This window comes from Typopeltis vanoorti, chromosome 9 (assembly GCF_054136105.1).
Source record: "Typopeltis vanoorti isolate ZY-2024b chromosome 9, IOZ_Tvanoo_1.0, whole genome shotgun sequence".
NCBI lineage: Eukaryota > Metazoa > Arthropoda > Arachnida > Uropygi > Thelyphonidae > Typopeltis > Typopeltis vanoorti.
In genome coordinates, this window is record NC_143557.1 from 139780943 (window position 1) to 139925121 (window position 144179).

The 144179-nt window shown below is 36.8% G+C and overlaps 2 protein-coding genes across 2 annotated transcripts in view; one reads left to right on the top strand and one right to left on the bottom strand.

The window, feature by feature from the left end:
- Positions 1–3460: 3460 nt before the first annotated feature.
- Positions 3461–68023, top strand: LOC150103624 (uncharacterized). The gene is made up of 26 exons (XM_090398347.1): positions 3461–3524; positions 4410–5751; positions 9553–9858; positions 9966–10135; positions 10239–10455; positions 10800–10864; positions 18930–19053; positions 22447–22799; positions 23068–23136; positions 23979–24090; positions 24767–24928; positions 25139–25211; positions 37969–38077; positions 38187–38237; positions 38410–38459; positions 40351–40477; positions 40581–40690; positions 40810–40912; positions 41167–41314; positions 43038–43101; positions 43348–43414; positions 43641–43723; positions 45979–46117; positions 60510–60584; positions 66829–66898; positions 67184–68023. The coding sequence occupies exons 2-26, from the start codon at positions 5112–5114 to the stop codon at positions 67195–67197; spliced, it is 3501 nt and encodes a 1166-aa protein (XP_090254473.1). The 5' UTR covers positions 3461–3524; positions 4410–5111; the 3' UTR covers positions 67198–68023.
- Positions 68024–100100: 32077 nt separating this feature from the next.
- LOC150103625 (annulin-like) overlaps positions 100101–144179 on the bottom strand; it is a 46476-nt gene continuing 2397 nt past the window's right edge. The window contains exons 2-16 of the mRNA XM_090397689.1: positions 121673–121897; positions 121294–121424; positions 118388–118532; positions 118144–118262; positions 117793–117903; positions 117496–117670; positions 117272–117410; positions 115046–115155; positions 114710–114875; positions 112709–112788; positions 112435–112580; positions 111023–111170; positions 109577–109737; positions 108124–108263; positions 100101–101278 (exon numbers count right to left, since the gene is read on the bottom strand). Of these exons, the coding sequence (XP_090253815.1) occupies positions 101092–101278; positions 108124–108263; positions 109577–109737; positions 111023–111170; positions 112435–112580; positions 112709–112788; positions 114710–114875; positions 115046–115155; positions 117272–117410; positions 117496–117670; positions 117793–117903; positions 118144–118262; positions 118388–118532; positions 121294–121424; positions 121673–121897 (2183 nt within the window). The 3' untranslated portion in view covers positions 100101–101091. The remainder of the gene's footprint in view (positions 101279–108123; positions 108264–109576; positions 109738–111022; positions 111171–112434; positions 112581–112708; positions 112789–114709; positions 114876–115045; positions 115156–117271; positions 117411–117495; positions 117671–117792; positions 117904–118143; positions 118263–118387; positions 118533–121293; positions 121425–121672; positions 121898–144179) is intronic.

Consider the following 144179-nt stretch of genomic DNA (forward strand, 5'->3'; position numbering starts at 1 on the left):
ATGTTTAGATGAGTTTTCTAAAAATAAGCTAATTAATCAAATTAATGATTAACCTAACAAGCTAACATGCTTGTCATCAAACATAATTCACTAAACCCACTAATTAAATGTTCTTCACCAAATAAATATATTAATTATTATTATTGTATACGTCTGAGAGGCCCACCAGAACACCTGAGCTTGGTGGCGAAGGATCGTGATCATTGGAAGTCCCTCTTGCAGCTGCTGCCCCCACAACCCATTTAGAAAAGGCGGGCCTTGAAGATGGATGGGTGGATTATTGTATTGTTGTTGTTGTTAACGAGTATCTTCATGGAGTCCAGACTCATCACAATGTATTTATCATACGTCAATGTAACCAAATTCACCATGGGAGTAAGAAGCTAACCATTATTAACACGGTGCCTATCATACCTTTCCTTAAACTGATTCACCGACAAAGAGCTGACAACAACTTCAGGCAACCCATTCCACTCATTCACCACCCTTGTAGAAAAAAAATCGAGATGTCACATTCTTGAGAACTGAAAGTTTATTCAATTTCCACTGATGACCTCTCCAAGAAACCCTAGTGACCAAATCTGAGCACAATAGTCCAAATGGGGACGTATCAGTCTGATAAAGGGGAATAATCACTTTTCTGTTCCTAATAGTTAGCGTAATTTTTGCAATGTGACCTCGGAACTTCAGTTCTCTATCAACCATAACACCTACATCCCTGACTTCATCAATTTCCAGCAACGAAATCCCGTCAATAGAATACACAGACTGAAATTTTTTTCAATCCAAAGTGAATAAGTTGATATTTTGACACCTTAAAAGAAAAACTGTTGTTATCCTTTGACCACAATGACAGCAAATTAAAATCATTCTATAGGATCACTACATCGACTTTATGTACTATAGCTCTTCCCAACTTAGCATCATCTGCAAACAGCTGAATATCACTCTATAAATTGTCCCCAGTATCATTAATATATAGATTAAACAACAATGGACCAAGAAGAGAGCCTTGTGGAACACCACTGGTCACTTTTTTTTTTACCTTTGACTCCACTCCACCATACACTACTCTCTGATACCTTTCTAAGTTGGATAAGAGGGTGATCTGACAACCACTCTTCTTATTCATCTCCAAATCCTGTATCCATTCCTGTTTATTTTAGCTTACTTAACAGATTCTCATACGATATTCTGACAAATCGAACAATATCTCAGTATATGCATTACCTTTGCCCAACTATAGCGTTACTTTATGGTAGAAACAAAATAAATTGTTAAGGCATGATCTCCCCTTAACAAAGTCATGTTGACCTCTAAAACAAGTAGCGATTGTCTTCCACCCAATTTTGAATTCTGGTTTTAACCAACTTTTACAAAACCCCGAGATAGTAACAGGTGTGTAGTTTTCAAACTCTGTTTTTGACTCACCATTATGCAATGGGACTATCATGCCTTCCTTCCTTCCATGCCCTTGGAACTGAACCTGAGCTAAGACTTAATTTAAAAAGCTAGCCAATGGCAAGACCAGTTTCCATGTACATTCGAGCAACACACACACCGAAATCCCATCTAATCCAAAGGAAGAATTTACATTGAGATTTTTTAATACTAGAACCACCTCTAGTTCGTCGGTTCAAAGATCATATCTACGTTTGTCTTATCAGCTATTACTACTGTCCCTTCATCCTGACGATAAATCTTCAAAAATAACGTATTTACTATGTTGCTAGTAAAAAGAAAAATGTTTATGGAAAGTTGTCTTTGAATTCTGCTGGTTATGTTACCTTCGTACCAGCAGAATTCAAAGACAACTTTCCATAAACATTTTTCTTTTTACTAGCAACATAGCGAAAGGATTCATTTGAATTCACTTTGGAATGTTCAGCTAAATCCAATTCATAATGGGATTTAGCCTTTCGTACTATGCATGTCAACTTTCTCGCCTGTACCTTATACCGCGTTCATCGGTTCATTAGTCACATTTCAGCTTGTATTCGCTCCACAACGACTTCTTTCGCAACTCGTGCTTGATGGCACTGTTTATCCATTAACACGTTCATTGCATCACGCGATATCGCGCGATGCGAGTTCTCACCAAACGACCGATCACGCGTTATCGCGTGGACGTCGCTAGCTAAATTTAAAAAATAAAAAAATTTGGCACCACACGAAATTCCAATTTTCAGCTTGGCAATGAAAGTGTTAAACTCCAACCTTTCTTATTCTTCTCACCTTACGAATGCATTCTGATACTAATACCTTCAATTATCCATGAATATTTCCCATGCACCACTGACATCGTTTCCTACCTTTATATTATGCCTCGACACTACTCCAAGTTGTCCTCTAGTTTTAACGAAATCAATAGAATTGTAGTTCCACAACTATCCATTCTTAACCTGGATTCAACATGATTAAATACCTTCCAATATAACAGTAAGATCTCTCTCCAAATGTAGGAAAATGGCAATCTTGGATCCTCGAGTTCTCTCAATAGCATGTTGCCTTAAAACCTGTCTCTCAACAGCTGTATAAATTTCATTTCCCTTCCTCCACGGGACATCTTCACATTTCAGTCTATATCCCCATAATTAAAGTCACCCTTAGGGATACTTTGCCCTAAATCATTGAAGTCATGCTAATTTTAAATAATATTAAATAATATTATATTTAAATAATAACTTATTTTATAAATAATATTTACTAAATCTTAAATTATTTAACTGAATTTATTTAAATAAATAGATATAATGTAAAATAAACAAATACTACGTGTAATATGGAATCATATATATCAAGCAGTAACTAGATTTTCCCCTCGATGAGTCTTGACTCCAGGAAGCGCTCATATCATAATAATAATAATAAATATTAAATTTAATATATTCTACGAGGAATCTGCTGATGCTATGGTGGTGTTTTTATATTAATAAATTATGAGATAGATGAAAATAAGTCAGCCTATAAAGCCAGATGCAAAACATTCGATTTGCCTGTCCATATTTAACAATAAAAGTTTAAAAGCAAGTTAAATGATCCCGTGATAATTAATACATTAAACTAGAATTAAAAACAATTAATTCACATAAATTCTTTAAATCGCGTTTTATCGAGAGGGCGATGTCGCAAATTCGTTGTATTAATTCGTTGTAAAAGCAGACGCCTGCGTTGATGCTAAGTATGTCGTTTCAACATAATGTTTGGTCTCGTAGGCTATTATATATTCATTAATTCAGTCGATTTTAATTAACTATGGTGCATAAAATATCGCTAGCAAATATTTATCTTTTAGCATAAAATCGAAACGCAATTTCCACAATATTCTTAGCATGCTAAGTAACGTGAAGCGTTACTGTTTGTATTTGATGTTCATGCTAGCATGCCAGCAGCAAAATAATGTTCGAAGAGGAAAAAATGTTTACGTAAATAGCTTGTTAATTTTCGCCACAACTGAGCTCATAAAGATCTAACTTCCATCACGTATCGATAGAGTTCTCCGATCGCTGTTAAAACAAAGAAGAGTAAGTCAAATTCTTGACTTTACATAAACGCAGGAAAACGAATTTGAATTTTGTTATGATTTTATTCCCAAATATTTAATTATCTAAATCTTTTTAAATCAATATATGATTAAATAATTATTTAATTATCTGTTTATTACATACATTTGATATGTATTTAGTTAAATAAATATTTAATTATTTAGTACACAATTATAACATATAATTATAATGTGACTTATTTTATAATAAATCATTTACGTATAAAGTATATATTTTTTAAAATGTGTATATTTTAAAAATGTAATATATTTTTTATATATATTTTATATTAAATATTAAATATGTAATATATAAATATATCAAATCATATAAAGTATATATTTTTTAAAATGTACTAGTAGGGATGAGTCCATTTATTTTTTAATTGCAGTTACCGAGATTCAGATGTTATCTGCTTTTCTTTGCATCACTGATTTATGCAACTACTCTTCTAATACATAAAATTAAATAAATAATTTTTTTAATGATGAAATGGTTATTTTTGACCACAAGAACTATAGGAAAGATTGACTTCTATTTGGGTTTTTAGGTCAGATTTATTTCAAACTAAGTTATACCAACTAGTTTCGCCAACTATAGCTGTTGGCTTCGTCAGGGTAAAAGATATATAGATGTAAGACCACTTAAACGCTAAAACTGTTACACTAAAACTGTAAATGAACCAAATACAATTGCATTTTTACAAAAAACAGAAGAACGCGTACGTCACACGCATAGAGCGTGTATGATCTCACTTGTTGTTATGTACGGGGGGGGGATATATATATATATATATATTTTTTTTTTGTTCTTTCACGCATTGTACTTAATGATATTTTTTCTTTTCTTCTTTCTTTCTTATAGGAAGAGGCAAGAAGAGGCAAATAATTAGAAAGAGCATTAACTTGAAAGATACTAACTTTTCAGGAGAAGATGAGATTGAGTGCAACAACCAACAAACAACCAACCGAAGTGTGAATGGTTTAAAACTGTTTGTTGTGTGGATGATAGAAATGAGAGAGTGAAAGAGAGTGTGAATGTTCGTATTGACCCAAATGTGATGCAAATGAAAAGAATAACTGATTGGAGTAAATGGAAGATGAATGGAATGGAATGGAATGATGGTTTATATTCTGACACTTATTTCCTTCTCTTTACAATTCTGAACTCCTTCTACATGTTTCTTTCCTACCACTTTCTGTATTTCTTCAATAGGAAATCAAGAAGCTTGGATTTCGCTGAATGATAAACCTTTTCTCATTCGATGTCATCAAAGAAAGAATAACAGAAGGGACTTCGTTTTCTATTTTTGTTTTTAATTTGGTTATAGAGTTAACCTTAAATAAGTACTATTTTAGCTGCTTCTATCTGTATCTTATCCTTAGCTATAGCTAACCTAACTTAACAGCAAAGAGCTAATCTGTTTTAATTAAATTTAGTTGTGATAAGTGTTATGATTAGTGTTAGTCATTATGTAAAAGTGTTTTCACTGTTTGCGCGGCTTCAGTGGAAACCACGACGGAACACGAGAAGTATACGACTGCCGCTCCAACAACTACCACAACGATGGAACCGACCACCACAACCACGTTGGAACCAACCACAACGGCAACGACAACGACCACGATGGCAACTACAACCACCACTCAAACCACCACCAAGGAAGCCACGACGACCTCAACGACCACTACTACGACTGCCGCTCCCGCTACCACCACATCCACGACCACAACGACCACACAGACGACCACGACCACCGACAACACCACGGAGACCACCTGGACGGAAACCACCGTCACCGGCGGCTGGGACGATCAAACCGACATGTTTTCCACACTGGATGAGCAGTCCTCGCCAGACGATCTCTTCACCATCACCCCCGATACCCCCGATTTTCTCACCACCACCTCTTCGTCCAAAAGATGGCCTTTTGGACTGATGACCACCTCCATCTCCCGTTCCTCCCGCACCGAAACCGTGTTCATTTTCCCTAACACCAGCCCAAGAACCTCGTCCTTAACCACCCCCAGTACAACGTCCCTTACCACCTCTCGGCCACAGACGACCATTCCCATTCCTATCCCCAGTGCATCTGCAGGAACCACCAGGCGGGCTACATCTGCAACGAAACTCACTACAGCGACTGCAAGGACACCTGGCGGCCGGACCACAGCGACGACTTCGGGGAAAAATCAGACCCACAAAGGTACTGTTTCATTATCGCACCAACTTTTCCTCGTGCTAAACCCGCTAATAACCTCCCCTCCTTATTAAATTCTCTTTCCCTTCACCTTAGGACTGATACCTAGTGTTCCGTCTTTCCCCCGTCTATAGAGAATTAGTTTCCTAACTTCTTTGCATGTAACCTCCATCCTCAAGTAGATCCTATTGAACTGGAAACTTTATATATCTCATGTTAAATCTCCTTGCATTAATGTAGATTAAGCAAACCTGTTTTTATTAAATATGTTGTGTTTGCTTTTATTGTATTGGATAGAATTGTTTTATGTGATGTTCAGTGTTTGCATTTTGTATTATATTGCACGTGTATAAATTACAGTTCGAAGCATATGGTAGCAGCCAGTATGAAGGTAAATCGATGCCATTATGAACAGTATAATTCCTCATATCTAAGAAGTATTATTAATATTACTATTCCCTAATCCCACTCCCCCAGTAGACCTGGAATAATATGAACTATTCGAGATCATTATTTTACTGAAATGTAGACATAGAAAGATTGTAACTGCTTTAGTAAACAGTTACAAATGAGTAAATTATTTTCAACACGTAAAACATAACGAGCGTGAAGCGAACTCTGGTGTTTGTTCTGTAAAGCACAGCATATTTGTGAAGTACTGCAGTTTATCATCTACTGACTAACAATCTGCTGATCAGAAAGCACGAATTAAGGATTGTAAAATCTGAATCATCTGGATATTTAATTTGGTGTCATTTAGTTCAGTGAACCATACGCTACTATTCAGCTATAGTGAAGAGGTCACATCAGTGGGCTTAGGTGGTTATAATCTCATTGCACCTTTAGTCCTAATACAGTTTTTCTAAAGGTTTTCCTTTAATACAATTTTATTAACTTAAATTAGATTAAATGTTATTGTTTATATGGTTTCTAGGAAAGAGTACACGATACGTATGAGTCACAAAATCTAGTAGTTATTGCAACATAAATAAAAAACTAAACAGCCTTTTCTATCAACAAAGATGGACCCCTCTCTATCCAATCCAACATGGTTGGATTGGATAGAGAGGGTCGAGAGATCATGGAATGGATCAAGTCAGCGGAAGACGCACTGATAATCACTAGACAGCGCTCACTCATTGCATAATTATATTTTGATCATAGCTGTTGTTATTTGGGACGATGCAACTAAAGCTACGAGGCCATTATATTACCTGGTAGTTACTTCCGTTCTCCTAGCCAGTTTTCTTGCCTTGCATATGAAACCGAAGTTTCAGGGAGGAAAGCCCTTCAACTCTATCAGACCAGCAAAATTGCTTCATATTAAACACTTTTGAGGGATCTTTGTCCTTCTTTCTTTTTTTTTTTCTTCATTTCATGACCAACACTGAACAAAACATACAGTAACGTGCAGCTATAAGAATACTTTCTTGGCACATGCTTGCTTGTTTGTAATTTTCTCAGTATTTCGTTAGTTTCTAAGCTTTTGACTTTATTACTGCAATTAATTTTTTGTGACATTCTGAGACTCAAATACGTAATAATGTCCTTACTGAGTTCAGTGCTTTTTTCTGTCGCTTTGCTCCTCATTGGCACATGCTTGCTTGTTTGTAATTTTTTCAGTATTTCGTTAGTTTCTAAGCTTTTGACTTTATTACTGCAATAAATTTTTTGTGACATTCTGAGACTCAAATACGTAATAATGTCCTTACTGAGTTCAGTGCTTTTTTCTGTCGCTTTGCTCCTCATTGGCACATGCTTGCTTGTTTGTAATTTTTTCAGTATTTCGTTAGTTTCTAAGCTTTTGACTTTATTACTGCAATAAATTTTTGTGACATTCTGAGACTCAAATACGTAATAATGTCCTTACTGAGTTCAGTGCTTTTTTCTGTCGCTTTGCTCATCAATTGCAGAAGTCGTGATAGGATTTTAATCCAAGCTGTTATGATATGGCGGCCCAGTGACATTTTGTCTTTGCAAATATTCCTGCAGAGGGGTGTTGTTAGGATGTTGGTGGAAATACAAAAATAACTTGCAACATTAGAAGTTTTAGTATAAAATAAACTTATTTTTTTCGCATGATGACATGATGCAGAGTCATCCTGCAATATGCAGTTTTCAAATCCACTAAACGGTTCAGTTATAGATGATAGAAACCATCATTTATAAGGTCAATAATTCCTTACTCTAAATACCCATGAATTTCATTGATTTCAAAGTCTTGATATTCAATGTCACCAGCTCTATGCGTGATGTGTTAAATTTTATTTAAGCCGTACAGGTTGAATTTCGACTTTTGAAAGAAAGCATAAAAGAGTTCCATTGATCTGACTCCCACTTAACACTATTTTTATCATTTCAAACTTGCAGCACGCATATTTTTCATTACGATATTCTGAATCAATTGGCTTTCAAGTTTCGTCCATCAATCGACGCCTAACGGTACCATTGCTTGAGGTGACTTTTGCACCAACATTTCATTGACATTTCAGCTCATTTTATGTAGCATTGCAATATTTTGCAGAGCTCTGAAGTCGTTTGAAAAAGTAAATATTTCTTCTCTAGAGTACAGTTTCTTGTTTATCTTACCTTTCATCCCCACCGCGGTACTAACGATAAATTTATAACCTTTCATGGGTAGAATTACCATAAAAAATCGACAGTTATGTGATGGTGTGTACTATTTTTTTAGAATCATTTTTGTTCCAATTAAAAGCAACATTTGCACATTTAGAACGGAAGTCATGCGCGAAAAAGATGCAAATTTCCTTAGATGTCTCTCAATGATTATTGTGACACATCAGAGGAACTTTCGTTATATGGAAGCTAAGCAATTTTATTTAATAAATTTTGTCTTATGATATGTCCCACGTATTATTGTCCCACTTTATAAGGCATTAATAAGAACGCATTTAGACTACTGCGCACAGATCTGGTCACCTGGATTTCTTGGTGATGAAGAAATGGTAGAGAGGATTCAGAGGCGAGTTATAAAGATTATTGCAGGTCTGGGGGATGTTCCCTAAGAGGATGGATTGAAGATCTGTGGGCTCCAAAAACTAGCTCATAGACGTAGGGGGAGGAGATATGATAGAGGCATATAAATTATTAAAAGGGTTTTATAGGATTGATGCTGATGACTTTTTAAGACCAGTGCAAGAAAGGAGAGAAAGAGGGGGCCATCCCTGGAAATTGTGTAAGAGTGTGGTTAACAAGGGTGTTAGGACTAGATTTTTTGCTTGGAGGGTTGTAAATGGGTTGCCAGAGGTGGTTGTGAATGCTTCGTCTGTGAATGAATTTAAGGAGAGGTATGACAGGAAGAAGTGTGAATAATGGTTAGTGTGTCAATGTAGGGTCTTCCGCGATGAGTCTTTTGACTCCATAGAGACACTGTTATAATAATAATAATAAAAATAATAATAATAATAATAATAATAATAATAATAATAATAATAATAATAATAATAATAATAATAATAATAATATTATTATTATTATTATTATTATTATTATTATTATTATTATTATTATTATTATTATTATGCAATAACTGTCTCGTATAATATCACACAGAATCCTCGTATAATTCAAACAGTTTATTTGCTGCACTTCCTTCACCCCAGCCATGTGTTGCTGATTCCTTGAAGGTTGCTAATTTTCAGCATGATATAAAAATAAAAAGACCCCAATTCTCCTCCTGAATCATTACATTCACATCCTACTTACAAACTGGACTCAGTCTCTTTGATTTGTCATAGAAATCATAAAAATGCACGATGACATTTAATCAAATTTTTGATCTCATAGACAGCAAGTATTCCACTACGGCCAACTACCACTTTCCCGACCTTCGACAGGAAGGTTTTCCAGTGCATCCCAATTCTTCCATCAATCGAATCGATGGACCCGAAGGATTCGGATCGGGTGTGGATCTAAATCCCGAAGAGAACATAACAGGTGAATGTATAAAGATGGTTAACTTCGCAGTTACGGACGATCATCAGAGATGTTGGCTAAATCCAGGAAGTTGCGAAGATGGTATATCCATGAGCATATGGGCCAGGATAAAATTCTCTAGGAAGAACACGGACATCCAATACATCATTAGCACAGGTAATGAATTCAATCACACAGAAATTAATACACGAACTTCCTCTTTGCCAATATGAATCCATCTTCTTTCTTGGAGCTGTATGCGATGCAAATACGTTTTCTTTCAGGCGCCGATGAAAACGGAACACCAGGAATTTCAATTTACTACCGAGGTATTTATGTATACAGTGTGGTGTCCACTGGAAGCGACATCTGGTCAGTGTATTCGGTTGGACTTCTACACAACGACACCTGGAGCAACATTGCAATAAGATGGCATCAAGATCAAGGACTAGAGGTAAGGAGGTAGCCAAGCGATGGATTAACAGAAGAGAAAACTAAAATGTTTAACGTGATGGTAACAAAATTGTTCTGACAAGTTCCTTTTCGTGTTTTTAAAGATGTTTATCGATGGAAAACGTGTGGCATACGTCAGATACTCGGATATTGTTTCTTCGCCGTACCAACCACCTCTCGTACCACTAGAAGTGACAATCGGATGCAGAAGGAATAGAAACTTCAGCTATGAGGGATTTGCTCATGGCAAATTCGATGAATTTGCTGCGTGGATGTTTGCTATTCCAGATGAGAATAAAAACTTCTTTCTTGGAGGATTTGGTAACTACTTCTATCAGTACTAAATAATTTAATTTTAATGAAATGTTTTCATATTAGTGTACTTTTACCAAATGGATTTTTATAAATCTTTTTTTTATCTTGTTTTTATGCTTCCTGTTAACGGCTGTAGAGCCAAATACAAGTAAGTACTTTGATCATTTTTCGTTCGAAATAAAGTAATAAAAGTGACAACAAAAGTTTTAAATCAAAATTACTGTACTCAAACGAACAGTTGAAAGTACAATTTTATGTTAGTTTCTATTAAAGTGCTTTTATTGTGAGTAAATTCGAACCTGTAAAATTTGTCCGATACTAAACGCATTCCTATTTACGTTGGATTTTAGCTTGTGTTCCTGATCGGCATCCATTCAAGTGCGAAACCGATGTCAAATCACTGATAGATAGAATCGTAAGTCCTTAAAAAGATTCGTATTTATTAAATTAGATGAATTATTGAGCTCACGATTACTTTTTTCATAAATTTATTTGATCACTTTTGTGTTAACATCGTTGAGCTAAGAAGTTATTGGATATTTTGTCTTCTTAAATAGCAAAAAAAAATTAAATAAAAAATCTTCAGTAAATTTATAAATAAATAAGCATTCCCTCAACAGGTTTGTGAAATGTAGCTCACCACAAGATTTAAATTATCCAACGATAATTAGTGTGTTGAGGATGCTGATGTACTGAAGAACAAAGGCAAATTTAGGTTCCCCGAAAACTTTTCTTAGAATACAAGACAAGAAATTGCAATAAAAAGTCCTAACATCGTAATGTGTGCAGTACACCCCCCCCCTCGCTGCACCCTGAAGTAGGTTTCTTCCAAATAGATCCATGTCTGTTATCCTCTGTAATGACCTGGGTTCGATTCCCGTCAGTAACGTGAGGAACCTTTATCTGGTCTCTTTCGACTAAAGGTGAGTTAGCTGGTCTCATATGGAGGTAGGGGTTTTTTTCACCCGGAAACTCGGGTTTTTCGTCCCCCAGAACAGGCAAACCGGCCCGTGAACACACGCATCTACAGACATTGGACACACCGAGAGTCATAGGGCTAACCAGCTTATCCTCGAATTACGGTAGCGGTTAAATGTAAAAAAACCCTCGACACCGCCAGGTAAAACAGGAGGGAAGGAATAATAAAAAATAGCGCTATTTTGCTAATTTCGACGATTTCTCTTTACTTCCAAACACATTTATTTAGCTCGTTACTCACTATATCGATAGCTTCTAGCTCAATGGGTGGTGATGTCCGTGCGGTTAGTCTAGTGGCTGTGCGCTTCGCAACATATGCCTGGGGAATAATTATAATTATAATAACGGAATTAACTCACGTAAAATATTATTTATTAGTATAATTTTCGCCTGAATATCACAGGCATCTTCAGTACATGTATAAAGCTAATTAAACAATAACTGACAATTCCAAAAGGCGCCACCTAAGTAGTTAATGCAAGACAACTAAATATGGTCAATAAAATTCCTAACTTATTAAAAAAAATTAAATAATATGTACAATTAAAAAACGTTAGGAAAGATTAGCTGATTTATAAAGTACTCTCTCCCACAAAGGGGAGATAGTAGTAAACCATCGGATAACGCGTATTCCTATCCTTAATGAGCAAGGCATTAGTGAACGCATAGCAAAAGTTTTAAAACCATTAAATCTTTTTGTTGCTTTTCGACCAGTCAGGAAAATCTCCACCTTTCTCGCTTCTCTAAAAGACAAGCTTACGCATCCCAGTTATACAGGAGTCTACCAGATTCCTTGCTCTTGTGGATTATCTTATTTCGGACAAACAGAAAGATCTGCCTCTATTCGGCTAGAAGAACACCAATCTTATATTCAATACCTTGAACCTGAACAGTCTGGACTTGCAGAACATGCCATCAATACTAGACATAGAGTTCTTTGGAACAAGACGAGAGTCCTTCACAAAAGTCGATTCCTCATGGAACGGCTTTATAAAGAAACGTGAAACTTTACTTCACTCTCCTAAATTAAACAGATCCGATGGTTTACGTCTTTCCCCTTTGTGGGAGAGAGTACTTTATAAATCAGCTAATCTTTCCTAACCTTTTTTAATTGTATATATTATTTCATTTTTTTAATAAGTTAGGAATTTTATTGACCTTTTTTAGTTGTCTTGCATTAGCTACTTAGGTGGCGCCTTTTAGAATTGTCAGTTATTGTTTAATTAGCTTTATACATGTACTGAAGATGCCTGTGATACTCAGGCGAAAATTATACTAATAAATAATATTTTACGCGAGTTAATTCCGTTATTATAATTTTAATTATTATGTCTACTGAAACACATGCCTGGGGAAGAAGTGTCCTAGGTTCGATTCCCGTCGGAGACGTGAGCAGCTCAAGGATCTTCCTCAGCCATAGCCAAGTTAGCCGGTCTTGGGCGTGAACAGCAGGGTTTCACCCCCGGTTTTTCATCCAGCAAAGGATGAAAAACCGGCCCCGTGAACACACACAGGATATAGTCATAGGAATATAGTACTTAGTCCCTCAATAGGAAGGTTCAACTAGTCCTAAGGGGTGGTTGAGAAACAGGGGGAACCCCACACGAATAAAAAAAAAATTGAGTTCTGATGCCCCTTCGGTTGAAAAAAAAAAGCATGGGTTCCAGTTCCGTCTAGGACGCGAAGAATTTTTATCAGATCTTTTCACCTGAAAGTGAGTTAGCTGGTCTCAAGGACGGAAAGGTTTTTAATCTCCTGGAAACTCGAGTTTTTCATTTCGCTAACAAACAGGCCAAAAGAACTCACGCAATATACAGACATAGGGGACTACGGAATAAAGAATAATCAACTTGTTTTGGGTCAGATTCGGTTTCGAATGCCAGCATAGCAAGGCGTGGTTCTAAACACAAGTAAAACAGATCAGACATCACTCATTCTTATTTTGTTATCGATTTCCATATTTAATTTGCCAGTGCGTTAATAGCCTTATGGTAAACGCTCTGCGTCTATAAAGTTAAATCCTCAGAAGAAAGACTATTACAGATTTGATTCTAGTTGGGAACTAGAACTTTTTCTAGACTTTTTTTTCCGCCGGTTCCCAAGTGAGTCCTTCTTTCTAACAGCAAGTTGAGATTTTTTTTTCTCCTTCCCAAAACGCCAGTTTTATCCACACATCGCAGAAAAATTACCAGCACAACGCATTTTGGATAATAATAATATACGAGTTAGGGTTAGGGGCGCAAGATGGTACAGTTTTTCTATTCTCTTGTCACTCTTTAACCTTTAAATCATCAGTAGTCATAAACTCAACTACAGGCGGCGACTAAGAGTGGAGCTTGGCCGTCTACCGGTTGTAGACGGCCAAAGGTTAAAGAGCTCTTTAACCCGGTTGGGGTTAAAGAGCTCTAACAATGAGGAATTTAAAAATGATCCTATTTGGAAAGACTTTTAATGGGATTATATTGATCAAGTGCATATAATAAACAACTATGTTATACCAACTAGTTTCACCAACTAAGGCTGTTGGCATCTTCAGGGTACATAACTGATGTAAGGCACTAAAAAGTAAAAAACTGTTACAAACTATAATCAACCGATTCCAATTATATTAAACAAAGAACAGAGCGCGTACAATACATTCATAAAGCTTGGATGATATCACTTGTTGTTATTTAGGAACGTTCTATAGTTGGCACTATAATTCAGTTCTGGCGAGTTGAAGGATCTGATAAGGGTCTTCCAGATCACGGGCAAGATTAGTCCTTGGTTCCTGTTAAGGTTTTGTGTACAGCGGGCAACTGTTGTGGCCTCCTTAAAAATTCGGGAGCGGAAGTCCTCCTCCATGTAAGGAATTGTGCTTCTATCCCACTCTATGGGATAGAAGCACAATGAGAAATGACAACAGCCTTAGTTGGTGAAACTAGTTGGTATAACTTAGTTGTTTATTATAAGCACTTGATCAATATAATCCCATTAAAAGTCTTTCCAGAGCTTTTTGGTCAAGAAAATTAAACGTTTTTTAACATGATCTTATTTGATTTTATGAAGGCTATTCCCAGCCCATATCTCATCGAACAACACACAGGGAATTGAAGAGGATCGGTATTGGCAATCACATGTCAATACATCAAACTAATAAACTAGTATGGTTTTGGCTGTTAGTTACAAACTGTATATTCCTTTTACTAGTCTATCTTTTTCTTTTTTAATTTGTGTTCTTTACTGTTACTTTTATTGTTATCCTATTAATCTTTATATGATCTCTTGCATAGAAATGTATTGTACTGCATATGTATTATTACTTGTACTGAGAACAAATAATAATACAAATTATTACTTGTACTGTATTTCTGTTATCATTTGTACTACTCCTAATTACTGTTACTAAAATAATTCTGAACATTTCAATGTAACTGAACTATAAACGAAGGGAGAATTTTAGTCGTACCTATATTTCCGCAGAAACTTCTGTGTGTGTGTCGCATCGTTCAACTGATTTCCACAGCTTATTTGTCGATTGTTTTACCTCCTTGATCTAAAAGGATAAATGATATGTAATTTTTTTAAAAAAAAAGCACCTCGTATGTAAAAAACCGAGTCAAGTATTAAGGATGCAATTTAGAAGTGGCTTTCTGGCTGATATTATTATTATTTTTATTGCTGCAAAAGTAAATTCCTCTGAAAGTCTAGAAATGTCATAACAGTAGCAACAACAGTGCCACTAATTATTAAAAATATTAGTAAAGGGCACTCGCTCCTACAATACAGCCAGACTCCTGCGTCCTCAGTATTTGGCTCAGTGTTTTTTTTTTTTTTAATTTTTACATAACACCATTGTTCTTTTAATAATTTCAATTAGGTATTCTAATCCAGATGTCCCCGCGGTTAGCCGAGTGGCTATGCGCTTCGCAAGGAAAAGGGGAAGAGGTGTTCTAGGTTCGATTCTTGTCGGAGACGTGAGGAGCTCAAGGTTCTTCCTTAGCCATAGCCAAGTTAGCCGGTCTTGAGCGTGTCTTGGTAATATTCCATGTCTCGCTTCGACAGACATGGAATATTACCGGGAATAAGGAGCAACCAACCTATTTCGCGGGATTATCGGTTACGGAAGCTTACGGTAAAATGTGTAGACCTGCGCGAAATCGTAAGATTACGACGATTCTAATACAGATATGGCGAACTTCCCGCAAGTATTTGGTGCATCCTCTCCATATCTCTCATACAGTAACTGAACTGTTGCCACACACAGTCCGCTTAGCTGTAACTTTACTATCAAAGTCTTACAACGTATTGAAACAAAGACAATAAAAGCAGCATTAAGTACTGCATATAATAACATCGGGATTTACTATATTTATTTTTAAAATAATTAAATTCCAAATGCTTCTCTTTATTCGTCTATTGTCTGATAGCTTCATCAGAAAGATAAACATACCAGAGAACATACAAAAAAGTTCTAAAAGATAATTATTTTTCTATTATTACACACTCTTTTAAGGGCGTCCCTTCCTAATGCAGTAATATTGCCTCTTGTGTAAAGGGCTTATAATAAGGAGAAGCGGTAATAATAGTTTAGAAATAAGTAGTTTATATGCTGTTATTTCCACACCAGCTATGACGTCTGCTTTTGCAATATCCAGCAGAGTGACTGAAAATTCGAATCCTTTACTTTAGATGGAAGTTTCTATAGGATTAAGTTTGTAGTTGGAGAGATTAATAACTACATTATCCATAGATGAGGAATAGATAGTGTAAGCGGGTAAATAAAACCTGAAAGGCTGTCCCAAATTCGGCCAACCAGGTGCGTTAATCATTTGGCCAACCAGGCTGCAAAGTTTTTGCCAGCCTGGTTGGCCAAATGATTAACGCATCCGCTCTCCAGCTAACAGGTTGCAGTTTCGACTCTCGCTGTGAGTACTGATGCTTGTAATTATCTGTAGATGAGAAATGAATTTCACTGTCCGGCGTGCGAGACCATCGCGTCGCTTCTTGGAGATTTATTTGTTTTCTACCTGCATGCTGAAAACAGTGCTACATACTATGGTTCCACATGTAGGACCAAAAGGGGCCCAACCCCTAACAAGATCTTGTACCATCCAACTCCAGATCTGGAGATTAGATAAGTCATTTTCTGGTTAGTCCTCTACGCAGCCAGTATGCCCTGCGAGGCACTCAAAGACAGTTTCTCGAAATCAGCCTGAAAGAGCCCAAGGGTTAATAAGTCCAACTTTGCTGACACCATACATCTTTAAAAAGATATAACTGCAAAGGTAAATTTTGGTACGATGTGGTGTTCTTCCTGAAGAAGCCGTACCAAGTCTTGATTTTCAGAAGAGTAAAAAGCTCTCTCATGACGGAGGATGATGAGTGGTCGCTTAGCACCCAAAACGTATACGTCAATAATGACTAACTCATCTCCTCTCTTTACTACAAGGTTAGACTTCCTTAATCCAACGTTGGCCCTATATTAAGGTTCTGGTGTTATCCAATCTTTGTTCTTCAACCTATTCTCTATAATCCTCACTATTGCATTCTGTTTTCTTACAGAAAACAGATGTGTGCAATAACAACATTGAGCAACATTAACCAAAGTTTCTACACTCGGACGGCCTGCACTGAAGTTCATGGCATCACTTCTTCTGCGAGTTGTAGGAGCTCGAGTTGGAAGAGAATGGGTTCTTGTCCTAATTGAATCTATATATTCAAAACCAGGCAGGAAACGAGTCCCATTGTAGATCCGTTGATGCGCGGAGGGAACGTGCTTAGATTCTTCTAATGCGGCTACCATCGAATGAATGGTGCAATCTTAAAGCCTCCTTGGTTCAGCCGAGTCTGCCATAATCGGTGTCCTGACGTTGCGCACCCATTCAGAGATGCGTCAATAATCATTCTGAAGTGGAGAGAGAAAATTTCTGTAATTTGAGTCGATGTTATCTTAGGCATTAACTATCACCACGAAGGAATCCCAATGATTTTCGTAGCATGGAAGAAATGAAATTCTAGAAGAATCGAGATAAAATGCTAGGACATGCCGTGCAAGGAAAACTCGAAGTTCTCAACCTTCAATTTCTTATCTCTACTTGAGGGGGACAAGAGAAAAAGGACTCGACTTTTGTCACATTCATGGTTAGGCCTCAAACTTGAAAGAAGTCGACTGCTTGGTTGAGGAGTTTCTTCAAGCCTTCTCTAGTAGAGACTATGAGTAATAGGTCATCAGCAAATGTCATAGCATTAACAGTGGTTGTGTCGAGAGAGAGAGAGAGAGAGAGAGAGATGGGGGGGGGAATCTCCTTGGCGTACACTTCTAAATGCTGGGATGTCCAGAAGCGAAGAAAGCATCTGCACATCCTGCAATACACAGAATTCGAAGTATTGCTTGAATGAAGACGCTGTCAAAAGACTTTTGGAGGTCCAGGAACGCCTTAAAGAAAGGCTAAAGTTAGTATGTGGATTCAGAGAGGAAAGAATAAAGATATTCTTAGCACAGCAATATCTACAGGGATGAAGGCTCTTCCTAAAACCATGTTGGATGTATGACCGAAGACGCTTAACTGATCCTTAATGAAAGAGACGTGAGAGAACAGACGCAACTGTAATTGGACAGTAGTCAGAAGGTACAGATGCATCTTCCTTCTTTGGAATGACCATTATTCTTGACCGGCGAAGATATGACGGTAGACATATGGTAAACAGAAGTAGATCAGTTAAATCTTGCAAGTAGGCAGAGGAACCCCGCCGAAGTTCCGCAGCAGTAAAGCCGTCCAGCTCGGCAGTTGATGAAGTAGCTGGGAGTGAAGACGATTTCATCAAAAGAAGATGGACGGAAAAGTTCTGCTTTTGGAATGGACCTTGAAACAGAAGAAAGGAAGGACCAAATCAGTTACGTATGGTAGTGGTGGTGGTGGTGGAGTGGAAAAGACATCCCTCCAAAAGCGGACAAAATCTTCGTACATCTCACTTGGAGGAGGGGGGGGGGGTAATGCACCACCCAGTGTTGTTCTAGCAGAAACTCTTCTATTCTTCTTATATAAGCCTGAATTCGGACAGGATCATGCAAAAGATAGATAGAAGAGTATCAAAAATATATAAAATTAATAAAAATAGATTAAAAAATCCTTAGCCCGTTAACGATGCTAATGCACTATAGCCTTACAGCCTTTCGTGCGTAGGAATTACTTAAAACTCTACCCTAAAGCCACATGTACTGTGAAGATATTTTTTATTGTTTGGAAGCATTCTAAAAGACCAGGAGGATTTCGTTTGTTTCACTAACAACTGTCATAACCCTAAAGTTAACTTCGCACTAGAAACTGATAAAGGTAAGCGGTTGGTTTGAAATGTAGCACGTATTTCTTTTTATTTGATATAGTGTTAACACTAAATCTAATACGTGTTTATTATACAAAATATAATTACGTATTTGATTGATATTCCACATTTAATTACAAAAAAAAAAAAACATTGAAAGCTTTTAAGAGTGATTCCTTCCTCCATTTTACTTTCAGGATGACTTAGACTTCAATGACATCGAAGTGGTCATGGCAACCATCTTGCACGTGCGTGACGTCACGAATTCTATTATGAAAACCGTTACGAATCTTCCAGCGGGCGAATGTGCCTACTTAACAAGTGAGTTCGGTTAGATCAGCGTTACCTTCATAAGCTGCCTCCATTTTCATGGATATTTTGTTTGCGTGTCTTCTAGGTATTGCTTTCAAGGACTCTCCATCTTGGAGTCCTTGAACCAACTGTCATCGCCGTTATCGTATCTTGTATAAACAGCTATTCCTGCATACAATAAGTTTGTTTTATCTGTTTTTGAAGCATAGGAAGATGATAGATGGATGGAAAAATCGAAGATTTGCTATTATTATTATTATTAATGTCCGCCCGATTAGTCTAGTGCAGGGGTCTCAAACTCAAACGCAGCAAAGGACCAGTCAATTAGATGTATATCAGACGCTGGCCGTATTCAATATTATTCTGTGAACCAAAACATAAACTAAAAAAAGAAAGGCTCTAACAAAGGCCCTTTTGTTGTCGGGCCTTTTATAACAGTTACACCACCATTTAAATTTTAAATTTATAACCATTTTTATTTTTAAATTTTAGAAATAAATATAACAAGTTTGGAAAATATAAGTTCAATTACATTTTATTAATACTTTAAGAAAATTATTTAAATACATAATTTTGACTTACAAAAATAAAGATTTTTATCTACGAGTCCTTTTTTAATTTGATTTTCATCCTGATATATCTGCTTTTTCGTTTCGTTGTTGCAATACGAATTATTGCGTTTAATCTAAAATCTTTTATCCGTGAGCGGAACTTTGATTTATTCATAATTGAAAATAGTTGTTCACATACCTAGGTGCTTCCAAAGATTGACAACATTTTTGCACAATAATTTTTATATTTGGGATATTTACTGCCGAGGTATTTATAAAATTTTGGTATGCCAACTTCGTTATATTTATTTTTTAGTTCAGCATTGCACTGGAGTTCAATTTCCATTTGTCATTCTTCGTCAACATTTTCAATATTAATTAAAAAAGGTGAACTGAATAATAATTCATTTTGAAACTGGTTGAAATCAGAAAATCGCTTTTCAAATTCAATTTTCAATTTTGAGGAATGTACTTTTCAGCATCGTTATTATTTCGAGAAATCGATTTAAGTGTAGGAAAGTGGGCTAAATTATTCTTTGCCAACAGGGTTTGCCAAAGATAGAGTTTTGTCAGAAATGACTTAATTGAATCATACACATGCCATATCAACTCTTCACGTCCTGCGGAGCAGTATTCAAAGTGTTTAAGTGGCTTGTTACGTCAACTAAAAAGGCCAAGTCTTTGCACCAATCTTCATCGGTGAGCTGAAGAATCGATTTTCCTTTGGATGAAGTAAACATGTCAATTTCTTTTAAGAGTTCAAAAAAATATTTTTAAAATGACGTCGCGAATAAGCCACCTAGCTTCCGTATAATATAGCAAACTGCTGTATTATACGCATTGGATGAATTGGATTCATCCAACAAAGCATTGAATTGTCGATGAGTCAAGGATCTGTGAGAACATATCCAGTATACTGTTTTAATTACTACGCTCATGATGTGTTCCATCTTTAGTCTTTTAGTACAAAATGACTCCTGGTGTATTATGCAATGAAACGATTTAAGTTTGTCCTTGCACAATATTTCCTTTTTCGTTTGAAGTTTTGTAACAAGTCCGACGCTTACACCAACCATACCAGGAGCCCCATCTGTAGTGTCCGCGTGAGGCATTTTCAAGACTTTTCTCAATACACAAATATAATCATTTCCTGTCGTTGTTCCTTACATAGGCACTATATCCAATAGTTTTTCAGTCACATTCATATCGTCATCAACGCCACGAATAAATATTGCTAACTGAGAAGTATTAATAATGTCTGTATATTCGTCAACTGCAATGGAAAACGGTACAAACCTCTTTATTTTTTCACGCAATATATCTTGGAAGTTCTCTCTATATCTTCAACATGCTCTTAACGAGCTTAAGGATCTTTCTGAATCATAGCCAAGTTAGTCGGTCTTGGGCGTGTACAAGAGGTTTTTTTCCCCAGTTTATCTGGGGTCCCCCCCCCCCCCGCAAGCAGGCAAACCGGCCCCGTGAACACACCCAGCTACAGCCATAGAATATACCGGGAGGCATAGGGCTAGTCACCTTATCCTCGGGACGGTTACGACTTAGAAGGGCTTAAGATAGCTCTGTAACAGGCCATCAGGCCTAACAAGTAGAAGGGAGAATAATTGTAACAATAATTAAGAAAAATATAAGTTAAACTGTGTTTGACTGAAATGAATTGATTAAACTTTACACGACTCGATAAGCGATTCAAAATTCAATGTCGGTTTAACTGGATGGTCAAATAAAAAAGAATAATTGCTTGAAATATTACAGTTTAAAACATTAAAACAGCTTCCTTACGACGAACTAGTTTAGCTTTAATACCTTTTATTCATTTGATTTCTTATTTTTCTTAATTTAAATATTTATAATAGGTGTTTCTATTAATTTAAACGATTAAATAATATTACGACTAGACAAAATTTTTTTATTATTTACAACCAATCCCAGAGTAATCCCAGAGTTCTTCTGTTTGATGCAGGCAAGCAGATTTTTTCCTGGTAAAAAGTCCTGTTTTTAATTTGCAACTCAAACACAATTGACCGTATAATACAGTATGCATAAGTATAACATTAGGAATTAACGCATGATGCAATGGTGTGAGTCCCATAGGGAAGTACGTCTCCATCTTAACAAACTGTTCATTCTAATGTATTTCTGTCTGTCAATTGGTGTGTTCTCCTGTCCAGTTGATGGACATGTTCTCCTGGCCTGGTTGATGGACGAAAAACCCGCATTTTTTACGCGCCTTTCTATCACCTCCACAAAAATGCATTCAACTGCTATGATAGTGAAACCTGATGACCAATCGAACTGATTTCGAAACGTACGGACCAAATGTGTGTCATTCACTCTTATTAAGAATAAAATGGTTAGAAAACGATAATGCTTAAACATTTTAATTTAATTACAAAATATTATTATTGTTGTGTTGTTGATAAACTCGTTTCTTAATAATTACTTTGGCCTGGAAGTCAGTCTGCTTTTGTAGGAAAACTGTAATATTCGAATATGTGTGATGCTTGAAAATAAACTTTGATAAATTGATATAAATTCTTTGTTTTGCATTAAAATAAAGAGTTAAGGACATTAAATATGAAAAAATAACATCATGTAATCAATCGGTTTTGTGTAAATAAAATTCAGGATGCAATAAAAATCGAAACAAAATATATTTAAAATACATTTCGATAATAATAATAATAAATTTATTATGGCATAATACCGAATATATGCAAACTGAATTTTAAAGAAAATTTGAGTAAGATATTTCCGTTTAATGAAATAATAGCTACAAATGATTTGGAGCATTACCTGAAAAATAATATCATTTCTTTATGTTTGTTGTGTCTAGATTCATCTAAAAACATCTTCGGCTCCGAAGGAGAACATTGTGCTCCACCCAGCAAGAATGGCAAGGGGAACAACAACAGCAGCAGCAATGGATCAAGTAACAGTAATGGGAAAGGAGGTAAAGATGGCGGGAAAGGAGGAGAAGGAGGAGTAAAAGACGCAAATTCGGATTCATCAGGCAATGGCGTTTCTACAGACAATGGGGGCTTAGTAGGCGGAGGTGGGAGTCAAAGTGCAGAAGATGCACAAAGAGAAAACCTAAGAAATATGGTTACCATCATGAAACGAATCACTTCAAAGACTTCGGGATCATTCCCTGGCAAGCTGAGCAAGGAGGACCTCACCACACTCTACGTAAGTGTCGCTGCTTGTGACATAATGCTAATGACATTATTGTACCATGACCGACGAAATGCACGCTTCGCATACGCAAATTAACAGTGAAGCAATTCACTTTGGTAATGTTCGAGGCAGCGGTGGTCCTCAAACATTTAAATTAATTCTAAAATCCATTGATATATTTGTATGTTTTCCATTCCTTTTTGATACCACTATCTAGCGTTATATCGTTCATTACGTTTCTTTTTTTTGATCTTTTACTTTTTTTTTGTCTTGAATATAGAAGCTGCAGGAGGCCTTGAGCAACATCTTTTCCGAAAGCGAAATCTCCAGATGGCGTGAGATGGGAAAGGTAATTCACCATTAATGATCTTTAGAACGACGACGAAAAAGAGAGAGTTAAACTTAGCAGTTAAATTTGAAAAGTTGGTGCACGAATGTGAATGGTACGAAGCAAACTGGATCCCGTTAATATAATGGAAGAGCTGACTCCATCAGCTTTATCGAACAAATCCTTGCATTGAAAGTGATAGGTGTTAGTTACGAATACAGTTTTCTCAAATAATATAACTAGGAATAAATAATGAACATAAATTAATTTTTAAGGCATCGCTATTATTTTAAATACATTTTTAATAAAACATTATTTTCAATAATTTTTATATTTTCAGTTTGTATGAAAGTCACTCACGTGCTTCTTACCAAGGGAGTATGTTTTGGCAGTATTCCACAAGTGTTATTTTAAATATATTTCTCAATAACGCTTATCACATATAAGCATGAATATCTATGCAGATTAGCTAGGAAATTCATAATTTTCTTGTACATAAAATTTTGCACGAATTCAGTGATAAGTTACGATGGCAACAGAGTGTCACATGATGTGAGTTAACACCGAATTGGTAAATCAGAGTCATTGCAAGTAATCAGCACGTAATCAACTATAATTTTATCTCATTTGCTTTGAATCCACACATCCTTAAAGTTTAAACGCAATGAATTTTATTTTTATATACGAGGTGTGCTGAAAATTTGTGATAATAACAAAGAAGGAATTGAGGAAGAAATTAAAGGTAACATTAATATTTAATGTTGAACATTTTCTGTTCTTCTATCACAGATGTGTTTAATGTTTTTTACTGTTTAGTTTCACAGAAATGTTTAACATTTCTACCATTTTTCTTTTCCTCGCAGAAAGATTTTCCCAACAACCTGACCAACATTATCCAGCAATGGGCGATGGACAAGTTGATGGAAGCTCCTCCGGGCAAACCCATTCACTTGGTGATGATCTCCGAAAACGTGGGTGAGTCATCCTGAGTGTTGCTATTTTAATATGAACACACACATTCATCAATAGTAGCACTTCACCTTCCTTGACCATTGTAAGAAATAACTTAGATTTCTCTCTATAATAAAATGGAGTATATTATGGATCCAGCCATGTTTTATAGCCAAATACAGAAAGACCCTTAAGAAAAGATTGCTATTGTGTTGAGAGAATTTTTGCTGTATACGTTTCAGCCTGGTTTCTGATGAGACCCAACGTTTCGAAACAGCTTTCGGGCCAGTAAAACCTAATCAATGAACTAATAAAAGGCGAACATACGAGCTCCTGTAGCGCTTATGTCTTTTAAATTGCGCAAACCAAGGCATCTCCGATACTGAAGGTTATATCCTCATAACCTCTCTGGCAAATTTTCTAAATTTTTAAAAATTTCTCTGTATATTTGGCTATAAAATATGGCTGGATCTATAATATCCTCCTTGATAGAAGCCATTACTCATTATTTGTCTATTTCTCATTAGACAGCATAAAGAATCTAAACAATATCTGCTAAATATATTATTTGAATTTACAAATAGTTCATTCAATTTGAATATTTAAAAAAAGAAAAATAGATGCAACTATGAATGTATTAGTCAATTCTCCACTTCGCTGTCAACAGTAATATTTGCTAAGTGTTGGATTCTTCTTTTAGCAACTCAGTCGGAAAAGATTACAGCAGAAAAGCTTGTTAACCTCACCAGATTCATGTATTTCCCCGACTACAAGAATGACCCCCGTTGGAAGGAACTAGAAGATTGGTGGAATGATCCAAAGGATTACATCAGGATACAAACCTCCATGTTTAGTCAGAAAGGTGGGTACGCACTTCTCCCGTATAATACAGTCGAAATAATTTTCTGTGTCACGGCATAGTATCTTATTAGTGCTTCTAAGATAAATGTTGAGTTTAATTTACATTTTATCCGCTTCAGTCCGCTCTGTAACTGAGATTAAGGTAAGCCTATGTGAGGGGGGAATGCGATTTTTTATTGCACCATCAATGACAGTTCTTTTTATCTTGCAGGCACTGATGTGAATATCATGACCGTCTTATATGCCACCTTCCACAAGTTTGCTCCACTCTACAATTCCGTCACGTAAGTAGATTCTTGAACAAATGTTTAAAATTGTAAACCCCACCGAAACTCTGTGCAATCGAAGGTTCATAATCTCAGCTAAGCAGAAAAATAATTCATTCTGCTCATTTTTCTGCTTAATTTTACATATTATTATTATTTAACACCTTCAAGGAGTCCAGACTCATTGAGGGAGGGCACCTGCTCTACAATTCTGTCTCCTCCCAATCCACCAACTGACCGCAACTACACCAACGCCATCTACCGCTGACCATCACCACCACCATTTTCCACAGACAATCACAAACGTCCATGCTGACAGCGGAATTCGAACCCGCAGCCTTTTGGCTGGAGAGCGGATAGGCTAACCGCTCGGCCAAATATGAATCGTTTCAAAATCTAATTTGCACTTTCTGCCTCTTATCCGTTCATTAATATTTTATACATATAAAACAGCATCGTCAGTCTTTTGGTAAAGTGGATATGTGGGTGAGATAAGATGAGAAATTCAGTTTCTCAACTCACAAAACAAGCATGTCTACCGGTCAGAAGAACGCACGCAATTCACAGACATAATAAACCAACCTCATAACCTAAATAGCCTCGGCACTCAACCCAAACAACCAGCGCAGACGTTTTTTTCAAATTTGTGATGATGAAATCGGTATTCAAAGGACACAGTAGAATCTATTGAATATTTCTTTGTACTTAAAACGTCTCCGTTTAAACTGTTATTCTAAATTATAAATTAAAATAGGATGGACACAGAAGCATTTGGTACTTAGCAAAAAAACATTAATTATCATCATAGTAAGGAAAAGTATCCATATTTGGAAGTAGAAGCATCCTAGTTAACTTGAATGCTTTCAAAACGCAGTTTTCTTTGTTTTCCCTTAAAACAAGACCTCAGATACATTGTTTGGAAAGAAGGCAGCGACACTCCCATGGGGAAGGTGCATCATGCTATGTAATCAATCTAGTCAGTATAAATTGGAAGAATACGATGCTCCAAATTCAGTGCAACTGCATCAGGTTATAATGCCAGCAACATGGCATCCTATCACAACGTCTCTTTCAAAGTCCGTCAGTCGCATTCTTGCAAAACATTCTGTTTTGCAAATTGTTAACAAACTGGGCCATCCCAGATGAACAATCAGTGATACCATACTGAGATGGAATCGCAGAGAGTTAAATCCAAGTGCTACCCGCAGTGGACGACTTGTCACACACCCACTGAACCTGACTGTAGAGTGTTACGAAGGTTAATATGTAAAAACTGCCATTCGTCAGCCGACACGTTGAATGCGCAATTCTGGGCATCGACTGGAACACGAATCTGCACAAAAACATTTAGAACAGGTACTACATCAGTTTCCATGGTAGGATCGCAATATGAAAGTCCCACAATACCCGAACCAACATGCAACATTGTCTTCAGTAGTGCAAAGACCGTGTACACTAGGACGTGGAAACTTAATAAGCTATGTTATAGAGCAAGGAATGGTGCCACTCTCGCACAGCAGATGGACGGGTATGGGTGTGGTTGATGCCCCGTGAATATCTCTTTCCAGAATGCGTAATCCAAACTATGAAATTCGGAAGTGACGGTGTGATGGTATGATCCTTCCTGTTTTCCCTGGTTTGGCCACGGACCTTTGTTTGTGGTGGAACGAACATTCAACTCCGAGAGGTTTCTGAACATTCTGGACAATGCAATGCTTCCTACTTTGTGGCGTTTCTATATAACTGACCATTGTCTCTTTTAGCAAGACAAAGCACTGTGTCACAAGGCTGCTGCTGTAACTGCGTGGTTTGTGGACATGGACGTCACCACACTTGACTGGCTTCCACAGAATCCTAATTTTAACCCTATTAAATATCTTGGGGATGAACTGGAGCGTCGAATGTGATCAAGAGACGTCCGCCTCACAACAGTCCAGGCCCTCATATGCTTACAGGAAGAATGGTATGTTTGTTCCTCCCAGTATGGTATCCGTTGACTTCATTTCAAGCAGTGTATTTTCTGCTTACTTTTGATAATGCTGAGCTCCATGGTCGAGACCAGCTCTCTCTCTCTCTCGCTCTCTCTCTTTTTTTTCTCGGACTGCCTCTTACTCCAAACTTTTCGTGGCACAATCATATCACTTCTATAGCATCAACAGCTTCCAAAAAACTTGGCATCCTTTTCCGATCAAGACGGTACTTCTCTGTCGAACAGTTCCTTACTCTGTACAAATTCCAAATCCGACCAACATTGGAATACTGCTCTCATGTATAGTGATGCACCTAAGACCTCCCTAAAAATTCTTGATGGTGTTCAGAAAAGGGCTGGCCGGTTGATAATTGATGCTTCTCTTACAGACTCTCTTCAGCCACTGCCCCGTAGAAGATCACTTGTCTTTCTACAGATATTTCAGCAGAACTAGCATCCATTATGCCTCATATTTCTGCCAGATCTACACGAACTTGTGGTACAGCTCAGCATCATTTTACAGTCGAAGTGCATACCCACCGAACCTACTACTAGCAGTCATCTTTCATTCTTCCAACCTCAATTCTGTGAACAGTGTCCATCTTAAAGCCTTTTCAAAGAACTACAATCTTCAGCAATTCAAGAAGAATACCAATATACTGCATTCTTGACCCTGCCGTCGCACGGCAACTGTTTTCTATAAGTTTTGCTTTTCGTGTGTGGAATAAATAAATATAAAAACAGCGACTGTTGGAGATAAAGTATATTAAACTGAGATCACTGTGCTGTGCTTGAACTGGTAAATATCGAGAAGGGCTCATAAACTCAACTTTTATTAGCACTTTCGATTATGATTTCACAGGCGTCGCAGCTGTTTCAAACTCTGGATTCTCAGAAGACCACGCAACCACCCAGAATATCAATATACTGCATTCCCATTTGAAACATATGTGAGTGTAGTCGATCGAACGCATCACATATTTTTCAAAGGTGAATTCGCGATCTGCATGTGAATCAGAATTAACGAAGAAGGGAGCTACCAACTAACTAACCAGATATTCCTCAAGGTCTTGACATCATAACACAGTACTATCTGCATTACGCTCATTCTGAAAGCCAAACGCAACATGCAGTCATTTAAAGTAGCATTTTTTCGTGCAGAGTTTTTTTTTTTCTGTGTTAAAGCTACAGCCAATTGAAACATTGCCTCGTTTTTTATTCCTTATGATTCTACAACCTTAGCTAGGACTTCCTCGTGGTTAAGAGGAAAAGTAAAAAAACACGAATAATATGTTTTAAATTTTATTTAACACTTTATTATTTCTCAAATAAATTTACGCCTTTACTTAAAAACAGTTCGTTATTTTTGCATTGCATCCTTTACATTTTATATTTCATTTACAGTTTGTTTCAGTTCGCAATTTACATTAACAGTTCTTTTTTCTTTTTTGTTAACATGCAGTGGGAATGCTGAATGCGTTCATCTTACAATGCTAATACTTTTTAAAAAAAATCGGTAATAATTATAATAGTAATTGTATGCAATTCATACACTACAACAATTTATGTATTATTATTATCACAGTAATAGTCTATACTTCTAGTTGGTCACACAGGGTAGATTGCATCATCACATGTTTCAATTTATGTCTGTATATATAGTATATATATATAACCTCTGTCCAAAAAGAAACTAGTGGCGCCACCTGTTCTATCTTTTTGTTGTGGAAAGCGGCAACCTTCATTAGTGTTGTGTCAACTGTCTATGACATTTGTTTCATTAGAAGCCGAGTTATAGTGCCAAGAGTGACAGTGTGTTTTGACGAAAGGTCGGTCGTCAGATATTCATGCCGTACGCGACGGATTATCGCTATCAATCGCTTCAAAACTTCGAGATAAAACTCACCATTGACCGTTTGGCCAGGCGGAACGAATTCTTTTGGATAATGCCTTCGGAATCGTAGAAACAAATCAGCATTATCTTTACTTTTGACTTCTCCAAGCGTCTTTTTTTCGGATGCCCCTCTTCTGGTGGTCTCCACTCAGCACTCTGTTTCGGGCTCATACTCAAAACACCACGTTTCTTCACCAGTCACGATCGTTTCAAGGAAGTTTGAGTCCTTACTAGAGAGGTTTTAATGAGGTCCTTGCAGTGTTCAATTCGATACATTTTTTGGTCGTCGGTCAACTTGTGAGGAACAAATTCGCGAATTCAATTTACGAAGGCCCAAACTCTCGTTCAAAATGTTGTGCACAGTTGATTTTGGAATCCCCAATTCATCTTCAATCAATCTCACGGACGATTTCGGGTTTTCTTTGATGAAATCACGCACTTTTAGGATGTAAACTTCGCTCAGTCCAATGTTTGGGCGGCCCGGCTTTTCGTCGTATTCGAGCGTCTCAGGACCACTTTGAAATCGCTTAAACGACTCGTAAACTTGAGTACGGGACAAGCATTCATCACCGTATGCTTTTTGAAGCATTTGATGCGTTTCGGTAAAACGTTTACCAAGTTTAACACAAAAGTCAATCGCAGCTCTCTGTTTGAAACTAATTTTCCGACCGTTGGTCAAAACAGACGTCACTCTTGGCCTATAACCAGGCTAACCATATTTCCTTGAGACAAAAACGGGACATTGAGATGGCAAGAACGGGACGGGGTTATGGGATATTCTGAATTCATGAAAAAGTAAGACGATAAAAAAAGGTTTATTACATAAACACTTTTTTTTTTTTGCCAAGTCTTTTGCAAACACCAAAATTGGTGCTTGTGTTATCTGCACACAAAGCAACAATTTTGTTTTGTAAGGCAAATGTGTCACTTCCTTCCTTCAACATACCACGTTGTATGTCGGATATTTCACTAGGTAAGGAAATAAAGTCTAGAATTTTGTCACGAACACCACAATTTGGCAAAAAGTACAGCACGACAATTGGAAAAAGTTTGATGTCTTTCATGTTTGATGCATTTAAACTGACATAATGCTTTTTGTTTTATTCAAATCCCCCTGTTACTTAGTTCATTATGTACGGTGATAAATCGTTGACATTTGTTTAATTTTGTTGGTAATTATTGCTTCTGATTTAGTACGCGCTGAAGAAAATTTTGGTTCATAAATTTTATTTATCAATGTCGACAAGCACGGAGCCTGTGTAGCTCAGTAGAGTGGCGATCGCACGTTTGACAGAACGAAGAAAGACTTATAAGTTTGAGTCTAGTCGTCGACAGTAGGAACATTTTCTAAGCCTTTTTCGACCGGTTCTCGAGTTAGTCGATCTCTGGCACGGGAAAGCGAGTTTTTTTCTCCCGAAAACTCGGGTTTTTCGTCCTGTAAACTCAAGAAAATCGTCCTTCGAACCCACACTAGTTTCAGATATTAAAAATATTGTATTAGGGTTAGGGACCACGAGATGGTGGCACTTATTAGCCGTCGTCTTCACTGCGTGCCGATTAATTAGTGATAGCCTTCGGCCATCTATCTCTGATTGGCTACCAGTGCAGACTGAACTGCCCGCTCAGTCTCCAAAAGTTAGATAGGACTTAAACGGCCTCGCCTACTCCCTATATGGGAACAAAAAGCGCTATCTGGGTTTTTTATATGTTGACAAGCAGTCATTTGCGCCAAAAACTTTGTCGGTGACGCACAGTATCATAAGCAACAAAAGCTTCACTTGCTGTAATTCTATCGCTTTCACTATCACCACGCCTCACCATAAATGAGTTGATGTTTTTGATTGAAGCCAGTCTTTTCAGCATCCTTATGTTTCTGGCTACGTAGATGTTGGTTGATGTTGCTTCTGCCTCCATGAGCAACGGAATAGTGGACATTACAATGTTGGCACACCACTTTTGTTCCATCACTACACAGCTTGCCCAGTTTAATAAATTTGAATTATTTCTGAAGATTGTCATTAAAACTGCAGTTTCGCCTCGTTGACATTGCAAGGATAGACTTAAAGCTTTAAAAAATATGAAATTAAAACCACCAGCATTGAATAACAAAGCCAGCAGTTAGCATAACAAAAACTATCGCTGCAGCAGAACAGACGCCTCGTCTGAGACGCGCAAGTGTTGCCAGCATGCATTTTTTATTTTCTCTGAATAAATCACTGCAGATATCGATATTTAGTATTGAACAATGCGACTCCATGGTTATACAAATTACTGGTATCCATGATATTAATATACGATTATAGGTTATGAATAATAATTTATGATCGACCAGTATTAAAGTATATTTTGTATATATACTGTACTTTAATACTGGACAAAATTTGGACAAAATTGACATTTTAATCAAAACGACGGGACGGCTGGGAAATACGAAAAAAACGGTACTGTCCCGTTCAAAACGGTACGTATGGTCAGCCTACCTATAACTCGTCTTCTAATGAAACAAATGCCATAAACAGTTTGATACAACACTAATGAAGGCTGCGGCTTTCGACAACAAAAAGATACAACAGGTGGCGCCACTAGTTTCTTCTATTTTCGAAAAGTTCGGTTTCTTTTTGGATACAGGATGTATATATTTTTTTTCCCAGAAAGTTTGACAAAGTGTTAATACCAATATTATTTATATGTACAATTCACATACACTTCTATATATTCATTTAAAAAAAAAGTAGATTTTTTTATGGTTATACATATATTCCATTTTCAGTTTAGTACAGGATGTTACAGAACGTACTGTATGATACTGTGCAAAATTCATATTTAGATAAATAATTATGAAAGTTAAAAAGAATACTGATAGATGTGGACTAAGGCAAATATATTATTATGATATGCACGAGAGAGTGAAGTATGTGTAACTATGGATGAAACTCATTGTCGAAGGAGTAAATATCTTTAAGAGGCAAGAAGAGGGACAATGTTCTATACAGGACATCGGTCAAATTAAGGTGACCTGGGAGTTAATTGTAGTAAAAGGATTTTAGAGTGGCTTTATAACCCAAACCGCCTTCGAAGCTAGATTAAGCTTTTGTGAAGACAGTGGGATTATTGTTTATTTACTGTTTTGGTGTATATGCGCGTGTGTGTTTTCCCTTTAGTTTCCTCGATAACTGATCCTGTGTAGCCTTTCATTTCTACGGATGTTTGCTAAGTGCGCTGGTACAACTTGCATAATTCTTGTTTTAAGTGTTCGTTAACAAATCAACTACGAGTATTGTTGATTTGTTTGGTAGCAGGGGCAGCTCGTGCGTAGGCACTGCGAAACTGCAGCACCCCCAATTTTTCTCGATATATAAATATATTTATTAATTTATTTAAATTTGCTTGTAATATGTAATTTTATCATCAACAATCCTCTATAATTCTCTTATTTTGTATAAAAAATAATAGAAATCCATCTTGTAGCACTTAGGAGGGCGAAGGACGCTAGCAGCACTGTGTTTACCACAGTGTCATATTGCTACGCGCGCGAGCATATCACGTCATAGTGAGATGCGAGCCATTAGCGTAATCCGGCACTGTCCGTCGCGCAGTTCCACTTTTGTTTACATGCAGTATGAGCCAGTAGTAGTAGTGTTCGTAGTGCTTATCGTGTTTACTCCGTCTCTTTAAATATTTGGACATTACAATTAAAGACAACATTCATTATTGTTTTTATTTTCGAACATTATTGTGGTTATGATAATTGATTTTATTTTTAAGTAATTTTTGAATTATACCAAACTGTATAATTTTATCGACAATAAACAATATTTTTCATGTTTACTTTTTTTTTAATTTTTTACCATAATTTTGATATTTTATCTAAACACGTATACACTGTACGTACAGTGTGCATGTATATTTCGAAAGTTGCAGTATCCCCACGATGTAAAGCCACGAGCCGCCACTGCTGGTAGTGTAGTGCAAGAAGTGGTAGGTCTTGTTAAGCGTTATGTGTCTATGTTTACGATAACCACTATTGAAGAAGTTTATTAATATGATAAAGTTTGAATATGAAAATTTAGACCTTCATGTTTGGTGGCCCTCCAATGCACCGCAGAAATGATTCTTTTGTAAAATGATTCTAATTTGCACGTGACTGTTTGCAGTTTTTGCATAGACTGTTATGCCGTATCTTAATATTGATTGACAGATGCTATGGGAAATGACTTTGTTAGTGTTAATGGATATGATATGCTTTACTTGAAACAAATTGGCGCAATGATGCGAAGTTTCTTTTGAAGGTATTTGATGTGAAGGCCCAAGTATTTAGCAATGTTACGGATATAGTTTCAGGGCAAAGGCAATTGTTAGCATTGCTAATACAATGATGCGTATGACTATACGGTGGTAATTCGTATTAGATATGAGACTCTTGGATTATTAATAATTAACATTTGGGTTTTGGTATTGTTATTAATATTGAGTTGTTACTGCTGTTCTTAATAGGCTGGGAGTAATACACTTATCGAGTATTTCCATTGATTAGTTTCAAAAGTACCGGATGTTCTTGGTGAAAATGGGTTATAAGATCTGTTAACCGATGTTTTATATCCCTTGGCTGGATTTAGGATTTAGATGGGAGAAAGCATCTTTCAGTTTCGGATTTGGAGACGGTTTAAAAGAGTATGGTTTGCCGCTGACTGTGGTGGGTTGGTTTTATTGATCGGAGTGATGTCTGTCCTGAGGAATGAAATGTTGTTTACAAAGTTTTGGTCGAAGGGTTCTGCTGGGTGTTGTGGTTCTTGACCTAAATTGTTGGCGACGAAATCTTGCGGGAATGTTTTACGTTTCGTGTTAACTAATTCGTTGAGTGTTGACCCTATTTTTTTTTTTCCATATTGCCACTGTCTGCAGAAAATTTCTAGAAGTAACAGTTTCTTTTGGCGGCGCGTTGACTGTGTTGATTTGTCTGTTTATAAGTATTTGTAAACAGACAAGAAAGCAACACAGCAACGTAGTGTCTCAAGTGATTTTTCGGTATCATTCGGTGATTTTTTTCAATCTCTTCCATAGAATATTCTGGAGGAAATGCTGTGCAGTATTTCGTTGTTTATCCAGGGATTTATCTGTTTGTTTTCTTTCCTAAAAACATTTTTGTATATTTCTGAAAAACGGTGGGAAAAATTTTCATTGGATGCTTATTTATTGTTATTGGATCCTCTATACTAAGTGGTCTGTTCCAGTCTGTGTTTTTTTTATGATGTCATCAATAATGCTTGTTACTTTGTAAAGATCTGTTGCTTGTGTTTGTGGAGCAACTGGTACCAGTGCTGTGGAAAGTGGTGGCTATTAGGCAATGATCCGTCATTTTTGTTGCTATTACTGATGATGTGTACGAGTTTGGAGGCGCTCTTATGTTAATATGATCGATTCATGATTTTGTGTTTCTCAATATTTCTTCTCCTGTTGGGTAGCTTATTGCCAAGTTAATGTTATATTGACAGAGCATATCTAGGTAGGTATTCATGACAGTAGAGGTATGATCTAACCTATCGTTGTTGTTGAGGTCTCCTATTACAATAAGGGGTTCTGCTGTGCGAATGGTGATACCGTTTATCCAAGTTTCTAGTACAAGGAGAAAATGTTGAGGATTCATATCCATTGCGTTAATAATGTATTTTGTCCCCGCCAGGAGCCCTTGGGGGGACGAAAAACCCGGGTGTCTGGGTGGGAAAAAAACCCTACCTCCGTATGAGACCGGCTAACTCACCTTTAGTCGGCAGAGACCAGATAAAGGTTCTTGACGTCACTGACGGGAATCGAACCCAGGTCTTTCCGAAAAAAAGGGCTTCGTTTATACCAGGGGTCGGCAAACTTTTGAGACGGAAGAGCCAAACCTGTCCCTCACAACAATTTAAAAATTATTCGAGAGCCATAAATATATTTATAAAAATAAGGAAAATTTAAAGTAATATTATAGTGAATTTATAGTAATACTAGGGGGACTACGCCCCCCCCTGGCGCCTACGACACCCAATCTTCCAAGTTCCGGGCTGGTAGGCTGGTTCAGAAATTTGGTACCATTCAGAAAAGAATGATACCAGACATATATATCTGTAGGATTTAAAATAGGCCCGATTTAAAACGTGACATAAAAACGTTTCAAATTTCGGCCTATCTTTTTTATATTATATAGGATAGGATATAACAAGTAGTAATATTAATTATATTTTTATTAAATGAAGAAAAAATCACACAAAAAATTGCTCCATTGGTTTTAATCGGTGTGAGTAGTGAGCTTGCATTTCCTTAGAAAGTTTCTGTATGTCCGGTTTGTAACTAGTCGTTTTTAATTTAAGGCACGATTCCAAGTTGGCATCAGTAATTTGGCTCCTCAATTTACATTTAATGAAATTCCTCTTAGAAAACGATTGCTCACATAAATATGTAGACCCGAAGATACTGAAAACACCAAATGCAAATTTTTTAAACTCGTGATATGAGTCCGGAAGACTGTTCCAAGTATTGCAAATCATTGAGTCTGCCTTCTGTAGTTCTTTTACAGCAGTCTGCTTGCGCTGTGAAATCAGACTGCATTTTTCTTTTTCCAGTTCTTCTATTTCAGTGCCAAGACGTACAAATTTGGAGCTCCACAAGTTTTTGCTTGTCAAGTCCAGCAATTGTATTTCAAAATTAACCGTGTCAATATGAAACGAAGAAAAATTTAATTCCTTCACATTGGCATTGGAAGGATTTGTAATAAAAGTTAGAGTCGCTTTATTATTTCTGAATTCCTGAAACCTTTGAAGAAAGGATTCTCTCATGTTTAAAACTGCTGTCTTGAAATAATCTTTGTTAACGAGGGCATTGTTTTCTCGGCGATATTGAGACAAGTTTGGGAAATGAACTAAAGTCCTCCTCTCTAAATCTTCAGCGAACAGAATCAATTTCTTTTCAAACGAAATAACTTCCTCTAGCATTGAAAACCTAATCCTAATGAGTCACTTTGTTTGGCTGCCCTGCCTACCATGTGCTCAACCATCCTCTCCACTCCCTCTGTATACCCCCTCCACGCTCGCTTTCCCCTCCCTGACATCGTGTAGCCCACGAAGTTTTGCGAGACCTATAAAACAAATAAAATCACCAGTATGTGAATAAAATGCTTTAAAAATTTTATAAATGAAACTATGATTTTATTTTCATTTTCAATTTTACTTCAGAGCCACATGTACGTACCCATAGAGCCGCATGTGGCTCGCCAGCCGCAGATAGCCTACCCCTGGTCTATACCAACTCAGCTACGGAGGCTCATTTTTGCTAGCGTTGACTTCTAATAGTAATGTTTCTGTGTGTTCAAAGTCGAATGGAATTTCGGCAACATTCCAACCTTCCTTAACGAAGGCCACAATGCCGCCCCCTCTTTTATGTTTTCTTCACCAGGTGTGGCGATGAAAATTGGTAATATTGTATGCATACGACTTTGTATCGTTTGAAGAAATTTCCGTCAGAATTTGTATGTCTGTATTAGTCAGTGTGTCATTAAGCGGTGCTATTAACAGTGGCAGCTCGTGGCTTGAAATCGTGGGGGTGCTGCAACTTTCGAAATATACATGCACACTGTAAGTACAGTGCATACGTGTTTGGATAAAATATCAAAATTATGGTAAAAATGGGAAAAAAAAATTAAACATGAAAAAATATTGTTTATTATCGATAAAATTATACAGTTTAGTTAATTCAAAATTACTTTAAAATAAAATCCATTCCTTTAATTACAATTTATTTATTTATTTATTCGTATGGAGTTTCCTCCCTTTCTCTTCCCCGTCCCTGTTGGGGCGAGTTGAGCCCCCTCATGCGGGGTTAAGTATTTATGGCTGTAGATCCGTGTGTGTTCACGGGGCAGGTTTGCCTGCTTGCGGGATGAAAAACCTCAGATAAACTGGCGGAAAAAACCCTACTGCCGACGCCCAAGAACGGCTAACTTGGCTATGGCAGAGGAAGATCCGAAAATTCCTCACGTCTTCGACGGGAATCGAATCTGGGACACTCCTTCCCCACTCATATAGTTGCGAAGCGCAAAGCCACTAGGCTAACCGCGCGGACATTACAATTAAAGGAATGGATTTACAATTTTTGGACATTACAATTAAATCCTTTAATTGTAATGTCCAAATATTTAAAGAGACGGAGTAAACACGATAAGCACTACGAACACTCTACTACTGGCGCAAACTGCATATAAACAACAGTGGAACTGCGGGACGGACAGTGCCGGATTACGCTAATGGCTCGCATCTCACTATGACGTGATATGCTCGCGCGCGTAGCAATATGACACTGTGTAAACACAGTGCTGCTAGCGTCCTTCGCCCTCTAAGTACTACAAGATGGATTTTTATTATTTTTTATACAAAATAAGAGAATTGTACAGGATTGTTGATGATAAAATTAAATATTACAAGCAATTATAAATAAATTAATAAATATATTTATATATCGAGAAAAATTGGGGTGCTGCAGTTTCGCAGTGCCTATGCACGAGCCGACCCTGGTTATTAAGGTAAACCAGCGTTTCTTTATACTTCTTACGTTAGTATGTAAAATGGTGAGCTCAGGAAATGCATGCAGATTGTTCCAGGTGCTCAGTGCTCAGTGTCACGTAAACAGTGACCTGAGAGAGTTCTGTTTCAACATGCTCATCTGTTAATAATAATAATAATAATAATAATAATAATAATAATAATAATAATAATAATAAATTATTGCCTTGATTATTTAGATTAGCTGTTTCAGTTTATAATTAAAGAGGAATCTGTCATGAACGAAATATCACGTATTTGTAATTATGTTTATTCTTTTGCACTTTATGTGATGAATGGGAATGCCCGATGCTAATCACTCTTCCATCTTTCCCCGACCAGGCAAAACGACACTTCTCGGGTCATGCTAGACAGCAGAGTCATAGGTCTCGACGTGAGTCCCACATATAACAAGCAGCCAGTTCAAGTTTTCCTTGAGCACATGAGTGAGGTAAGACGCTAATTTTCTCCTGCTAAGAGTGTTCGGGATATTTTTGAGTTGCGAATACCACGCGGTTGTGTTTTGACTAATTCGTGTTGGTTTTTTTTTTGTCTTTCAGAAAGAGACAGACAGAGATCCAAGAGATAAATTAACGAACAGCAAACCAAAAGAAAGTATCAAATTTGCTCATTAAAAATGCATTGTTCTTCATTATTTTAATTAATTTTCTTTAATTAATTATTACATGTACTTCACAAGGGTGACTGCATTGGATTAAACTCAACAACTGTTCTTAATGCAGTGCATGCTTAGGGTTAACGTTGTTGTTTTTTTCATTGTAGATTATGAAGCGGTATTGTGTTACCTGGTCAAGCGATCTCGTAATCCAAGGGTAAGTGACCAACAACTTTAATGAAATAATGACATAAACATCATAAAAATCACCGCAAAATATTGTGGTATGAGGCGTGAGATCCATATGGAAAAATAGAGCATTGCCTTTATTAAAAGCATGTTTAAATCGTATTTATGTCTGTAAATTTCGAGGGATTTCTGGCTGCTTTAGCGATCAAAGAAGAAAACCCTGTTTCCTTAAGTGCAGTAGGTCATCTTTCATTGAAGAGCTCTTATAAAGGCTCTTCTCATAATCTAACTAGAGTCGAACCCAGTTCTTTCCATTGAAGGGTTTCGTCCTAACTTACTGCGCTAAGAAATCGACTTAATTTCTTGAAATGATTAGCTCGAAGAACTCTGAAGCTATAATTGTCTTGGAATCAATAGATTTTTTCCAGCTCCTATAACAGCTCCTGTAACGCAGTGTTTAAGTCTGCAGATTCGGTGTTCTGGTTGGCGTTTCTTAGCCTTATCCTGTGAAACTCAATTATTCAGCGCTCCTTTTTATATTTATGTGCTTGTTTACGTGCATTGGAGCACCCGGGGGAGGGCGGGCCCCTAAAAAAGAAAAAGGAAAAAACTATAAAATTTTCCAAAAAGCTTTTCCCAATTAAAATTAATTTTTTAAAAAATTTATGTTGTGTCGGGTCTTCTATTTCTCTACCACTTATAAATTAGCGGTCACACAAGGTGGGAATACCCTATAGCTCTTGGGAATCACGGTCGCTGTGAACGCAAAGTGAACGAAGCGGACCGAGCGCTACTTCGTTTGGCCGAGTCGGGCCAAAGGAGATCAGGAGTATCATGTATTAACGATCACTGCAGACGCTCAGTCATAGGTCGTATGCAATGCATAGTGGCTATTCTCAAATTGTCTGCTCAACTCGCCCCCCCCCCACCAAGATTAAATCTTGAGTGCTCGCCTCCCAAAGATTAAATCTTGAGTTTCCCCCCAAGATTAAATCTGAGTGCGCCACTGTTTACGTGTATTTATATAATAATTAGTTCAGTCATATATTTGCGCTTTCAAAACACTGGCATATGTCCTTTGATTGGAAAGATGTCGGTTCTAATTCCTTCTAAATGTGAATAATTATTCGTATCAACAAACCAAATATGGTAGAGCAGTACCCTGCAAATTTCTAAAACAGTGGAGTGGATAATCACTTCTGAATATTCTTTGCTGTCAGCTGTAACAACCAAAATAAAACATTAATTGTTTCTTTAAACCATCTTCTTTCACTATAAATTACTGTTGAATACAACATATTATCCCATGGAGATTGAACTGCTTACTCAGTCTCCAAAAGCTAGATAGGGTTAAAACGGCCTCTTTTATTCCCTATAAGGGAATAAAAGGCGTTAGCTTATTATTAAAAAGAGGCCTGTGTAGCTCAGTGGAAGTGGCTCTTGCATCCTCTGCGCTTGGCTGCACGAAGATAGACTTATAGTTCGAGTCTAGTCGCCGACTGGAAGAACTTTTTCTAAGCCTTTCTTCGACCGGTTCCAGAGTTAGTCGATCTCTGGCACAGGCAAGCGAGTTTTTTCTTCTGGAAACTAGGGTTTTTCATCCCGTAAATTTAAGAAAATCGACCGTAGAACCCATACTATTTCAGACAGTAACATATCCTGTTAGGGTTAGGTACCAAGAGATGGCAGCACTTGTTTGCCAGCCTCTTCATCAGTGGCTGCTATAATTAGTGATAGACATGGGTCAGCTATCTCTGACTGGCTACAGGCGGAGACTGAACTGTTCACTCAGTCTCCAAAAGCTAGATAGGTTTTAAAGGCCTTGCCCATTCCCTATAAGGGATTAAAAAGCGTGAGCTTATTATTATTATTTGAATGCAAGACAGACGTTTTCTAATGTGCAGTTCCTTTTTTCACAGGCGTAAACAACCTGGTGGATGGACAACGCAAGGGTGCAAAGCTGTTACCTCGAACAAGACATCAACAACTTGCAGATGCCATCAGCTTGGAATGTTCACTCTACTGGCGTTAATGGATCGACCTCTGGTAAAAACAATATGTAAAAATTAGTATATTAAAGATTGTAGAATTGTTCGGTTAGATGCTTGATATAAATATTTCTTTGTTCACAACCATGTTTATTTTTCAGAATACAAAAAATTATGCAGAGGATCTCTGGGTGTCGGCATTCAAGTGGTCAGGATACCTCGCATCTGTGCTCCTGCTCATCTTTTATATCTGTGCCATAATCATTAAAAGGTATGTTTATTTATGAGTGATTACTGCAACCGAATAAATATCGAACTGGCTATTCAAGTTTCATGAATTTAAAAGGGTTAAAATTTCGTCAGTGAGTATTTTTTTTCCTTGAATCCCAGGTATCTTCACGATCAATTCCACCTCATCCGTCTCAATACTTCATTAGCAGCTCTTGGAGCATTGTTATCATTTTTTTGTATTCATTTCAAGATGGACGACTGGGTAAGAGATTTCAACTCTTTATTCTAAGCGTATAACAGAAACCAGATAAATGAAATAAAGATCCACTTCCACTTAAATCAAAGAAATTTGTTTTACCATGCCGAAACTAGAGAAATGAGCATACCAAGCAATTCTTGTAGTGCCATCTAGCGGGAAGAAATAGAAATATAAAAACTTAAAATTCATAATAGAATTGAAAGACTGAAAAATTATGCGCGCGTACATACACGTTCTAAAATTTCTTTGCTTTGTAGGAATCCTGTCGGAGTCTATCTGGCTGTGTTCATTATTTCTGCACTGCAGTGGGATGTTGGTTGTGTGCAGAAGCGCATGCCTTGTTTACTGCGGTAGTGAATGGTATTGTCGACGGAAGACTTAAAGTATACCTTCCTCTCGCTTGGGGTAAGTTGGTCTTTTTTTTTTTTTTTTTTGTAACTATGTGATATTCTCATGTATTTTAAGATTTGTAATTTGTCCTATTTAGACCAAAATTTATTTATTTATTACTCTTTTTTGAAGGAAAGGTTCTAAAGACCAAGTTTTACAGACAAACTTTTAAACAAGTTAAAATTATTCATATAAATATCTATCCGATCGATTCAAAACAACACAGACAAATTATTATTACGTGAAACCTCCGAGGACTCGTCGTGGATGACGCCCTACTGCACAATTCACCGTCTCCATCACTTCAAAGTACAACAGCACTCCCACCACCATCACATAACGCCATCTATCGTCTACCAACAATAGTATTTGTGATCAGTAAATTACGTTTGTTCTCTACTTAAGACCTTTTATTTTATTTTACTATTTTAATTTTTTTTCTAAAATAATGACAATGTATACAGTAGCAGTATCAACAAGTTTAGAATTTGAACGTGTTATTGTGGGAGAGAAACTTAAGAAACGTGGTAAAAAAAGAGACCAAGGTGTGTGTGTGGGAAGATAATATACTATATATTAAGCACAACTTATCTCTATCCCATTCAAGTGCTTTTTAATTATACCAACAAATTTTATGCTTTTATACTAAGAAATAATAGCTGTTATTAAATAAATAAACCAGTCCAAATTAAGAATCGGACATTAATTTATTAAGAGAATAATTCAGGATGAACAAACACTGGGAGTAAAAACAACACACAGTCGTTTAGAAATTTTGTTCTATTTTGGAGCAACAGATATTTACTTTAGTTTGTTTCAGTGGTTATCTGCTGCACTACTATAAGTATGTTACAGCAGTGAAATATGTATTATTTTGTTTTTAACTAAGTGAAAAATCTCTAATCCAGAGTATTTTAATAATAAGGCGTGACACATTTTGGCAACTGGTATATGAAAATATGACTTCTGCATCACTTCAACCTTGGTATCACCTCTGCGTCTGGCTCCCACTGAAGAGACCTCAATAAAGGTCGAAACCGGTCTGGATAGTGACTCTTCCCATAATGCATAGCATTATACATGTCCGCAAGGAGATGAGCTTTGCATTATGGGATACTTCACATCACTAAGGAGAGTGATGTGAAGTTAAACCATCTTTACCACGAGTTGCCCTAGTCCTGATTATATTTCAGGCGCAACCTTTGTTTGCTTACACTTGGATAAAGGATTAAACCAGGTATATAATTTCTTGGTGTCTTTAATTTATGGTATCTTGGTTATGTCTTTAATATAACCAAGTGAAAACCTTTCAACAATTATTTAGTTTTATTATTTTCAATATTAAATTATTCAATATTCGTAATAAACTCATAAATCTAAATAAAAAAATCACTAATTATTTTACTGAATAATGATATCATCATATAAAATAATATTCGCTGATAAAACATGAAATGTTTGATATTTTATTAACAAACGTTACCTTATTTTTGTTATAAAGAAAATAAAATAAGCCATCCTAAAAAGAATCCTATTCTATATCTCGAATTATTACGTTGACAAACGCTCGTAAAAGCGGTCTTCCTTTTATGTGTATTATTCGCTATATGAGATTTTTGCTGTGTTTGAAATAATTGAAACGATTGTTAAAGCTATGCGCTTCTAATTTCAATGCCCAGTTTAAGATATTGAAATCAGAGATTTAACAATCTGTTTAAAATATGCTATTTACTTACAGGATTCCCTGCTGTCATTGTAGGCATCATTATTGGCGTGCTGCCAAATTACGGGTACGATACCAGGTAAATATCTTATAAACATATGAGTTTCGAAATACGGTATCTGATGTTTTCTAATCGATTTCTTTCAATATTTGGGCGATCTTTCAGTATTACCACACCGTAGCGCCCTCTGTTACACACTAAGTGAAATTGCTTAGAGAAATTCAAAAATATTCTTAATTTTCTTATGTTGTGTTTTTAAGTTGCTTTATCAAATGGGGAAAGAAAAAGAAAATAAAACGAAGCCCTTTTTTTATTCTGTATTAGGTGTCTGGTTGGTCCTACGAAAGAGATGAAGCTCACTTTGATAGTTCCTCTCTTGACCTTAGGTGGCGTAAGTTGAAGATATTTTTCATATTATTCGCTGTATTTTTTTTAGGGTCTATTTTGCTTTGTTTTTGTTTATTACTGGACATATGTACATTGCAAACAAGCGTAATAACCACAAACAAAGTAAATTCTGGTAGAACTATTAAGACTATTGATGTAATATGAGAAATTTGTAATCGCAGAAAATTTACTGTATAGTCATTTTAATTTAATTTTTTTTTTTCATGCAGCTGTGTGTTTTATGGAGCCTCATCGTCTGTTGTAATCTCGACACTCCCGTCATTAAGAAATACGAGATTAGAGAAGAATTAGGGTAAGCATTTATCAGCATTTATACAACTAAGAGCTAGCTAAATGATTAAAGTTCCTTTTAACCAAAAATTGAAAAAGAAAATTGAAAAACAATCGAAAACGGTTAATAGAAAGACAGTTTATTGAATTTCAATTCATAAAAAAAGCCCTTCGTCGTTTAAACAATTCATCGAACAACAATTTTACGAATGTTTCGTCGTACGAAATTCATCGCAGAGGCAATTAATCGGGAAAAAAAATAAAAATTCGCCGATATATATATATATATATCAAAATTAATGTTTTGGTATTAATTAATTAATTAATTTTTATAAGCATTATAAAAACACTTGTCATGTTGTACCATCATTTTGTATTTTGGTTTAAGCCAATAAATAAGAATAAATAAATAATAATAATAATAAATATAAATAATATAAATATTATTTATATTTATTTACAAAATTTATATATAAAGATAAATATTAAGAATAAATAAGTAAGAATACAATTTAGTCGGCTGAATCCCAAACTGCCAGCCCATCCTCGTTCGTTCAGTATCCAGGTAGATACCCAACAGGGTGCACCACGAGAAGGTGAGGATTGGACATTAGGTCAGAAGCCCTGGTCGGTTCTCCGCATTCCTTTAAAGGCTATGTGGGGGTCTCCTCTCAGTTATACAGCTTTGACCCTTAAGCACCCCCTTATCAATAGGTGGATTGATACGGTAAAAAGTGCCTTAGAAGACAGAAATATAAGATCTGATAATGTTGGAGTCTTGACAGGTAACAGATTGACTTGAAGGAAAATTGTAGATAGGAAGTTAGTAATGATGTAAATTTTTCAAGTTGTACTATCATATCCTGTACACCCCTTGAGGGTAAGTGTCAGGAATTTGATGATATGATGATAATGATAAAATCACTTGAGCTGCAATAATATAGCTTATATAGTGGAAGCTAATATTTTCACAACAGGTTTGTTTCAGAGGGGAAAAAATTGCTCCTATCATTCTTTGTTATCTGCATCCACCGTTCGTACAGCTGCATTACTCGTTTATAACTTCAAATATATATCTAAACCCGAGTTTTCGGGAGGGGTAAAAATCAGTATGACACAGGCCAACTCATCATTTCGTTGAATGCACCTGATGAAGATTCCTCACGTCAAGACGCACTTCGAACGCGATTCTTTCCGATCAAAAGGCTAGTCTAAACAAGCTGAACTACGGAGGCTGTTTTGATGGCTCTTATAACATTTAAATATAGGGAAAGCCAGTATATCTGTTCCCTGGTTATCCTATTTAGAATACGCAATTCCCTTCCATGTTCATTATGTAATTATCACAAAATTTTAATCTCTCACACTTCTGAATCTGTTGCTGCAGCAATACTTCGTTATAACACTTCGTGCGTAAAGGTGCAACAAATGCAGCTAATGACCTGACCCTTAGTCCACCCACGGCATTAAACATATAAGTTTGCAATCTTTCTTAGATAGGATTCACATTAAAATTAACATTTACCCGCCAAATCTCTCCAATAACAGTGAAGTGAAAATTTTTACCAATGTCACATTTCAATATTTTATTATTATTATTATTATTATTATTATTATTATTATTATTATTATTATTATTATTATTACACAGGTGTATCTCTATGGAGTCCAAAACTCATCGCGAGAGACCCAAACTATCCACATAATCTATCGTATCTCTCCTTGAACTCATTAACAGACAAAGCACTCACAACTGGCTCTGGCAACCCATTCACCACTCTCCAAGCAAAAAATCTAATCCTCACACCCCTATTAACCATCTCTTTATTCAAGTTCCAGGAATGACCCCTTGTTCTGGTCCCTCTAGCCAAGTGCTGAAACATTTCCCTTGCATCTGTCCTATAAATCCCTTTAAGCAACTTAAATGTTTCTATCATATCCTCTCTTTTTCCCCTATCAACCAACTTCTCAATCCACATATCCTCAACATATCATCATAGGGAACATTCCGCAGACAACTTACCATTTTAGTCAATCGCCTCTGGATCCTATCCACCACTTCCTCACCCCCCAAAACTCGAGTAACTAGATACTTAGGATAATTGTTTACTTGTGATAAATGGTTCGTATTTCATCGCGGTTGCTATGAACCATCTGCCAATATTTTTAGTTTCTTTGAATGTTATTACCTGTAGCTGAGTATGTGAAAGTGAAAATGACCTAAATTATCAAACAAAAAGTTTGTAATTCACTTTCAACCTTTTTGTTCTCAACTAGTTCTTCAACTCGAGCTCTGCTCACTGTGGCGATGGTGTTTGAGGCCATTTGGACCATCGGAACGTTGGCTCTGATCGACTTCGGACTCGAAACCGCAAGGGGATGGAGAAGGCTTTTTCAAATTGTGACTCCGTGTCTTGTAAGTATATATCCACAATGCGTTGTAACCGTCCCTTAATAGGTAAGTAATATCTATAATCGTTTGTGAAAGATGCACTGTCAATAAAGCAGGGGGAAACCGCATACAACCTCCACACGCACACACATACATGCATATATTTTACCCTGTTTTTATGATGCAAAATTTGACGGGCTCTAAATTGTAAATTGTACTTCTTCTTCATATACAGTCAGGAAAATCTGAATGCAGTGCAGACTACCAGTAAAAAAAATATCAAGGCGTACACATTTTAATTCGTGAAAGCAGAGCCAATGTGTGTCTGGCAACACGTTAGCACCGCATATAAACTGTTAATGAGAAACTTGGTATTTGCTCTGTACCGAGTGGCGTTTAATTTGTTGCTACTTCCAAAGTACCAACAAATAGAGTTAGAAGCATTTGTATATAATACAGATGGAGAAGGAGTCAGAAACATTTATATACATCATAACCACATATATTCATAGAGCATCGCTGGATCGCAAACTTAAGCTGCTTGTTTACTCTAGGCATAAGACTTTAATGAAAGTCTTGCAAATGGAAGGTAAGACAATCTTGCAAGAAACATAAAATAATCTTGCAAGGAAGGTGAGATAGTGTCATTGCATAAGGATTGTGGTAAAGTGCAGGCACTAAACTATACGGCAATTCTATTCCTTAAGTGGCTGTGGAGAAATCAGTAAGAGCTATTATATAAAACTGGATTTCTTAAGGCGCATGTTTCAATAATCAGCTTGCCTTTTAGAATGAAATAATGAAAGGCATGCACTGCCATTTTTCTGGATTCTTCAAACATTTGACAGGCGTCCACGTGATAAGTTGATATTTGATGTTTAAGGTGCAATCCACGGATTTAAATATCAGTCTAAGTGGACTGGATGGAAAAATGACCGCATGATATCGAACAATCGTATGGGAGAGCAATGCCAAGCTTCTTAGGGTTCTACAAGTGGGTTTCACAGGGTCAGTGCTGGTATCATTACTGTTAAACCTTTCTGCCAATATTATTCTTACTGAATTGCACGAAGATATTCAGCTGTTTGCAGATTACGTGAGCCTATGGAGGATTTTTTGTTATATCGCCAATGTCATGGCTCCTTAGGATTTAAATAAGTTGGAAAAGTGAACGAATAAGTAATGAATAGTGAACTCTGATCAAACCACGTCCACATTGCTGTGCTCATATCTGATTACGGGAATATGAAGGGGGAAGGAGATAACGTTGGCGGTGATGCAAAGGCAGATAACAAAAATGTTGTGGGTACTGCCAAACGCTGGTTATGAAGTTACACCGAAAGCATGCAGTCTTTAAGGGGATCGAGCATTTAAGTTGTTGAGATGTATTTACAGGGGTGACACTGAGAATTTTCATATAGTAGGACGAGGAGAGGGAACATGGACAAGAGGTCATTCGTGGAAGTTGAGAAAAGATGTAGTGAGCAAGAGAGGTTTTTGCATGAAGAATGGCAGGAGCATAGAATACAAATAAGATGGTGGATGCACGTAGTGAATGAGTTTAAGAAGTGTTATGGCGAATCTCCCAAGATTTTTCTAATGACTCCAAGGAGGATTGTAATATTAAATATTAATCGTGATGTGCATGTGGTGAGCCGGATATATACCGTAACATACAGTTGTTTACAAATCTTAAACTACTGCGTCGTGGGAAGAAAAAGGAGAAGAAGCATAAAAATAAATGAAGAATTATGGTAAACACGTTGGTAATCCTCAAAACTGCTTTCCTAATAGCATTTTTGTATAGTGAAATCATCAGTTATCACAGCAGCTGAAGCCGTGTTGCTGTAATTGCTTTGTATTGCTTCGAATCATTCTACCTCTTTTGGGCACTAAAATGGTCTACGAGGTAATCCTAAATTGGGACAAATATTAGCAGAAATTCCATCCAGCTAGAGCAAAGTTATTATATGGGCGAACTGAATAAAATCATTCTAGGTGCTAGTGATTGAATAAGTGTTGTATGAGAAGCACATTTAAGAAAAAAATTACTTCGTAATTTTCTTTCTTCTTCTTCGTCTTATAACTCTACAGCCCCCAATGAAGCCTTGCCCTCCTGGATTTGTTGCCTCCAACCCTGTTTGGCAAAACTTTACTTGTCAAGTTCACACATTGCGACATGATGTTGCTGTCTCGAGTATTGCAATATACTGGTACTTTCCTTTAGTTTTCTGTTAAAACAGAATACTGTACAGTGAAATTTAAGTAATATAAAACGTCCTGGACCCCATCATTCAACTCATAGCTGTTGAAGAAACTGACTTGTTTTCATTTTACTGCGATTGTTATGAAACTTTATTTTTAATGAGCGATCCGTTCGAACATTGCCACAGCAGCAATTACCGTTATGATGTCATCTGTCATTGCAAGGCGCTTTGAGTTGTATGTTAGTCTAAGAAAGTGGTGCAATATTGCGACGCGTAATCATTATGAATGGTAACAGTTCTCTAATTATTAAAAATATTAAAAGTTTCTGTTTAAATGAAAACTTAAATAATTACACATTTTCGTAAATATTCCAAATTTTAATAAAATACTGTGGATAAATGCAAAACAAATAGAAACAAAACAACAATAAAATAAATAATTTATTATGGCATATTTTGACGGGAAAAGATGACATTAAATCACTAGCTTGTTCGACAAGGAATTAAACATATTTTATACATTATATTTCTACACATAAGAGAGTAACAGAATATATAATTTCCCTCGACATAAAGTAATTCTATCTACTACATATTTTAAGGCTTACCACGGAGTGAAATGATTGGTGCTTTCATATTCCAGTGACTTGATTCACAATCATGAAAATAATTAAGTTAATTCTAAAGGCAGTTTAAGCCAGATTAACATTAATTAAAGGTTGAATCGAGTTTACATTATGCTTAATAATAATAATATTATTTTTTTTTTTAAATTTTTTTTTTAATAGTAACAGTAATTTATTGATTGCTGAAATATTTACGCATACACTAGACATCTTGAGTGACATTGCAACTTATAATTTTACAGAATTCAGCTCTAAGTGCTGCATTTTATACATTGATTTCAACTAAAATTATTAATAGTATTTTTTTTGCCTCTATAATATGTATTTACAACACATGTTCTTCTAATATTAACAATGAAGATTATTCAGAATTTTTTATATAATAATTTTTTGTTATATAATTTTTTAATTATAAGATATATCACATTATTTTTTCATGTTCAATAAGAGTATTATATCAATGATATTATCACATAATAATCAGTATCTTCTTGATTGTTGTATACTTTACTAACTGTTTTATTACATACTCTGCTTCTTTGGTTATGAGGATTATGTGTGGTTGAGAGGCAAGTTAATCCCACCTACTTCGAAGCTTGGGTTAGCTTTTGTGAAGAGAGTGGGATTTAAGCTCCACTATTTATATTGTTGTTACTGTTTATGTATTGGATGTTGGCATTGGATGCTGGTGATTTGTGATGTGTATATTAGTGTTAATGGTTTCTTAACTTTGTTGGTATATTTTCCAGAGTTCGTTTTTTAATGTTCTGTAGTTATCTACGTGTTTTAACTTTCTTGGTAGGTTGTTGAGTAGCGTGGGTATCTGATGTGATCTCACAAAAGAACCGTATGAGTTGTTGAAGGGTGTGGGGATGTAGAGAGTTGTTGTAGGTCGTGTTATACGATATGCGTCTCTGTTGTTTCGATAGGTGATGTTGAAGTAATTCCTTGTTAATGTCATGTAGTGTTTCAGGTTTTTAATGCTCAGAATTCTATGTGTCGCCATATGCTGGTCTGATATTGGTTGTTGCGTGTAAGGTGTCCAGATCACTGTTGACACGATTTTCCTGTGTAGTGTTTCTAATTTTGTTAAGTGGCTGTTTGATGTATTTGCATAGACTGTTATTCCGTATCTCAGTACGATTCGCAGATACCGGGATATAGGAGTTTTTTTTTATGTTGGATGGAATAATGTCTTTTATTTGGAAGAGTTTAGCTGCGATGATCCGGAGTTTGGTGTGTAGGTATTCTATATGATTTGTCCATTTAAGGTGGCAATCTATATAGAGACCGAGGTATTTTGCATGCGTTACAGGTTTGATTTCGGAACATTGGCAGGTATTTTTGTTGTTAATGCAGCGGTATGTGAGACAGTGTATCGATAGCGATGCGGGGCGTATGATTCTTAGGTTGTAAACGCACCAAAACACAGATGTATTATCAACATCTGTGTTTTGGTGCGTTTGATTAGAATTGAGTTTTGGTGGAAGTATGTTGTGATTTCATTTAGGTCTTGTTGTGCTTTGCAGAGAGCCGTATTGATGTCTGTGCGGATTGTAGTGCAGTGTCATCTACATACTGAAATATTTGACTTCTTATGGATATGTTATGGACATCATTAATGTATATGTTGAATAGAGTGGGTGATAATATGACACCTTGAGGTACACCGTGTTTTATTTGTATACCCCGACTGTGACATGTACCTATTTTTGTTACTTGTGTTCTGTTTGAGAGTTAGTTCCTGAACCATGTATGCAGTGTTCCTCTTATACCTATTAAGTATAGTTTGGTGAGTAGTATGTCCTGTTCAAGTGTGTCAAATGCATTGGTTAGGTCGAGCAGTATAAGGACGGCGTACTTGTTTTTGTCGCGCGCTTGGTTGATTGTGTCGGCGATGTCTTCTAATAAAGTGATGGTGCTTTTTGTTTTCTGAAAGCCATATTGGTATTGTGAGATGATGTTGTACTTCTGTAAATAGTTCTGTAGTCTGGTGTGTGTTATTTTTTCAAGAATTATTGAGATGACTGGTAGGGTAGCTATTGGTCTGTAGTTCTGAGTATCGTTTCTTTTGCCGTGTTTGTATATTGCCGTAATTACTGCAGTTTTTAGTTGTTGTGGAATAATGCCTGTGTCGAATATTATGTTCACGAGTTTCAAAAGTATTGGATTTATTTGTTCAAAGTGTGTTACAAGGTCTGTGAGTCTTATTTTGTCTATTCCTGGAGTGGTCTTTGGTTTTAGTTGTAGAATTGCTTCTTTCAGTTCCTGTTTTGTTATTGGTGGAAGATGTATAGTTTGTTGTTGACTTTGTGTCGGTAGTATTTTGTTGATCGTTGGTAGTTTGTCTTTTTTGAGTTGTGTGATGTTGTTTGTGAAAGCATGGTTGAATGAGTCTGCTAGTTCCTCTTGATTTGTGTCCTGGCCGAAGCGTTTTGCAATAAAATCTTGTACTGAAGTTTTCTTTTTTCGAGTTACTAATTCGTTGAGTGTAGCCCATGTTTGCTTAATGTTGTCGTTATATTCCATGAATTTTTGGAAGTAGTAGCGTCTTTTTGCCCTACGAATTTTTGTTGTTAGTTGATTTCTTGTGTTTTTGTATAAGGTTTGTAAATGTGTTACTGGTTGACTTTTTAAGTTTTTTCCATAGATTTTCGTTTACAGTAATAGTATTTAGTATGTCGTCATTTATCCATGGATTGTTGTCTGTTTGTCGCCTCATTTGTGTAGGTTTTGTTGCTGTTTTGTATATTTCTGTGAACTTTAGTTGAAAATTCTCGTATAATGTTACAGGATCATTTATTTTAAATAGGGAATTCCAGTCTGTATTTTTTACGTCGTTATCGACAATGCTCTTTCGTGCGATCGAGTTTTCTCGACTTTTGTGGTGGTGGGAAGGGGGGGATAGGTAATGTAATAAAACGAAGTTGAGACAAAGTAGTGATCGGCAATTTTGATGTTAATTACTGATGAAGATATATATGTATGGCCTGTATGTTGATATGATCAATTCATGATTGTGTTATTGAGTTGTTGAGTATTTGTTCTCTTGTTGGGGAGTTAATGGTAGAGTTAATGTTGTACTGACTTAGTATATCAAGATATGTGTTAGTGGTTGAAGAAGCGTGGTCAAGAGTATTTATGTTAATGTCTCCTATTAGGATCAGCCTGTATGTTGTACGGGGTTCGTGCCACTTAGCCATGTTTCTAACTCGTGAAGAAAGCTGAGTGGATTATTATCTGGGCGTCTGTATATTATGCTTATTGTGTATTTGATACTATTGTGGCTATTTGTGATTTCCAAAATTAGTGTTTCCGCATGTTCGAAATGAGTTTGCTTTTCAGTCACATTGTATTTTTCTTTGATAAATGCCACAATGCCACCTCCTCTTTTGTTTGGTATACATAAGTTGTAGGTTTGGTAATTATTTGCTTAACCAGTATATATAAATAGAAAAAAAAAAAGCAAAGGACAGTGGCTCACAGCAGGGAAAACATTACTGATCATAAAGGATAAAGAAAAAGGTCCAAACCCAGAAAACTTCCGACCAATAACCTGCCTGCCAACAACTTTTAAGCTACTCACAGGCATACTAGCTGATAAAATATACAGCTATCTTAAAGCAAATTCTCTTCTCCTAATTGAACAAAAAGGTAACAGCAAAAATTCAAGGGGCACAAAAAACCAATTGCTGATTGATAAAATTATTCTGAAAAATTGCAAATGTAGAAAAACCAACCTTCATATGGCTTGGATAGATTATAAAAAAGCGTTTGATTCGGTGTCTCATAGTTGGATTTTAAAATGTACAGAACTATTCGGTATTAGCGAAAACGTGCAAAAATGTTTGCAATCCAGCATGAAAAACTGGAAAACAACGTTGATTATGAATAGAGAAGAAATTGGAGAGGTAAACATAAAAAGGGGAATCTTTCAAGGAGACTCATAATCTCCTCTATTGTTGATCTTGTCAATGACCCCTTAACTAGAATTTTAAATAAAACTGCTCATGGTTATCAAACTGCGCAAAAGAGTGCAAAGATATCTCACCTTTTCTACATGGACGATCTGAAGTTGTAAGCAAAATCAGAGAATGAACTCGGATCGTTGCTAAACACTGTACACATATTCAGTCAAGATATATCAATGGATTTTGGCTTAGACAAATGTGCAATTGATGGAATAACAAGAGGAAAGTTTGAAGATATGAACGAAATCGAGCTGCTCAATGGTGAAATAATCAAAGCAATAAAATTCGAAGACAGCTAGAAATATTTGGGAATTTTAGAAGCATCACAAATTCTGCACAATAAGATCAAAGAAAGAACTAGAGCAGAATACATAAGACGATTAAGAAAACTCCTTAAGTCAATGCTTAATGCTGGAAATTAGATAAGAGCAATTAACACCTGGGCCATACCTGTTCTGAGATATTCAGCAGGCATTGTTGAATGGACCCAGCTAGAGATGGACGATTTAGATCGAAAAACTCGAAAATTAATGGCAATGCACCATGCCCTCAATTCTTACAGTGACATTGATAGGCTATATCTATCACGCAAAAAAGGTGGTAGAGGATTATTACAAGTGAAGCAAGTTATTGAAGAAGAAAAACGAAATTTAAATGATTATCTGCAGCAAACAACGGAATATTTTCTAATTGAGGTAAGGAAAGAGAGTTTGTTTAAACCCATGGAGACAAAATTGGAATACAAAAGCAACCAAGTAAAAGGGAGAACTGAAAGATGGAAAAATAAGGCATTGCATGGAAAATACCTTCACAGCATAGAGGACAGCGCTGACAGCAACTTGACCTGGCAATGGTTGAGAAATGGAGCACTAAAGAAAGAAACAGAATCGGTAATTTTTGCAGCGAAATAACAGGCCATTAAAACCAACTTTATGAAGGCAAAAATACAAAAAATTCAAGAAGACAGTAAATGTAGATTGTACAAAGAAAAGGAAGAAACGGTAGACCACATTATAAGTGGATGCAGCAAAATCGCACAAATTGAGTACCGTAAAAGGCATGATAACGTAGCTAAGATAATCCACTGGCATTTATGTAAAAAGTATGGGTTTGAGGTATCTAAAGACTATTGGAAGCATAAAGTTCACCAGAAAGTGGTTGAAAATGAAAAAGCTAAAATACTCTGGGATTTCAAAATCCCAGAGTATTTCAAAATCCCAGAGTATATATATATATATATATATATATATATATACAGTGTATATTATTTTTTTAATAATAGATTTTTATTTTATTTTTTTATTACATTACATACATTTGTTACAGTTATTACATACATTTGATTACATATGATACAACATTATTTACATTTGTTTACATATGATGCCTACATTACGTGCATTTGGTTACATATGATACATACTTTTTTTTTGGATGAGATGTAATTTCTAAACTTTCATCCTCGAAGCTTATTTGTAAGCTTATCTGAGGATGATACCAGTTGGTTATTATTTATTGATTTGTTTGCTGTGTTAGGAAGCTACGAAATCTATGATTGAGAAATTCGCGCGCGCGCACGCACACGCACACGCACACGCACACACACACACACACACACACACACACACACACACACACACACACACACACACACACACACACACACACACACACACACACACACACACACACACACACACACACACACACACACACACACACACACACACACACACACACACACACACACACACACACACACACGCGATGACTTGGAATGTATTGATGCGTCGCTGAACTGGAAGCCCGAACGAATATATTGTGTTTCATTAAGTTTGTATGGTATTTTGGGTGCGTGTTTCTTGTTCATAGTATGTCCTTAGAGCTCTTTTGCTATTGTAATTTGTAAGGTTTCTGTATTAAAAAGGTAATTTGTTTATCATGTCTGGAATGTAAAAGTTTCGCGTGGCCTTTCCGTAGTGATTATTGTATTTATATGTGATATAATTAGTAGTCTGAGGTCTTGTTATACGGTATGTATTTCTAACTGTCCTGTAGTTGGCATCGAAATAATGTTTTAGCCAAGCTGCATAGTGACATAAATGTTTTGCTGTCAGTATTTTGTGTTCTGACATTGCAGTGTATAAAAAGTCGTTATTGTCACTTTGTTCCCAAAACATCAGTTTTATCATTTTGTACTGTAACGACATTAATCTATTTAGTTTATAGGGTGCACAGAAAGCATACGTTGTTATAGCGTATTTTAGTATATTTTGGTATAGTGCTTTGTATATTAGTGTTTTTAGGCGTGTGGGAACTGTCTTTTAACCTGTAGAGCAGGGGTGTCAAACTGGCTGCGCGCGGGCCCCAAAGCAATTTCTTGCGGGCCCCCGAACGCCTCAAGGAAAGATTAAAAAAAAGGAATGGTTGCTTTTTATAATAAAACAGAACTATTAATTATTTTATAATAAAATAAAACTTATATTCGAATAAATACGGTATGTATTTATTCGAATATAAGTCGCCCTCGCATATGACTCACACCCCTGTACCCTGATTTACTTTATGAAAAAAGAAATTAAAAAGTTTTGCATATACGAGGGCTGTTCATTAAGTAATAAGACTAATTTTACTGTAGCGAAACCACTCATCACAATATTAATTTCTGTGGAATAAAGAAATGTTGCCGTCTGTATTAACAAAAGAGGTTGATAGATGGCGTATACGGGCTGATGTGCCAGTGTCACGTGACTAAACGCAAGCTTGTTTCGGCGCGCCTACGACCCGCGACCAGTCTTAGAAATGGAAGCGACCTTGGAACAGCGTTATGCGATTAAATTTTGTGTGCGTTTGCAAAAATTGGCATCGGACACTTTTAACATAATACGCGAAGCTTTCCGCGATGAAGCAATGTCGAGGGCAAGTGTTTTTCGCTGGCATAAAACTTTTGAGGAAGGAAGGCAAAATGTGGAAGATCTTGAACGTGAGGGAAGACCTTCAACGTCCATCACAGAGACAATGATCAACACAGCAGTGATCATCATCATCATCAAGGAGGATCACAGAATTACAGTACGCCAGCTGCATGTTGTCCTGAATATTTCTGTGGGAAGTGTTCACTCAATCATGGCTGAACATTTGGGACTGAAACGTGTTTGCGCCCGATGGATTCCCAAACTCTTGACACCGGAGCAAATGCAGCATCGAGTGGATGTGTGCAAAGAATGGAAAGAAAGACTGGAACAAGAAGGCGACAACTTCTTAAAACGCATCATTACAGCAGATGAAGCTTGGTTGTATCATTATGACCCTACAATGAAACAACAAAGCAGTGAATGGAAGCATCCGTCTTCGCCTACCCCCAACAAAAACTGTAAAATCGGCTGGTAAAGTTATGACCATAATGTTTTTTTGAATACGAAGGCATTGTTTACTAACACGCTATAGAACCCGAGAATACTGTAAACGGCTGTAAACTATGCGGATGTTTTACGGACAATGGTACAGCATGTCAAAAGAAAGCGTCCATTGCTGAAGAATGGCTTCTTATTGCACCACGATAATGCAAGGCCACGTATTGCTGGTTGTGTAAACAACACGCTTTCTCCAACTGCCACTGTACTGCAGATGCAAGAAAAACAAGTAGCTTTATTGTACCACTGAATAAGGTATAGAGACATTTGCTGTCTGTGTAATATATTTCTTTAGTGCGATTAGAGACAACTGGTATAAAAAACGGCACTAACTAACTCACCGAGGCAATGTCGCTTTCCAAGCCAACAAGAAAAAGAAAATTTTCTGATGAGGGGAGAAAATTTCAAGAAAAATGGGAATTGAATTACCTTCTGCACTGAAACAAAGGACAAAATTTGTGTGCATTGTTTGTAACGAAACAATTAATGTCGCCAAAGAATATAATATAAAAAGGCACTACGATAAAATTCACAAAGAACAATATTCACTCTTTGAGGATAAACTGAGAGAAGAAAAATTAAAAAGTATGAAGATTTCCCTGCAAAGTCAACAACAAGTATTTTCAAAAATTATGAAAGATAATGAATCAGCAATGAGAGCCAGTTATGAAATCAGCTATTTATTGGCGAAACATTCCAAACCTTTTTGTGACGGTTCCTTGGTTAAGGAGTGTATGATAAAAGCAGGAAGAAACGTATGTCCCAAAAATGTGCAAGTATTTCGCGATTTCTTTGTCCAGAAATACTGTGATCGAAAGAATAACGGAAATGGCAGATAATCTGCGTGACCAGTTGCAAGGAATACCCGCAAACGTACAGTGCTTTTCAATTGCACTTGACGAAAGTTTCGATATTCACGACGTGGCTCAAGTTGCTTTGTTTTCTTCGGGCTTGCGACGACAATATGAATATTACTGAAGAGTTCTTGGAAATGATTCCCATTCATGGAACCGCTACAGGGAAAGACATTTTTGACGCCGTGTGGGGCATTTTGGAAAATACCAACTTCCTCTGAACAGGCTCGTAGCAGTGACAACCGATGGTGCTCCAGCAATGACTGGCAAAAATAAAGGTTTTGTGTCAAGACGCGCAGCAAAGTTAAAGGAAATGTATCAAAGACATTCCAAAACTGCAATCTTTCCACTGCATTATTCATCAGCAGGTCCTGTTCTCCAAAGTATTGGAAATGAGCAGCGTACTCAAGCCTGTGACAAATACTGTGAACTTCATCCGATCCAGAGGCCTCAATCACCGCCAGTTTGCACAATTTCTAAAATACTTGGAGAGTGAATTTGAAGGGCTACCTTATTACACAAAGATTCATTGGTTATCTTGTCATAAGGTTCTAAAAAGCTTTTATTTACTTTTAGAGGAGATCAAATTGTTCCTAGAAATGAAAAATCATGATGTTGCACTTCTTAATGATCAGACGTGGGTACAAGATCTAGCATTCCTTGTTGATATTACAGGACATTTGAATGATTTAAATGTCAAACTTCAGGGGAAAGATCAGTTAATAACACACATGTATGATGCACTGGCAAGTTTTAGATGTAAGTTAGTTTTGTTTCAAATTCATTTAAAAGAGAATATTCTAAATTACTTTCCTATGTGTGAACGGTTGCAAAGTTTTACCTTTTCTCAATATTGTCCCAAACTAGAAAAGATAAAAGAAGATTTTGTTAGGTGATTTAAAGATTTTAAGGAGCAAGAAGTTTTTTCGCTTTTTACACATCCTTTTTCCTTTTTTCCTTTAATTTCGAAAAAGCTCCTATTTCTATTCAAATGAAACTTATTGATTTTCAAAATGATTCCATTCTAAAAGAAATACCAAGAAGTTGGTGTACCAAAAATATACAGTTATTTAGGGCAAAAATATCCGGAAATAAAAAACGTTTGCAGCAAAATTCTATGTTATTTTGGAAGCACCTATTTATGTGAACAATAATTCTCAGGTATGAAAGGTAACAAAAGAGCCCACAGATCAAGATTAACCGACGTCAACCTTTCTGCCATAACGAACGTCGTATGCTCTCAATCTTTGAGTCCAAATTTTGGCAGGCTGGTTAACGATAAACGTTGTCAAGTGTCGGGGAAAAAAATAAAATACTGAAATTAAATTACTATAATTATATTATGCAAGTATATATATATATATTTTTTAACCCGAAAATATTATCATTTTCCCCCCAAATATAGAGTCCCCCCGCCCAAAAATAAATAAATAAATAAATAATAAAAAATATAAGTATTTTATTTCAACACAAACACAAAAAATTCCAAACTAACAGGAGGCTCTGTAAATTTTTGTGATGGTTATTAATGAGAGTTTATACTTTTTTTAGAATGAATAAATATATAAATATTTGATTTTTTCAAATAAAATTTAATTTCGGTTTAATTTGGATTAAATGCTATCTATTGTATTAATATAATAATTTTTTATTAATATAATAAAAATATTCTTTTTATTATTATTATTTTTTTGAGTTGTCATAATCATTATATTATTATTTTGTCTTGTAATGACTTAGAATAAATAAAATTTTTGTTATTAATTTTCCAATTTATTTATACTAATTTTTTCACTTCCCTTCGATTCTAATTAGTGCAGGTTTTTTTAGTCGAAAATTTTTTACGGCCCAGTTGAGATACACTTTTATAGCAAATGGTCCGCGGTCCAATTGAGTTTGACACTCCTGCTGTAGAGTTTACCAGTTATTGTTCGGAGTTTGTTGTGTAGATGATTTATGTGGCTATTCCAGTTCATATCTGCATCGAAGTAAATTCCAAGGTATCGTATTGTATCAATATGAGTGATTGTAGTGGTTTTCTGTGTGTTTTTTATGTTGGAGAATGGATGTTGGATGGTTATATATTTGTTATCAACTGGTCGAGTCAGTGGATTTCTGAATATCATTAATTTTGTCTTTTCTGAGTTTAGGTGTATGGAGGTTTTCGTGAGCCAGTCTACGATCAGATTTATGTCATGTTACATATTTGTTTGGGCTATGCTTGCGTTATTATGGATGGATATTATTGCTGTATCGTCTGCGTATTGGATTATCTTACCTTTGAGGGGTAACTGATTAATATCGTGCGTGTAAATGTTGAATAGAGTTGGGGAGAGTACAGCTCCCTGTGGTACTCCACAGGTTACTTGTAGCTCTCTACTTCGGTTTGACCCGATACGTGTGATATGCTTTCTATTTTGGAGGTAGTTTGTAAACCACCTGTGCAGAGGCCCGTCTATTCCAACATGCCTCAGCTTTAATAACAAGGTTTGATGTGTGAGTGTATCGAATGCTTTAGTTAGATCAATAAAGACAACCATAGCAATTTTGTTTTTGTCTAAGGCGGTATTAATTACGTCTGTAAAGTCTTCCAAGAGAGATGTTGTTCCCTTATTTTTCTGAAAACCATATTGTGTTTTGGGGATAATATGAAAGGTCTCTGTATATGCTGTGAGTTTCTTCAGTACGATCCGCTCCATAATTTGATTGATTATTGGTAATGTTGCTATGGGTCTGTAATTGCTGATTAAATTTCTTTTTCCATGTTTGCATATGGGTGTCATTATGGCGGTCTTTAGCATACTTGGTACTGTCTTGTTTTAAATATTTTATTTATTAATTTTAGTAAGATAGGACCTAATCGAGTTGCATGTTGCTTGATATCCTTAGGTCTTATACCATCAATTCCTGGGCCTTTGTTTGGTTTGATTTGAAGTATTGTAGAGAGAAAAATTCTGCTTCTTTTATGGTTGGGAACCATAATGTCTGTTTTGATTGTGGTCCAAGCGGAGGATCACGTTTTGTGATTTGGGGAATATTTCTGTGCAGTTGTTGGATGGAGTCTGCAAAGTATTGGTTAAAGTCATTTGCTAGTTGTTGGATAGGCTTTGCGTCTTTCATGAGGCTGTGTTTTATGGTTTCAGAGGAGGTGGTATTGGGAGCACAAACTAGCATCTCGTTGATCAGATGCCAGGTTTGTTTCATGTTGTTTTGTGCACAGGTTAACTTGTCTCTAATAATAATAATAATGATAATAATAATAAATATTTTTAAAGTAATGATTGCATATCGTTAGTTGTGTCTGGATGTAAATTCTGTTATGTATTCTTCGTTTTCTGTTATTAGGGAATCGTCATTGTATGCTTCATGGGCTTCGGTTCCCGTCATTTTCGAAGCGCCCTCTGTGAAAAAGGAGTTGAAGTAAGCAAATTATTATTGTTTTATTACAATAAATAATCCTTTTATTATAATAATTGTAAAACATCGAAAACGTTAACCGGTACTGGTCTATTTCTGTGTTGGAGCCTCTTTTATGTATCGAGACAATCTTATCCCCCATCACTCTCGTGAGCCCTGTCCGTGCTGAGAACAGTGCCTTAGTCAAAGGCACTGGCAATTCCGTTGCATATTCACGCATACTGGCAGATATCCCATTTCATTCGCATTGGGATTTCGTAATATTCTAAGTATCAGTCAACTGCATTAACTGTGTCCGGATGATACTTCCTCAAAAGTGATCATACAGTTGCAGATAACGCAGCGACTCTTTCTCGTGTTTCTCTCAACTTCACACCATCTGCATTCATTAAATTTCCTCCCAGAAACTCATGTTGTTTCTTGTATAGCGAGACCTGTAGAGTTTGCATAAACAAATTCACACGTGTGTCACACTAGATAGAATTATATTTTACATAAATATAAATTTCTACTGTGGCACACGTATGAATGCTTGATTTGGGTTGGCTGTTTAATCCAGCAAAACATTCAAACCAGAAGAACGCACGCAATTAACAGAGATACCACACTGGCCTCATAGTCTTTTTTTGCAGTAAAGTTTTCCTCACTAATCATTCTTTATTTTACTTGTCCCATAACGAAAGAACTCTCTGGAATTTCCTTTGCCGCTCATAATCTGATTAAGCCATTCTTATCCATGCTGGTCACTTTTCTTGCTTGTCTTTGCACTGTTCATGAACTTACCGATCATTTCACCTTATATTCCCCACATAACATTTCTTTTTTGGGAGTTCCTGTTTAATTATGCTGCGCATCCACTCAATTTCCACATGGTTTATCACCTTGACCATAGATATGCAAGATCAACTCTGAAACACACTTTGGCTCTACGACTATCTAACACCCTTTGCTTGCAGCTTCTTATACCATAGTGCTGCTCAAAGCTTCTTTCTGAGTTGGTCATAAGCCCTCGTCTACACATGCCCTTCTCAATCAAAATTCAACTACATGTTTGGTCTATCCAAGGTAGCCGCTCTCTCCAGGAGAGACGGCGGCTACCTTGAATATGAAAATCCTGTGATGTTATCACCAGATCCAACACTCTCAAACTCCTAGTCTCCACCATTATGTGCTAGTTAAGGTAATTATCTGTCAGCAGGTGGAAAAATTCTATTTCTTTTCTCCCCCAAAAAACCTCCAAGATAATTACTCTTCCTGAGTTCATCTTTATTTGCACCCTCAGTCCTAGCAGCAGATGACTATATATTTTTCCTTGTTGGCATTTATCTCACACCAGGTACTTTAAATTTACTACCTTCTACCGTCCTGCTATTACTGCCCTGCCAAACTTCTGCTTTTGTCAGCTGCAATTCTGCTATGCCTCAGTTTCCCCTCACCTCTCTCTCTCTGGAATTATGATCAAAGAAACTAAGGCTATTAGGCGGCCAGTGTACTATGCTAATTATATGTGTCCTTCTAGTTAATTGGTCACAGGAGGACTTGTGACCATTTAGCCAGTCTCATACCACTGCATGAGACTAGCTAACTCACCCTCAGTCGAAAAGTTAAAAGTTTTTCGCATCATAGACAGGATGAAATCCAAGTTTTTCCACCTAAAAGACACTGTTACTACCGAATGACTTTCGGAGGAGCGCATTATTAACATGAGATTTCTGGTAGGATAAACCCTATTCATGCGTAGGCTTCTGTGATTAAGGAGTTCAATATAAATATTCCGGTTTTGTGACCACATGTTTATTATAAAAAACTGTTTTTAAAACTAAACAAGTACTAAAAAACAAACCCGACAAGTTTCGTTAGTCGTAAGACTAACATCTTCAGGGATAAAGAAAACTAACAGTTTAAAGCACAAACTATAAGAAATTACGGAAAACAAGTTCATTTATTGTTATTATGAACATCAAAAAAGTTCGTTAAAAAACCGAATAACAGATCAATACAACCGTTAATGCGTGTTAGCTGAGACAATGCTATTTGTTGTCGCATTTTGTGGTTCACGCTCACTCTGTCCGAGGTCTGAAATTGGTCAAGTTTTAATAAACGCTGACCAATCTTGTTTTAAAATCAAACCTTGGTTTCTGTTGCATTGCGTAGGAATTTTAATCATATTTGCTGCCTCTTGGGATTTTCTTGTGAAACCATTCTTATCTATAAAGGACATGTTTGTTCTATCCCAGAGTACATCATGACCGGTAGAAGCTGTGTGATAGGATAAACCCTGTTACTTCCCAGTGAGATCGGCTAACTCAGTTAGAAAGTCCATATAAAATTTGCGAGTGTTCTGGATGAGATTCGAACACAGATCTTCCCACCCAAGTCGACATCATCATAATTTTATCACCTGGATTAGTAATCATAAATTGCAGTATTCTCTTGGGCGACTCGCATGACCTTGCATTGACTGCTCGATTCAGAATTGGGATCCGAGACAGTGCACTCCACGTTCTTTGATAATCCCCATTCCTTCACTCGCCACATGACCACAGACTCATCTGTCATTACCATAATAGTGCTACTTTCCCAAATTCTGTACCAGTTCTCTTTCTCTCAGATACACTATTTCCAAAGGGCCAACTCCAAATCCATTTAAATTTAGGAAAATTTAAATGGATTTGATGGTTTGGAGTTGGCCCAAAGGGCCCTTTGGGTCAGCCCCAAACCATCAAAGTCACTCCTTACATTTACGAACTGCATATAATTCCTCCTCTACAATTTGCACATTGACTCATCTGCAACCACAGCCTTCTTTTAACTCATTTTTGCTAATCGCGAGGGAAAAAACTGACAATCTTTACTCTCTCTCTCTCTCTCTCTCTCTCTCTCTCTCTCTCATTCCTTTTCTTCGCTTCTTCCAATAACACTCTCATACCTTCTCTGATTCTTAAACTTGTTAAATCATTCACATCTGACAAAACTATTATATTTTTCTACATTCATAATAAATCACTCAATCTTCAATCATCGCTCCATGAGAACATAATTTCATCACCTGCTCATCATGTCACTCCTTTTAATAGAATTACCATATAATACTAACCCATTCCTATTTTTCCTTTATACTATCTCGTGTCTTTCCTCAAACCTCTCCTTTCTTCCTCTTCTGTGCATTACTCCTAGATGTTTATAATTCAATGCCCTTTCTTCTTTTTATCTCTCCTGCTCTTGATTTCTTTTTGTATCATCCAACTCTATTCAAATGACCAAACCTATTCGCCATCCTCAACTGTATCATGATGCTTTCAACCGCCTCTTTGAAAGTCCTTCGTTTTTTTCTCTTCAGCGAACAGAGTTCAGACGGTGCACATAGTTTAATTGTAAATCTGCAGTTCTGTGAAGAGGGCAGGCCATCTTCACAGAACTACAGATTTACAATAAAAGTCTGAGAATCAGCCGATTGAGCATCATCAGAAAGGGATGATGCAGTCTTCTGTTTCAAATTGGTCAACGCAATGGAAGCTTAATTTGTGGATGTTGAAGTATCAGCGTCGTTTCCTTCTCTTTGCTAGCATTTGGTTCCTTCTAATCCGGAAGGTATTTGCGACCAAAGTTGCTACTCATTTAACTGATAATTATCAGTTAAATAATAATAATTATTTGGTCACAAGCACTCCAGATGTATACTGCATATTGCACATAGCAGTAAGAACTCCATATGTGCACTCCAAATTGTACATAATCATAGAACTACTATCTTGATGTGAAGGACGCTTCTCATAATCATACACGCGTCCTACTATGATGAATCTTCATTAATTTATTATCAATAAATATAGATTATATCTATCCTAGAAGAACTACAAATGAATAGAGATACATATTGGTGAAAAATCATATTCAGACTTGAACAAATGTGGATAACATTATGTGTGCAGGTCAGAAAATGTTTGACAAAGGCGCTGTTCAATGACTTGTTTGCTTTTTATAATAAAGAAGAGTAATTGATGAGGAAAATGCACATTTTAACTTTTTTTTCAAAAGCATATGACAGATTTATACGACAAGATGATATTTACGGTAAAGGTGTGAATCTGTATATCAAGATGCGGAATGGATTGCCTATTGACAGACATCTGATTGATATCGAAGAGCTGTGTATAGTGGAACCGTATCAGGGCAGAATGACAGTTACTTAGTCGGGGATTTTCCAGTTAAATGTCGCTTCGCGTAAGGTTTTAAACTTAGGCGTCCACAGATGGAAGGCTGCGTACTATATTTGTGAAAAGGGACTGGAGGAAGAGAGCACGATTTTAGAGATGATGCTGGAGAGAAAATTGAAATTCAAGATACATATTTCAAAAATAGTAAATAGAGCCAATGAAGAGAATTGCTGCGACTCTAAAGACACTAAACAGAGGTAAACGACTCTTTAACAAAGATAAAATATTAGTAGTTCCATCCTATAAGGCCTTGATCATACTTGATCATCTGGACTATTGCTTCAAATGTGGTCTGCAGGATTTGACAGGGTGAAGTAACTTTGGAGAGGATACAGAAGCAGTCGAGTTGATAAAATGATTTCAAGACATCTACATCCACAGTCTTGAAACGAGGGCAGATTGAAGATCGAAGGGATGCGATTTGATGGGGATGGCGGACAGAAGACGAAGAGGAATATGATTGAAATAGTCAAGCTGATGAGAGGTATTAACCAGACGAATACACTGAAGTGCCGCTGAATTAGAGATAGCTACCCAGTAACGTGCTGGATAGAGAAAAGGTTTCACAAGTATGGCGACCCCTGCATCCTCCAGAGCTGTCCACACTTCGTCCAAGTTCGGCGGTGATAGGACACGGGCCCAAACACTCTGCTCGACGGTATCCCAAAGATTTTCGATGGGATTTAAATTAGGACGTCTAGGTGGCCACTTCATTATTTCAAAGTCAACAGAATTCTCCTGAAACCAAGCAGTAGCCTGCCTGGACATGTGAGATGAAGAATTGTCTTGCTGGTAGACGTCATCTCCATTGGGATAAACGATGGACACAAATGGGTGTAAATGGTTGGCCATGCATTCCACGTGCCGGATGCATTGAGAGTCGTTGGTACACTTACCACAGGTCCCAAAGACATCAAACTGGAGATGCCCCAGTCCATTACTGAGCTATCACCAGGTTGTATAGTTCCGACCGGACATACAGGATCCATGGCTTCCTGGAGTTAGCGTACCATATCATCATTCTCCCATCGGCACTATGCAGTTTAAATCGCGATTCATCACTCCAGGCCACACGTCGCTATTTTCAATCGTCCAGTCTCGATGTTCTTTAGCCCAAGTTCAGTCCGGTGTCGTGCCGCTAGAAGTGGGAAATCTCGTAGCTTGGCGGTTCCCGAAGCCGAGACGATGAAGTGAAGGTTGCCCATCTGAAGTGAGGGTTCCAACCGGAAAGTCCTTGCACTGACTTTCCGGTTGGAACCCTCATTCAGATGGGAGGTGATTTGAGATAATATCTAGCCCCTATCGGTCCGTACTAAATCCCACTATCTCCATTGGAGTGCATGATGGACATACATGGGCTTAAACTTCTCACGAAGGCGTTGTGAATCCGACGCTGACAGTTAAGTATAACTACAGTTCCGTCCACGCATGCGCGTAAATGTGGGAGTTGCAGTGCAGAATTTGCATAGCGTCTCCTATCCCTGATTCGATGGCACTTCAGTGTATAGGAGAGATTAAACAAATATAGAAAAAGTGGAGGGACAAGGACTAATAAGGCCATCCCTGGAAGTTGGACAAGTGGTGGTGAGAAGGTTTTTTTTTTTCTTTCTTTCATGGAGAGCAGTGAGCGAGTAGAATGCATTGATGCAAAGGGTCTGAATGAATTTAAGATTCATGATGATATGTATTTCACCACAGTGAGTCTGCTAGACTATATGGTGGTTTGTTGTCGTTGTATTAGTTGCAAAAACGTCTCCGTCGATGAGTCTTTGACTCCACGAGAATGGTAATAATAATAATAACATTAATAATTATCAAATCACCAAATTTATCTCTGGCTATAATGTTGATATTTAACCGATCATCAGTAAAATAATTACACTCAGACAAAATATCAGCGCCATCTTATCATTCCTAACTTGTCTAAAATTTATTTGGAAAAAATTTAATTGTTGTTAGCTGTCTTCTTTCCAGTGTGCGTAAACATTAAAAAACGTATAATATATGCGTTTCTAATTTTTATTTGATAGCTAAATCAAGTGGATCCTTTTCCGTTTCGTCTTTATGCAGATAATATCCATGAGGATACAAGCAAACATTGTAAGTCTATCTCATCTCCGTCGCATTTTCCATCTTATTTTTACGCAAACAATTCCACATTTAAGTCATTCGTCCTTAATCTATACTTTGAGTTGGAATGCCTTTTCAACTCTTTTTATTTTGAAGTCAAATACTGTGCCTAAACTAATTCAGGAAATTATTTGCAGTAATCATCGATAAACTCAGTGTATGAGAGAAATAACATAGATGAGTAATATACGTATGTGATTTATTTTTTATTTGTGGTTCATATAATTTAGGAGCATATGTCTTCTTTCATTTCAGATGTCACTCCGTGAAGATTATCCAGAAGCGAGTTGAATATAGATAAGTTGGAAAGCGGATAATTCATTCCATACCTCAGGAAATAAAGAAGTTCAAGCTTGAGTCAAACACTCATTCACTTTGAGAGAGAGAAAAAAAAATCAGGATGTATCATGGTGTTTCTGAACAACGGATTATATTGTGGAGCGTTCATCCCCATGTTTGAAATTGCATGATGTTTATGGACAAGTACGACTCATGCGAGATTTTGCTAAGAACGGTGGATAATTGTACAAATCACATTAGGAAAGAATTATTTTGTCAAGCAGATTGTTTGGGGGCTGGTGGACTGCCTGTTCGCTGAATTGTCAAACTCTTTTGATAAAAAAAAAAGACATCGTTACTAACATATGCATCGAGATGCTAAATTTATCTTTTGAACTGCTCCATTCATGAAAAGTTTGACCCCAAGAACGGCCATATACTCAGCACAAACAACCGACTTGGAGGTCACACGTCTGCCATTTGTACCCGTCGAATTTATGAGAATTCTATTTTCAGGAGCTCTCTGCCCATAAGCTCAAAACTCCCTTTCTACTAATTCATACCTCGGAGCCAAATTTGGAGCTCAACTTCCATGTCCCACTCTTTTAAAATGCATTCTTACAATTTCATCAGTCGAAGTTTCTGATTTTAAAATAATTTTTTACAAAGCAGTTTCATTCGTTAAACTTTTGAATTAACCTTAATGCTGTTCATTATCTTGAAGTGCATAAAACCAAGTTTTGAAACCGTTCTGTAAATATACATGGATGTACTCCTTCTCGATCTTGTAAATAAAGAGTTTTATGGTTTTTGAAATCTGTTTGCATTATTTAAATCAAACGCCGAACAAGGGACATCATTCTGTTCAAATCGCATCGAGAATTGATCTACTTCGATAAATTTTTAGAAGTTGCAATTTTAATGTTAGTCTGTTCCCAGCCAATTATGAACTTATTTTCTTATCCAACTAAAATAATTTTTATTATCATTTAATATTTCACCCAAAATACTTTTTTATGTTAATGCATTAATAATAATCAAATAAAAGTTTAATATTTATATTCCATTTTGCTTGAAGCTTCCTTATTTTTTGTAAATAAATGCATAAAAGTGCTCATGGCATTCAACAGCAGAATTTTCTATGTATAAATATATTACTAAATATATCTATTGTGGCCGCTTATGGTATACGATGTACAAATTATGAAGTACAGTTATGGTAAAAAACTCGCAGAGTTAATATTTTTGAAATAAATTCCAAAATGCTACATTTATCAACATTAAACTGGTATTACCACTTTTCTTCCGACCTACAAACAATTGAACACCTTCCTCAAAATGAATAATATCGTTTAAATGAATCATTTTACTCTTTGTGACCTACAGCCCTCCCCACCAGCACTCTCTTTATACAATCCTTTATTATCAATGAGAGCGCCAGCCAGCTATATTATGTACTAGCCGATTATAAAAACCATTTTCAGCAATTTTAATATTCATTTGACTTGTGGCAATCTGCGAAATGTATTTTCAAAATCCAAGATATGAAAATATGTATATGTCTTTTATTATCACCTTTATTATTATTATAGATATAATTATTTCTAATTATTCCGCTCATGAACTTATTTATGCATTTTACAGATTAACTGATTTTAGTTTAGAAATCATATTTTATTGAAAATGTAAATACGAGAGTGGTTTACTTGATCAACTGCGTAGATTGCATATTTACGTTTGGTATTCATTTTTATTTTTCTTTAAGTTGCTCACTTTAATATGTATATAATATAAATATGCATTTAACTCTGAATTGTTTTTATTATGTCAACTATAAATTTAAATATCTTACCTTTACTATTCGTGAGGATTTTTGTCAACACTTGTTTAGCAAAACAGACTTCGTAAAGTTACTTTAGGGAGCTAAAAATACATTAAAAGGTTTATTTATGCGTTATTTCACGCATGCGTAAGCTAGATATTGAAAGATGTGTGACAGTGTTAGTTTCGTATGCCAAAACATTTCCCAACCAGACTTAAAACATAAATAAATAAATAAATGTAGCTTTTAGTGTTAAAGCATCATGTCCAGTATCATATTCGTTGATTTATTACATCGAGGAAGAATTGCTGTCGTTCTCTGCCATAAATCACTCCGATATTTACATGAATAAGTTACTGAAACTGATATGTTATTTCTCGCTGACCGGTCGTTCCGCTGTGGATTCAATTTCGATCTCCGGGATGTTCCGTGCGGTATCTTGGCGCCGTCATTATCTGCCTCCTTCCCGCGGAAAGTCCAGAATATCCCGAATCAGAAAAGTTCTTTCTCGCTTCGACGATTTTGCCTCGGAGATTACCGCATCGTCTTCGAACGCTACGGTGGCGCCACATCGGTGGTCTGCGACGTTACTGGTGCTGCTTGTGTCTGCGTGACGAGTGGACAGGTTTCTTTCCATCGTCAGCGAGGCGCGGGGTTTAGTCCTGCCTAGCGTGCGACGTAGAATCCTGTTGATGGAAGACACGCTCGGCAAGGAATCTCGCGGACAAACCCCTTCGAATAAAAGACGTTCCCTGATTTCCCAAGCAAAGAGGGCGCTGTTTTCTTCCTTGTACTGCCGTATCTTACTGATCACCAGTGGGGTGGAAACTCTGGGTTTGCTACCACCTGAAACGCCAAAAAAAAGTTTCTTAAGCATAATGGAGGAGTGAAGAAATAAAAAAAGAAAGATAGAATAAAATAAGCTGTATGGATTAAAACTGAAATTAACCAAAAAGAATGAAAATTTACAACAGTTAAACGTTCATCAGGCATACAAATAATGGTTTTATGTTTGATTAATCTACAGGTGAATGATGGACATTTTTAAACGCCAATAATATTTTATTTTTTTATTTTTTTTAAGTTTGAAAAAGTTTCTTACATTTTTGTTCACTATAAATATTCAGTACATAATGTTAAGTAAATATCTTATTTAAATATGCATAAGTAGTAATACTAAGTATGTATTTTACATTATTTTCACATACATATTTACAATAATTCATTTAATGTGTTAAAAGAGAGAGAAATATTTTTCATATTTTGTGGAATAATTTTATATAAATATAGATAATTTTTCTGCATTTTATTATTTGCATTTATATGAAGGAAAGCATTGCCTGACTCAGTTGTGAGTACTTCGTCTGTAAATGAGTTCAAGAAGAAGTATGATAGATATTGTGGGATAGTTTGGGTCTCCTGCGATGAGTCTTCTGACTCCATGGAGATACCCGTATAATAATAATAATAATAATAATAATAATAATAATAATAATAATAATCAGGGACGGCTCGTGCATAGGCACTTCGGAACTGCAGCATCCCCAATTTTTCTCGATACATAAATATATTTCTTAATTTAGTTATATTTGCTTGTTTTATTTAATTTTATCACCAATAATCCTTACAATTCTCTTGTTTTGTATAAAAAATAATAAAAATCCATCTTGTAGCACTTAGGAGGGCGAAGAATGCTAGCAGCACTGTGTTTACCACAGTGTCATATTGCTAGTATAATATTTGCACCGCGCGCAAGGATATGCACGTCATAGTGAGATGCGAGCTATTAGCGTAATGCGGCACTGTCCGTCGCGCAGTTCCACTGTTGTTCATATGCACTTCGCGCGAGTAGTAGAGTGTTCGTAGTGCTTATCGTGTTTACTCCGTCTCTTTAAATATTTGGACATTACAATTAAAGGAATGGATTTTATTTTTAAGTAATTTTGAATTATACCAAACTGTATAATTTTATCGATAATAAAGAATATTTTTTCATGTTTAATTTTATTTTTTATTTTGACCATAATTTTGATATTTTATCTAAACGCGTATACGCTGTACTTACAAGTGTGTATGTATATTTCGAAAGTTGCAGGACCCCCACAATTTCAAGCTACGAGTCGCCACTGAATTTCAGACATCAACAATATCGCTAAATCCAAACTAGTCACCGAAGAATGCCCAAATCAATTGATGTACAAATAACACTATAAAAATGAATGGAACAAGCTCTAAACAATCGTAAATACAAAATGGAGAACATCTTACTCAACTGCACGTATACCTAATTTTTAGAGCAAGTATGAGATCTAAGAACTCACAATCTTTCATAATAGCTTCCGTCTTCAAGGCTGAAAAAACGATGTGGCACCTCAAACTATGGTCCACCTGTTAATCTGCTAATGTGTTAGTATGTAGCTTTTATTTAAAATTTAACGTTGGAGTTTAATGTCAAATAATAAATATATAAATAAATTACTAAAAAGGAGTTTTCTGTAGCAGAGGTGATTGGCGTGATAGAATTTGCTATAGAAACTGCTGTGATTAAGGAAACGCTAAAATTTTTAATAACAGGTACTGATGTCTCAGACCATCGATAAAGGAAGTAAGAAAGGGCAGGAGGTAATTAACCCACGTGTTCCATGCCTGTCGATGAAAGGAGGGACTGAGCGGAGGTGAGTAGTAGGGTAAGCACTAATGACCACATCAAGATCAAAATAAGATAAGGAATCGTGACGTGATTGGTTGTTCATTTGATGACGTCATTGTGTGTGTGTGACGTCATGAGTTTGAAATTTCCCTGGGGCATATGTGCCAATGGATTCAGTTCTTGTGTTTTGGTTCGCAAATGGAATTATGGATGATGGTTGAGATAAGGATTCGTGTTGTGCATGGCGGGACATTTTAAACAAGATCAAGATCAAGATAAGATAAGGAATCGTGTCGTGGGTGTGTGTTGTTTTCAGATGTAATAAGTGACGTCATTTGTTGTTGTCAATAAGTGATGTAATTTGTTAGATGTAAATAAGTGACGTTATTGTTTTGAATGGAAAAGAAGATATGTTAGTGGATAAGGAATCGTGTCGTGAATGGTGGGACACTTCTGAAAAGATCAAGATCAAGATAAGATAAGGAAGCATGACGTGAATGTTTGTTATTATCAGATGTAGATAAGTGATGTAATTTGTTAGTTGTAAATAACTGACGTAATTGTTAGATGTAAATAAGTGACGTTATTGTTTTGAATGGAAAAGGGAGATATATTAGTGGATAAGCATTCGTGTCGTGATTGGTGGGACAGTATGAACCAAATAGGGGTATCAGTGTCTTGAATGTGTGTTGTTATGAGTTGTAGATAAGTAAATGGTTTGTGTATGGCATTATGGGTGATGGATAGTGATAAGATAAATTTCGGAATGTTTGGAATTTCGCTGGGGCCCCCCTTCTGTTAGGGACATCAGGTGCTGTGTTGGGTTCGCATATAGCATTGTGGGTAATATTTAGAGATAAGCAATTGTGTCGTTATGTGTTTGGAAATTTCGGGGGAACATATGTCTCTCTGTGATATCACATGGTGTTTTCGTTTGCCTATGGAATTGTGGGCGATGTTTTTGAGATAAGATATCTTGGAATTTTCCCAGGGTGACACACATCCGTCATTGTCGTCATGTTTTGTCTTTGGTTATCTATAGATGGCTGTACTAATTTTCCAACACATTTTGGGGTATTTCTTTCCTGTTAAAGGGAAAAAATAATTTAATTATTTTCTGAATAATTTAATTATATTATATGCTGGTGTCCCTCACACACATACTAGACATAAAAAGTCGCTAATGTATCCATGTTGATACTCTAATATGTACCCTATGATTATTCTTAATATGTATTATAATGGGAAATTGGAATGCTATAGTGGGAGAAGAGAGCAATGATAATGTTTCAGGAAGATTTGGTCTTGGACGTAGGAATGAAAGAGGAAAGCAATTAATAGAATTTTGTACACAAAATCAGTTAGTTATAGCAAATACACTATTTCAAGTTCCAAAAAGAAGAAGATAGACCTCGAAAGCGCCTGGGGATTCAAATAGATTATATATTGGTCAAGAAAAGATACAGAAACCAAATAAAAAATTGCAAAAGCTATCCAGGAGCCGATATTAGTAGTGACCATAACCTTGTCTTAATGAAAACAGAACTGAAACATAGTAAACAAATCCAAAGATACAAATCAATAAGATGGAACCTTGAAAAATTAAAGAGTAAAGTAAAGAGAGGATACCAAGAGGCAACTGATCATAATATTCCAAAAAACATAAATAGTCAGAATAATATTGAAAACCAATGGAATATGATTAAAGAGTTAATTACAAATTCATCGAATCAATTATTGAAAAATGCAGAAAAATAAAAAAGAAAACATTGGATAACAGATGAAATACTTGGTTTTATGTATGAAAGAAGAAAATATAAAAATGCTGTTAAAGAAGAAGATGTGGCCAAATACAAATATCTTAAAAATCAAATTACAAGAAAATGTAGACAAGCCAAAAAGGAATACCTGGAAGAACAGTGTAATAACATAGATGAATTATTTAAAAAAGAAAGCATAGAGAAAGCCTATAAAGAAATTAACAAACAGATTTTCAAATTTAATAAGAACAGCAAAACCAATGCCATCAAAGATGAAAATGCAAAATTACTAATAGAATCTGAGGATATATTAATGGAATGGAAGAATTATCTTGAAAATCTCTATAATGGCGACGAATTTGATGTTGATATCAGCATAGAAAATCAAAATGAAGATAATCTAGGACCACCAATAATGCGAGAAGAATTTGATAAAGCACTGTCCGAAATGAGTAAGGGAAAAAGTCCAGGTGTAGACAATATTCCTATAGAACTACTACAAAATCTAGGTGATGAGACAAAAACCTTACTTGATCAATTAATAGCCCAAATCTATGATAGAGGAGAAATACCAAAGGAGTTTATGAAATCAACCATAATACCAATACCAAAAAAGAATAATGCAAACAAATGCAGCCAATTTAGAACAATAGCTTTAATCCCACATGTTAGCAAAATTCTGCTGAAATTTATTTAAAATAGAATTTATTCAAAAATAGATTGTCTATTGGATGAAGAACAATTTGGATTCAGAAAGAATAAAGGAACAAGAGAGGCAATACTCTGTTTAAGAACAATAATAGAGAGAAGATTAGACCTTAGTCAAAATACTTACATCTGCTTCCTTGATTTAGAGAAAGCGTTTGATAAAGTAAACCAGCAAATACTCCTAAATTGTCTAACTAATATCGGCATAGATTTGGGGGATAGGAAAATAATTTATCAAATTTACAAAAATCAAAATGCACGGATTAAAATCAATGATAAGGAGAAAATAATAAATATAAGGAGTGGAGTAAGACAAGGATGTATACTTTCACCACTTTTATTTAATTTATATATTGAAAAGGCCATTCAGTAAACTAAAGATAAAATAAATAGTGGCATAAAGATAAATGGTGAGCAAGTCATGTGTATAAGATTTGCGGATGACATAGCCCTTGTAGCAGAAAACAGAAGAACGTTAAAAACAATGCTAGAATTACTAAATAATAACCTTGAAATATATAAAATGAAAATCAACACAGATAAGACTAAAATCATTGTTACAGACAAAATCCCTATCAATACATAGCATATAGACATCAGCGGGGAAACAAATGAAACAAGTGAAAAGCTTTAAATATTTAGGAAGCCTAATAACAGAAGATGGCAGAACAAGAGAAGACATAAGATCAAGAATAAACAACGCAAAAGCTCAATTCTTAAGATTTTAAGATGAAAAGCATTTTAACAGGAAACCTCAACCTACAATTGAAAAAATAATTAGTAAAGACATTGATATGGAGCATTACACTGTATGGATGTGAAACCTGGATTCTAGGCAGAGAAGATGTAAGAAGATTGGAGGCTTTTGAAATGTGGTGCTGTTATAATAGTTAACAAATTATCTTTAGACAATAAGAATATTTTGGTATGCGTTTTACTGAAGTGCTAAAGAATGTTAATTCTAATATTTTATCACTATACGGCGGTTAAAGACAAAGAAATGGTAAGTAATACGATCCAAAGTTGTGTACAGAGTGATATTACCTTTATTTCTGCAAATGACAACAGCCACTCTAATAGTAAAGCATACACACAGAATCAGGTATGAGCATCGAGCGCACCTTTAGGAAACTATATTTTCCATCATTGATGAAGATGTATCGATATCTTCGTTGATGAACAAATAATTCGCTTTTTTTAATCCGATATTTCTGCCGCAACTGACTTTATGGTTCATTTTTGATTGGGAATTTGTCATGAAGAAAGTGTTAGTGAAGACAGTTCCAAAAAATTCCACCATATTCACCTGGCCTGTCCACTGAACGCGATTGAAGAAGGAGAAGAGCGTGAAGTTATGGACTGCCTTTTCAGAGATGAATGAAGAGATTGAAAAGAGAGGAGTTTAATAGGAAATTTAGCTTATTTTTATTAATTCTGATCGCTGTCGTGCTTCTACTGTATCTAAAAATGATTAGGTAAAGGAATTTGGTTTAAAACTCAATTTTACACCCTCTGTCAAAAAGAATCCGATCTTATCAAAAATAAAAGAAACTAGTCGTGCCACTTGTTCATCTTTTTTTTTTTTTTTGTTGAAAGCGGAAACCTTCGTTAGTGTTGTGTCCACTGTTTATGACATTTGTTTTTAGAAGCCGAGTTATAGTGGAAAGAGTGTGTTTTGAGGAACGGTCGGAAAACGAGTTTCAGAGCTGCGAGATTGACTTTTGTGTTAAATTTGGTAAAAGTTTTACCGAAACGCATGAAATTCTTCATAAAGCATACGGTGATGAATGCTTGTACTCAAGTTTACGAGTGGTTTAAGCGATTTCAAAGTGGTCGTGAGACGCTTGAATACGACGAAAAGCCGAGTCGTCCAAAAACTGGACTGGGAGAAGTTAACATTCAAAGAGTGCGTGCTTTAATCAAAGAAAACAGGAAATCGTCCGTGAGATTGATTGAAGATGAATCGGGGTTTCCAAAATCAACTGTGCACAACATTTTGACCTAGAGTTTGGGCTTTCGTAAATTGAATTCGCGATTTGTTCCCCACAAGTTGACCGACGACCAAAACATGTATCGAATTGAACACTGCAAGGACCTCATTAAAAACCGCTCGTAAGGACTCAAACTTCCTTGAAACGATCGTTACTGGTGACGAAACGTGATGTTTTGAGTATGAGCCCGAAACAAAGCGCCAGAGTGCTGAGTGGAGACCACCAGAAGAAGGGCATCCGAAAAAAGTCGCTTGGAGAAGTCAAAAGTAAAGATAATGCTGATTTATTTCTACGATTCCGAGGGCATTATTCACAAAGAATTCGTTTCGCCTGGCCAAACAGTCTATGGTGAGTTTTATGTGTAAGTTTTGAAGCGATTGATATCGAGAATTCGTCGCATACTGCATGAATATCGTAATGACTTACCGCTCGTCAATACACATTGTCACTGTTGGCATTATAACTCGGAATCTAATGAAATAAATATCATAAACAATTGACACAACACTAATGAACGATGCCGCTTTCGACAACAAAAAGATGCAACAGGTGGCGCCACTAGTTTCTTCTATTTTCGAAAAGTTCGGTTTCTTTTTGGACAGAGGGTGTACTACCTTAGAATCAGCCTTACTACCCAGGTAAGGAAGAATAAAAGGTAGTAGATCAATTCGGTTAAAACATTGATTAGATTTATTTGTGTAAAACCGGACGACATTTTGTATTTGTTCGTTTCCCTATAATATATGCACCTGCATAGAGTACTTGGAAAAGAAGAAGAAAGGGAAACTTTAAAATACAGCAAGATATTAGACAAACACAAACCTTAATACTGACATTTTTATGAACAGTCCCTGTAGGTGTAGTTATGACTGTCTGATTCTCGACTTTTTTACCCTGTAACATTTTTCCTTAGGCTTGTAAACAATTCATTTTTGATGGTTTATTTACAGGTCTAAGGGAAAATAAAATAAAATAAAAAAATCTAAAACTCCACCCAAAGCATCTCTTTGGCTAATACGTAATAAAACAAAAGACATGGAGAATATCTGTCATTAGACTTTCTACACTTGCTCACATGCCTCAAATCAACACGAAATTAATTACACGATGCGCATTTTAGCTTTAAAATTCGTTATTACTGAAAAAGCCATCTGGTTTCTTTTACTTGCCTATAGCTCCGGGTAGAATAGATCCTGTTTCCGCAAACCTGGCCAGGATCTTACTGACGCATCCGTGTGAAACTAGCAAATGCCTGGAGATGTCACATGGTCTGTATCCGTAGAGAGCAAGCTCCAGGATCCTTAAACGCACGTGGAAAGGGAGTGGCTTTCCATTAGCAAATGTTCCTCCCAGTTGATTTACTCCTCCATTACCTACAATGAAACAGAAGAAAAAAAAATTTGCATCAAATGAAGAGCAAGGATAGAAAGAAGGAAATAAAAAATAAAGCTAGAATACATTCATCCATATACTGCTTTCGTTCCAGGATAACTGACTGCAATTCCTATTCAAAGCTTCGTTTTCGTGAATAACTCCGCACTTCTCATTTAAAAAAGTCAGTAATATATAAACACAAACACAATTTCACAAATATCTACAGTCAAGTCTACATTCTGATATCCATCCAATCCTCAAACGTACGATTTTAAGTTTTCAAATAATGTTTACAGCGTAGCTAATTTTTACATATCTCATATTGCCATCGATGACACCGGGACTCCATAGAGATAGAGTTGTAATTAATTAATAATAAAATAAGAAAAAAATTATTGCCCATCTTTTCTATCATACTAATAAATCAATTGTTAACAAATCACAATAATTTTTAATGCTAACTATATATGTATAGAGAGAAGCGACCCGGAAACAGTTAACACAAAATACATTGATCTTTTCGCCACCGACAAGTGGGACATCTCTTGTATAACATCTTAAATGCTGATGATAGTGAACCTGCGAACGCTTGGATTTTGACCCTCTTCTCTGATATATTTTCCTGGTTTATTAAACTTATATTTACTTTAGCAACATTTGTTTACTTTACACCGCGTAGTTCTTTCTAGTACTAAGAAATGCAAGCCTAAACTTTCTAATTAGAATAATAATATTACGTTTCGGATTTGGAAATTAAACTGGTTTTACAGAAAAAATGGTTTCATTTGTGAACAATAATCGAAATGAATACCGCAGTTACATTCATAATTTCTGGGACATATAGAAATAAAATTATAATAAATTACAAATGATCTTTTAACACCAGATGGCAGTGTTATCTAACGACTACGAAAAGTTGTAAGAATGTAGCAACAAAACTTTCTAATGAAACTAGTAAAAATTGTATTTGAGCTATTCATGCTTTTCCACCTTGTTTAAGAATAATATCATTATGTTGTAGATCAAATGGTACAATAGTTCATAACTGTAGAGAATATAATTAAAAAAAAAAAAAAAGCTAGAAAAGTATGTATTAATGTGATCAACAAGCGATAGGTATTCATTATTTTTGAAAGCTGATTTTGTCCGCTATAGTGAGCTGTTGTTACTTCTGCGCATAATGTTGATTATCGTCTGACATATTTTATAAAAAATATACCAGTTTTAGTTGAAAAACTATTTTGTTTCAAATTTTATAAGAAATAATATTTATGCTAGCATAATTCGTTATGTTAGATAAAATTTATATTCTGTAATTATTATAAAAATAACATATAAACGGTTAATAATTGTAGATCACCTAAACACTATTTCTAAATACCATATTATTTTAACATTTTTTCCTCTGACCTCTGGCGTTTTTATTTTAATTTTACTATTCATATTTGATCACATTCGATCTTCAGTCAGGTCATCATGTCCAACTTTTAGTTATTATAAACTGTTTTGGCTGTGTGCGTATGTGTATTAGTCACTATTTTCATTCAAACAACATAAGCGCATGTAGTAATCCGGTTTTTGTTCGTAAAAAAAATAAATAAATAAAAAATGAGACAAATGTGGTAATGAAAGTTTTATGAATCAACCAAAAATGTATGCAAAACAGGAAATTCTTTTTCTTCTCAGTAATATGTTATTTAATTTTGGTGACTCAATACTCACAATTTTGGGTGTGAATCTACCTTATTTGTTTCATGTGGTTAATTATTCTTCCAACTGATTCACTTCTCACCATAAAATATTTTCCAAAAACGTTTTTATATACAGTGAATTCTCCTGATGATGACTTGCTTTTAGAAGTAGATTATTAGGTTTTAAGAGTTGCTAAATCGTATGACTAATGAAAGCTGGCTAGCCGGACATCGTCACTTCATTTCCTAGCTGAAAGCAAAAGGATGTCTGCACTATCGAAAACTCGGGTTCAATGTCGGATTATACAAATACTTTGTTACACTTACAATTTCAAATACTTATAAATACAAACTTTCGCTTTTACGAATTTCCCTTCACTTTCATCTTCGAAATGAAAGATTTTTTACTTTCATAAAAAATGGGCTATCGTAAGAACTACTTTGTCTTTAGAATGTTGTGACAAAGCTTGAAATTGTGATGGCTTTAAACCATGAATATGTAACTCATATGATAAACTCGAAGTTCACTTTGCCAACTCAATTTGACAGAATGTAGATGGGTATTATTATTATTATTATTATTATTATCATTATTATTATTATTATTATTGAAGTGTTGAAAAGGGAACAGAGAGGACCTTGGTCAACAACCAACGAAGAACAAAGGACGTCGCCATCTTTATAATCACGCCTCACTGCCTAAGGGAAGAAAGGTGAGTCATGAAGTGTATCAAATGCCTGGAGGAGTTATCGTCCAAGGGAAATAATATAACTTGTACGAAATGCAGTAGGATTCTACACTTAAAATGTGCCGGCTTTTCAGAAACAACCGGGCAACATCAATATGAACCTGATGTAACACGTGAGGAATGGAAGTGTGTAATCTGCATGAGGAACAAAGAAACGCACGTAAGGCAGCCACCTACGATGCAGCCGATTATATCGGAGGCAAAATCAGATGACGAACTGAACAGACAAAAAAAACGCAGGTGAGTCCTATAATTTAAACTCTTTAAGTTTACTAATAGAAAACGGTCTAGTGACTATAAAAGCCAGCTTAGTAGATCTTGTGCAAGAACTCTTTAAGAAACAGAACGAACAAATAACAAAAAAATCTAGCGAATATGAAGATTTGGTAAAACATAATAATTTAGCAGTTATAGAAGTGTTGCAAACGGTAAAAGACATTAAAATGAGCCTTAACGCACTAAAAGACAGGCAACACAATTTGATGAAAGAGACATCCGAACTCCGTCAAGAACTTCATTCTCTAAAACTACAATACGAACGTTTAAATCAGCAACAACATAAAAAAGATCTTGTCATAAACGGTCTTCCTGAAACTGCACCTACAGAAAACCTCAGAGACGTGGTTTTAAAATTAGGCCATGTAATTGATATCCCCCTACAGCTTAATGACATTCAGACCGTAAATCGGATTAAATCGGAGTAAGAGCAAAAACCAAGGCTTCCCACGACCTGAACCAGTCATAATTCGTCTTAAGAGCAAGTCCACAAGAGACAATCTCATAAAAGCCAGCAGGCAGAAAAAACCAGTTGCAAAGGACTTGAACGCACAGCAAGACAATACACCAATCTTCCTATCCGAATATTTAACACCATTCAACCAGAATCTGTTGTACCAAACAAGAAAAGCAAAAATGGAAAAAAATTACCAATTTTTGTGGACCAGAGATGCCAAGATATTCATAAGGAAGTCACAAACTTCAAAGCCAATACAAATTAAAAGCACAGAAGACATAGAAAGGCTGCCACTGTGAAGAAAAAAGCCTCCTAAATAGTTCAAAAAGAAGCCCACAATAAAAAAAGAACGTGAACCATCAAGACAGATGCAATAACACAGGATATATCGGCAATTTCACTTTGATCCGACCTTTCAGATCATTCATTTGACCTCCCAAAGATCTGCCTACTTCCAACACAGCTACCAAATCAATAGCAAATATACGTATATATAACCAGTATCACCCTCAGATAAGCTAATTACAAAGCTTCGAGGGTGCAGTTGAGTTACATCCCAGTAGTAGTATTTATCTAACATTATTTACTTAACATTCTGTAATGAATTCTAGTAGTAAACAGAAAATGTGATAGTAATACTTCAGTTATATATTTAAGTTTAAAATTATATATTTAATTTACAATTTAAATTTTTTTAAAAATTATTATTATGTAAACTGCAACATAAGTAATATTGTTTAACTTGTGAGTCATTAAAAATAAACACGATTACTAAGATTATTATTAATGGTAATAATACACACTTTTTACTCTTGTGTCAATGAGAAATTCTGCAAATGATAATGATATTAAGAGTAATTATAATTCTTACTGAACCATTTTGCAAGAAAAAGATGCATTGTTGCCTAAATATTAGTATATTCATGTAATTATTGGAGAGATAATAAACTATAAAAAAAATTATTACATTAAAAAAAAAATTATTATTATTATTAAGACAGATCTCCAGGCAGTCAGAGACTCATCGAGGGAGGCCACATACTACACACACCAGCTATCATGCTTATTCTTGAATTCATTCGCACTGCTTGCACTCACAGCATCCAACGGCAATCCATTCCAATCACGCACCACCTCTTAGAGAAAAATCAAAAATCAAAAAATTTAAATTATTGCGATATTGAGCATCTCATCCCTCTCATTTAACGAAGTTTAAGTATACAACATTTAGAGTTTATGAACTTAACAATCTTCATTCGAAGATATCAAGAATTACAAGGAAGTATAGAAGGGATTTGTAACAGTATATAATGAGGCAGGGAGACTCTTCGGATTCTAAGAAAAGAAAATTGAACAAAGATTGGCAAAGAAAACCTAGAAATTCGCCGAAGAAAGGCTTAAAATTAAAATGTTGTTTGAAAGTGCTAAATCTCAGAGAATTAAAGAAATTCATCTGAGAAATTATAAAGAAAAAGGTAAGTTAGTTAAACTATCGGCAGGAGAAGAGAAGGAAAATTATGTGTACAGTATGGCAGAACTCAGTATATATATTAGAGATAGAATAGATAGATACATTTCTGAGTTTGAGAGAATCTCAAGATTTTTATGATAACGCTACTTAAAAAACTATTAAAATCACTCCGATTTGATTTCATGTAACCCTAGAGAGGCTTCCCTAAATAACGTGGGAATTATTCTTTGGTAAAGTTCCCAATTCCCCTTCTTTAGCTGCGACGTGCGTTTCTGCTCAATCCCATACGATCTTCGATTACCTTCGTTTAGATCTAATGACCTCTCAGGGTCAACTAATTAGGCTTTTTTATAACCCTAATTTTGGTGATGGTACGAAGATGAAATCTATCTCCTAATATTTGCTAGTGGTGTGTGTGTGTGTGTGTGTGTGTGTGTGTGTGTGTGTGTGTGTGTGTGTGTGTGTGTGTGTGTGTGTGTGTGTGTGTGTTCCTTGTTTTTGCAGGCGACGGAGTAAAAACAAAAATTGGGAAAGAAACGTCTTTCCTTCCACACGAGACCTACTAACTCCCCATTGATGCAAGCTGACATAGATATCCCTTGCTTCCTATACGCGATTCGGACCTAAAACATTATCATATCCTTTGCACTACGTAATCGTTACCGTTACACTCTTTAATCTCGATGTTGTATGCACTTCATGGCAGACTTGTAAAACAAAACTTTTCGATTGATGTTTCAGTTATGGTTCTGATTTCACGAAAAATTAAATTTGATCACGCTGTTTTATTCGTTTCTAATATTTTAAGAAATGAGAACCGTAATATTCAAAGATTTTGTGCTTTTGACTCTGCAATAAAGAAGTAAAATACTCTGGAAAAAAAATTAAAAGGAGGGCAAAAGAAGATTTCACCGGATTGCATTTTATCGCATCTTCGTTCTTCGCTGCTGTTGCATTTTGTGGGAATTTTCTCCACCCCATCTTCAATGCTTTACACCGAAATATGACGCTGACCTTCACCTCATATTTCCTGATTTTGTCCGCATATCGTGTACCGTCACTTAAACAGAATGTTGTGTATTATCACAATATTTAATCCTAATGCATTAGAACCACCTCACCGGCCATTATGGATCAAATACGGATACGCATACGCTTCGTATCCATCACATATTTCAATGTCATATCAATGGTATTAAAATTTTAATATGCACTTCGCATCCATGATAAACTCGACGTCTATAGACGTCTTGGCCGGTAGCGTGGTTAGCGAGGGCGTGTTTAGTGAAACAAATTTAAAGATAGATGCTGTCATGATTTCTGAAATGCGACTTACGACTTACAACCAGAAGAGATCTTTAGTAATCAATGAAGATGAGATTTAGAAACGAGCAAATCCGTACTGTCTTTAAGAGTTTTGGAATCACGTTTGTATATTTTATATGTAACAGAAAACAAACGTATTCGTTCTAATACACAAGCATAGCGACGATCTCAAGTAATCATAAAAAGTGCCTTTCGCAGTTGCATTCATGTCAAGTGATATCACACGAATGAATTTAGAGAATGATGAAAGACTGCGCTGTATTAAGTAGAAAGTTTACTGAGGTTTTGCGAATCGGCAACCCTCGATAACTGTTGCTTTATGGTTACGCCCAAGTAACGAAAGCCATGAAACAAGGACGTGTCGATTGATTCTTTGTGCAATCGATGTGTTGGTTTTGAGGGGGATAAAAACGCGATTTTCCTCAAAAGAGGGATCTCTTTCTATAGATGACCTAGGACACCATGGAGATTCTCGAATAATAAGAGACCGTCTAACCTGCCTTCAACTGAAATGCTTTAAAAATGTTGTTTGGCTTCCCGGATATTGAAACCCAGGTCTTTCCAACCTGAAGGATCTTTCATTCTTCTGACTTCATTACAGAGGACTTTTTTCGTCCAATTTTTCTACAAATTTCAACGCATCTCATTCCCGTTTCTTATAGAAGTTAAGATTGAAGTTAATGTCGAAACAACTAATACTCTGAAGCAAGTGCACTGTATCTATTATTTGTGTATGTTCTCCGGCCGATTTTCTTGTTTTGAGGAATGAAAAAAAAAAGTTTCCAGGATAAAAAACTGTACCCCTCCGTAGAACACGGGCTAAGATGAAAAGTTGTTATGAAATATATTGTTTTCTATTTGAGAAAAATAAAAAATACAAACTAAGGATTCGAATGGAGAGCCTAGTTATAAAGGAGATTCTATCATAACTTTTTATTCCATTCTGCAACTTATTAAGGATGTTTTATTCACTCTGGAGTGTTATTTCATTTTAGTGATATGTAGAATCCTGGAAATAAAAGAGATCTGCAACTTGGAACAAACTTGTTGCAACTTGGAACACTCAGAAAAAAGGTTTTTCAACTCCACTTACTTGTGTCCAAATTCAATTCCGAGCATCTTAGGGAGGAATCATTTGGGATAACCAAAAGGATCTCGTAGATTTTGCTTTAGACGACTTTGGAGAATCTCGGGGTTTTCAAGTGAGAGATCTAAGCCGATGAAATGAGCAAATAAAAGTTATTAGCACTGTTCTAATTAAGACTGTTCCAGACGAATATGGCCGAAACAGTGGACCAAAAGAAAGGTAGGAAATTCTCGAAGACAAATGAAATATTATATTATGAGGATTACCGACGTTAATAAAAAACAATAAGTAAGCATTGATTATTGATTACTTCACATGTATACCACAATAAATTATTAGTTAAAACACTGACAGATATTTCGTTTTACGTCTCGTAAAATGTGTTTTCACTATGGATTGAAGCACAATAAGAGAAACTGGAATACCTAGACAGTGAAAACAGGTGCGATGTTGTTCCTCACTCGAATTAAACACGTTTCTCTGGTGAATAATGAAATATCTGTGTGTGTGTGTGTGTGTGTGTGTGTGTGTGTGTGTGTGTGTGTGTGTGTGTGTGTGTGTGTGTGTGTGTGTGTGTGTGTGTGTGTGTGTGTGTGTGTGTGTGTGTGTGTGTGTGTGTGTGTGTGTGTGTCAAATAACCATGGAAGTCCCACAGATTTCTTTATGCAACAGAACAGGATGGTTTTAAATGCATTCTATAAACAAATTGAAGTTAAAAACAAATTCAAAGGAATGTTGCTAAAAATAGACGAAGGACTGAAAAGAATACAGATTGGTGGAGAAAGCTCAACTGTAGATGCAAAAGACTTGTTAATGAATTACAAGGCAACCTACAAATGCAGCTTTTAATAGAGCAATACACACACACACACACACGCGCGCGCGCGCTGAGTAATCTCTTGCAATCCTAAAACATATGGAACAAACAAGATAACTTTTTGGTATATCAGAAGTAGATTACACTTTAACGGTGGTAGGGAAATAAAAAAAAAAACGAAATTTATGTGAATCAACGGAATTTTGCATGATCGTTTTCTAAGACGCATAAGATGCGAGGATTTGCAGGAAAAAAATCTATGAATCACGAGAGATCGAAAAAGAGAATATATACAAGATGAGATACGACGTTCTACAGGTTAAGCTGATGCATAAAGTCAAGACCAAGGAGGAGGAGGAGGAGGAGAGACAGATTGAAGGAGGGAATTTAAGTGAAGACGGTACAGGAGGTGAGTGTTCATTACGTATGCAAGCAACAGGAAAATAAGCCAAATTAGCATTCTTACCTCTGTGAGTCATGAGCTCTTCTTCGATGCAAGGGTTTCTCCTGAGCACGAGCCCTCAAGTCGGCGACACCGGATCCAGTGACCAGCACTGTCGGTAAATAGCGTCTGTCAGCTTTTCATGGTCGTTTGCCGAAGATGCGGGGTTTTTATAAGACCGTAGCTTGACACGGGCAGCCGACGGACAGCGTGGGAACTGGCAGGTGCTCGCAGACACCATGATTTCTTCTCGATCTCGCTGCGTCGCATTAGTGCTGCCATGAACGCGCCCGGGAGCTCCCCCGTCCAGCTGCTAAATCTTGGCTGCCTCCTCTTCGCACTTCTCTTCCGCTGCCGCGTTCTCATCGTTTGCGCCTGGATTTTCTCCACACTGCGTGCCTCGGCCCAAGTACGGTAATTGGATCGGGGATTTGTGGCCCGCAACAGACGGCCCTGATGACGGAAAACATTCAAAGTCGCTTCAATGGCACAAAAATTTCCTTTAATCTTCTCGATCGGCGAAAACTCGTCCGGATTGTGTCGTTGATCGTCGTTCTAAAGAAACTTGTACGTTTGTCTGTCTGTCCTTTCCCAAGAAACTTGTCTTTTCTGTCTCTCCGTTTGTTCTTCGCTGTTCAAAACCGCACTCAACTTGCTTTCATCCATAATTGCTTCCGCTACGAGATGGCCGCCCTCACTCCAAATAAAAGGATTCCACAATGTTACCAATTCTTTCTTTGTTTTTTATGTCGGACTTTGTTTGCTGGCGATCTACTTTGAATTTGTAACTTCTATTGAGAGTCATAAAATTTGTCGCCAGGTAGTAGCATTGTCTTTCCCATTCACACACACACCACAAAGATCGTCTATTTGACATAATATCTTCGTTGGCACAAAGAAAACTTTGGGTGTTCAATATATACAAATGGAATTTTTGCCGAAATCGAGGAGAAACAATTGCTTCTTCTGTCAGCTGCTTTCCTTCCAATCAAATATTGTTCCTCCTGGTAGTGCTCCACACTATCGGACATCACTCATTTGGCGACCATAGAAAATAAGTAAAGGAGAGAAATAGTAGGCTAGTGACATTTGTCCTGTTCTCCCTCTCCAACAAACCTTCACCTGCTTTCATTTTACAGCAAAAGATATTTTGTAAACGGTGTTATAGGCACATTTCTATTTATTCGATCTATCCTTCTTTATATTCACGAATCGTTCTTTCAACTCGGTTCTGTTCAACATAACCACCTCCTTGGTGCAGTCGGAAGAACGACGGTACATTGGAAAAGATCTGGGTTCGATTCTTGTCGTGATGAGAGGGGTCTTTATATGGGGAATCTCATACGAAGATAGCAGGGTTTTTCTCTAGGAAACTCGGGGTTTTTCATCCCGTATACAGACAAATGGCGCGAGGAAAATACATTTAGAGAGACAAAAGCGGTTAGTAGGGTGGTAGGCGGTAGATCGCGTTGTGTGAAGCTGATAGATTAAGTAGTAGAAATGGTGGTGTAGAGTAGAATGCTGTCCCCCCCGATGAGTCAAAGGACTCCGTGGAGGTGTCACGTGATAATAATAAAATGGGGAATCGTCCGGAAGAGCAAACGGCAATTTTTATAATATCCTACTGGCCATTTTGACCTCCAGTAAATCACGTTGGAAGAATGATTGGCACCATTGACAACCTTGAATCTGCGAATGATGTTTTTTCTGCAAATGCTTGTCATCAAGGGGCAGGTGTTGATCACGGAGGGAAAACAGCAAAGTCGGCAGTTGGTACTTTGGGAATTCTTTTCAAAGTTGAATTTTACTGTTGGAAACAACTGTATGAATCTGATGGATCGAAAGACGATTTGAAAAGTAGTTCGTTGTCTAAAATATTCCATTCAATCATTTCACTTTATGAATAGAATAACAGCGACTTGAGTCAGGTAATAAAATCCACCGAATGCAGCATTTTTAAGCGATTCGACCATCCCATCGACGACAGGTCGTTCCAGTGCTTTTTCCAGCGTTGATGTAACTTATCGAAACTAGTGATGAGGTCTTAAGCCAGATGGTGGCCCGAGAAGCAGCATGCTATCACCATTCTCAACCCGAGGTAATGAAGGCGAGATGAAATGGAAAAATACTGAAAGTATGCTTTCTGGTTTATCACCGGGTGGTGAAATCGAAGGGGTTTCCGTATAGTGCGTGTATTATTTTCTGTTCAGTGGGAAAAGGCTTCGAAGCTACTAGTAATAGAGTATCTTCTTATATTTTTATTAAGGTGTATTTGTTTTGTGTTGTTCGGTTCGTTTTGTGTTGTTACTAGCAAACTTTCTTTTTTTTTTTTTTTTTGGTGTTTGTTATGGTGTGCATGTTTTGATGATCTCTGTCTTTGTGTAAAGCGTTTTAACCGAAAAGGATATGGCGTTATGCTTTCGCGTATTCCACGAAATAATATTTTAATGTATTCTTTTTTCTTTCACAATTTGTTTTAAAAATATAAGTTTCATTCCTTTTTTTAGACGCGCTTTTTCAATGATATCATAATCCATACACACCGTATAATATCATATTATAATGTTCATAATTTTGGACATAATTCTGCTTCGTAAATAGATGTCGCTCGAATCACACATCACGTTATTATTATTTGATTTGATTTTTTATTTGCGAACCATCGTCAGTGATCATTTCGGACTCTGTTTTCCCGAGGATCAGTCGACCACAATCCCGAGGTCTCTAGTTTTTCAATTACTAAAACCACTTGAGCTGAAACTAATCTCCACAATATTTCAAATCCACCAAAATACCCCGAATGGACTTGCTTGCGTTGCCCTAATTCCGGCTCACGGTTGACCACACCTAGCTCCATAGCAACGACCGGAAATTGACACGAAGCTTCTGTGAAATAAGACGCGTTCACTGATCGGCTATTTCCAGTGTGCTAACATTTTTTCTACCAAGAATTCGTTCTTATCTCGGGATTTTATACTTGTCTCTCGCACGGCACTACCAACGCATGACAATGTCGGCTAAAAGTAAGTTTGTAGTTGAACTCGACTTTATTTTATTTTATTTTCATTCTAATGGAATCTGTTGTCTTAAGAGGAATTCAATCACAACATGATTGTTTAAAATTTGATATTGATTAGAATTACGGCCGAAACGAGTAAAGTTGAGGACAATACATTACTTTTATTAACTGCGAGTGTGTTCGCCGGCTGGTTTGCCTGTTTGACTAACGGAAAAACCGTTATTTCCTGGAAAGGAAGAGCGTGGCACGAGCCAGAAGAACATGCGAGACAAACATAATACATTTTTGACCTCGTAACTTTAGCTCCTTAGGCTATAATTCCAAACCAACAACAGCAATCTGGGAAAAGAGGAGGGGGGGGATGCTACCATCGTTGTATGCCAGCTATACCCGCGCGTGTGAGATGCACTTGTATGTATACTGTATATATATATATATATATATATATATATATATATATATATATATATATATATATATATATATAAGTTTTTTTTTTACCTTGGGAATAATATATATTAGGGTTAGCAAGTAATTTTTTAAACTTGGTTATTTTACTCCTAATCCCAAGTAAGCAAAACAGTTAAGTTTGCGCCTGAACGTAGTTCAAGTCTAAAGGTAGTGCAACACCAGGGCAACTCATTGTAAAGGTGGGTAAAAGTATACATCTTATTGTAAAGTATACATCTCTTAGTGAGATGTGCTTTACATTATGGAAAATACTAAGAATCAGAACTTTACCCACCTTTACAATGAGTTGCCCTGGTGTTGCACTACCTTTAGACTTGAACTACGTTCAGGCGCAAACTTAACTGTTTTGCTTACTTGGGATTAGGAGTAAAATAACCAAGTTTATAAAATTACATTCATGTCTGTGCTACTTGTATATAGAGGCTAATGACTTCATATCACTTGCCTTAGTATGTATCCCATAATGCAAAGCACCCCCCCCCCTTTCGGGCGTGTATAATGTAATGCATAATGGGTAAGGGCCCAGATCGGTTTCCGCTACCCAGACCGGTTTCGACCTTATGAATAAGTAAAGCCGTCTCTAAAAATTCAGATGATCCCTAGGTTACTCAATTGTGGGCGAAAGACCGTCCATCTCAGCGTTGGCTCCGCTCAGTGATGGCCTTCCACCCACACACCACCACCGAGCAGAACTGCTCATATTCCGAAGAAAAGCATTCACCGACAAAGCCCCTCACCGGGCCGTGCTGGAAAACATTTTCCCCGGAGACTCAAATTGCTCCCTTAAGGCAAAAACCTTAAGAGAACGAACTCATAATAACCCCCAACCGGTTTCGACCTTTATTGAAGTCTCATCAGTGGGAGCGAGACCCCGGAGAGATACCACGGTTGAGGTAATGCAGAAGTCATTTATATCTCATATACAAGTAGACAAAGGGTGCTTGACCTTATTAATGAAAATCTCTGGATGAGATAAAGATGTATAAAGTTTGTTACCTTGGGTGTATTATACGTTAAAGATACCAAGAAATTTTATACTTGGCTTTAATCTTTTTCCCAAGTAAGCAAAATAAAGTTTTGCGGGGGTGAAATATATTCACGTCTGAGCTACTTGTATATGAGATATATACGACTTCTGCATTACGTCAACCTTGGTCTCTCTCCCGGGTCTAGCTCCCACTGATGAGACCTCAATAAAGGTCGAAACCGGTCTGGGTAGTGACCCTTTCCAATTATGCATTACATTATACACGCCCGAAAGGAAGGGGGGATACATACTAAGTGATATGAACTCATTAGTCTGTATATACAAGTAGCTCAGATTTGAATATATTTCAAGCGTAGAACATTGTTTTGCTTACTTGGGAAAAGGAATAAAACCAAGTATAAAATTTCTTGGTATCTCTAACGTATAATACACTCAACGTAAAAAACTTTTCTACACACACACGCGCACGCACACATACATACACACACACAAAAAAAAAAATATATATATATATATATATAACTCTGAATATTGACGATCCATTCCGAACATATTTCCTGGAATGCTTACCATTTACTTAATATTCATTCCAAAGATCACGTGTGAGTTATAATTCTGTCGAAACAGGTGTTTTAAATCCCACTTACATTCATTTTGAGTTCATTGTGAGGGTACTTGCTATCTTCTCCCGTACTAACAAATGGGTGGCGTCTACTTCTCCACAGGTTTCAGCAATAACAAGCCCTTTAGCAATGATAGGAGCAATAACAATCTTCCCACCGCTGTCGACACACAGTTGTACTAATCGGAGATTTATTCCGCTCACTAGCGGCGATATCCACCCCACCCTCATGTCTTTCGGCCTCCAATACGGTCATCCAGATTAACGTGGGAGTTAATGATGGAGATTAGTCAGGGAAAGTGATCTGTCTGCCGACACCTAACATCGCCAACTGAGGTAGGCTTAACGACATCTCTGTCGAATCATTGCTTGTAAAGAAGATCCCGGGGCAGTAACGGAGGCAATACTCTTCGTTGAGAAATGTCCACCTGCATATTTAGTGAAAGAGAAAAGGTCGCAATTAAACTAGTTAATTGTATCATTTTCCTTATAATTAATTGACCCTCAGGAGTCCGAAGTTAACAGAAATTTTGAATTCCGTGAGTGACTTATAAGCTGTGCAAAAATAGTGTACCGTAATCCACCAATTGTAGCATACACATCTGATCTGTATCAGGTGATCAGCAGGAAAAACTGACATAAAATTGTGACGAAAAAGCAAAAATTGCAATTTTATTGATATGTCGTTTATGTTCATTTTTCTTAATTTTTTACCCCTACGATAAGTATACATACTAACATATAATTATTTTGTCAGAAAACGTGAACAATAAGAGAATGAATGAATTTCAGCTTCTCTGATGGATATGCAGCAGGCAGAGCGGACTTTCCACGATGAGACTCTTCGCTTGTAATCTATTTATGTAATTGATATAACTTCTCCCTTGTTGATGAGAATGTGCACTATTACTAATAATAAAATTAATAAGAAAACATTTGGTCCAAACGATTAAACGTTTAGTCATTGGGACAGCAAACTTCAACTTCGATTTTAACCCTGATTGCGATGAGCATTTTTTGCTGTTGTAAATTCTGGGTAGGGCTCGAATCCATTTATGTGGGTGAAGCAGCTAAGTAAATAAAAATAAAATTGGAAGAATATTTTTACCAAGTCATACAAGAGTTGAGGAGAAATCTTAGGTTAGATCATGAAGAAAGTCATTTTGCCAAGTTCGACAGTTTGAAGGGGTAACAGATAAAGCAACTTATAAAAGAGCCTCTCAACCAAACACGGAATTTTATAGTAATTTAGGGATAGAAATTCTAAAGTAATGTACGAGGTTGGTTTCAGACGACCCTCATAAAGTACGAGGGTGGTCTGAAAAGTTCTCGACCTAACAATGAAAAAACGAATTTATAATTTCAAAATTATTTTTATTTTTCAACATAATCTCCCTTAAGACTAATACATTTATTCCAGCGATGCTCCAGAGCAATTATCCAGTCCTTGTAGTGGTTCTCGGTAAGATCTGAAAAATACCCCTTTACAGCTGCAATCACCTCTTGATTCGAAGAAAAAAAAATACGCTGACCAGCGAGGAAGAGTTTTAGTTTTGGGAAGAGATAGAAGTCATAGGGAGCCAAATCTGGGAAATAGGGTGGATGGTCCAACAATTCATAGAACAGATCCCTTAATTTTCCCATTGCCAAAATATCTTTGGCGGCAGGTGCATTGTCCTAATGAAAGATGATTTTTTTCTTCTGGAAACCGGGACTTTTCTTACGAATTTTTTCGTCTAGTCTGGTTAAAAGGTTGGAATAATATTCCACGGTTATTGTTTTACCCTTTTCGAGATAATTAATAAACAAAATGCCTTTAGCATCCCAAAACACCGATGCCATGACCTTTCCTGTTGATGGAACCGACTTTGTCTTCTTTGGCGCTGAACAACCGGCTTCTGTCCACTGTTTTGACTGCTGTTTGGATTCTGGTGTGTAATGGTGAATCCAAGTCTCATCCATAGTATTAAATCGACGTACAAAATCAGTTTTATTCTTGTTACAACGCTCCAAGCACTGATCAGAGATTTTCATGCGAGTGCGTTTTTGAGATGCTGTGAGCAAGAGCGGTACCCATCTTGCGCAAAGCTTTATCATTTGCAATTCTTGATGCAAAATATATCCTGACGTTCTTTTGAAATGCCTGTAGTCTCAGCAATTTCACGCATTTTGACTCCCGGTCATCCAATACCATATCGTGTACTTGATCAATGACTTCTGGTGTTGTTACACGTTTTGGACGTCCTTCACGTGGATCATCTTCAAGGCTGCTACGACCACGTTTAAACTTGGCAGCCCATTTCTTAATTGTCGAAAACGAAGGAGAAGAGAGCCCATAAACGTTAATGAACTTCGAATGAATTTCATTTGGCGTTAAACCTTTTTTTACAAAGAAATTTATAACCTCATGATACTCAATTTTATCCGTTTCAAGGGATACAGATAACACTTTTGCTTCAGACAGCTGTATAAAATAAAGTACTAAATAGAATGACTTGCAATTTCACATGGATGCTTATACAGATGTGTCAACTTCGAAAAAAAGTTGCCGATAGTGTTGCCATCTATAGTCGAGGCCGCGAACTTTTCAGTACACCCTCGTATTTATGAAACTTTAGGAAATCATACGAAAGAAGCAAACGCATCAACTCTAAAGCAGTCTTAAAATCCTCTCAATGTTACCGTTCATTTTTGAATGGAAATTTTGTATACAAACAGTTGTGATAAACACTTTTAACTTTATAACATCAATAATACCACACAATAATACACTAGCAATTTTTAAAGACAAAGCTAATAACTCAAGGAAGAACTACTCTATCTACCAATAATTATCCGGACACCCGTGTAATTTGAAGTTATGGAACATTCCAGGTTTGTTAATAACATTCAATCCCCTGTACAAATAGTAGGAAGCAGTACTGGATCAGCAGTATTATCTGATCCAATATACACATATATAAAAAATGGTGTTCGACAAGGGGATGGCTTAGCTTGCTTACTGTTTAACATAGCACTTGAAAAGGTTTTCAGAGATGCTGGCATTAATACAAGGGGAATTATTTTCTACAAGTCAGTACAAATTATGGGATATTCAGACGATATTTTAGGAAGGACACGAAAACCAATGGAAGAAACTTTCATCGGTTTAGAAAAGGCAGCAAAGAATATGAATTTGTCGATTAATCAAGGAAAAACAAAGTATATATCAGTATATAGAAAGATTTGTGATAATAATCCTTCTCAAATTGAAATTAGTTCTTATAAATTTGAAATTATACACAGTTTTATATATATACTTGGGATCAGAAGTTAATTATAAAAATGATATCAGTACTGAGACGGATTCTTTCCGCAAATAGATGCTTTTGTGGACTTAGGAAAACCCAAGGTCATCTGATCTCCAGAAAAACAGATAATGATGCACAAAGTACTGTACTTGTAAGGCCAGTGTTAACTTATTCCTCAGAAAACTGGGTGTTATCAATGGCAGATGAAAGATTGCTAGGTCTGTTTGAAAGAGGATTTCTCAGATCTATTTTTGGAGCAGTACAAGAGAATGGTGTGTGGAGGAAAAGATATAACCATGAACTATACAGATTATTGGATGAGCCAGACATTGTTAAGTACATGAAAATAAATCGATTAAGTTGGGCTGGACACATTATACGCATGGAAAGTAATAGAATAGTTAAGAAGATGTTTAATGATAAGAAAAATTGGAAGACCTTAGATTAAGCTAAGATCTGCTAAGATTAAGATAGGAAGATGGAGTGATTCAAGAATTTAAAGTTTTAAAGGTCAAAATTTGGAAGAGTTTGGCATTGAATAAAGAAGGCTGGCAGAAGTTTCTGAAGAATGCCAGGGCCCACGTAGGGCGGTCTAGCCAATGATGATGATGGTGATGATTTCATCATAGCTGTTGAATACAGGTGATATCAACATGACGTGGACTCAATGACTTCGAGAGAGGTGTTGTTGTGGGCTTTCACATTGGTGGCATGTTCAAGCGTGTCATTGCCGCTCAACTGGAGCATCCAAAATCAACGGTTGGCGATGTGATCAACAAATGGAGACTTTCTGGCGTCACTAGTGCAGGAAAACACCCAGGGCGGTCTCCGAAAATGACTGATAGGAACAGTAGGGTGTTAAAACGGCTGGCACACACAAAACTGGCTACGATCAGCACAGACCATCCGTGATGAGTTTCAGAGCCCCAGTAACACCATGGTGAGCACTAATACTGTGCAAAAAGAACTCCATTTACTGGAGTTATTTTCATGGAAGAGCAGTGGCACAACAAAGAGGGCAGCTTGTCTGGCCTACCGCAAAGAGCTTGTGAACTGGACAATTGACCAGTGGAAACTAGTACTCTGGATCGATGAATCAAGGTTCACCTGTTTCCGGTGTGATGGGTGTGTCTGTGGGTGTGGAGGAAGCCTGGTGAACGCTTGTCGCTACAGTGCGTTGCACCCTCAGTAAAGTTAGATGATGTATGCAGGGCCTCCTTATCCATTGGGCTAAATGGGCTATAGCCCAGGGGCGCCATTGATCCAAGGGCGCTTAAGAACCAAGTAGCTTTTTCTATTTTGTGTATTTTTATAAATACAAATAAACTATTTATTATATTATAAATATTATTGGATTAAATAAAAATGAGCAATGTCGATATATTTTTAAATAATTTTTTTGCAATGAAAATTATTTAATTAATTATATGTATTATTTAATTATTGCTCAATGCAATGTGATTAAGGGGCCAAATTTTTTTGGTCCCTCAAACGTGTTAAGATGGTCCTGGGTGTAGGATGCATTCAGCTAGTTTAGCATGGGGCCACTGTCCGTGGGGTCCACGAAGGGAACGCAGTACCTTGATATTCTGGATAATCAGGTGCTGCCTACACTGAGGAGGTTTTATGGAATAGATCCAGGTTACTATCAAGATGACAATTCGCCATGCCACAATGCTGCACCGGTTATGGAATGGATGAAGAAATGGGTGTTGGACTGCCCTGGCCTGCGCAGAGTCCTGACTTCAACCTCATCGAACACGTGTGGGACGAATTGGAGCCGCGATTGAGGTCCAGAGCAGTACGTCCTCGATCTGTCGCTGAACTCAGTGCTGCTTTGATGGAGGAATAGAGACAAATTCTACCTGATGTCTGCCGTAATTTGGTGAAAAGTTTCCCTCAAAGGGTGTAGGAGGTGGTCATACCCGATATTAGGGAGCGCCTGCTGATATGAATTGTAAATTGCTAGAGTGTCCGGACAATTATTGATAGATAGTGTATATACAACTTCGTTCTTAGTTTCTTGTTTTACATCCTGTCGTTCGGATCAGGTTTTTGTAAACCTCCATGCCTTATGGGGATTTTAACCTCCCCCCCGCCTTTGCAGTAAACAAGAGTGTATACTGTATAGGGAATTAATGTATAGGGAACCAGAGTAAAATCAGTAATGGGGCTTAGTTTTTATACCAGTTTTACACGATTTTTAATATTTTAATTTTTGGATTGTTCAACATCTGTAGTGCATTAGTATTGTATGATGCGCGGCAAGTTGATCACAAACAGGAAAATATTTGACGTCACCCACCCACAGGAAAGATATAAGAACGGTTGTGAAGCAATGAACGAAGAGGACAAATATTTATTCGGCAAGTTTGGAGTTGAAATATTAAGAAGTATTGAAAGCTACTGCACATACACACGAATATTTTTGTGGTTTAACAAATCTTCATTCAATTTCGAGAAGAGACCACATGTTTCTAAACATGTGACAGGTTTATTAAAACAAGCAATATAACTCAACAAGTTTTTTGGTCCCTTAAACTAGTACATACATATAATCAAAGTGACTAGATAAAAAAAAAACCGTTGTATTAATATGTATGGGTTGGAACAATGCGAGTTGTTGCTGTCATGTTCTGTAGTATGCCATATCAGAGCTCCGTTCTTGTTAGATTTTTGATGAAAGTAAATCAAACGTGGTGTAGGATCAAGCATTGGTTTTTATGAGACATTTTTAAATTGTCTTTGTAAAACAATTATCAATATATATAAGGCATTTTTTTGTTTCTTTCCACTACTTGGTGGCCTGTGTTTATCGTATGGAAGGTTAATGTTTTATGTTGCTTCCTTTTTCGTCTTTTACTTGTTCAGACATTCTAATCCAATGTAATAAATGTCATTTTTGAAAACTCCTGGTTGTTTTATTTATTTTTTAATGGGAGAAAGTAAAGGTTTTGGTGGATGCAAGAAATTCTTTCTTTTTTTGTTTTTCGAGAAGGATGTCAAAGTAATTTTTTGGGGGATTTTCCAGTTTAAAAGTAATTTTGTATTTAGTGTAAGGTGATCAAATATTCTTTAAATTGAGTTAAGTCTTCTGTGTCAACCCAACAACAAACTGTCGTCAATATACGCAACGAAGTTTTTTATGATCATTTTTAATACTTTTTTTTTTTTGCAATTTTCCATGAAGAGACTTTGTAGGGTAGGGGGTGGCGAGAAGTGGGGGGGACCCATGGCAAGTCCTGTTTGTTCCACACATTTCTCCTGAAAAATTGAAGAAAGCGTTTTCATAAAGTGTTTGAATAGTCTGATTGTGTCCGACGGCAAAAGATTTTGAAGATTCACTGTGTTATCCTTAGGGAACTTGCTAGGATGTCTAAGGGTTCTATACTTAAATCTTTTACTCTATCAATAAAACAAACTATTCTTCGCATATGATTCCATCTTTGGAAGACCTAAATTAAGATGTGAAGATGGAGTGATGCAAGAGATTAAGGTTCTGAAGAAGGCCAGGGCCCACACAGGGCTGTTGAGCCAATGATGATTTCATCTTTCCTATATGTGGCGTTACCAGGTTCAGCAGATATTTCTCCAAATTTGAGGTCGGCGAATCTCTTCCATCTATAATAGGACGTAACGGAATATCTATTTGTAGATTTTTGGTGCTCCATAAATTCTTGGGAACTAAAGCATGCTTCGATGTTAGAGAATGTTTTTCAATTCTTTTGGCCAATTAAGTAACTTTTGGAATAAGCCATTAGTTTTGTGATGCGAGTGTGTGCCATGTGGGATTCCGCCTAAGGTTGTTGTGTAGGTATTGGAATCTTCTATTAGGGTGTTAATTTTTCTTATGTATTCGTCTGTGTTAATCACCACTGTTGCGTTTCCTTTGTTCGCTTTAACTATCACGATGTTTCGTAATTCTTTGAGAGCTAGTAACTCTAATTTGGCTTATTTCTAAGTAGTAATTTAATTTTGAGTCATATAGTCAAAGTTGTAATGCGGATAAGGTATGCGGAAAATGGCATAATCCCTTCTCGATGTATGTTATAATGTCCGCTTTTGGGGTATCCTCTGGAGATAAGGCAAAATTAAAACCTCTCAGTAAAAGGATATTTTCGCAATGAGATAAAACTTTAGACGAAGAATTAATTACGACTTTCGATGTCTTTCAGTTTCATGCTGAACCCAATTAATTTTTCAATTGAATTATATTTCTTTCGTTTGAAAGCAGGGCAGGCTTTGTTTACGACATCCCACAATTCTCCTGGAAGCAACGTTGTTAGTTCAATGCGTACGGTTAACGCATCTTGGTGTATTTCTGAAGGCCCTAATCTAGTGGCTGAGATTCTTTCTTCCTAAACTTTCCAATTCTTTTCCTGTAGATGCTGTCCTCTTTGATTGAATGAAACGTATGTTTTAGTTTAACGAATTTCGATGTAATTTCACTGTTCCTACATCGCAGTAGTGGTCTACAAATCTTCATTTAATTTGCTGCATTCATGCCGCATGTTGTTAAACATAAAACAGGTTTATTAAAATTAATAATATAACCCGACTAGTGTCGTAAGTCCCCGACTTACCTCATTAGTACTGGAAATTAAATGAAGCTACTGCGCATGGTTTAACAGATGTAGAAGAGTTGGGTGGTGATGATGGGGGGGGGGGGGGGAAATTATGATTAGGCCCGAAGCAACTAAATCTATGAGACCATGTTTACAAATTGTGAAAGAGGATCGTGCGAATTGATCAGCTATTAAACAACCCGATTATTAGGCAATTCTTAGTGACACCAACCCAGATGTGGGAACAGCATTCAATATGGTGGGACGAATTTATCATAATACACCCTCTGTCCAAAAAGAAACCGAACTTTTCGAAAATATAAGAAACTAGTGGCGCCACCTGTTGTATCTTTTTGTTGTCGAAAGCGTCAACCTTCATTAGTGTTGTGTCAACTGTTTGTGAGATTTGTTTCATTAGAAGCCGAGTTATAATGCCAAGAGTGACAGTGTGTTTTGACGAACGGTCGGTCGTCACGATATTCATGCCGAACGCGACGAATTATCGCTATCAATCGTTTCAAAACTTCGAGATAAAACTCAAAGACCGTTTGGGCAGGCGGAGCGAATTTTTTATGGATAATTTTGTGGATAACACACTTGCAGTTACGATAAAATGCGGGAGTACCTAGATGCATATCACGTTGATTTAAAGGAAATTGATAAAGCCAGGGATCTGAGGTTGCTGGTGGATAGGGAATCGAAGTGTATATTGCAAAAGTGGCTAATGCTACTCATAGGATTACCTGCTTATTGAAGAACATTCAAACAAGCACACAAGATTATTGTACCTCCTTATAATGCTTTGATAGGAGACCCATCTAAAAACTATTGTGCTCAGATCTGATCACCTGCGTTTCTTACAGATGTGGACAAGGTAGAGCGAATCCTGGGAGAGTGAGACAAAGATGGTGCAGGTCTTTGTGATGCTTCTTACGAGGAGAGATTGAAGATTGTTTGTCGATTACAAAAAAGCTGGTTTGTGGGCGAAACAGAAAAAAATTGTTTAGGGGTTTTATAGGATTGATACGGAATGACGTTTTCAGCATGACCCGTGTGAGTAAACTAGGAGTCATCCTTGGAAATTAAGAGACTGTTATCAATGGCATGAGGACTGTTTTTCCTCCTTCTTGGAGAGTCTCCTTCTTGGTGAAGGAGCTGCCAGAGTCAGCTATGAGTGCTCATCGATGGATGAGTTCAAATCACGATGTCACCGGTATTGTGCAAATGATCACTAATGTTAGTTGACCTCCAGAGATTGGTCTATGAATTCCATGGAGGAAACCTTATTAATAATAAAATAACAAGAGAAGATTGACATACAAAACGAAATTGCTTTATTTGGCACAAAATACATTACAATTTTTCGCATACTCAAAGTGCGTAGAAAGATTTTAACAACGAACCAACACAAATAAAACCTAATTTACAAATAACAGAAGTTAAAAATATGCTTCCTAAAGGATAGGCAATTTATTCACAAATGCTGATCAAGTTATATCCTGAAAGCAATTAATTCATTTGTAACTGATTGTAAATTAATAAATTTACATAGCAACTATTAACCAAAGCATTTTTCTTTATACAATTTCAGTCACACACGGAATAATTTGTTGACAAATTCTTTCCCCCTCCCCAGTCTCTGAAATTGCCTTAGCTTTAAATTTGGATACTTTAAAAACAAATGCTATTTTTATAGAGAAATGGAATATAAAACATTTTTTAAAAAATCTAAAAATAATGCTATTCTACATTTAAGTTATATCACACTGTAAAAATATGAAAATAATTATTTTCCATAACAAAACGCCTTATCAGATGCAAGATGTCGCTTAGAGCGCGAGTTTAAAAAACTTCTTGCAGACGATTGTAATCGATTTCAAAACATGGATGTGTAAATAAATACAAAATATTACAAAAATAAACTTTTGCTATTATTTTTGAATAAAACTGTACATTATTCTATTACATAAAATTATTTTATACATGGAATTAATAAAAATATGAATTTAAACAAAATTGCGTAAATGTAAGATAATAAAATACTTAACGAAATTAAGATTGTTTTGATGAAATCCAGAACTTAGACCAGTTTTAATTGTACTGAAGCGCATCTGAATTTAAGTTAAGTTATTACTAATTTTATAAATGTATGAATTATAACAAAAATTATTTTTTCTGTAGGATCCTCGGATGTTTTAGAATGTCTGTTTACGATTCAGTATCTGACATTACACGGATAACGCTAGTCTGGGCAGCTACCAGAAGTCTCTATAAGTTTATTGAACTTTGTTCAATTCAGTTTGATTTCTTAGTCGTGGTCATCTACAGGTTTGTTGTTTGTTTCTGTTGATTCTGCTGGCCGAACTTCAATCACTTTATAGCCGTCGACATCGTTTAGTTCGCGGGATTGGAACTTGGCAGCGATTGTTTTTTCTCCTGATGTTTTCGGTGTTAGTCTGGTAGACACACGGGCTTCTTCTCCAGGCAGGACATCCCTAAGAAAATTATGTAAATACGTAAGTCACTGACTCAGGCCATTTAATCAAAAGAAAGAAAAAAGTTTTATCTGCGTAAATTTAAAAACTTTATGTTATGTAGTGTAATCTTCTTCAATGAGGGTGGGGACTTCCTGGAAGTGTCGTGTAATAACGGCTTATATTACTGGACAACGTTCGCTGTTTATAACGTGCGTGATGGTAGTTGCTAAAAAGGTACATGCGTGCGTATTATTATTAGCCTCTCCTTACACAAGAAGTTATTCAACTCTAGATTTCTGATGCTTAGTCAATTTTGCCATCGTTAACGTGCAACATAACTGCGTAATTTATGCAGAGAAATATGAATGCACATTTCTCAAAAAAATGAACCGATATGTTCTCACTTGAGTACTCTTGAAAGCAATGGTGGAGAAGGTCATCAGCAACCAGTTTCACTATATGAACATCATCAATTAATGAGTAATCACAATAAGGATTTCATGATTCTCATTCTGCAGCAGACCTCGCTAATCTTACCCACTTTTGGACGCATGCCATGAAAAGATTTGAAGAAACCCATGTGGTCGCTGTTGATATTTCAAAAAGTATTTTATCGCGCTTGGCATCAAGGCCTTCTGAACAAGCTACCATCTTATGGTCTTCTTCCTGCTCTTTGTGATTGGATTGCCAATTCCTCTTGGGTCGTTCGCTGGCTTCCTTTCAGATTTGTTTATCAGTGCTGGAGGGTCCCCCGATTATAAATTCTTACCCACGTCCCTCCTCTTTTACACCAGTGAGTGACACTCTCTCTGACTTCAAACTAATAGCACCTAAATGATTGGTTATGGAAGATATCTTGAAGTTTCAGCGATCTCCTCACCATTCAAGTGGATGAAGACAGCGAATTTCAATGTTATTAAAAACTCAGTCCTGTTTTATTGTTTACAAGTAAGATCCTACTTTCACTCCCACTATCGATAATGTTGTGATATGCTCACAAGATCAATTTCACTTCTCGGGCTAACTGTCACATCCAGCTTATCCTAGAGCAAACGTTATATCAAAAGTCTCCTAAAGGCCGTAAAAGTATGCTTTTTTTGTTTAAAACATTATTTTTCTCCTGTCTCCTAACACTTTAGGTCACAGATCCGACGAACCTTGAAATATAATTCTCACATTTGGGGTGATGAACCCGAAACCTCCCTAAGAATTGTTATACAGAAGAGATCCATCCCCTTACCGGAGTGGGGGGGATATCTCTCTCACAAACTTTCCCATAGACGCTCTTTCCGCATTGGTGTCTTTTTATAGGCACTTTCATGGAGTAATCCGACTATTTTCTTATTACCATGTAAGAGTTAGAAAAGCCACTGGTCAACACCCATACACTATTCAACTCCCGAGATGCTTAACTAGCTTATATTCCTTCATTCTATCCACCTCTGTTCTTTGGAACAATCTCTCCTAAACTGTTCTTCCCATAAGTAAAATCCTCAACTCTTTAAGAAGCCTTAATATAAAATAGTGATTTTATATGATATATTATTTAAATTCATATAGAAATTTAAATATTTATGAGAAAATAAGTCATCTACTGACATTTTTCTCTCTTCCTTGCAATTTGCCTAAATGTTAAGTAGTTTTTTATACTAAATTTAAAAATAAATGGGTGCACAAAATAACCTGTGGTAACATTAAAATGCTAAATTAGTAGAAAGAATACCTTATAGGTTCGATTTTAGTCAACGCCTAGACAAACTTTAATTCCTTTTTTCAAGTGGTTCGAACGTCTCTTTGATATAAGTAAGTAGACCACCCGAACAGAATTAATTCGCAGCTCGAATGAATCGACAATAAAGAACAGGACCGTGACGTAGAGGCTGTTGCATTCCTGTGTTGTTTTAGTATATACACGCTGACTACAGATTGCGACGATGAAGGCGACACCGATTTCCAAAAAAAAAAAAGTCAAACCCAACAGTATACAGCCCACTCCATTAGTAGAATAAATAAGGTTAAGTAAGTTTAAAAATTATTTATGTCCATTAGTCCATTAGAAATTTATTTTGCCAAGAACTACACATGGTATTAATCTTCATTGCGTAAAGATGAGTTAGAATGGCCACTACAAAACGATGTCAAAAACATGCGCTTTCAAAAAAAAAAAAAAGTATGTAATTCGTCGTTTTATGGCGGAATATAAGCTATTTTCTCATGAATAACTAAATAAAAGACACTTCACTGTATATTTAAAATGGGTATGGAAGTGATCGGAGGCAGTCAAAAGGTTTCTTGTTCTTGATACGCAATGATGTCATTGTCAAAAATGGATCAGTTGCATGGAATCGCAACATAATGTTGCAAATTGCATTTTTATGATTAACTCGTATTGTTGTCATCAAGATTTTGTATTTAACCTAAGAGTCAAAGTTGTATAACTGGAAGAAGACCACGTAGCCTTTAAAGGAGTGCGGAGAACCGACCGAGGCTGCTGCCCCAATGTCCAATCTTCACCTTCTCGTGGTGCACCCTGATAGGTATCAACCTGGATAATGAATAAACAGGAACAGCCTAATAATTTGGTGTTTAGCTGACCAAATTGTACCTTTATTAGCTTAAACCACAATGTAAAATGATGACACAACATCACAGAATTCATGCTGGTTGGGCTGGGCGGTGTGGCACGGTTAAATATGGAGCACAGCAGAACAGGAAATTATTAAAAGACATGCAGAAATGTTTCGGAAAAATTTAGAGAAAAGAGAAAGTTAATAAAAATGGTAAATGCTTGCTGGATTTCTGCTCAGGACATGGACTGAGCAGTATGCTTTTACGGCCCTTAGAAGGCTATTGATATAACGTTTGCCCTAGGATAAGCTGGATGTGACAGTTAACCCAACAAGCGAAATAAAAAAGTCTCACTGACTATGTTATTGTTGATAGTGATGTTTTCTCCCTGGTGCAGGACACCAGAGTGTACAGAGGATTTGGAATTGGAAGTGATCACTACTTAGTCTTGAGCAGGATAAAATTGAATTTCAAATTGAAAAGAATAACATGTAAGAAAGTTTTAAAGCGAATAAAAGTTGAGCAGCTCTCAGATCTGAACTGTAGACTAAAATACACAAAGATTATTGAAGAAAAAATGAAAGTTTGAAAACAAGAACCACATTTTACGTTTCAGTGGCAAACCCTGGAGAAAACATTAATTGATTCAGCCAAGAGGAATGTGGTGAGGTGTTTGAAAGGATAGAAAAATTAGAACTCCATGGTGGACACAGGAAGTTAAAGAGGTAGTCACAGAAAAGAAGAAATCATATCAAAAGTTCGTGGCAAATAAGTCAGATTTTGCTCTTTGAGAATACAGAGACAAATGTATGAAAGCTAAACACTGTGTAAAACTAGCTAAACAAAAGTCATGGGAGGACTTTGGCAAGAACATAGAAAATAAATATCAAGAATGTAGCAAAATATTCTGGAGATTGTTGGAAAAAAGCTCAGAAATGGAGGAAAGAGTGCTATAAAATGAATTAGAGATGATAAAGGTGACATGAAAACTGAAAATAAAGACATTCTAGATGTCTAGAGTAATTACTTTGAAAGATTAAAGACTCCCAACAGAAATGCCGTTAGGAATACATATCCATACTTAAAGTAAAAAAGCGATCAAAAAGAGTAGATGTTATTCGACCAGAAATGCTCAAGTGTAGAGGAATAAAGTTTTATTGCTGCACTGCATAACTCAGAAGGTCTGGTCTGAAGGTCGAATTCCGGATGATTGGGGGAGAGCTCTCGTGGTACCCATATAGAAAAAGGGAAATAAAACTCGGCGTTCCAGGTAAGATTTAAGCAATTATACTTGAGAAATGGCTAAGAAAAATTGTGGAATGGAAGTTTGGTGAAGAACAAGTTGGAGTCAGGCCAAACAGAGGTTGTCAGGATCAGATTTTCACTTTAAGACAAATAGACGAGAAATCTCTTGTAACAAGGATTTGTGTATAGGTTTCGCAGATCTGGAAAAATACCAGAAGGAAAGCTCTTCAGAACTCTACAGTTATATGGTGTCAATGGGACTTTATCTAGTAATACTTAGTCTCTATTGAAAGAAATACTGCTTGATGTTAAATCAGTGGCGCAAAAAAAGGGTGTACGCTATCTCCACTGTTAATCATTATGTATATGGATCACATTATGAAGTGGTATGAAATCAGATTTAAATCTAATTTAATCGTAGCTCTTTATGAAGATGTTACATTTCTGAATAAATCCATTACAAGTTTGCAAGATTCCCTCACTAAATTGAATAACTTCTCTCATAAATTTGGTATTAAAATCAGTAATAAAAAGACAAAGACAGGAAAATGGGTAGAAACATTGAAAACGTCAACAGTAAAAGTGACATGTACAACCTTAGAACAAGTAATTACAAGTAAAAACAACCTTTCTTTAGAACAAATGCCATGGAGAAGTTTGGCGAATCTCATGCGGCTGGACTTGATATCTCCAAGGCGTTTGACCAGTCTGGGCACAAGGGCTTATTAAGCAATCTGCCATCGTTTGGTCTATCCCAAGACCTCTGTAGTTGGATTGCCTGCTTTCTGCTTGGACGCACACTATGTGTGGTGGTGGATGGCTCCTTATCCTCTCACCATTCAACTAATTCCGGGGTCATTCAAGGTTCTATCCTCTCACCGACCCTCTTCCTACTATATATCAATGACCTACTTCAGCTTACCTCCAACCCAATAAACAGTTTTACAGACGACAGTACATTGCACTCCTCCCTTTCTTTTGATAAATCTTACTCCTCATAACTCAGCTCAACCTACAGAGAAGCAACCACCACTGCCCTCAATTCAGACCTCCAATGGGGTTCAGATAACCTAGTCAATTTCAATGCAAACAAAATTCAGTACTGTCTCATTTCTGATAAAATAAGAACCATTTTCCCTTATAGTATTATTTTTGACAACACCCAAATTTCCAGACAATCTGAGATTTCTCTTCTCGGAATTACCCTGACATCAAGCCTCTCCTGGCATAAACACATCACAACCATTGCATCCTCAGCTTCTAAAAAAACTAGGATTTCTCTTTTGCTCAAGACGTTACTTCACCCCCTGAACAGATGTTAACCTTATACGAATTACAAATCCTCCCAACCATCGAATACTGCTCCCACATATGGTATGGGGCCTCCAAAAGCTCCCTCACAAAATGCTCGACTCAATATAGAGGAGAGCGATCAGACTTATTAATGACCCATCTCTTACAAACCTCATTCCCCTCACTTTCACAGAGACAATTGGTCTCTGCACTGTGTTTTCTACAAATATTTCCATGGGGAAATGCTCGTCCGAAATAGCATCGATAATTCCCCACTTAGTACTAAGTTCGTTGTAACACTTGTGCAGCTGCTGCTCAACATCCCTACACAGTCATCTTGAACCCCATAGAACAAGTGTCTTCTCCTCCTCTTCTATCCCTGCAACTGCTATACTAAGGAATACAATATACAGTCATTCAAATCCAATGTGAACAAGTATCTTCTGTCCCAACCAATACACGATACTAATGTACTATAGGTTGATCTACCAACTGCTCGTCTATGGACTCAACAAAGTAAAACATTTCAACTATTTAGGCACATTATTTAGTGAAGATGGTAAATTAAATGTGGAAATAGACAACAGAATCAACAAAGCTTGTATGGTAGGAAGTCAACTGAATAAATTCATATGGAATAAGAGAGAAATTAGTCGGAACACTAAATTACCTGTATACAAGACAGTGTTCAAACCAGTTTTAACTTATGGATTTGAGAGTTGGGTCAGAAGTAAAAACACTTGACCAAAGACTAGAGACCGCAGATATGAGAGTCCTGAGAAAGATTAGAGCCGTGAACAGATGGCATCAATGGCAATATCATATTAAAAATAAGGATATTAAGAAAGAACTTGACATTGTCAACATCCAGGAATGCGTTAGCAGAGCTAATCTCAGGTGGTATGGTCACTTAAACAGAATGGGAGAGGAAAGAGTAGCAAAGCAAGTGTTCTCTGCCAGGTTGGCAGGAAAACGACCCAGAGGAAGACCAAGATATAGGTGGATTGATACGGTACAAAGTGCCTTAGACGATAGAAATATAAGATCTGATAATGTTGGAGTCTTGACAAGTAACAGACTGATTTGGAGGAAAATTGTAGATAGGAAGTTAGTACTAACATGAAAAAGTTACACCATTACTATCATCATTATCTTGTACCCCACGGTGGGAGTACATATCAAGAATTTGATTAGGAATTCGTCTATTTATGGAATTAAAATGATCAAAACTTTTAACCATAAGCGAGACGAATCCCGAAATTTGTATCGATCCATATCTGATTCAAATTCATCTGGCTAAAGCAAAATTGTTGTATGCCTTCCCAATATCAAGCTAATCTGTTTAGGTATTTACTCATTTTGCGAAACTAACTTTAAAAAAAAACGTAAATAAAATAAAAAAGCAATAAAAATAAACACCATTTTATTTATCATTGCTACGTAAGATTACGAAAAATTCTGTCATTTATGTTGATATGTATTGTCAATAAGAGTGTTTTCGTCATTTTGACTTAACACTTTGTAGGCATTAAGTGATTTTTAAGATGGTGAAATATTTGAAAGGAAATGTTGAAAAAGGCACAAAATTTCGAATATACGCACTTCAATAAATGTTCTAGTAAATAGAGGTTGATATTCGCCTTTGAAATATTATACAAAACTAATTAAATAATATGTACTAGGATATTAATTTTCCCAATTTGTCGCTTTCAACATTCTAATACCAACGAATGGTTTGTTATGCATTCAATACTCACCCCTTCACGTATAATTTCAACGGTTGCGTGAGACCAGGGCCCTCAATAGTGAAGATTCCCTTCTTTAAGGGTCGTGGAAGAGGATTTTTGAAATAAGCATGAACTGTAAACTCCTGAGCTTGAACGAATTCTCCTTCAGTCTGAAAAAACGAAAACTGACAATTAGACAAAATCTACTACTAATGTTCCTTTATTTCTGTTAATTTTAAAAATGTAGGCCACTTTTCAGAAATAAAAGAATTTGAACGCGTCATTAACAGTGAACGGAGGTGTCATAAAGTGCAAGTTAACATTTAAACCAAAAAATGCATTGCGTTGGCGAAATGACCCTTTTTGCAAGGTTCAGAACACGTGATCATTTCTTCTTTGCCAGCATAGCTGACATGGAACAGCGTTTAATTTTCCACAGAATTGCGATACATCAAGGGTTGCCTTGGCTATAAATAAAGCAGAAAACTAAGCCTTCTTCTAGATAAAATAAAATGAACTTTATTATTAATAACGGTCAATTATATGCATCTCTATCGAGGGAAAAGTCTAGCGTTAAAAAAATGCAAATAACAAGAATCATAGCTAAAAATAATGCGATTAGAAATTCTGTTTATAGTGAAACTTTTGTGTCCAAAAACACTTTGGACACATAGAAACAATGCTGTGTCCAATTCAATTCTGGACAATTTTTAATTCTTTTAATAAAAAAGAATTTTGAAATTCTTTTCCAAATTACTTCGTTTCAACTTTTTTCACGCCTTTTAAGAAATGCAAAATAAATTCGTCCTAATTCCTTAATTAGGCGAATTATGGAGGTGAAAGATTTGTGAAGGAGAATATGAGGCTCGTATAATAGTTTATGAAGCGTCTGTTTCTTTCTTCTTTTTTTTTTTTTTTATGTAGGTCCCACCCAGAAAGATGTTTCTGTAAACCTATAGTACACTTCATACTCTGCATGGAGTAGGGATTTTTTTTTTATTAATTTTTACATAATCCAGAAACCGTTTTCACGAAACTTTTTCAAGACACTTTGGACCTCCAATAAGGTGGTCTCACACCTAAAGACGATCACAAACATTCTAACCCGCGACATGTTGATTGGAAAGCGAATACTCTAACCACTTCTCAAGAATGCATATTTCTGCTAAACCGTCGCTAAAATTTTATCAGACTGGTATTCGAACCAATAAACAGATGTACGAATTTTATAAGTACTGTATTGGTATTTATCTTTAAAAGGTTGAAAATAAGGGATGTTTTACTAACAATATTTTGAACTTAATTTTTTGTGCTTTGTCTCATGTGAGAGAAGTTGCTATTAGAATAGAGACAACCTACTGATATGCTTCGCATTTTATTATTTAACAGTTGCTTTGTGTATTTTGCGATTTCAAACTGCAATAACACCAACTTTCTTACGTGTTTATTAATTATTCGGAGTAAAAAAAAAGCAAAATCTCACCTCTATCTTAATGTCAGGCATTCGGACCCTGAAGTCATCCTGCGCGAAATATTCAAATTCTGTCTCCAAAACGCGAGCTGCCGCCGAAATGTTGAAGGCTGCTTGGTCGACAAGTGCTTTCTCGTAGTCTTTGAAAGAGAGTTCCATCTTCACTTCTTCCTCTGAAAGCAACGAAAAAAGTTTGAAACCAATGGCGCAAGAAGCACCGATTATAACAAGCCATGTTACTCAATGAAGAGTTTCGTTATAAGAGAAGTGCATTCGATGTTTGGATGCGATGAGAAAAAGAGAAGTGGACGCAGTTCGTGTTGCAGAAGAATACTGTCAGACATTTTTCTCACTTTCCTACAGTTTCATAAAATATCGAAAACCGATAACACTGATGACAACCGGCACGTAAAATTAAAAATCCTCTGAGGTCGCAACTGTTTTACAGGCACGAAACTCTTCTCGCCAACGATTATCTCTGTAAAAGTGGAAGGCGAACACAACAACTATCAGTACGAAGTGGAAATCTCTTATCGTCTTTGTGCTACTGATCTGTTCAGTAATAATAAAAAAAAAAGAAAATTAACGTCGCTGAAGAAATCTCATCCGTCGACGGTACATGCGAGTCTAACCAGCCTATTGTGTACAAGAAAAAAATAACACCCACACACGAATATGTATAGGGGTGCACGCAGTTTATATCATAATTCAAGACGTTCGCCTATCAATTCATCTGGTGTATATATTCTCCTCCAAGACTGGGATTAGTCAACCCAATCTTAGTGCTAATTCACGACAACTCACGAAAAAACAGTCACGAACACAATCCCTGGGGATTCAAAATGTAAACTATTTTAGTTTCCATTAAAAACGTTCCAGAGTATATATATAAAGTTCCATATATATAAAGAAATGGTTAAAGAATTTAATCTAGCTAATCTTGTAGGCAAGTTATTTATTTATTTATTTGCTGAGTTTTTCTCAATCGTTTGTGTCCAGTGAAAAGAAATCGAGTTTTGGTGAGGATTATTGAACTCTGCCCATCTTATATTAAACTCCTTTAAAGAATATTCCAACTCGAAGGAAAAGCTTTTAAATAAAAAAGCAAGGACTCGTAATTTTGGATCATATCTCAACTGTTTGCTTATTTTCCCCAATAATAAATACGGTCTAATTTAAATAAAAATAAAATTGAGATGCAGCTGTAAATCCTAACACAGATCCCATATACATTAGATTAAAATTTGCCCACGGAGAGTGGCGCTACCATATTTGTACCCTCGGAGGCGCAAAAAGTGACGCTTCGCGCAGGCGTGAAAGGCACCTAAAAAGTATGGACAAAAGAGAGATAAAATAACCATGCAAATATTTATATTTGAGTAAACCAACGAGTTCTAGCGATGTGGCCTAAATTCGTGAAACAAATTAAACATTAGAAGACACGTGCTAATCACTCACCTACTCCAGCAGCCAGCTGGAAGTCAAATTTTTCTTTCTTCACGAGGCTCTTGGCTTGACCTGTATACAGCACGGTAACCACTCGTAGCACGACCTCCACCGTATACGATTTGTCCTCCTGGCTTTTGTTCTTGGCACTCAATCTGACCTGCAAGTCAAACAGTCAAATCATTATTCTCGCGGAAGACCCAGGGTGATAGAAATTCCAGTTTGTTTAACCTACTTGTGTCACAGCGGAAGATTACGCAGACGGAGAAATAACAAACTAATAGAAGTGACTTAGAATTATACCGTGTATCGAAGACACGCGATTTTTGGTGCCCTGTAAAATTTAAAAACAATTTTCGGAAAATATTAGCATTTAAGGTCAGAATGCTTACAGGTTTTACTTCTAGTAAGAAGAACGAAAAATAGTGGCATGTCAGGTCAACTGAAACGCACGGAGATGCTAGAACTTCCGGCAGATGCGAAGTTGATCGGAATTCGTTTGCTATCCTGACCACAATGAAGCATCTTGGACACTTTTTTTACGATTGATAAAATTTCAAACCGTGAATGTACAGCACACAGAACTCTCAGTTCTGTTAAAGAATATATTTTTATCATCACCAAATTATTGCCATGTACCCTCAAGGGGTGTACAGGATATGATAGTACTACATGAAAAAAATTACATCATTACCAACTTCCTATCTCCAATTATGCTCCAAATCAGTCTGTTACTTGTCAAGACTCCAACATTATCAGATCTTATATTTCTATCGTCTAAGGCACTTTGTACCGTATCAATCCACCTATATCTTGGTCTTCCTCTGGGTCGTTTTCCTGCCAACCTGGCAGAGAACACTTGCTTTGCTACTCTTTCCTCTCCCATTCTATTTAAGTGACCATACCACCTGAGATTAGCTCTGCTAACGCATTCCTGGATGCTGACAATGTCAAGTTCTTTCCCAATATCCTCATTTTTAATATGATATTGCCATTGATACCAGCTGTTTACTCTCCTAATCTCAGAATTCTCATATCTGTGGTCGCCAGTCTTTGATAAAGTGTTTTATTGACTTTTCAATAAAATGTTTTTCTTCACTTTTAAATTGAAAAGCACGACTTTTCAATTGAAAGTGAAGTAGTCCATTAGTAGCATGGTTTTCCTCTCAAACTGGCAAGTCTTCCTCGGGAATAAATACAGACTTCATTTACAGTCTGTACATATATTATATACGTAATCACATAATCATGTAGAACGTACCACTATCAGGCATCTCTACCATGATTAGGGTTAACAGGTGTTCCAAACATTTATTCACACGCTGACCCTACGAAAGATGAGTAAACGAAACGGAAGAAAATTGTTCCTTTTTACACCTAAGTGTACTTAACAGAAGCAAAAGTTGTAAATAGAAGCAACTTACTGAGAACGGGGAGCCGATCACAATATCGTCCAACAGGCGGAAGTCAAACTGGATGTCTTCGAAGTCATCGTTGAGGTAGTAGCGAGAAAATGCATTTCTGCACATGCGTAGTGCACGCAACATCACTTCTCTTTCCTCTTTCGAGTCTGGTACAGATAAATAGAATTCGTGATCAGTTATCGTTGGGAAAAACCATTCCCTGTTGTCTAGCATTGAGCAAGATAATATCAGTGTGCTTCTAAAATAAATATAAATAAAACAGTGCAATACTTACGTTCTTTATATTTATATTCGTGCGTCAAGTCTTCTCTGTCGTAGGTCCCAACAGCTTTTGTGCTGATGAACTGGCCGATACTGCAATGAGTACGAAATGATTGGAATTTGATCCTCACATTCAAAATGTAGTATGATTAATACAGAGAAAAGTAGTTGTAGTAATTTGTTTGCAAGCAAAACAAGTATTACAGCTAGCCTATATAAAGTACGGATGGATTTTACAACACAGTCATTGTTCTTAAGGTAGCTGCATAAATGACATATTTTCTGAGAATATGTTCTACCTATTTTACACGTTACCTTTCGCCACAAGCTTTTTATAGACAATCAAGCCCACCCGATTTCGAAATCGCGTTTTGTAGAAAGTAAATATCATTTAAATATCCTCGTTTCATGATACAAATGAAACTAAATTACTTTAATAAGAAAATCGAGTAGTTAAGATGATTTAACATCAGAGATAAATAAAAGGAAAAAATTATATTGAATTTATACCCATTTAATTAATAATGTTTGAATGATTTTTAAAAAAATTAAAATGAAATCTGTGCAGTGTTAATTTTTCCGGTTGTATGTCTCACAATCTGTATTCTGTAATCAATGTAGTTTAAAGCACATACGAGAAAATAGCGTACGCGATTTAGACTAAGAAGATATTCGTATGTTGCTAAAAATCAGTTTGGAAGCTCCAAATGAGATTATTATACTTGGACAACCACGGAGTGCATAATTTTGGTGGGAGGGCACCCTATATCACCTGCCACTACGCAATCCCTTTACTGCTCATTAATTGTACTTTTGTGGAACATGACGAGAACACAGAGGTGGTGTGTTCTCTGGTCGATTTCCATGTATGAGGATCTAAAAGCAGAAGAAAATTCATGATGGATTAAAAAATCCCAGCTAATATTCTTGAAGGGTCAAATTTAAAGAATAAAAATAATTTAAAAAAAAAAATCAGTGAGCAATAAAGTAAGGCCTCTCATAATTCACATGGATAGGCCCAGGATGACTTTCTGTCATGAAAGGAATAGCAACATTTTAAAGTTCGCAAACCTTTTATTATTAAAATCGAAGATTGGGGTTCATATCCCATTTAGTAATATCAGTTACTTGCACAGGACTAGTAAGAAACAAATTAAATAATAGAGCACTAAATAGAACCTTTTGTTGGATCCTCTCCCGTGTATACATGGTGCAATTCCCCCTTCCCCATAAACTCTTCTCTTCTTCTATCATTTATGTGGATGATGATGAGGCCGAATGAACTCTTTCCACTTCTGTCTGTCCCGGGAGAGTCCGAACAATTCTGTCCAGTTTGGTGTCGCTTGTTGTGATTTGGTTTTCAGGTCCTCTTTTATTTTATCTATCCATCTAATTCTGGGCCGTCCTTTGGATCTTTTACCTTCCATCGTTGTATTCAGGGCTTTAGATGGTAGTCTTTCTGTTCCCATTCTGGTTACATGGCAAAACCATCTCAGTCTTCTTTCTTGGATTTTGTCTATAATTCTCAGGGGATCACATTGGTGAGTACGGGCATGGCAAACCCGAGATACTCAAGCTAGACCTGATCTTACTTCGTACAATATACACTTGCTACATCATATGTGGAGACTGGTCCTCTACTCTTCTTTCCCTCTACTCTCTTACTTCTTACCCCCCCCAGTGCTATTAGAACAACTTGAGGGAAAGGGGGGGGTGACTCTTTCCTTTCAAACTGTAGTTTCCACTATCTTCTAAAAAAAGCGGCTGAATTTAGGTCAAGGAGTGGTGGTTGACACTTGACGAAAACTTAACCACTGAAACCGAATGAACTCTAACCAACCTAAAAGTCGCCCGGTCAAATAAGGGTCACGCCCACTATTAGAGAAACTCCCTATAAACACTTAATCACAATGAGAAAAATTAATAGTTAATAGTTGCACCCGAAAACGTACTTTTGCACTGTTGTCTCTGCTCACACACACACGCACAAAAAAAAAAAAATAAAAATACTCACGTGTCTGTTGCTTTCTGTATAAGTTTCAGCGGTTGATTCCGACCCCGATACCTCCAGTAAACCTTGTCTGCATTCACCTCCGAGTACAAGAATGGTGCGTCAAATCCTTTAAGAATCTCTCCTCGTTTTACGGCTTTCACACTGCAAGGTCCACAACGGTAAGTCCCTATAGAAAGCAAAGATTCTCTTTTTAGTTCAAAAAATTTGGATTGCTTGTTTTTAAACTATAAGAACACCTCTATAATTTTCAAAATACTTCCTTAATACGCGAACATTAAAAGTAATACTTATTTGTCAAAAACCGGGAAAGAAAACAAAAATGCTTCATTAAAATACCATCATCTGATTCTTCTTGTGGAGTGGCATCAATTGCTTGCCATCCGGAGTAGTCGCCTGGTTCCAGGTCAGGCCTTGTCATCCACACCTCATTCCACACGTGAAAATTCCTAACAACGAAAAGAGGTAATTTAGCCTTGTAGCTAGCACATCCGGTTTCGCTAAGTAATTATGTCTTATGCTTCAAAATATTTTAGAATTAAAAACAATTGCACTTTATTTTTTTGCGTAGTTTTCATGCTTTTAAAAAATTGGATTTACTGTGTGGATCTATCAAAACAAAAATACCAAACAAAACTGCTTTGATATCCTACGAAGCTGGTCCCATACTTGGATGAAAGAGGCTAGAGAATGCACTGGTCTCAGCCTTCAATGCTTCGGTCGTAGATTCAAAGAACCTCTCCCAACTGGGGAAGAAAATTTTCGTCAATTTCTTCCTCAGTTTCTCGTATTCTAGACTGGATTCAAATCCATGCTTTTCCACACGATGAAAGAGTTTTCGTAGTCCTGGTGACTATACTTGGAGTCACCTGCTTTTAGTTTTGTGTTTAGTAAAAAAAAAAAAAAAAAATCGGCTAACGTCTTTTTATTCCCGTATACGGGAGTAGGCGAGGCCATTTAGCCCTATCTAACTTCTGGAGACTGAGTGGGCAGTTCAATCTCCACTGGTACCAATCAGAGATAGATGGCCCAAGGCTATCACTAATTAAGCGGTACACAGTGAAGAGAGACAGCTCAAATGTGCCGCCATCTCGTGGTCCCTAACCCTAACACAATATATTTAATGTCTGAAATAATGTCGGTTATACGGTCGATTTTCTTGCGTTTACGGGACGAAAAACCCGAGTTTCCGGGAGGAAACATCCGCTAGCCCGTGCCAGAGATCGACTAACTCGGGAACCGGTCGTAAAAAGGCTTAGAAAAACTTCCTCTAGTCGCCGACTAGACTCGAAACCAAGTCTTCCTTCGTGCGGCCAAGCGCCGTGGTGTGTAAACGCCACATCCACTGAGCCATGCTAAAATCACAGCCTTTCTTGCAAATTCCCTAAAAGGCATGACTTTATGTGCTAGGTGAAGCGAGAAAGTATAAACTTACACTCGTGTCCTGACAGTTATACCGATGAAATATTAAATACAGCACGAAATCGAAATGTGAAGGTACTTCTCTTATACAGTTTAAATTAAAAGCATGAACTAGTTTTGTGTATTCAGAGAACCAAAATGGCGTCGTTGGTCTAATCTAAATGCAGAGCATTGCGGGGGTTTGGGTTTAAGTGGAATAAGTTTATTTTTGAGTTAAAGCTAAAACATGAGAAACTCCGCATAGACTATTTTAGAGTAATACTAAAAATGTCGTAGCTCTGCATTTCCAAATACTCAAGTCTGTTAAAAAATTTACGAAAATCTGCGATCACGCGCGCATCTTTTTTCCCAAAAGATGAACTTGTTGGTATATTTTATATACTTTGTGCAAACAGCATTAATATTTTTTTTTGTTACAGCATTAACTTCGTGAATTCTAAAGACTGCCCAGGCATCAAACAATAACTTGTTTAGTAAGGGTCTTATAGCAGCGCTTTATTCACTTACGATGTAGTCCAAAAGCGAACCCAGATATGTTTCACCTCAACTGTATGTATATTAGATGCATCAATAACCGAAAAGATACCTTTAGTTCGTCTGTGATTAGGACGATGGCTCCGAAAGCTGTGCGACTGGCTGAGTACTATTCTTAAGTGCAAAATTTCTGCTGCGACTTGATTTACTCCTGTATTTTTGCGACAGAAATAAATCAATTACAAGAAAACCCATACAGTCAACTGTTATTAAGCCTCAGAATATCCGGCTCGTTCCAGTCTCAAATCACTAGTTTGTCCAACGAGCCGGATATCGTGTGGATGTTGGATATGATGCCTTCGTCGATTTTTTATCGAGAGTTCGTAAATCTTGCTCTAGAACTCGGAATGGATCTTTTCTCAAGTCACTCGAAGCCTCCAGTGCAGGGCGGTGGTCTCACACTGGATGAGAGATGAATTTCATTGCCCAAAGAGAAACATCCATACTCACGGCAGGATTCGAACCTGCAACTTGTTGGTTAGAGAACAAATACGCTAACTACTAGGCCAACCGGACTAGCTTTCTGGGTGATGTACACCAAGATGAAAAATATTAGAATAATATACAACACCCGTTCATAGCATTTAACACCAAATTCCAAAAACTTACCAGACTGAATCTACGTTTAAGCGCTCCACTGGATCGCCTTCTTCATCATAGAAATAGTCGATGGTGAGGCTGTTATGCGTGTCGTGAGCCGAAGCATAGTTGGTGACACTTCTAGCCGGGATGCCCAAAGCTCGACAGACTGCAAGGAAAAACAACAGAAAGCGTGAAGAACTCGTTTTGACTATAGATGGCGCTGCACATAGAAATGCAACGAGGGGACTCACCTGTTGTGGCGATTCCAGAGAACACCCAGCATTGGCCAAATTTCACGGGCTTTTTATTTTTGTAAAACTGCTGGAGGATCGCCTGGCTTCCTGCCCACTGAGTCGGGGGTTGTCCTCCGCTGTATTCTCCAGACCAATTGCCAACAAGAACTCCTGCGTCATCTGGAGCGTTCACCTGCAACAGAAGATGTCACCATAGCAACAAGTAGGTAAATGTGGCACGGAATTAAAAAGCTCAGGAATATTGCTTTGTTAAAAATTTGATTAATTTGAAATGTCGGAGTACGTAGTACTTACAACTGCCGATATGTGGCGCGATACTTTTACAGGATCAGCTCGGGCCACAACAGATAATTTTCCTACGTTACTTAATAGATAGCAGCAACATTCGAGAACGTTTTCTTCAAACTGAAAAGGAAATGAGGGAAGAAATTAGAGTATTAGTCATTTTTCTGTCTGCAAAAGCCACATAAAAAAAAATTAAAAATCAAGGAGAGTTTTTTTTTTCACTTCCCAACTTCGACATGTCATTTTTAGGAACAAACTATTTTGTTGCTACTTTTAAAGCGCCGATTCAAGATTAAGTTGAAAACAGTGTGCTTATTTAACACGAAAAAAAAATTAAAATGGATGTAGTGATCGGCATACCTGTCCGAAGTTCCACACAGTGGGCCTTAGTCTATTGTAACTGCCTCTCCAAATCAAGCCGCTGTCGTTTAACACATACTCTTTCCTCCATTCATGGTTCTTCAGATACACGGTGTCATCTGCAAACCAATCGTTGGTTATTAAAGCCAAAATCTTAAGAACCTACAAATAATGGGGCAAAATATCAGGAATGCGACCGCCCCCTACCTCGCAACATTTTATTCTTAGGAATAATTCCACTCACCTTTATGCCAAGGATTGAAAAGGAGGTAGATGGGCTCCTTGACAGAATGTCTTAGGGTCTGAGCGTCGTCTTCTTTATCTTTCTTTAACTTCGTATCTACATCCACTTTCCATGCCCCTACGATAGCTGTCGGAGTTGTCGACACCTGAAATATAAGTAACGATGCTACACATGATGAAAAAATAAAGCATTTAATTATACTGTTTGTAGTTCATTACCCTGCGTTTTCAGCCTTTCGTTGCGATTATGAAATTCGTTCAATTATGTTCGACTGTTATGCGTGGGGAGGCGTTTGTGGCCAAATGTTCAACGTCGATTTCGTTTCTGGTAACCATACCATCTTATCAGGACAACGGTTTGAGATGATGATCTTTTTCTCTGGTTCCTACGATCACAGTTCGAAAAAGTCACTCAGTCCCATCAACATTTTATCACAGATTTGAATACTCTCCTGGAGCGAAATCGGTAATTGTTACTGGATTTTTAATTGCGTCTTGTGCTATGGTGGATTGAGAGGAGAATACCTAATTAATACACACTCAGACTGTTATGGATTTAACGTCAAAACAACTAAGGCCATGAGGCACCTGCGTATTATGTCCGTAAATATCTGTGATGTTGGGATCAGCTTGTATGTATCATCAGATGAAAAATCCTGCCATATCCGTATGAGACAGGTTAATTCGCTTTCAGATGAGAAGCCCTGATAAAAAAAGGTTCTTCGAGTCCTAGAAGGAACTAGAGATCTTTGTAACCAAAGGGCCCCGTCGAAACCAAAACCTTCACCAATTTCGCTACTCATTGAGACCAGTAAACGTCTTCTTTTGAAATTTCTCATCGATGACCTCTCAGTGGCTTAATTGAACTCGCTGAATGTTCACGTGTCACACCGAAGCCGGGAGTTGTGTTCAATCGCTGATTATCGGAATGAAATCTCATTCGCATCTTTCACATGCAAAACGTGAAAGATACTCGCCTCGTGCTCAAGAAGCCTCTAACCATTGGGTGAAACTTCTGCCCATCCCATTTGTCCATTGTAACAAAGTTGACTTCTTGGCACCATCCATCTTTTCTCGAAGTCCTGCATAAATGACCGACTACACCAAGAACATTACACTGCATGTCCCCTTGAGACTTCTGTCATTAAGACAGAGGAATTCCGACGGTCTTTAAAATAGGAGATAAGTCGGACATAAATTATTTTCCCATTCATCTCACTTCGTTTTTCCCTAAATGAGGAAGTGTCATTCGCTACTCTCATCCAACAATACATCTCTTAGATCAGCGTTTCCCAAATTTTTCCTATGACGGAACACTTCACAAATCCTGAAATTTTAACGGAACACCTTGGTTATAGTTCAGTATCATCGGTCTTGTATTCAATGTAAAGATAAGGGCACACTATCCCTGAAGCAGGCTGTATCGCATCGCAAAAATGCGACAGCGCACACTACAGGTGTGCTGGGCTGCAGCGCATCGCACTGACCTTGCTTATGACAGCACGTTTCCTAGAATAGACACCCTCCGTTCTTCACTCGCGCTCGGAGGTGTCGACAACCGCGGCGGGCTGAGTCAAGGCCTGCACGCGTTGACCTTGACTCAATTCACACGCAAAATGAGGAGCGCCTGATTTTCAAACATGTTTGAACTTGTTGCAACATTTAAAACCATTGCAGGCTCGTATTAATTTTGATAATTTTTCACGAAACACTTATTCACTTTCTGCGGAACACCAGTGTTCCGCGGTACAGTTTGGGAAACCCTGTCTTAGATCATTGTTAATAAATTCGGATCCAAGGGATAAAAAAAGAAAAAACATGTAAAGACTTGTGTAGTTTATATTGTCTGGCATAGAGGCCTACGTAACCAACTACTACCTGATGATTTTAATTCTATCCTTTGTAAATTGTCATATTCTGTCGTTGACTGTAATGGTAGATGGTTCTCTTCAGATTCCTCAAATCGTGGGGAATGTTCTGGGCTCCATTTATTCCTGGTTTTCCTCCTGTACGCAAATTATCCCTTTCATCGACTTGAACTCCCATCCGTAGTTTTGCCGAGGACTGCATTCCATTCTTCTTCATTTAACAATCACTACAGTGGACCATTATTTCGAGTTTCAAGATCTATAACCAGTGCCTTATAACTACGATATATTTGATGCTCTGCAGCGGTGAACAACCTAATGAACCTTAAATGTTACAAAACACTGGTCTGTTAGTTTTCACAAGAAGGATTTATTTCACTTCCTGAATCAGTCAGGATCCGATTTCTCTACTTGGGCTGACTTACATTTTCAACCTTTCCGGGCACAAGCAGATCCGCTTCCTCATCCTCCATAAACTGAACTTTTCGGTTGCTAACACTTCTGCTTGCCTACACAACATTTTGTAAGCTCTAAATCCACGCAACCTTAAAATCCACATTCGGGACAAGACATCAAAAAAGTCTGTTAAATTGCTAATGCTGTCTAGAAGTGGAAAATCTGTAGATGACACTCTTTACCCGCTAATCCCCTGTGCGTGTAGGAAGAAACAGAACAGTAATAAAAGCAAACTGAGTCACGCTCCACTTCAGTACGGTTCTTTGTATCGTCACTTGTGATCATGACACCACCGCATCATCTCTCCACTTTACTGAGTGGGTGTAGTGCAAGCTTCTAAAGGAATAACTGGTCCACTGCAACTTGAGCGGACCTCCTCGGGAAGCATATTTTAAAAAAGGGATGTGTGATTCCAATGTTCCTTTGATTTATTTAAACACGGTTGTTCCAGCTTACTGTATGCCAGTCTTACATTTAATCTGTTTCAAAGAGGACATTCGCGAGATTAAAAAAAATAAATAAAAGGCCCATTTTATGCGCTTTTTTTTCTTTAACAGATTAATGTTATATGCCGTCAACTTACATTTAAAGTGATTGTTTTTTCGTCTGATGATTCTAGTTTGCAAGTCCAGCCATCAGAGGGCGCCACTTCATCGGCAGAAATAACGGGCAAAAATATCATAGTACCTTGAGCATAGGACGGCATAGGAGCATCTAATAAAGAAGTAAGGGATTGTATTAGTATGATTTCTGCTAATAAAGACATAAAATTAAAAATATTGAGAAAACGTAAGTGGAGGTGAATATTTTTTAGAGTATTCAAACATCGTAACTTTAATCTAAGAAAAGTATTATTTTTTTTTTACATAAAAAAAAATAATGATGCTAAGAAATATTCATTACAACTGAAAATTCACATCTCAGGTATTCCTGTCACAATGATGAATAACTGAATTCGGTACCTTCAAGAGTAAACACGAGGCACACAGCATCTCTATCGCGGTAATAGTTTCTGTTGAAAGTTACTTTGACTCGAAAAGGAGAACCCCTCCGAACTATTAGCGTGGGTGGAGTCTTCTGTACGGAGTCGTAGGCTGTAGTGTGGTGATTGATGGCGTTTTCACCCACACAAAAATTCACATTTTCAACAACCAACACGACATCGTCGACTGTGCTGCCATCTGGAGCTAGAAAATAAAATTTTATTTGGTTAGATGTTTGATATTTCGATCATTTCAAAATTTATTAGCTTGATTTTAAATGTTCGAAGGTTCTATATGTTTTCTCTAGGTGGAATAAAAAAAAAATCTAAATATATACATTTAAAGAAAGAACTTCTTGTATTCCTTATTTATCTTAAGATGTCGGGAGTTTATTAAGCAGAAGGTTGTCGTGCAAGAAAGAGATAAGACTTGAATTATCCAAACTGCTGACATCGTTCAAAACAAAATTAGGAATATTCTCTTCTAAAGGGGGAAAACAGGTATGTGATCCCACGTGCGGTGAAGAAGTGTTGGCAAATCCGCCTAGAGGAAGGTCCGTCCCCGCATTTGTTTATGAATTCCTTTCGATATAGGCCGCGACCTCTTTTAAGTGCGTGGATGGTTTAACGATCTTCCAGGCTGTTTATGACGAATGAAAAAACAACCCGTAAAACTAGGGAGAAGGTAATGATGCTAATTAACTTAATTATCAATAAAGGAAAAACTTTAGTCTTTTAACGTAAACAAGCGGCATTCCATATCCCCGCTGCTCTCATTACAAAATGTCACTCTTAGAAGCCGTCATTTTTTTTTTATTTTCTTTAATACAATACTTAATACTAATGCAATTTAAAATTGCCAAATGTGTTTAACCCAAGAACATACGCTCGTCCAGGTTATAATAATGTAACCTGGAAATACCATGCACAAAAATATTGACAAAAACAACACACAGTATAGGGGATGAAAGATCACACCCACACAGGGCCGGCTCGTGTATAGGCACTGCGGAACTGCAGCACCCCCAATTTTTCTCGAGATATATTTATTAATACTTGCTTGTAATATTTAATTTTATCATCACCAATCCTCTACAATTCTCTTATTTTGTATAAAAAATAATAAAAATCCATCTTGTAGCACTTAGGAGGGCGATGGACGCAAGTGTGTTTACCACAGTGTCATATTGCTACGCGTGCAAGCATATGCACATCATAGTGAGATGCGAGCTATTAGCGTAATGCGGCACTGTCCGTCGCGCAGTTCCACTGTTGTTTACATGCAGTTTGCGCCAGTAGTAGAGTGTTCGCAGTGCTTATCGTGTTTACTCCGTCTCTTTAAATATTTGGACATTACAATTAAAGACGTAACATTTGTTATAGTTTTTATTTTAGAACATTATTGGGGTTATGATAATGGATTTTATTTTTAAGTAATTTTGAATTATACCAAACTGTATAATTTATCGATAATAAACAATATTTTTTCATGTTTATTTTATTTTTTAAACTTTTACCATAATTTTGATATTTTATCCAAACACGTATACACTGGACTTACACACACACTGTATTTCGAAAGTTGCAGCACCCCCACTGTGTGGGTGTATGTGTGTGTGTGTGTGTGTGTGTGTGTATATATATATATATAGTGACTTTTTTTTAATGCTTACAGACTGGTTATCAGACTTCAGGAAAAAGTAGCATCCTGTAAGTATATAATTTTAAGTGATAAGATATTTAATACGGCATATTTAACGTTCGATGTAGTGTCCCTATATTTATTGGTGGTTGAAATGCGTATTAATTTATTTTTTAAAGAGATTAATGGCGTCGTGTTCCTCCCCAGCTTAGTGCACAGTACGGCATAACAGTTTGTATCCAGGCGAAATATAACGTTCTTAACATTATCAGAGCTAAGAATCTCTTTAAGAAGAAGACTTGAGATAGCTTAAATCTTCCATACTTCTGTAAAACGTGGTTTCCAGCTTAAGTTGCTGTCAATTTTCAGTCCTAAAGTAGGTTATCCGGAGAAATGATCAAGAGAAAGATGAGTACTGAGAGGTTCAGCAGGACAGAGGAAAAAGGATTAAAAAAAGGACATGGCTTGAAGATATAAGATCATGGATAAGATCACATTTACGTTTTCTGCCTCCATGCAGTTACAATTTAGATTACTTACAATTCCAGTTATGCAAGAATATACGGATTGGTGTTGCTAGCAGGTGTATTTCTGAGTTAAAAAATTATAAATTTTGTTTTTTCCTTACTTTCTAACGAAGTTAAGCCTAAATCACATGCAACATCTCTTCACCGTTCAGATTCTATACGAACGAGATCCACTCGCGGCACTGTATTTACATCCCTGACATGTTCCTACATCGGAAGCACGCTATCCTGGTTAGCGTCATAGATCAGCACCGCGTGTGTTACGTCATTTCTCATAATAATAAAAAACGCCATCGATAAGGCCTTGAGTAGTTGCCAACAGTAAGTGCGCCCTGTCGATGGCCTTGATTGTCCCAGCCCGGTTTATGAAGGAGGTCCGGATTCACAACGGCCTTGCCAATGTGTTTAGCGCTGGAATTGATGGAGTCAGGCTGTCCGAACGCAAAAACAGCTCGTGAAAAAACAGTTCTATACCAAATCAGTTTTTTTTTTAAACTTTATTCTTTTAGCCCAATTGGATTATTCCAGGAAAGAACGAATCGAGATTGAAAAGGTCGCTTTGGTAACAAATGCTGAGGATGTCTGAGCGATTTTCGTGCATGCCGGTTTTAACCAGTTAAAAAGTCAGTTGCAACATCCTTGAGGCCCACAATTAACCCGCTTTTTTATTAGGGCTTAGTGAACAGACAATAACGCTGTTGTGCAAATGAAGATCGTGTTACGGAAGAGAAGTAATTATAGGGCGTTTCCCATCTTTTCATAATCCTGAGGGGTTTGCGATGTGTTGCAGTATCGATTACTCCTACCGCTTGCGACGGTCCCTTAAGTCCATGCAGGCTAATTTCTCATTATTTAGACAGCCAAACGACGTGGGGAAAATAGAGGGGTGGTGGACTACATCGTGTGAGTCACTTGCCCTTAGTGTTTGACCTCCCTCGTAACCAACATTTTTGTCTTTCCCAGCTTTAACTAACCATGAAAAATATTCCCGGTCCGCGTGCATTTTTTTCCCCACCACGCGTCGAAGTAATTGCTTAAATGAAGTTAGTTTTCCTGCATCTTTGTTGTAGAAAGTCTTAAGTGGGACTTCCTCTTCATCCAAGCATTAGCTCCTTGTCATTTATTAGCCACCCTACTCGTCTAAATAGTTCTTAATTCGGTATTTATTAGTCCAATCGAATTCAATCTACGCATGTAGACTGGAATGTCCGATGAGTTGAAATATTTGAGATTCTTTTCGCGTATAAAAAACCGTATGAAGTTTTACTTGAAGCCTGTCCCTCCTCCCGTAGGTGGAAGTGACGTAATGGGAGAAACAGGTTCCTGTATCGATAGCTAAACCGGTGCTTTCCCAACTATACAGCACACAGTTTGGTTTTCAATTTGTCTGCATTTTTTTTCAACGGCTATTAAGTTTTTAGGACACCAATACTTATTAATGTAGTGTCGACAGAAGTACTTAATAAACAGAACTGTTAAGTATTTCTTTGGGTCTAGAGGATCTTGAAAAAATTACTAAGACACTGAGGCGCCGAAAAAGTTTGGAAACCTCTGAGCTAAGGGGTTAGATACCAACTAGCGCTTCCAAATATTTACCAACTTATTTCAGAGCTTTCTCTTTTGAAAAAAAAAAAAAAAAAACTCCTAGTCTTAAAAGAAATATGTACGTTAATAGCTTTTAAGGGAAAGTATGACAGCTGGTGTGGGCGATTTATAACCTCCCTCGATGAGTCCTTTGACTCTCTGGGGGTCTCAGATAATAATCGTTATAACCTCTGAATAAAACTTTGTTTCAAACTTAAGGTCCACTACAAAAGTGCTTCCAAAACTTCTGGATGTCAGGGCCCCTTTGGAAAAATTAAAATATTTCACGCCCCCCCTCGAAAAAATCGTAATATAGACATATATTACTATAATATTTATTGTATTTATATTCAATACAAAACATACACAGCGAATATTGCAATAATCAAATGCAAATATTACATACACACAGGGCAGCATTTTATGTACCTAATATCTAATTTGGATTATACAATGCCGTATTAGGGGAGGCCGATAAAAGTTCGAACCCTGGCGGCAAATACCCTTGGCGTGCCCCTGCATACACATTTCACATGCACATTATCTCATATAAGATAATGTTCTCTCCCCGCTTTCCATATAACGAAAAATTTCATCAGTTGAAATGCTATAACACCCGTTCAAAAGTTTATAGACCTCTATCGTATCACCCTTCTTTCTCCTGTTAACCAGACTGGTTAACAGGAAAAAGAGGATGATAGATTGCAAGTATGTTATCCACATACTTGCAATCTGTCCTCATAATCCCATAATCCGGATATAATCTTTGTAACTCTTCTTTGTACCCTTTCCACAGCTTGTTTATCCCCTTGGAACCAGGGAGACCAAATCTGAGCACAGTAATCCAAGTGTGGTCTTATCAAAGCCTTATAAAGAGGCAAAATTATTTCCTTTTCCTTAGATTTCAAGGTTCGCTTCAACATCGCAATTATCCTCTGAGTTGTATTTGCAACTTTGGCTATGTGACCTCTGAACTTTAAATTCCTATTCACAAATACACCAAGATCCCTTGCCGCTTCAGTTTCTTGTAGCATAACCCCGCTAATATAATATGCCGCTGGATCTGTAATCGCGCCAAAGTGCATAACTTTACACTTACTAACATTACGTTGACAATTCCTGAAAAGATATTCTAAATATTTATGTTGAGCTCACTGCATCAAAAGTCGTGTCGGTATACGGAATGTTCGAGGAGAAATTTCTCCACTTAAGTGACGGAGTGACATTAAGCATAAAACTTAAACTCAAGTCTTATTCTAGGTAGGTGTGTGTGAGAGTACGGTCATTTCGTGATTAGGCCTCCCGTAGCCACAACATTGTAACTAATCCAGTTACGTCAATTTAGTTTCGCAGGCGTTCTCGAAGTCTGTAAGCAGTTTTCGGCTGTGCGATGTCTTTCGCTGAAAAATTGCAACTAATTTTTTAAGTAGATGTTAGCGAGGAATACGCTGATGTCCACTTTCATTTATGCTTTTTGTAACGCACGAGCTATTGTTGAACATCGACGGCAATTTCCTGGTGTCACCGATCTGAAAGGAAAGCATTGATGTTCATCGACTTCTACAGGACATCGGCGAATTTGTGGTAGGATTCGATGTTAATCACCAAGTTCAAAATAACGTGTTCGAAGCGGTGTAAGGAGAAAGACAATTTGAGCAGCTGTTATAAGAAAATGAGCGATGCTCGTTATTAAAAAGTTGATGTTCGAACTTGAAGACGAAATCGAAACGTCCCCCACTTAAAAAACAGGATTTTAAATGAGATTATTCTCAGAACCTGAACAGCATGCGCAGTATTTGCATCACTTTTCAATCGTATAATGTCTCATGTTTTCTTCCCTGCAAATTTAAAATCAGAAGACACTTAAAACGATGTTAGTGACATCAAAATCCAATCGCGGGCCACACACTGATTTTTAAGCGCTTGGTCTCAACCAGCTCTCCTTGTTGTGATGCTTGCTTTTAGGTACATCGAAAACAAGGAAGTGGTTCAAATGCTGAATGAATGACGTCATGACAAGGATAATGACGTCATCCATTCAACACTTTGGCACTAAAACCTTTATGTGGGAGTAGGAGAATAAGAAAAATTACCTGTTTGTTAAGTAAAAAATATTTCAATAGTATTAATCATCGCTTACTTTGGAATATTAATCAAGGCAGGAGGATCTCCATTTAATCAAGATTTAGCTTCCATTAAGGTGAAGAAAATGGCGAATCGCCATCCAGGAAGATTCAGCTCGTCTTAGGATGGAAGAAAAAACGTGAAGAATTCAAAATGCAATCCCTTTTCTTTTCCTCAAATAGATAGTGGCAAAAATAGATTTTCTTTACAGTTGTTTTTCATTCTGATCGGTTTCATGTTCGAAGATGCTTGAGCAACATCCTGTCTCTTCCTGCAAATGCTCCGAGAACAGACTAATGCCAAGTGATGGTAAACATCAGCGAAGACGTGTCTCAAAATAAAAGGCCATTACGCTCACTGAGAATTACAAAAGAAATTCGCCAATTATTTCAAATAACGTCTTTTGCAGTGTTATACTGAAGGATTAAAGAAACGTTTGCTGATAAGCATTGACGAGGCACAGATGAGTATCTTGAGCTTTCACCGATTGCAAAGAAGTGTTTAGAGTTTTTAGAAAATTGACTTGCTAACGTCAAAATTCATGGAATGTGGCAAAAGCTTACGAAATACCGAACAAATTCACTTATCATTGCAACTGCCTTTTATAAAAGCAAATTAGGCTTGGGTTAAACCGAATAAAGCAGTGGATGGTTTGAAAACAACATTTAGAGTAAGGCAGAATATCCCATCGTTTTCTTTTCCTTCCTATTCATTCTTCTAATTGATTTTGTGACGAAACGGAGATTTGCAAGAGAAAGAAAACTAAGGATTAAAGTGATCTAAGAATTTTAGGGTATCCGAAGTTATCTCGAGAGCTTAACATGATTCAAATCTAACGAGGGCAGATGAACCCTTGTTCTTCGAGACTGTTATTAATCTAGTCGAGTTCCATCTCCGAAAAAAGTAAAATCATGAAAACAAGTGACAAAGACGAGTCTTTCTGTCATCGTTCTTCAAAGATATGCGAGAAAGAAATTCCGTCTCTGATACTGGCGAGCTTTGAAATAATGTTGGATTCGATATCCACTTAATTTGAATAATTTTGCATCGCCGAAGTGAAGCCTTTTGGCTCTCTTTTTCAGTAATTCTTGGTTCCCTTTGTAAAGGGGCCCCCTTTTTCGCAACTCGTACGGTAAAGCATAAGTACAGCATCACTTCAACCTGAGTATTTATTTACATCTGGGTCTGACTCCCACTGACGAGACCTAAACAAAGGTCGAAGCGGGTCTGGGTAGTGACCCATTGTCTGGATTCTGCACACAGCACGATGTCATCTGCATACAACATTGCCCAAGGCGCGTTTTCTCTCACCTCCTCCGTCACAATATTAAACAGAAACGGACTTAATGCTGACCCTTGATGCAAGCCAACGGTCACTGGAAAACTTTCCGTCTCTCCCAGGCAGGTTCGAACTCTTCTCTTCACATTTATGTACATCCCTCGCACCAACCCGACATATTTCTCCGGCACCTTCTTCTCCCTCAGACACCTCCAGACTTCTTGCCTTGGCACTCTATCATATGCTTTCTCCAGATCAATAAATACCCGATGTAGCTCCCGTTGCTTCTCTCGAAATTTTTCCATCATCTGCCGTAACTCAAAGATTGCATCTGTCGTCGATCGACCAGACATGAAGCCAAATTGCTCCTTTGCAATCTCCACCTCCTTCCGCAGTCTTCCACGTACTAGGCCGAATGATTTCCATTATAAATTATTTTATGCCAGAATAAGGCAGGAAATTTTTTTACAGAAAATTTTGTAAATAATTTATATATTTTCCTCCTCCCTGTATTATTTCATTATAGTGTGCTGTGTTCCTTTGCTGATTTGTCTGTTTCACAGGGAGGGAAAAAAGTCGAATTTAAAAAAGGTCAAAAATCCTTGTGCCTCCGTAATACGCCCGGATAACTTAGCATCAAATGAGAAGTCTTTACAAGAGTGGTTTGCTTCCAGTAGCATGCGTTGTTCTTCTAACAGCACTATACAAGTATTCTGCACGCATATCCTCCCCTATTTTGCGTTTCTCTTATTAGCCAAAATATAAGATGAGCTAGCATTATTATAAAGGGTTGCATTTAGAGCACAGTGCGAGGTTATCGGATCATTTTAAACATATTTTCTTTCAGAATTGCTACATTTCATAGTCGCAGCTGAAGGGAAGATCTACTCAAACAGTTTATGTTAGCAAGTTCGGATGGAGATAACAGTTTTATTGTATAAAACAATATAAAGCGTGACACCTACTCGCCTTTCGCCATCATAAAAAAACGACAGAAGATTTATGTATGAAGATTCTACCCAAAAGATTAGAACCCACTATTGCCGTCGTACAGTACTATCCACTTCGTGGGTACGCTCAGGGTTTTATAATTCGGAGACTTCTTCTGCTTCAGAGACCTGGGTTGCAATTAAAGCAGGTTGATGAGCTTACACCCAGCGATGGAAATTTAAATTTTATGGTTCCCATTTTTGTTACTTGATGTAACATCCATTTACGAGCTTCTGTAATTCACTCGCATCAACGTCACCACGTTTACTTTTCAGTTAAAAAAGACCTAGATCCGAATTCGTCGAAAACACGAAGTACATTTAAGGAATTTAAATGAAATTGGTTTTTTTTTTGTGTGATAGAGTGTGGGTTTACCTTTCAAACAGGCGGCAGCAGTATTGTGCCTGTAAACCACTGACCAGATTTACTCATTCTACGCGTTTGACAATCAACAAGAGCGAGCCAAGAATGCTTCACTGACAAAGTTAACTTGAGTTGTACTCGGATCAAAAAGAAAATCCAGATGATCGAGACTATGCGTAGCTCTTACGTCACTTCTATCTTTGCCCAGATAACAGGAATATTACAAATCAGAGAAGTCTGTCGCCCTTTATCATTAGATTTGTCCTCAAGGCAGAACATGATCCATGACATTATTCTCGGCAATATAATGAGTTTATCCCGGAAATAATGACTCAGTTTTGAACAATTGCATGCAGATGAAAGAGAATGCAATCACTCGCTCGGGATAAGAAATATCCCAGCACTGCTAACTCAACGCTCGGCACAGTCTTCTCTAGCTGTTCAAGGCCAGCAACGAAAAAAAAATAATAATAAAAAGGTGGAGAGAAGTTGGGCTACGTTGCAACCACATTCCTCTCTTAGCTCGAGTATTGGCAACACAGTAATAGGATCGCCCACCAATACTTTGATCGTAGCGCCATCTGGTATTCCAAGTGGGCCAAGGGTTTACTAGAATTAAGACGAATGGGCGCATGCATGACGTCACTTCCTCTTCTGATTCAATCCGAAGAACATGCTTCGGTCTTGACGGAGGAAAAAAGATAAATTAAATCATCAGCGAAATTACTGCGTACTTCGTATCCTCTTGGCTAATTCTCGTGTTTCTAAGAGCCAGGGTCAAGTAATGGGTTTTCGTTCCACAGTTGACAACATCCTGACACGTTACGTCATTGATTACCACAGTGACTTACGGACGTTAGTTTTTTTTTTTCGGTGTTATTATGCAATTGAGGCCATGAATGGTTATCATTAATACTCCTCCCAAGTTCATTAACCCCTAAACAAGGCGTGAAATGAAGAAATGATTCCCGAAAATGAGGGGAGTTGGTTTTTGCAAATTGAAGAAATTGGCAGTCGTGAGAGAACGAATGATTAATGCGTTTGGTTTCCAAAGAAAAACGCAACATTCAGCTGATTTAAATTATTTTTAATATATTTAGGATTCGTCTTATATTAAAAATTTCGATCCCTTAATTTTCTTGATAGAAATTCTATGTAATGATTCACGTTCAACTTGTAAAAAGCCTGCTCTTCGCTGGAAGTATTCTAACATTTCGTTTATCGAAGCAGACAAACAAATCTGTCATCTTCTGTCCCAGTTACAATCGCGTGTTGCTTCTCGTTAGCAGGTTACCACTGGGTACTGAATGAACGAGGATGGGCAGGCAATTTGGGATTTTGCCAGCCAAACTGTACCCTCTATTAGCTTAAACCACAACTACGCATGATGGTACAACCTAAGCGTATTTTTGAATCGATGTTTAATAATGGAAAAGATTGTTTTAACCATCGGAATAATTTTTACAATAATGAATACATAATGTCATACCCAACTAAAACAAATACAGCTTGTATCAATTTAAAATAGTACGTCATCATTCTTTATTAATTAATATTTAGTAGCATGTCTTAATGCATTCCTTTAAAAAATTACTCCTGAAAAAGAAAATTTGTGCAATGCAAGGTATTGATCACTTAGGTCATAGGTGGCCAATAGCAGGCCCGTAGCGTGATTTTGTGTGGCCCGCAGCAGGATAAAAACTATATTAAATTATATGTATTATTAATTTAGCTGTTAGTTTCGACTGCAGAATTTCTGATTGATATACTATTTATATTCATTATTTCTGATGATGGAAACAATTTATATTCTCAACACGGAATCAAAATTGCTTTAAAAGATTGCCCAATTTGTAAAACGCTGTTCTATGAAAATGGCACGTGCATTTCGGGAAGATAAAATTGCCAGTGAGTTTGAAAGTGTCCCACTATCAAAACAATCTGTAAAAAAAAAAGAGTCGAGGAAATAGGTTCTCACATATTAAATAAATTCAAAAGTGTTTTACAGATTCAGCTTACTTCTCTTTGGCTCAGGATGAATCAACTGACATAAGAGATCCAGCTCAACTTCCAATTTTCATTCGAATCGTTTCCAAAGACTTTGTTATTAATGAAGAGCAACTAGCATTACTAATGCTAGTAGCTCTTCTTTATTCAATGACTCACATGTTGCATTAGAGTCATTGCATAACACAGTCAAAAGGTCAAGACATTTATGATGCAGTTAGGAAGGTTGTAAATGGTACTGGCGACATCGACAATCTCATAGCTGTTGTGACAGATGGAGCCAAATCAATACGTGGTACTCAAACTGGCTTAGTTGGCTTACTAAGGAAGGCTGGAATCAATTGCACTGCATTATACATCAGGAGGCTCTGTGTGGTAAAATTCTGGAGATAGAGGATGCTATGAAAACTGTAATGAAGTGTGTGAATCTGATTAAGGGCGGAGATCGGGCCTTGACACACCGCAAGTTTCTTTCTTTTCTCACAGAAATGGAGGTAGAATATGACGATTTAATGTTGTACACAGAAGTACGTTGACTAAGCAGAAGGAACTGTTTGAAACGGTTTATTGCTTTGAGAAAGGAAATAAAACAGTTTTTAGAAGAACACGAGAAGACAAACAAAGAACTAATCACAAAACTATGATATCCTCATTTTAACAGCTTACTCGCCTTTCTAACAGACATCACACACACCACATGAATGAACTCAACGTAAAGTTACAGGGACATAACCAAACAATCTCAGATTTAGTTGGACCCCTAGATGGGTTCATAAGTCGACTGAAGGCTTTTAAAAATTCATCCTTGTCAGAGGAAACTTGGGACATTTCCCTTCCTGAAGGGAGTTGATGGAGGGGAGCCATTACGTTGACTTCAAGTTTTGTGTGCCAGTGTTAGACCAACTTTTGGAGCAATTCAGTAAGCGATTTTCCGACTTCAGTGAAATGCGGTGACATTATTTAACAACCCAATGAAATGCGACATTTCAGAGCAGCACAGCATGACACTATTCAATTGGAGTTGTGTGACCTTCAAAGTGACTCCTTTTTCCAGTCAAGGGTGGAGATAGGCATTGACTTTTTGGAAACTGGTACCAAGGGGAAAATATCCTGCATTGAGTGATTTCAGCTTGAGAATATGTTTGGAAGCACATCCATACGTGAATGCACTTTCTCAACTATGAGGGAGGTTAAATCGTCACGAAGAAGCCGACTGACTGATGACCACCTTCGGCATTTGTTACGAATATCGTCATCATCGCTGAAAATCGACTTTGATGAACTTGTTGCCGCACATGAACGCCCACGGTGTTCTCATTAAGTTGTGTTGCATGTAAAAACAACCAGAAACACGTAGTTAAATTTAATTTAACTTATATTTAAACCAATCAAGTATTTTATATTGTTCTCCCAGTAGTAAAATGATTTAACAAATATAGAATTCGATACAACTAACTATTGCCTAGAAAAATGCAGACTTTATTTTTATTTAAGTTCTGTCTAAACGTGTGCTGCCCGTGACGCTACCACTCATCACAGAATGAAGTTGGCCACGCCTGACTTAGATGAATAAGACGGCCGTAAATCAACCCTTAAATTTGTTTCGTAATGCATCTATCCATCACTGGAAAACAGGTCCTTAATACATGAAGTGGATTTCTTTTATGAGGTAATCATCATCAAATTCCTGCTATGTACCCTCAAGGGGTGTACAGGATATGATTGTACTACATGAAAAACTTACATCATTATTAATTTCCTATCTACAATTTTCCTCCAAATCAGTCTGTTACTTGTCAAGACTCCAACATTATCAGATCTTATATTTCTATCATCTAAGGCACTTTGTACCGTATCAATCCACTTATAACTTGGTCTTCCTCTGGGTCATTTCGCTGTCAACCTGGCAGAGAACACTTGTTTTGCTGATCTTTCCTCGCCCATTCTGTTTAAGTGACCATACCATCTGAGATTAGCTCTGCTAACGCATTCCTGGATGCTGACAATGTCAAGTTCGTTCCTAATATCCTCGTTTTTAATATGATATTGCCATTGATGCATCTGTTCACGCTTCTAATCTTTCTCAGGACTCTCAGGTCAAGTGTTTTACTTCTGACCCAGCTCTCAGATCCATAAGTTAAAACTGGTTTGAACACTGTCTTGTATACAGCTAATTTAGTGTTCCGACTAATTTCTCTCTTATTCCATATGAATTTATTCAATTACTTCCCACCATACCAGCTTTGCTGATTCTGTTGTCTATTTCTATATTTAATTTACCATCTTCAGTAAAAATCGTGCCTAAGTAGCTGAAATGTTTTACTTGTTCCACGGGTTCCCCGTTCACAACACAGTTGACATTTTCAACGATTATGCCTATTTTCATTGTCTTTGTATTGCTGACCTTAATACCATATCTATTACAACAGTTATTCAATTTAGTCAGGGAATCTTGCAGACTTGGAGTGGATTTATTTAGAAGTATAACATCGTCCGCTTAAAGCAAGAGCTGATTATTTATGAGGTAATTGGACTTAAAAAATGTAGTAGCTTTTGGTATATAATTTACGTCAGCTGTTGAAGATGAATCTATGATATAAGATGTGCGAAAATCTACATGCTTTCGCTATGCTAAGAAAATTAGTTTTAAAAAAAAAAAAAAATGGGCACTGAACTCTGCTGTTGGTATTGTTGAATATTAAAGATGTCTGAATTTTAACCATTTTTTATTTTATCATCTTTGTTATATCCTTTATTTATCCAAATTAAGATTAATTATAATGCAAATATCTCATAGATCACATTCTTGTATTATTTCACTGTTTTTTTTTTTTTTTTTTTTTAATAAAAATCTGCACGGCCTACTACTTCCATAGCATCTCCTTTCAATTATTAATTTAAATCTCGTTTGGAAACATTCCAAAAGATGACGTCACTCATTTTCTGCGACTGTGGAACGTTAGTGTGGGCCACAGAGATTACTTGAATGAAATCAATTGCCTCAAGTACTCTTTAGACGCTTAGAAACTTGGGCGAGGAGACTTATGCAATGGGATGGTGAGAGACAGAAATCACAACCCTGGCGCAGGCTCGCCACCGAGTGACCTCCTCCGAAGAATGTACCGAGGCCACTTTGAGAGGAAGTCGGCGACCTCCAAACACCCTTCAGAACCACATTAAAACGCACACACCTCTTCTCTCGGTTCTTGTTCGATCCCCCCCCTCCCCAAGTAAAGATCTCTTGGAAAGTGTGGCAGCGAAGTGTCACCATCATCCCTCTCGATAACCAGACCAACAGGTTTATTAAATGCAGACGACTTTTTTTAAACTGACGCCTAAAATGCATGCAGTGTGACCAACCTCCGAAGCGCCAAGTAGGTTAGACATAAGTGGTTCAACCGCAGCCCATGTTTGTAGAATTATGACGTCACACTTGGTTGATACGAAGGCAGCAGCTGCTTGAGTATCAACCTCACAAACACTTACAAAAGGAAATCGCACACGCGGAACAAATAAGATTTAACAGGATTTGACACACAGGTGAAAACATGCAGACAACGCTTAAAATTCTCTACACATTTACACCAACTTGTACTCTATGAGAGTTTGAATTCTTCTAATCAAACCTTTATGGATTTAGGAAATTAAAAAAAGCCATTGTATGTACAAAACGAGATGGTTTTGTTATAATTGTGTGAGAAATAACTCGCACTCGAGTTGCTTTGTCAATTAAAGTTTGGATTTTAAGTGTATAAATTCAAAAATTAAATTGAACACGAAGCAAATTGTTCGACATCTATTGATGGAATATTATCTCGCTAAGTTATTTGTTAAGAAGGAATAAAGATTGGAGGTCATCATCATGCGTATCAAGGATTTAGGCCTAGCATGACCTGTTCCGGCCTTAGAAGTCATCGTTTAAGAGGACGTCCTGGTTTTCTTCGTTTCTTTTGTGATCAAATAGGGTATACTTTGCAGTTTTTCTCATAAACTTCATTTCTGCTGTTGTTAATCTTTGTTTGTGTTTTATTGTCCGACATCTATTGATGGAATATTATCTCGCTAAGTTATTTGTTAAGAAGGAATAAAGATTGGAGGTAGACAGATATTTCCAATCAGATACGCAGGTGACAAGGCATTACTATCAAACACTGAAGCAGGATTACAACATCTGTTGAACAGATTACCGGAATCCTGTATTATGGAATGAAAATTAACATCAGAAAAACAAAGGTGATTAAAATAGCAAGGAAAGAGGCAAATATCAGAATAAATGGGGAAAAATTGAATCCAGTAAAGACATTTAAATATCTAGGAAGTGTGATTAACAGTGATGGAAGATGTAAAAGGGACATAAAAGCAAGAATAGCGATGGGAAGAGATGCCTTTAATAGAAAATGGAATTTATTCAGAAGTAAAATGGACAGAAACCTAAAGAAAAGACTAATAAAATGTTATGTGTGGAGTGTTGCCCTCTATTCAGTCGAAACTTGGACATTGAAAAAAGAATAAATTAAGATTTTGGAAAGCTTTGAGATGTGGATTTGGAGAAGTATGAAAATCATCAAATGGACAGATAAAATAACTAATGAAGAGGTTTTAAAAAGAGTAGAAGAAGAAAGAAGTCTGTTAAGGAGGATAAAAAGAAGCAAGGGAAACTGGATCGGACATATTCTGAGAGGGAATGGAAACATCAGAGATGCCATCGAAGGAAAAATAGACGGAAAAAGACCCAGAGGAAGAGTAAGGGAAACGATGCTAGATGACATGCTGAATGGAGACACAACCTTGAAAGAGAAGGCTCAGAACAGAAGAGAGTGGAAGGAAAGTTTTTGCTGCTAAGAGAAGAACCTGCTCAATTGCAGAATACTCAAGAAGTTATTTGTCAAACTTATTTAAAAAATTGCGTATTGTTGCACAAATCCCATAATTCTCAGATTTAATATTACCGCCGAATGTTCTGGTAAAAGGAGGGAAATTAATAGGATCGTATTGAAATATCAAATTAAAATTGATGAAGAGCTTAATTGCTATCGATACATTAACATACAGCAAATTAGCGATTATCTCATTGTGTTTTTCGTCCCCAAACACTTAAAACATACCGATGAAATTTAATATTAATTTAGTAGAAAGAGAGCGTTCATGATAGATTCAAAACAAGTCACTAACCGAGATGGAATTATGATTGGAGATGCACTAGAACAACGTCTGACATAATCTCTCAGATTTCTATCCAGTTGTTCAGAAATGAGGTGGGCATGTCTATAGTAGAAGAGAAAGTCAGGCTTATTGGAGCGTGAATAGGGACTGGTGTGCTTATTAAATCCATAAAATCAACACTCGAAGAAACGCATGATATCCCAAGGATAGCGAAGGATTTGTGAGAAATAACTCGCACTTGAGTTGCAAATGGAGAAGAGCATTTAAGGTCATCTTCAGCGAGGATAAAGTGAAAAAGGACAAGGCAAAGAACGGGATTATGAAGATACCTTGCATGATTAAGAACGTTTGAAAATAAAAACTTTCCATTCTAATCCACAATGAATTCATTCCAAGAAAGAAGAAATTGGCCATTCAGTTACAGAGTAGAAGAATGATCACAGGAGGGGTCATCGTTAAGTCAAAACGTTGTCAAACTCTCTGCGCATATCAAGAACGCAGACTCGTTTCTTCCACCTTTTCCTAAGGCGTGTTCTAGGATGGGAGATAAGACTCTTCCCTCTGGAACGAGAGAAAGACACGGAGTCCAAGTGGATGAGACGCTGGATTAACTGATGGAGTGAAATTTGCTTCAGGGTTTGTTATTTACGACAGAATCAAAGTTACAAATAGCAATATTCTGTGTATACCCTTCAAGGTCATATCAGGAATCAGGGCTGATGGCCAAAACAATTCTCTTCTAAAACACTTAACTGAACCAAGGTACCTTAAGATCGGCCTTCCTGCTATTCGGGAATCAAAACATCTGTTCTGTCGAATTCTCTTCTCTCCCGTTCTGTAACGCAACCATATCGCCTTAGATTGTTAGTGTCAAGAATGCGTGTGGCGTGCAGAGCCACTCCAAAAGATCCCTCTTATTATTCTTCGTTTATATCATCATCATCATGATTCGTGACACCTCCAAAGAGTCCGAAGACTCATCGCGGAAGGACACCTACTATACAACTGTCTAGTAGGTCCACTACACGAACCTCTACTATCAATTATCTCCAGCAACGCCATCTACCGCCCACCACCACAACTAGTATTTTTTGTCTGTAAATTGCGTGTGTTCTGCAGGGCCGATTTGTCTGTATATGGGATGAAAAACCTACGTTTCCAGGAGAAAAAACCCTGCTACCTCCGTATGAGACCAGCTAACTCACCTTCGATTAAAACGTCCACATAAAGATCGTCGCGACGAGAATCGAACTTAGGCCTTTTCCAATCGAAGGGCGCAACGTATCGTCGTTCTTCCGATTGCGCTACGGAGGCACTAACAAATTCATACCCAGCTACTGGAGAGGATCCCTCAGGTAGGATATTGAACACAAAATTTGACTTCGAAGCCATCTATTTTCTTTTAAGTTTCCTCAATTATTCTAGATCAGATTAACCCTGCTCTCAGATCCCCAAGGCGAAATTGGTTTCAGCACTTTTGTATGCAGCTAGTTTAATGCGACTAATTTCTCTTATTCCCCATAAATTTATTCAGCTGACTTCCTACCATACCAGCTTTACTAATTTTATTACTATTTCCCTATTTAATTTGCCTTTTTCACTAATAAGCGTGACTAAATTGAACTATTTTATTCGTTTAAGTTCTCCATTGCGAATGCAGCGAAATATGAGAATATTGACTTCGTTTTTATGAATAATTTTTATACCAAATTTGCTACAACAGTTATCCGATTTAATTTAAAAATAAAAAATAAATAAAATTCTTGAAGTTTGTGTTAATCCCGCTAGGGCGTCAGTAAGCAAGGCGGTGGTTTTGACGGGCGATAAAAATCACACCGAGCGATGAAACTCATCTCTTTCATTCGATATCAAATTTGATGTCATATCCGTAAAAGGTGATAATATAGATAACAGATATCAGTGAGGATACATTTTTTCTCATGCCTTGTTGACTATTTATCACTAAGTAAAAAAAAAAAAAAAAAAACTCCGTTTTTTCCAGCTGTGATGATTTGGCCTAAATTCAAGTTATTCTTGCAAGTTTAACTCAGTATTTTTAGCTTAGCTTTAAGTATTTCTCTCCTCAGTGTTTCAAACATATGCAATTTATGTAAACATAAATCTTACTTGAAATACTTCGGAGAGAAATTCCTATTTTCGCGTCCCCCTTTTTTTTTAGATTGATTTCAAGAGATTCTGGGGAAAAAAATAAAAATAAAAAATCAACGTTTTGAATTGTGTATTTCGACTACTGCAAGAGATTTTTGTACCTCCCTTATTTCTGGTCGAATATAATCATACTTCAGCTATCACTCCATGTGAGAGTTTTCAACCTCCAGTATCGAAATACGTCCAGCATTTCTTTTGTTTCTTTGTCTCGGTTCTGCCACTGCTTCTACAGGACAGATTTGAGCGGAACAGAATGCGTTGCAAGATGAGAAAACAAGAGCAGTCAATTCGGGAGCGTGGATTGTAATTAGGAACATCACCAAGACATTTTCCTTTCCCGACTGATCAAGATTTTTCTGATCTGCTTACAAAAGATCGGAAGCATGAAATTAGCTATTGGAAATATGATTTTGCTGAATCATCATTGAGAAAGTCCGAAAAGAGAAAAAAATATTGCTGATGAAAAGGAGTTAGATTTTAAAAAATGTTATTTTAACAAGAATTAAAACTTTTGTTAGTGCAAATACAGGATGTTTCGAAAAGAATGTCCCGATGCTGCAAGACTGGCTACTTCTACAGCTGAATGAAGATTACATTTTTCAGCAAGACGGGGCACCGCCACATTGGAACTTCCTTCGGTTTCTAAACGAAACATTGCCTCAGCGTTGGATTGGACGCACTGGACCCCACGATAAATAAATATAATTATTTGAAATCGGGTCATTCTTTTTGAAATACCCTGTATATGGGAGCAGAGTGAAAACAGTGATGTAAGGAAGGACTCTTCATTGAAGAGGAAATGGGCGCAACGATCGATTGGTATGAAATATTTCCTCCAAACAGTATGTAGTTTCTCGCCTGTGTGTTTAAGTAATGTGGTTTGGCAATGTCCTTGCACTGTTTTAGCGACGCTTTTTAGTTGAACAAAAGCGGAGCTCAATGCTGATTAGTAGTATTGAGGAACCAATGTGAGTTACCCGTTTGTTTTTTTCTCCATCGCTAAAGGACGAACCAACCAGAGAACACACATGCCACTACAGACGATACACCTTCCTCAATGTTAGTTATGTTGGCAGAATCTAAATCAGCCAAACCTACTAAGATTATTTCCACGTACTGCAAATATTTCAATCGAATAAGTAGAAGAGTTTAGTGCGCCATCTATAACCAATAAATTCAGTCCATAAATTCTTTCAAACCATTTGGAAGGCTGCAACATCGAATTTAATGAAAATAAGGTCCTTTTTTTTTTTTTGAATTTCGTCAACGGATTTTCAAGAATATTAGTCATCTTTCTACTGGCGTAAACAGTAGCTAAACATCCTAGTTAATTCCTTTATTGCATTACTCAAGTTTTTAATCATTAAAAGTGACTTCCTTTGACCGTTGTCAGTGCTCAATTAATTCAAACTTCGCGTTACCTTAAAGTCTAGTAAAAGTTAATTACTTCGTGCGTTTTTTCGTGCACTTAATGGCTGTTTTATCGTATTGTAATCATTCGCGTTTCGGTAAGCTTTAAATTACTCGTCCCACGATCTTTCTCCCCCCAAAGAGTCAACACGTAAGATAGAACGATTTCAACATGCTTATTGTATTCGATGACCTTGAAGAACTCTCGTATTTCTCAACGCATTCAGTCAAGGCCTGGCAGACATTTCTGCAAAACATTTGTTATAAAGATTAATTTCATGAACTGCCTCGAAGCCATTTCTCGTTAATGACATCGGCAGTGCGAAGGTTTAAACACGTGGAAGACAAATTTGTTCCATTCGTACTGTTGCCACCTTCGCTTCATATCATTACTGTTTTTCTAGAAGTGTTTTTCATCGCCAATGACGTAATGTCAAACAAAGTCGTCTCTTTCAAGATTTTCACTCACTTAACGACTATTACAAATGCAACTTTCTGCTGACAAAACGTCTCGTTTTGAAATTCGCTACACAAAAAGGTGTTTTGTTAACTATTTATGTCAAATTTTATCGGCGAGCCACATCGCTAGCTGATTATACACTTCCATGTGTTAGTTTTCTAAAAAAAAAAAGCATGCTGCGAGTTGCCTGAGATTGTACTACGTACTAGGACTACTTGCATTAGCTCACGCTAGTAATTGCCGACACTTTAATAGTTTACTATATTCGGCATGAAACTCTCTGATTCCAATCTTTGAGTTTCTTATTCGTTTTTTAAAACAATGTGGGATTTAATATCCCCTTAATTTACATAATGTTTATATCGCCGAAATGAAGCCTAGTGGCTATTTATATTTAAGTAAAAAAGCATGTGTTATAAAATCAGTTGATTTGTTTATTCTCATTAAATTATTAAAAAAAAAAAAAAAAAAAAAAAAAAAAAAAAAAAAAAAGGTAGCGCTTCTCTTCATTATTTAAAATTTTTCACAAAATTTGTAATTGTGAATGTTTCTTAGTTATTTTTTAATGCAGCGATATCTGACAAACAATAATTGAAGCTTTTATATATATATACTGTATTAAATAACAATTATCTGTAAAATCAGGCTGACGTTAGGAGGCGTGCATGTATCACCAAACGACGAAAGGAAAATGACAAGTCCAAATTATATAATTTTTTAAAAACTGTTTTATTCTGTTTTGATAAAATATGTTCATAAAATATCACGCAAATTAATAAGGAAAATAAGGGAGAATTTAAACGATTATTGAAATGATTACATAAATTAAGATTCACAGAATCGAAGTGTTAAAGCCGAAAGGAATAGGATACAGCATACACTGGTAAGTGTTCAGGATAACAGATTATTTTCAGAAAATGAGAAACAAGTTGTGTACAGGTAATAAATGATGCGATTCCTCACCTTCTCTCACATTTTTTAAACGAAGGAATGAAATTCAACTTATTAAATTTTAATTTTTCAAAATGTGTTAAATCCTCAAAAGGCAAACATTTTATAATAAATCAAGCTAAATACACCGATTTTGTAGTAGCTTATTAACTTTTGGTTTCAGATTATGAAATATTTTAGCCATTTGCAAATGGAAAACGCGACATTCTCCATCAGATGGCGCCTTCATTACGTGCCTTATGACAAATCTCCCTAGAGTAATTAACCCAATTGCCGACCACAACACTGTAGTGTGCTGAGCTGGTAATCAACCTCTGTTTTGATTTCCCCTTTGTTTTTACTCCCCTTATTACAAGTTATGCACTTCTAAAAATTAATTGCATATGCTCATACGAAATTTTGTGCACGAATGCTGATAACACGTATCTCTTCTACTTCAATGCCGGAAGTCACGTTATTGCCAGACAGATTGCAGAACTTTATAGTATCCATAAAGAGAAGGATGGAAAGTTTCAGGATAAACAAATCCGATGTCTGGTTAGCGAACCGAACTTCTTGAAGCTATTTTTAAGTTGGCAGACTTACAAGGAAGCATTCTAAAGGAGAGGTTAAAAAGGGTCACTAGATTAACGTCCACGTTCCCATGGGGGGGGGGGGGGGCAATATATTATTTATACAATATATATGTTATATATTGTTATACTCGTAGAAGAAATTATTTTTAACGAGAAACACAAAACACTGTTACTAGGCTAAGTATACTTCTGATACGACTTTTGAGACTGTTTATTTTGGTGTGCAGTAAAGCTTCGGTCCTATTGACCGAATCATGTCCTGGTTCTCTACTGAAGACTTCTTTCCACTGTTTACTCTTAAAGTCAAGACATTTCTGACCAAGACTTCCGCATTGGTGCAATATGCCCATAGTTAACTCACACCCATTTTTTTTTTTTTCCTTTTGATGTTTATGCAGTCTATATTCGAAACAAAGATTTCCCCTGAAAGCTTAAATTTTGTAGCTTTTTTTTTGGGGGGGGGAATCTGAACTTGTTTCAGTATTAAGATTAGATCCATGTCTACGTCTAATTAATATTTTCATTTCATTAACATTTATACTTCTCATTAAAGTTGATTCTCGTCGGAGTGACTTCTCGGCGCACTTGAACTACTGAAGCTTGCACTTTGCTCAGCTTAAATCCTATTGCACAGTCTTAGAGAGCCCGTTACTTAACACGGAAATTCCCTGGGCTTCGTTGCGTCAGTTTAGCGCCATACCGTTTACAGATATTTCGCATTCCTTAATAGTTTTTCATCCATGTCAATCAACTACATCCCTTTGAATAATCATGTCCCGGGAGAAACGACAAACCACGTGTTTTCATTTTTACAGGAAAGAAATTGCTTTCGAAGAACTCTTCCGTACTTTCTACGTTTAACGACTTGCTATCTTTAGCATCAAGGAAAAGGCTCTTCACATACGTTTTCGATAATACCTCTCGCCCACGCATTGCAGTGAATACAAGTCTGGTGTCATCTCTAACTGAACACTTCCGAATTCGATATTGTTGTACGAGTTCGGTTTTGGAGTTGGGCTTCTGTAGGCAATCACAAAACATTATCCGAGATGTTTCATCTCGGCCTACTTTTACGAAGCGGTTACAGCAACTAGTCGGTCATTAATATTCTTGAGAAGTTTAAAATTAAATAGGGCTTATTTTTACTCGACGCTTGTTCCCGTCATTGAGTTGTACCGATTTCCAAGGTCCACCGATGGGTTCTACTTGTAGCCCTTCACTGTGGGCTGGCAGCAAAAACAAC

Excerpts from the sequence above, each read along its gene's own strand:
- LOC150103624 (XM_090398347.1), top strand. The coding sequence starts at position 5,112 with ATGGAACCGACCACCACAACCACGTTGGAACCAACCACAACGGCAACG. Across the intron at positions 5,752-9,552 it reads GAAAAATCAGACCCACAAAG|ACAGCAAGTATTCCACTACG; the intron begins GTACTGTTTCAT and ends TTGATCTCATAG. Across the intron at positions 38,460-40,350 it reads AGCGATCTCGTAATCCAAGG|GCGTAAACAACCTGGTGGAT; the intron begins GTAAGTGACCAA and ends CTTTTTTCACAG.